This window comes from Pinus tabuliformis, chromosome 4_1, assembly GCF_031772625.1.
Source record: "Pinus tabuliformis cultivar Carrire ecotype Pingquan chromosome 4_1, CPIR1, whole genome shotgun sequence".
In the NCBI taxonomy this organism is placed as follows: Eukaryota; Viridiplantae; Streptophyta; class Pinopsida; order Pinales; family Pinaceae; genus Pinus; species Pinus tabuliformis.
In genome coordinates this window covers 595,801,677-595,945,855 of record NC_142303.1, presented here as the reverse complement: position 1 = coordinate 595,945,855, position 144,179 = coordinate 595,801,677, and the positions used below count along the sequence as shown (strand labels likewise).

The 144,179-nt window shown below is 40.1% G+C and overlaps 1 protein-coding gene and 1 pseudogene across 2 annotated transcripts; one reads left to right on the top strand and one right to left on the bottom strand.

Annotated features, from left to right (window-relative positions):
- Positions 1–23,923: 23,923 nt before the first annotated feature.
- On the bottom strand, positions 23,924–57,440 carry LOC149177394 (transketolase, chloroplastic-like; annotated as a pseudogene).
- Positions 57,441–60,000: 2,560 nt separating this feature from the next.
- Positions 60,001–99,421, top strand: LOC149177393 (uncharacterized). Of its 2 annotated transcripts, none has more exons than XM_089423401.1 (6): positions 60,001–60,339; positions 74,595–74,681; positions 74,810–74,865; positions 98,036–98,095; positions 98,284–98,824; positions 98,961–99,421. In XM_089423401.1, the coding sequence occupies exons 1-2, from the start codon at positions 60,057–60,059 to the stop codon at positions 74,648–74,650; spliced, it is 339 nt and encodes a 112-aa protein (XP_089279527.1). In that variant the 5' UTR covers positions 60,001–60,056; the 3' UTR covers positions 74,651–74,681; positions 74,810–74,865; positions 98,036–98,095; positions 98,284–98,824; positions 98,961–99,421. The 2 variants fall into 2 exon arrangements, with proteins under 2 accessions (XP_089279527.1, XP_089279526.1); XM_089423400.1 differs by having other exon boundaries at positions 74,797–74,865; positions 98,961–99,420.
- Positions 99,422–144,179: the final 44,758 nt, after the last annotated feature.

Here is a 144,179-nt window from a genome sequence, read left to right as displayed (position 1 = left end):
CATCAAAGCCTAAAATATTTTTTGGAGCAACGTCTATCATCGCCACAACAAAATAAATGGTTGGCCAAAATGTTGGGATATGATTATGAGATAATTTACAAGAAAGGGTGTGACAATGTGGTAGCTAATGCTTTATCGCGCCAATTTGACGATGAAAGCACCCTGCTATCAATCTCTTTGCCCATACCAAATTCGATTGAAGAGGCCCGCAATGAATTGTTCTCACACCCCTCTCTCTCCCAACTTATTAATAACTTGAGAGAAGATCCTAATTCCTTAGTCGACTATTCTTGGAAGGATGATATTCTTTGCTACAAGGATCGAGTAGTTATATCATGACATCCACCCTCAAAACCCACATTTTGGAAGAGTTGCACTCATCTCCAACTGTAGGGCATTCAGGCTTTCAGAAGACTTATGCTCGCGCTTGTCGTTCTTTCTTTTGGACTGGCATGAAAAACAACATTCTTACTTTTGTAGTTGAATGTGATGTGTGTCAACGAAACAAAGGAGAAACAATCAAGTTACCGAGAACCTTACAGCCATTGCCACTCCCTGCCTTTGTCTGGACGAATGTTTCCATGGATTTCATCACTGGTCTCCCAAAGTCGGGCAACAAATCCGTCATCATGGTGGTTGTGGATAGACTTTTTAAATATGCTCATTTTTGCGCTCTACCCCACCCATTTACCCCCACTTTGGTGGCTGAAGCTTTCATGGACCAGATCTTCAAACTGCATGGCATGCCAACTTCCATTGTGTCTGATCGCGACCCCACTTTCACTAGCAAATTTTGGCAAGAACTTTTCAAGCTACAAGGCACGCAACTCCAACTAAGTACCACTTATCATCCCCAAACCGATGGTCAAATAGAAGCAATCAACAAATGTTTGGAGACATATCTAAGGTGCTTCACTTTAGAAAAGCAACATCAATGGGTACAGTGGCTACCTTTAGCTGAATGGTGGTATAATACTAACTATCATGAAGCCACCAAGATGATTCCATACAAGGCAATGTATGGCCAACTCCCACCTTCACCTATTTCTTATATCCCTGGATGTTCTAAGGTGCAGGTAGTTGATCAACTCCTACAGAACCGTGCCGCCATGATAGCTCATCTCAAAGATAATCTACATCAAGCTCAAAATCGAATGAAGCAACAAGCAGACCAACATCGTTTTGAGCGCACATTTCAAGAAGGGGATCAGGTATTCCTACGACTGCAACCATATAAGCAAACATCTCTCAAAGAAAAGGGCTACCAGAAACTAGCACCAAAATTCTATGGACCTTATCAGATACTTCAGCGCATTGGAGTAGTCGCCTACAAACTGGCCTTGCCACCAACTTCAAAAATCCATCCGGTCTTCCATGTATCATGCCTCAAGAAAGTGGTGGGGAACAATTGCAAAATTCAAACCAGTCTACCTGAATTGGATGAGGAAGGCTCACTCTGGCTCCAACCAGAACAGGCCCTCGATACCCGTGAAAGACATCTCCGCGGCCGCACGATCAAGGAAGTCCTCGTCAAGTGGAAAGACACCTCTCTAGAAGATGCGACATGGGAACCAACCACTATTCTTCAGCAGTTTCCGTAGCTTCAGCCTTGAGGACAAGGCTGCTTTTGATGGGGGAGGGCATGTTAGGGTCCAACCCTAACCCCTTTATTTATGTAATAAGCCCAATGGGCCGAGTCATAGTCATAGTTAGTTAGAGAGTAAATAAAGCCCGCATTAATAATTGTAAGTGGTTGACCCGCATTAGAGAAAAGGGACCACAGTAAACAGGGCATAGTTAATAAATAAAGTGGTTAACCTGTGTTATGCAAGGGACCACTAGTAGTTAGGGTTTTGGATGTCATTTAGCTATAAATAGTCTTAGTTAGTAAAGGAAAGATCATCGAGTCTTATTGTAATCGAGCTCTGCTCTGCTGGAGGTTTCCCCCTCGAAGAGGCAAGTGAACATTGAATCTATTTCTGAATAATAAATACTTGCTGTTTTTTTCATTTTATTCTATGTTCCGGACTATATTTCTTCGCATTTCTGGTATTCTGGAATTTCTCGCTAGTCAAGAGCATAACACATTTCGTATATTCTTCTTGCTTAACACTACTCTTATCTAGCTTGTGTAGCATGGACCCCATTTTATGTATTTGACACGTTTTGGCTTGGGACAATGGGAGATGATTTTATGATTGTTCATGTGGCATCACATTTCATGGGGCAATTTCATAGTTGACATGGTAGTACACATATGTGACGACATTGGTCACACCATTTAAGGACCATTTAGGCAAATTTTGCACGCATGGGCATCCTCTTGACATTTCATGGTTGATATCCTTGAATGACCTCATATTTCATCATGCTGTTTGCGAACATGTGGCTTCATTATTTTTGGCTTGGAGATGGTCATTTCATAATTTTTGGAGGTCACTTTCATGATTTTTAGGATATATTCTTATGTTCGAAACCTCTCCTTGAACTTATGAGCTATTTTGGAGGAGCTTTCAACATATTTGGCCCTTTTCAATTAATGTGTGTGTACCTCCCACTATCAAACACTCAGGCTTAGGCACTCGAATGTGCTCAAGTTAGGACGAGTCAAATTTGGTGGAATTACTTGGACGACACGAAGAGTGCCCCTGAGATGAGTTTGGTTGAACGACTTTGGTGAGACGGGCACACGAAGAGCACGCCCAAGATGAGTTCGGTGGAACAATTGGAACGACTTGGTGAGTCAACACGACAAGGGTACCTAGTCAAGGCACGCTTTATTGAAGACAAGACACACTCAACCGAAGACAAGGTGCGCCCAGCTGCGACGCGCCCATCCAATTTGTGAAGGCACACAATCGAGGATCAACGTGAAGAGGAGTATATTGCAGAGAAGTATGGAGGTTTCATACCAGGAATAGTTGGATTCTTCTCGGAGATGAGGAGAGATGGCCTTGTGATGTGGACAGGGAAGTTGTATGACTTCCCCACACCACCATCTTTTTGAAGCTCACGATGCAGATTGACTTACTATCACTTGCTCAAGATGGTGAGACCTCTAGAAGCTTGAGATACCATTGAATGGCGCCTCATGATGAGCATAGTCGGAGGAAAGATTGTGTGACATGGAAGAGGTCACAATGGTTGCATATGTTCGGGTGCATGTGTTCTTGTGGAGTTGATGCTACAGTCAGATTAGCTACCTGACTAGTCGATTACACAAGGGGATCCAACACATGTCATTCTTACAGGTTGCGATACATGCATAGACATGGGATATATGTCAAAGACGACATTTGTCTGTGTTGATGTAGACAATTGATGTGAAGGTTGTTCATGATGAAGACAGTCTTAAGGATTTGGTAAAGAAATTTTTCGATGGGTGTGTTGTTGAGGACGACAACCATTTTGACGTGGGGGAGGATGTCAAGCCCTTAGGCTAGGCAATTGAGAACGCCTGAGTTAGGCCGAGTCGAGTTCGGTGGAACGACTTGGTTGGCATGAAGGGCGCGCTTGAGACGTTCAATGGAAAGACTTTGGTGAGACGAGTGCACGAAGAATGCACCTGAGATGAGTTTGGTGGAATGATTAGAACAAATTTTGAGAGTCGGCACGAAGAGGGTGTCTAGTCGAGGCGCACCCAATCGAAGACAAGGTGCGCCTAGCCAAGATGCGCCTGACCGAAGACAAGGCATGCCAAGCTGAGACGCGTCCGCCCGAGTTGCGAAGGTACACGACTGAGGATGAGATGCTAAGGCACACGACCGAAGGTGAACTAAAGGAAAGTTTACGCGACAAATGATGCGACATAATTTGGAGTTTATGGTTGGCCCAAACAAAGGAAGGTTGGTTAAAACGCGCAGTTGACACGTCTCTTGGAAGAGGCATGACTGTTCATGGAGGGTGACTCATATATATAAGATGATAGGAAAGGAGTTAGAACATCAATCAACCGAAGATCAACAACTTGTCATAGCTAGAAAAGGAGACAACGAAAGAAGAAGAGAGTTGGGTCTCACGAAGGAGCTCGCTCTCTAAAGCAAGTTGCAGAAGGAATCTGTGCAAGCTTGTGTATTGCTGAGAGTGGTACACTGTGGGGTGTTTGTGTATTGAGGTTGTGTGTAGGTTGAAAGGCCACAACTTGGATATTTATTGGGTTTGGTTGTGTTATACTAGTTGAAGGGTTGTAACTGGGTTATTGTATATTTGTATACGTGAGGGCTTGCGGCAACGAATTGTTTGGAGTTCTTCCCAATCGAATGAAGTCCATTATAAACTGAAGTTTTGTGTATGGAAGTTTTATAGTCACAAAGCAGTTGAGAAATTGTTTTGGGAGTTCCCCCTCTCGTTTCTTGAAGTGTTATTTATGTACATAATTCATGTTGTTTATGAATGAATGCGATTATAGCTGAACTTAAGTTAATTGAAGTAAACTAAAATTGAAGTGAAGCTTTAAATTGGCTATTGTAGTGAGATTTAATCGAACAAGAATTTCACAAGTATAAGATATCAGTCTCAGCATAGGGTACATGGGCTAGAGGCATAGTACGAGCATTAGTAAACTCAAGTTGGTTTCTCCATTGAGGAGAAAGCGTGTTGGTGTCGCACACCTCAGGGGGCTCAGGAATCTCATAGCTCAGAGGTGTGCCCTGCTGGTGCGACTCCTAGATTTTGAGGCTACTAATTAGGTTGCCTGAGGGAAGTTATTTCTAGGAGGGAAACCTCACCATGTTTTGAGGCTTATAACATGCCTTTTGGAGTGATATTGAGCCTCTTGATCCTAAAAGATTTCATCCTTTGGGGGACGACCCTTTATCTTCGATGGTTTTGTTTACATTTGGCATACCTTGCTTATTGTCTTAGTCTCCTTTACCTTGTGGATGACAAGTGACTTTCTTGTAAATTTTCTAGGCTAAGGAGTCGGTGTTGCCTTTGCCTCTACTTGAGCTAACCCAAAAATATTATCAGTGGATATATATAGCTTGTTTGGACAATGAGGTTACCATGTTTGATTCGTTCGCATGCAATAGTAGTCTCCCACTAGTGAATCATTCATGCCAATGGCGGGAATTAGTCTTTTCCATTTTTTCCTTTTTGACTCTCTCTCTATATTTTCTCGTTTTTTCAACTCTATTTTTGGTCACCACACTAGTGATTGATTCCCTCTAAGTCATTATCATGAGTAGGGCCCAACTTGAGATACTTCTTCCTAGATGGTTTTAGTCAACATGCTCCTTCCTCCTTGTTACTTCCTTGGAACGTTGGTTTTGGTTGTTGCATCTTGTAGACTGCAGCTATGGGATTGCTTAATCATTTATCCAACACATCCTTCCTCTAATCTTTTGCTCCTTGACTTTGCTAGTACCACCCTATTGTCAATTTGGAGGAAGAAAATGTTGATAGATGGATTGAGAGTTCGGAGTAGGAATCAAGCTGAAGAGAGGATGAAGATGGAGGGATGTTCGTGGACCAGGATGGAACCGTGAAGACACTAAGACATAAGGATCCAGTTTCAATGAAGTTGATGGAAGAGAGTATGGAGAGGTGTTCCTATCCTCCTTTGATAAATTACATTATAGAGAAGTATGGAGGGGTCAAACCAGGTATGGGTGGATTCTTCTTGGAGATGAAGAGAGATGGCCTTGTGATGTAGAAAGGGATGTCGTATGACTTCACCACACCACCATCTTTTTGAAGCTCATGACGGAGATGGGCTCACTAGAACTTTCTTGAGATGGTGAGACCCCTGGGAGAATGAGATGCCATTGAATGGCATCTCATGATGAGCAGAACCAGAGGAAATATTGTGACAATGGTTGCACATGTTTGGGTGCATGTGTTCTTGTGGAGTTGATGCTACTGTCAAATTAGCTACCTGACTAGTCGATTAGACGAGGGGATCCAACACATGTCATTCTTACAGGTTGCGATACATGAATAGACATGGTATATATGTTGGAGATGAGATTCTTTTGTATTGATAAAGACAGTTGATGCGGAGGTTGTTCATGATGAGGACAATCTTTAGGCTTTGGTTAAGAAGTTTGTCAAGGGGTGTGTTGTCGAGGACGACAACCATTTTGAAGTGGGGGGGATATCAAGCCCTTAGGCTAGGCACCTGAGCACGCCTGATTTAGGGGGAGTCAAGTTTGGTGGAAGGACCTGGTCGACACGAAGAGCGCGCCCAAGGGGAGTTCGATGGAAATAATTCGGTGAGACAAGCGCACGAAGAACACACCCGAGATGAGTTCGGTGGAATGATTGGAACAAATTGGAGAGTCAACATGAGGAGGGTGCCTATTCGAGGCGCACCTGACTGAAGACAAGGCGCGACTCCCCTAGATGTGCCTGACCACGACAAGGTGTTCCCAGTGGAGATGCGCTCGAATGACGACAAGGTGTGCCCAGCTAAGATGCTCCCGCCTGGGTTGAAAAGGTACGCGACCAAGGATGAGACGTGAAGGCACATGACCGAAGGTGAACAAAAGGAAAGTTTGTATGTGACAAATGATGTGACATAATTTGGGGTTTATAATCGGCTTGAACGAAGGAAGATTGGCTCGAACGCCCAACTGACACATCCCTTGGAAGAGACACGACTGTTCATGGAGGGCGACTCATATATATAAGATGAGAGGACAGGAGTTAGAACATCAATCAACCGAAGATCAACAACCTCTCATCGCAAGACAAGAAGGAGACAACGAAGGAAGAAGAGAGTTGGGTCTCACGAAGGAGCTTGCTCTCTAAAGCAAGCTACGGAAGGAAGTTGTGCGAGCTTGTGGAATGAAGTATTGTTGAGGCTTATACCATACCTTTGGGAGGGATATTGAGCCACTTGATCCTAAAAGACTTCATCCTTTGGGGGACGACCCTCTATCTTCGATGGTTTTGTTTACATTTGGCATACCTTGCTTATTGTCTTAGTATCCTTTACCTCGTGGATGACAAGTGACTTGTAATTTTTCTAGGCTGAGGAGTTGGTGTTGCCTTTGCCTCTACTTGAGCCAAACCAGAAATATTATCAGTGGAGGTATATAGCTTGCTTGGACAATTAGATTACCATGTTTGAATTTTTATCATACAATAGTAGTCTCCCACTTCTGAATCATTCATGGCAATGGTGGGAATTAGTGTTTTCCATTTTTTTCTTTTTGCCTCTCTCTATATTTTCTCGCTTTGTCAACTCTATTTTTGGTCACCTCACTAATGATTGATTCCCTCTAAATCATTGTCATGAATGGGCCCAACTTGAGATACTTCTTCCTAGATGGTTCTAGTCACCATGCTCCTTCCTCCTTGTTACTTCCTTGGAACGTTGGTTTTAGTTGTTGCATTCTGTAGATTGCAGCTATGGGATTGCTTAATCATTTATCCAACACATCCTTCCTCTAATCTTTTGTTTCTTGACTTAGCTAGTACCAACCTAGTGTGGTAACCAATTTTCTCTCTTTCTATATCTACCTTTTTCTATTGTTTTCATTCTTCTTTTCTCATTCTCCCAACATCTACATACTCATGTTAGATATTTTCGTCTTCACTAGTATGTCACTAGTTCATCACAACTCACACCTTTTCTTGTTTTGTGATAGCATTGTCTCATGTAGCCTTTGCTTTTGCCTCTCCAAAGTCACTTCTTCTCATGCAAGACCTACCATGGTGATCGTATTTCCAAATCTTGCCTTCGTTGGTGCTTCGTATCTCTTGCACGCTTGGTAGCTACAGGTGGGCATAGCTATCTCGTAGTTTCATAGCTATTTCATGAACTTTGCCACTTTAGATGACCTTTGTTTCCATCTATTTTGCATTTGATGAGGTTGCTTGGATGATTAATTTTGGGTTGTGTTATATGCTTTCCACGATTTGGCGTCCTAGTATGCCTGGGGGTTAGAGGGGGGGCTGCGCCCCCCCCCTTTGTTGCGCTGACTGCGCAGTGGGGGGGTCACAGGGGGGCGGTTAGCCCCCCTCTACGGGGATCGAGGCAGCGCCCCAAGGAAATTTTTTTTGGGCCCTATATTAGGTGGGCAGACCTACCTATGGTTTTGTGCATGGTTTTGGGTGCGATGGTTTTCGGTCCATGGTATTGGATGCTTCGACATGTATATATATGTAATGTAACATTCAAAGGAACATAATGAAAAATCAATCTGGTAGTCTCGGTTTTGGGATCCAGGGGAAAATCTCTGTGTATATGTGTTTTGTGTTATGCTCTCACATTGTTTATTTTTTGTTCTTAGAATTCATATGTAGGTAATTTCTGTATAGGGTTAAAACCTACATTTTGTATCAGAGTTTTTTTGGCTTCAAGGGGACACATTTGTTGCTAAGGGGTTTCGCTCGGGCTTGTGGTAGACCTTGTTCAGTGGGAGATCTGCGGGATCGATTCTGGTGGTGAAAGAAGATGGCGAGCAGTGGAAAGATAGAGATCGAGAAATTTAATGGTCAGAGTTTTGAGTCGTGGAAACTCAAGATGGAGGATCTGTTGGTGGATGATCAGTGGATCGCGGTAGATCTGGGTACTAAACCAATGGGAGTGTCCGATGAAGAATGGAAGAAGTTGGATCAGAAGGCAAAGAGCACAATACGATTGTGTGTCTCAGATTCAGTATCGCTGAATGTATCAGGGGAAGTTACGACGAAGGCTTTGTGGGACAAGTTAGGGACTTTGTACCAATCTAAGCCTTTGGTGAATAAACTGTTCCTACGGAAAAAGCTGTATAACCTGAGGATGAAAGATGGAGACTCGGTGACAGAGCATCTGAATGCATTTAATACAGTGGAAAGTCAATGATTATCAGTTGATATTAAAATTTCAGATGAAGATAAGTCCACCAATTTGTTGTGTTCCTACCAGATTCGTGGGATAGTCTGGTTATTGCAATAGGTAGCAATGCAACTGCCTTGCAGTTTGATGAGAGTCTCATCCTTGCAGACGGAGGAGATGAGACGGAAAAATATGGAGAGGCAGAATGGTGATGCTTTGTCTGTACAAGGAAGGTCCCAGAATAGAAACAAAAATAAGTCATCGAGTGGGAGATCTAAATCTCCATGAAAACCTATAAAGGTGTGCTGGAAATGCGGAAAAGAAGGGCATTACAAAAGGGACTGTAAATCTAAAGCTCTTGACAAAGGAAAGGGATCTGATGATGCTCCTTCTACAGAGGCGAAAACCGCCTCAGATGAAGGTGGGGATATGTACTTGGCTTCTTCAAGTACACATGTATATCATGAGGCATGGTTGATTGACTTAGGTGCATCCTTTCACTTCACTCCCCATAAAGAGTGGTTCTGCGAGTATGAGAAATATGATGGTAGTGATGTCTTCTTGGGGGATGACAGGAAGGCTAGAATCGTTGGTTGCGGAAAAAGTTAAATTAAAGTTGCAAGGTTGAAGGATTAGAACACTTCCGAGTGTTCTGCATATTCCTGCATCAGCCAGAAATATTATTTCTGTAAGCAAGCTGGATGATGCAGGGGTAAAAACAGTGTTCGAGAAAGATACCTGCAACATGGTTCGGGGAGCACTGGTATTGATGCGGAGAGTTCGGATTGGAACTCTGTACACTCTGCAAGGTAGCACTATTGTTGATGGGTGCAACAGTTCTGTGGTTCCTGAAAGTGGAGCAGAAAATCTAGTGGTCTCTGGAGAAAAGACCATGCTATGGCATCAAAGGCTTTGACATATTGGAGAGAAGGGCTTTCGAATACTTCATGGTAAAGGTATGGTAGAAGGTATGACTAATAACTCTTTGGATTTTGATTTCTGTGAAAATTGTGTATATGGGAAGCAAAATCGGGTGAGTTTCCCCTCTGGTGGTAAGAGGGCGAAACAAGTATTAGAGCTTGTGCAGAGTGATGTGTTTGGACCAGTGAAGGTTCAATCATTGGGTAAGTCTGTGTACTATGTATCATTTATAGATGACTTCTCAAAGAATACATGGATATATTTCCTTAAGAAGAAATCTGAAGTTTTTGATAGGTTTAAAGAATTTAAGGCTCTAGTGGAAAACCAGACAGAGAAGAAGATAAAGGCTTTGAGGACAGATAATGGTGGAGAGTTTTGCAAGAAGGAATTTGAAGAATTCTGTAAGAAGTGTGGTATAGCACGGCAAAAGACTACTCCATACACACCTGAGCAAAATGGAGTTGCAGAAAAAATGAATAATACGTTGATGGAAAGGGCAAGAAGCATGCTCAGTGGTGTCGGGTTAGGATAGGAATTCTGGGCAGAGGCGGTGGAGACTGCATGTTACTTGGTCAACAGATTACCCTCATCAGTGTTGGAGGATAAGACTCCATAAGAGGTATGGACTGGTAAGAAACCCTCTCTTTTACATCTGAGGGTATTTGGATGTGATGCAAATGTACATGTTCCAAAGGAGAAAAGAAAAAAGTTGGATAGTAAATTTGAAAAGTGCATTTTTATTGTGTATAATGATGGTTTAAAGGGTTATAAACTTTGGAACCCAGTAACAAGGAAAGTTGTGTATAGCCGAGAGGTGGTGTTCAGAGAGGTGAAAGATGTTATTAAACATGAAGTCCAACCAAAGGAACTTGAGAAGATAGAGTTTGAGCTAAAGGAGGAAGAATCAAACTCTACAATAGAAGAGGAATCAAAAGATGAAGAGCCACAAACTCCGGTTGTGAGAAGATTAGTTCGAGAAAGAAGGCAGCCATAAAGGTATAGTCCATCTGCTTCTGTTCAAATTTTTCTTTATCTATTACTGATGATGATCCCAAAACTGTGAAGGAAGCAGTAGATTCAGAAGATGACAAACTCTGGAAAGAGGCCATGGTTGATTAAATGGCATCTTTGCACAAAAATGAGGCTTGGGATCTTGTGGAGTTGCCGGCTGTAAGGAAACCCATTGGCAGCAAATGGGTGTTCAAGAAGAAGACAAATGCAGAAGGAAAGGTGGAGAAATATAAAGCTCGGTTGGTAGCAAAAGGTTACTCCCAGGTGCTGGGAATTGATTTTGGTGATATTTTTTCTCTTGTTGCCAAGGTAGCTTCTATTAGATTACTTTTATCTGTTGCTGTTGTTTTTGATTTTGAGGTAGAATAGATGGATGTGAAGACAACATTTCTTCATGGGGATCTGGAAGAGGAGATCTACATGAAGCAATCTGAAGGCTTTGCGGTGAAGGGTAAGAAAGAACTAGTATACAAGTTAAAAAAGTCTCTATATGGGTTAAAACAATCACCAAGGATGTGGTATCAGAAATTTGATACATTTATACGGGAACTTGGCTTCACCAGAAGAAAAGCAGATCACTGTTTGTATTTTAAATTAATTGGTGACCGTGTTATTTATCTGGTCTTGTATGTGGATGATATGTTGCTGGTTGGAAATGACAACGAAATTATCTTGGATTTGAAGACCCAATTGTCCTCCAAATTTGACATGAAAGATCTTGGTGCTGCAAACTATATTTTGGGCATGGAAATTAAAAGAGATCAAGAAAAGAGGAAGCTCTAGTTAAACCAGAGGAAGTATGTTGAGACAATACTGCAAAGGTTTAATATGCAGGATAATAAATCGGTGAAAGTTCCTATTCCTGTAGGTGTAAAGCTATCTGCTGAACAGTGTTCCAAGGCACAAGAAGAGGAAGAGGACATGTCCCATGTTCCATATGCAAGTGCAGTGGGTAGCTTGATGTATGCGATGGTCTGTACTAGACTAGACATTGCACATGCAGTGGGAGTATTGAGCAGGTTCATGTCAAAACCATGGAAGGAGCATTGGACAACAGTGAAGCGAGTTTTCAGGTATTTGCGTGGCACTAGTGATTATGGTTTGTGCTACCAAGAAGACCAGGATTGGACAGAGTTTTGGATATCTATGGCTTTGTTGCTGGACACTGGCCTGGAGATTTGAATTAGAGAAGATCTACAAGTGGGTATGTGTTTAACCTATTTGGAAGTGCAGTCAGTTGGATGAGTAAGAAACAATTTGTAGTGGCACTATCAACTACAGAGGCAGAATACATGGCAGCCACTCATGCAAGCAAGGAAGTAGTTTGGTTGCAGAGATTGTGTTCAAGTATGGGGTTAGTACAGGGAGCTATAAGAATAGACTGTGACAGCCAAAGTGCAATTTTCTTGGCAAAGAACCCTGCTTACCATTCAAAGACAAAGCACATTGATGTTCAGTATCACTTTGTGAGAGATATGATAGAAGACAAAAAGGTGTTGTTGGTAAAGGTGGACACTTTGAAGAATACTGCCGATGCATTGACAAAATCTGTGAGCTCTGAGAAGTTCTCTTGGTGTAGAGAAACATGGGCGTTGCAAGGTTGGATAAATGACTAAGCTCTCCTGTGGGAATAAAACAACAAGTGGGAGAATGTTGGGTTGTGTTATATTCTTTCCAGGACTAGGCGTCCTAGTATACTGGGGGGTTAGAGGGGGGGCGGGTACCCCCCCTTCGTTGCGCCAACTACGTAGCGGGGTGGTCATAGGGGGTTTGAGGGGGGCGTTAGCCCCCCTCTACAGGGTCTGGGGCAGCAACCCGGGGAATTTTTTTTTGGACCCTATATTAGGTGGGCGGACCTACCTATGGTTTTGTGCATGGTTTAAGCAACGTTGTTTTGGGCGCGATGTTTTTCGGTCCATGGTATTGGATGCTTCGACATGTATATATATGCATTGTAACATTTAAAAGAACATAATGAAAAATCAATCTGGTAGTCCCAGTTTTGGGATCCATGGGAAAATCTTTGTGTATATGTGTTTTATGTGTTATGCTCTCGCATTGTTTATTTTCTGTTTTTAGAATTCGTATGCAGGTAATTTATGTACGGGGTTAAAACCTACAATTATGAGGATATATTCTTGACTTGGATACATCCTTCAACAAGCTCCAACATCAAGACATCTATTTTTTTTAGTGAATTATAAGTATCGTAATTATAACTATTCTTCCTTGGCTTTTTGCATTTCATTTATGCTTCTTGCTTAACACTACTCTTATCTAGCTTGTTTAGCATGGACCCCATTTTATGTATTCGACACGTTTTGGCTTGGGACAATGGAAGATGATTCTATGATTGTTCATGTGGCGTCACATTTCATGGGGGAATTTCATAGTTGACATGGTAGTACACATATGTGACGACATTGGTCACATCATTCAAGGCCCATTTAGGCAAATTTTGCATGCATGGGCATCCTCTTGACATTCCATGTTGAATATCCTTGAAGGACCTCCTATTTCATCATCTTTCAAGCTATTTTGCACTAGAATAGAGCTCCAAACCCTTTTGCGGACACATCTACTCGCTATTTGCGAACATGTGGCTTCATTATTTTTGACTTGGAGAGGGTCATTCATAATTTTTGGAGGTCACTTGCATGATTTTTAGGATATATTCTTACATTCGAAACCTATCCTTGGACTTATGAGCTATTTTGGAGGAGCTTTCAACATATTTGGCCCTTTTCACTTGACGCGTGTAGACCTCCCATTGTCAAGCCCTCAGGCTTAGGCAGTCGAATGTGCTCGAGTTAGGCCAAGTCAAGTTTGGTGGAACGACTTGGACGACATGAAGAGTGCGCCCGAGATGAGTTCGCTGGAACAACTTCAGTGAGATGGGCACACGAAGAGCCCACCCAAGATGAGTTCGGTGGAACAATTGGAACGACTTGGTGAGTCAGCACGACAAGGGTACCTAGCCGAAGCACGCTTTATTGAAGACAAGGCACACCCAACTGAAGACAAGGTGTGCCCAGCTGAGACACGCCCATCCTATTTGTGAAGGCACACAACCGAGGATCAACGTGAAGAGGAGTATATTGCAGAGAAGTATGGAGGGTTCATACCAGGTATGGTTGGATTATTCTCAAAGACGACGAGAGATGGCCTTGTGATGTGGAAAGGGAAGTTGTATGACTTCCCCACACCACCATCTTTTTGAAGCTCATGAAGGAGATCGACTTACTGTCACTTGCTCAAGATGGTGAGACCCTTGGGAGCTTGAGATGCCATTGAACGACGCCTCATGATGAGCATAGTCAGAGGAAAGATTGTGTGACATGGAAGAGATGACAATGGTTGCACATGTTTGGGTGCATGTGTCCTTGTGGAGTTGATGCTACGGTCAGATTAGCTACCTGACTAGTCGATTGCACGAGGGGATCCAACACATGTCATTCTTACAGGTTGCGATACATGCATAGACATGGGATATATGTCAGAGGCAAGATTCTTTTGTATTGATGAAGACAATTAATGCGAAGGTTGTTCATGATGAGGATAGTCTTTAGGATTTGGTTAAGAAATTTTCCAAGGGGTGTGTTGTCGAGGACGACAACCATTTTGACATGGGGGACGATGTCAAGACCTTAGGCTAGGCACTCGAGCGCGTCTGAGTTAGGCCGAGTCGAGTTCAGTGGAACGACTTGGTTGGCACGAAGTGCACGCCTGAGATGAGTTCGATGGAAAGACTTTGGTGAGACGAATGCACGTAGAATGCACCTGAGATGAGTTTGGTGGAATGATTGGAACAAATTTGAGAGTCGTCATGACGAGGGTGCCTAGCCGAGGCGCAACTGACTGAATACAAGGCGTGCCGAGCTGAGACACGCCAGCCCGAGTTGCGAAGCTACACAATAGAGGATGAGATGCGGAGGCACACGACCGATGGTGAACTGAAGGAAAGTTTGTATGCGACAAATGATGCGACATAAATGTGACTTTATGGTCGGCTCAAACGAAGGATGGTCAGCTCGAATGCCCAACCGACACGTCCCTTGGAAGAGACACCACTGTTCATGGAGGGTGACTTATATATATTAGATGATAGGAAAGGAGTTAAAACATCAATCAAATGAAGATCAACAACTTGTCATCGCTAGAAAAGAAGAAGACAACAAAAGAAGAAGAGAGTTGGGTCTCCCGAAGGAGCTCGCTCTCTAAAGCAAGCTGCGGAAGGAATTTGTGCAAGCTTTTGGAACATTATGAGGTATTTGTGTATTGAGGTTGTGCGTAGATCGAAGGGCCGCAACTTGGATATTTATTGGTTTTGGTTGTGGGTTGCTGGTTGAAGGGTTGTAACTCAGTTATTGTATATTGGTATCTGTGAAGGGTTGTAGCAACGAACTGTTTGGAGTTCCTCCCAACCAAACCAAAGTCCATTATAAATCGAAGTTTTGTGTATTGAAGTTTTAGAGTCAAAGAGCGGTTTGGAAATAATTTTGGGAGTTCCCCCTCTCGTTTATTGAAGTGTTATTTATGTACATTATTCGTGTTGTTTATGAATGAATCCGATTATAGCTGAACTTAAGTTAATATAAGTAAACTGTAATTGAAGTTAAGCTTTGAAGTGGCTATTGTAGTGAGATTTGATTGAACACCAATTTCACAAGTATAAGATATTGGTCTCGGCATAGGGTACATGTGCTAAAGGCATAGTACGAGCATTAGTAAACTCAAGTTGGTTTCACCATTGAGGAGAAAGTGCGTCGATGCCGCACACCTTAGGGGACTCGGGAATCTCATAGCTCAGAGGTGCGCCCTGGTGGTGTGACACCCAAATTATGAGGCTAGACATTGGCTTGCCTGAGGGAGGTTATTTCTAGGAGGGAAACCTCACCATGTTTTGAGGCTTATATCATGCCTTCGAGAGGGATATTGAGCCTCTTGATCCTAAAATATTTCATCCTTTGGGGAACGACCCTCTATCTTCAGTGGTTTTGTTTACATTTGGCATACCTTGCTTATTGTCTTAGTCTCCTTTACCTTGTGGATGGCAAGTGACTTTCTGGTAAATTTTCTAGGCTAAGGAGTTGGTGTTGCCTTTGCCTCTACTTGAGCCAACCCAAAAATATTATCATTGGAGGTATATAACTTGCTTGGGGAATGAGATTACCATGTTTGAATTTTTAGCATGCAACAGTAGTCTCCCACTTGTGAATCATTCATGACAATGACAGGAATTAGTCTTTTCCATTTTTTTCTTTTTGCCTCTCTCGTTATATGTTCTCGTTTTTTCAATTCTATTTTTGGTCTGCTCACCAGTGATTGATTCCCTCTAAGTCATTTTCATTATTAGGGCCCAACTTGATATACTTCTTCCTAGATGGTTCTAGTCAACATGCTCCTTCCTTCTTGTTATTTCCATGGAATGTTGGTTTTGGTTGTTGCATCCTGTAGACTGCAACTATGGGATTGCTTAATCATTTATCCAACACATCCTCGAAAACATTATATATATATAATAAATTCCTCCTTATAGAGTGTTATATACATTTAATGAAAATAAAAGATAATTGTGAATTTTTTTATAGAGAAGTTTGTTTTAAAAAAGAATTGGGAAATTTTCAATATAATTTAACATAGATTTATATCGTGAATGTTATGTGGTTGTTGTAGAAAAAAGAATCTACTAGCATTCTAGGTGGATTTTTAAAGTTTGTATTAGTGTATTTTTAAAACAACATCAACAATTATGTCGATTTCAATTCGTGTTACCCCAAAGTTCTAACCATTCGCTGATTCTTGCCATATCTAGAGGATAGGATAACCTTCCCTAGATAGCCTTTCTCCCATAGAGGCAAAACCGACATAGCCATCTTCTCTATAACCTTCTTTTTTATACTACTGTGACAGATGAGTTAGCAGTTTTGAAGAAGGTTGTTGGGAAGGGTTCGTTCAATAATTCTGTCCATGTGAAAGTAAAAGAACCAAAATCATACGATGGTGCGAGGAACACAAATATATTAGGCAACTTTGTTTGGGATATGGAGCAGTACTTGGACTGATTCGGGGTGACTTCAGAGGGGGGAAAATAAGAATTGTTGTATCATCCTTAACAAAGGATGTGACGATGTGGTGGAGAAGGTGAGCAAAACAAATTGCTTTTGGTAACATGACAGAGGCCATCACCACATGGGAGAAGATGAAGGAAGGCTTGATAGCTCGTTTTGGACCACAAGATGAGACTTGGGGTGCGAGAGCGAAGGTGAAGTTCATGAAGCAAAGAGGGACCCTGCAAGCACATGTGAGGGAGTATTCAAGTATGATGTTGGTGCTTCTGGATATAGCTGAGAAGGATAGGTTGTTCAATTTTGTGATTGGGTTGCAACCTTGGGCTCAAGTTGAAGTAAAGAGGCAGAAGGTTTAATCTCTTGAAGAAGCCATCACTGATGCAAACAAGCTTCTAGATTACCGTGAATGCAAGACATAAGGGAAGGAGCAAGGCGAGAGGAGGAAGAAATCAGATAAAGGGAAAGAGAAGCTTTCGAAGGAAGATGGAATGAAGTTGGGTGGCTTTTTGAAGGGGGAAGAAACCTCTTGTGTGTTGGTTGTGCAGTGAAGAGCACATGACCAAGCATTTTCCATTAATGCAGAAGGCGACAACTTTGCAGCAAGTCGAGAAGGAAGAGAGAGAACAAGGTTCTCGTGCATCAGGAGTTATGTAGGTTTTAGGAGCAACTACGGTGAAGGAAGCTACCTCGAAACATGATCCGGAAAGGAGGAAGCTAAATTTCGTGAAGATGGATGTAGTTGGGAGTCTAGTGATGGCTATGTTGGATAGTGGAGCATCTCACAACTTCATGAAGGAAGATGTGGCTAGGAGATTGGGACTGAGGTTCGTTCCAACCATGCATCTTTTAAAGTGGTGGATTCAGAAGGAAGCATAGTCCTTGGGATAGCGACAACTGTTTTGATGAAGATTGGAAGTTGGCAAGGAAAGGTGGACTTCACTATCATTAGGATGGATGACTATGAAGTTGTACTTGGCATAGATCAGTTTATGATTGAGTAAGAGGCTGTGCCAGTACTGCACTTGGGGAAACTATTCATTCATGTAGGAATGACAGAGCCAACGATCGTTCCTACCGTGGGAGCTATGGCAGGAGAATGCAAGATGATAGCCATTCATGTGGAGGTAGGAGAACAGTAATATGAGGTTCGTGAGAGGAGCCATTTTTGTGGAGGTAGGACAACTAGAATATGAGTTTCATGAGAGGTTGGATTGGGTGGAGTCCATGCTCATGGTACGCTCAAAATTGATAGCAGCATTGTTAGATGGTTTTCTAAGTTTATCGGATAGGCCAAAGATGATGGATGTGGGGCCTTGCACTAGAGAGTGCGAGGCTGTTGATGCCCAAACTTCTATCGTTGAAGAGTGTAGAGGGTATGAGGATCAACGTGAAGAGGAGTATGTCGATTTGGAGGAAGAAGATGTTCACAGATGGATTGAGTGTTGGGAGTAGGAACCAGACCAAGAAGAGGATGAAGATGGAGGGATGTCCGTGGGTCGGGATGGAACCGTGAAGACAGATATACTAGGCCATAACAATCCAGTTTCGATGAAGTTGATGGAAGAGAGTATGGGTAGGTGTTCCTTTCCACCTTTAATAAAGTATATTGTAGAGAAGTATGGAGGGTTCATACTAGGTATGGGTGGATTCTTGTCAGAGACGAAGAGAGATGGCCTTGTGATGTGGAAAGGTAAGTCGTATGACTCCCCCACACCACCATCTTTTTGAAGCTCATGAAGGAGATGGGCTCACTGTAACTTGCTTGGGATGGTGAGACTGCTTGGAGCTTGAGATGCCATTGAATGGCACCTCATGATGAGCGAAACCGGAAGAAAGATTGTGTGACAGGGAAGAGGTGATAATGGTTGCACATGTTTGGGTGCATGTGTTCTTGTGGAGTTGATGCTACGGTTAGATTAGCTACCTGACTAGTCGATTGCACGAGGGGATCCAACACATGTCATTCTTACAAGTTGCAATACATGAATAGACATTGTATATATGTTGGAGATGAGATTCTTCTATATTGATGAAGACAATTGATGTGAATGTTCATGATGAGGACAATCTTCAGGATTTGGTTAAGAAATTTGTCGAGGGGTGTGTTGTCGAGGATGACAACCATTTTGAAGTGGGTGTGGGGATGTCAATCCCTTTGGCTAGGCACCGAAGCATGCCTGAGTTAGGGCAAGTTGAGTTTGGTGGAAGGACTGGGTCGGCACGAAGAGCACGCCCGAGACGTGTTCGATGGAAAGAATTCAGTGATACAAGCGCATGAAGAGGGTGGAATGATTGGAACAAATTGGAGAGTCGACATGACGAGGGTGCCTAGTCAATGCGCAACTGACGAAGACAAGGCGTGCCCAACTGAGATATGGTCGATCGACAACAAGGTGTGCCTAGCTAAGACGTGCCTGACTGACGACAAGGTGTGCCTAGCTGAGACGCGCTTGCTTGAGTTGCGAAGGTACGCAACCGAAGATGAGACGTGAATGCACATGACCGAAAGTGAACCAAAGGAAAGTTTGTATGCGAGAAACGATGCGACATAATTTGGGGTTTATGATCGGCTTGAACGAAGGAAGGTTGGCTCGAACGCCCAACTGACACATCCCTTGGAAGAGACACAACTGTTCATGGGGGGTGACTCATATATATAAGATGAGAGTAGAGGAGTTAGAACATCAATCAATTGAAGATCAACAACCTCTCATTGCAAGACAAGGAGGAGACAACGAAGGAAGAAGAGAGTTGGGTCTCACGAAGGAGCTTGCTCTCTGAAGCAAGCTGCGGAAGGAAGTTGTGCGAGCTTGTGGAACGAAGTATTGTTGAGGGTGGTACGCCATGGGGTATTTCTGTATTAATGTTTTGTGTAGGTTGAAGGGCTGCAACTTGGTTATTTTTTGTGTTTCGTTGTGGGTTGCTAGTTGAAGGGTTTGTAACTCAGTTATTGTATATTTGTATTAGTGAAGGATTGTGGCAGGGAACTGTTTGGAGTTTGGCCCAACCGAACCAAAGTCCATTATAAACCGAAGTTTTGTATATTGAAGTTTTATAGTCAAAGAGCAATTGGGAAATTGTTTTGAGAGTTCCCCCTCTCGTTTATTGAAGTGTTATTTCTCTACATGATTTGTGTTGTTTATGAATGAATGTGATTATTGTTGAAGTTAATTGAAGTAAACTGCAATTGAAGTCAAGTTTTGAAGTGGCTACTGTACCGAGATTTGATTGAACAGTAATTTCACAAGTATAAGATATCGATTTCGCTAACAGGGTACATGGGCTAGAGGCATAGTACGAGCATTAGCAAACTCGAATTGCTTTCTCCATTGAGGAGAAAGTGCGCCGGTGCTGCACACCTCAAGGTACTCAAGAAGCTAATAGCTCGGAGGTGCACCCTGGGGGCATGAAAACCACATTTTGATGCTAGACATCGGCTTGCCTGAGGGAAGTTATTTCTAGGAGGGAAACCTCACCATGTTTTGAGGCTTATACCATGTCTTCGGGAGGTATATTGTGTCACTTAATCCTAAAAGGCTTCATCCTTTGGGGGACTACCCTCTATCTTCGATGGTTTTGTTTACAATTTGGCATACCTTGCTTATTGTCTTAGTCCTCTTTACCTTGTGGATGACAAGTCACTTTCTTGTAATTTTTCTAGGCTGAGGAGTTGGTGTTGCCTTTGCCTCTACTTGAGCCAAACCAAAAATATTATTAGTGGAGGTATATAGCTTGCTTGGACAATTAGATTACCATGTTTGAATTTTTATCATACAATAGTGTTGGAATAAATTCAAAATTAGGGCAGCTTATTATTTCATTTTCCATACATGACATTTATCTGTGATATTTATTTCTTCTTTCTTTGTTTATTATGTTTATGTTCATCATCAAATAAATGTCAAAACAATGCACATCACAACCATAAGAGAGAGACACGAGAAATAGGCTCCAAGCCATGGAAAAAACCCTCCACAAGGGGAAAACCCACGAGAAATTCTTCTTATAGAATCAAATCAAAGGAGACTTCCAAGACCAAACCCTACACCTTTGCTTCCATCAATCAATCAACCAGACTTCCTCCACAATTTCTCCAAGGATAGCGAAATTAGGGCTCTTCAAAAGAACGAGTTGTAGTACTTCCTTAACCTCAAACTTGAGGTAACCCTGGATACTGCATATGTAGAGTAAAACCTACCTCCTTTGCAGACCTTTTTGCACCTTCGCACCTCCTTCTAGCCGCAGACCCAAACTCTTTCTTATGCGAGTTTCTTGTCTGCCTAATGAAGGTCAAATTGGTAGATTTATATAGCCTTTACATAAGGCCTTTGAGCCCTCATAAGGCCGACTGATACAATTATGAAGACTGACACTAGTTACATTTGAACACTCCCTCTTAACTAGGGAGGTATTCATAATTAACAAGTACAAGGACAATGCTTCCATTGAAAAGTTCTCGTAAGAAGAGTCAGATTGGTAACACTTCTGTATAGTATCATATCATCCAACATTATCACATAGCAAGGCCTCGACTAATAGCTCTATCTCTCCACAAGATCGCAACAAAATGCTGGCGAGACCAATGATTTATAGACACCTTCAACAGTCTCTTTAGGAGCATACCCCACCCGGGTGTTCACAAGGTATGTCCTTTTAGGACTATTCTTATCTTGGATTCCCAGTCCTCAAAGAATATCCGTCCTCTACGACTACTCTTATCTTGGATGCCCTACCATATCCTCAAAGAGTATTGGATGCTAAATGCTTACCTGATCGTCCATTCTTTTCTTCCCAAGTGAAGACAAGAATGACGTGTCTATCTCTCCCTCTCAAGTAGGGAGGATATACCCATTTCAATGAAGGAATATACCCATTCCTACAAAAGGAATGTACCCAAGTTCCCTGTTAACCAGGGACTTGTCCCAACTCCCTCTTAGCTAGGGACCTGTTTCCAGCAATGATTCTTAATTCATTGGTGGAGATCATGGGATCTTCAGCTACTTGTAGCGCTCCTCCATTTGATGTCATGAATTTCATTTTCAATATTATGGAGCCTTCATGTTTGGGACTTCTATGTAGGGCATCGACCATCCATCACTTTCCTTCTAGCATCAGGGCAGTCATGTCATCCTTCCTTTCATCGGAGAGTGATCCATTGGACCATATATGGCTTTTCCTCATACAACTACCTTTTTCACATCACGTCTTCTTTAGGATCTTCTATCCTTCCACATGAGTATCAGATGTAGATGGCATTCACACTTCTCCTTTAGGTATCCCTGTATTATCCCATCCAGATATTATTCAAAAATCTGAGATGAACATCAAGTCAAAAATTACCTTTTGTGATGGCCCTTCCTCATGACATTGACACATCTCCAAGATATTCATTTGTCAAGGGTCTTCCCCCCTTTTTTTTATAGGACTTTTCCAAGGTCTTGATATCTTTCCCATGGAGATATCATAGTCAATCCTTCTAGTCATAGGATGTTGATTGCCTTCTCCATAGTTGCATCCTTTACGATCTCATCTTTTCTCTTTATTCACATATTACTTCCCAGGAACTCCCAATCATAGTTCCTTCAATTTTTGTCAACCACCTCATATACCATATGAGGAAATATTATGTTGATTTCATCTAGTTAATATGTTACCTATGCCTTTATGCATCCTTTTGATGAAAGAGATCCTTTTCCCTTTATCATGCTCATGAGGTAGAGCTTGCATCCTTACTATTTGCAACTATATAATGACATGACCTGACTCATTGAAAATATGCATATATACCTTTTTTCTTCTTTGGTCATCTAGGCTTCCTTCAACAACTTCCTGTCCTTGATTGAGAGTGCTTCAATCATATTTGACCTGCTACATTCCTTTGTCATCATACCATCATTCTTCTAAACAATGAACCCCATCCCAAGTGGAATTCTTAGCGATGCATCTTTCAAGAGATGAACCTTCTAAAGACGATTCTAGCAGAGGATCTGATTATCCTCATCTTGCAGATGCTCCTTCCCAATGATGTATGATGAGCTTCATACTAGATGATTCTCATTTTACCCATAAGTGCTCCTTATGCTTCTAATGAGGTTACCAAGAGCTACTTCTTTTTTATTGGGATGACTGCAATAATCATGTAGACTTCTATTTCAACGATCTTTCGAGCTCTTGCTTTAATCGTATGCTTTTTATGCCATTTCCTCAAGACAGGTTCCAAGTCATCCATCACTCTCATCTTGTCTTTATTCATGAATGCATTATGTCGAGCCTTTCCATACTGATCATAGTTTGAAAGTTATCTTCAAACTTGTGACCTTTAGGTTATCTTCTCGTGTTTCTACCTATCAGTCCCAACATGATCACCTCTTGACTTTACAGTTGCCATGTACTAGATGGTGACTTTTCTTCAACAATCCATTTACTCGGTTGAACCTGCCTCAACTGTCATTTTGTGTACCTGCAACATCTTTTCAGGTCCGATAACCAAAAACAAAAATAGAAAAATTACCTCATGATGAACATCTTCAACATCCATCCCGCATAAGTCTTCCTTCATATATCCCAGCGCCCAAGGATTCAACTTGATTATCAAGTTATCATTCTCTTCCATCATGCTTATCATTACCAAGTATAAGGACTGCCTTGCTTATTCATCCTTCTAATTCCGCTTTTTTCATTATGTACCTTTTTGGCTTTCACTGTAGTAGACTGCCTCATCCAATATAGACTAGATGTCTTTCTTCTTACTGATGGAAGATTACAATGTTTTCCTTTGATGTTGCTTACGATGCAATACCTTCTTCTCTGCCTTCAAAATTGAAACTTCTCAAGCTTTTACTACAAGAGATATCCTGAAGCCATGTGTTGGAGATATTGAGCCTCTGATTAGGGTACTTTGAAACAGTGTTGATAATATCGGTATCGGGAAAATATCGGCGAGGGTCCAAAAAATATCTTATCGGCAATATCGGCGAAAATATCGGCAAAATATCAGCAAATATCGGCAAGCATAAAAAATGCATAATATATTCATTTTTTTCAGATTTTTAAACATATAAAGCAATATCAACATGAAATAAACACATTGGCACATAAATATGAAGAAAACACTGATATATATGATGTCAAATAGAAATGATATATCAAAGGCGATACCAAATCCTGCTGATCCCTGATAATTGTCCATTCAAGGACTCAAATGTGGAGAACCAATACAAAATAACATCACATATATAAAAGTATCTCATCATCATGAGTTACATGTAGCATAACAAATAAAACTAGCAGCTATCTATCTACTGCCCTCTCCCCCTTTTACGGGAAAACATGATGGGCTGTTTGCCAGGCCTGCCCCTAGTAGTAGAAGGCCCTGACCCTACCTCTGCACCTAATGTCAAATAATGAGTGCTAGGCATGGAGCTATGCTCTCCTATATCTATAGCAGATGGTGTTGATGCTGATGCTCCCGCAGTGTCCTCCTCCTCCTGCTCCTCCTGCTCCTCCTCTAAGTGCTGCTGCTCCTCTGACTCCGAGTCCTCCTCTTGCTGCCCCTGCTCTAATGGATCATCTGCCACTGGCTCTAACCATGAAGGTGACTCCTCCAATATGGGCTCCTCAGACTCCACCCTCCACGGAGACAATACATCAATATTGTCTAAGGAAATGGCATCTGGATCCATTGGTGATTCTATTTGCCTCACTCGAAGTCGGATGTTGTAATGCACATACACCAAATCGTTGAGGCGTGCGAACTCCAACCTGTAAGAGTGTCAAAAAGAGTAATGAGTCTTGACTCTTGACTCTTGACACTTGAAGTTGAAGGTCATAAATTAAAAATTAAAAATTACAATAAGTGTAATTGCTCAACTGAAGGCTTGAGTTCAAAGTTATACCTGTTGCGCTTTTTGGCGTGTATTTTCTCAAATACACTCCAATTGTGCTCACACCCTGAAGAGCTACATGTTTGACTCAAGATTCGTATAGCCAATTTTTGCAAATTTGGTGCCCTTGCACCATAGCTTCGCCACCAAATATCTACAACAAAATAATGAAATAAAAAATTCAAAAACTTAAAAGTTAAAAGTTAAAACATAATTAAATTCAAATTTCTAATTTCTAATGAGTGATGACTTGTCACTTACGTGGCATGAAGAGGGCCCTTTCCCTAATGGCATCATCAAAGCCAAATAGGCCAACACAATCCTGATAACACTGTACCTCGCGATTGATTTTGCTACGAAGCTCAAGATCAGGTACCATCCTCTGAATACAGGAATGGAGCCCTTCCATCACCTCGCCATCAAAATCAAAGTTGCATTTGTATGAAAATGCGGGGTTGAGGAAGAGTGTTGTTGCATGAATGGGTCGATGAAGCATCCCTGTCCACCGACTATCGATCACATCCCATAACATCATCTGCTTATCAAGGCCAACAGAACCCTTGTTTGCATAATAGGAACGAATGGCCTCCTTGGCCCTATCCATGCCCTCATACAAATAAGGCATTGCAGACTTCTCTCCATCCACCAATCTAAGAACCTTTACTATAGGTTCGCTAACTGCACATGCTTCTTCTACTCCACGCCAAAATGTCTCAGAGTACACCATTTTTGCAATGGCTTTCCCATCAGGTCTCTTGTTGTATCTACAATTATGCCAATCATCAGACACAAACATTTGCTTCAACTCGAACTGACATCGAAGCAATGACTGAAGAGTAATAAAGGTTGTGGCAAAACATGTGATGGCAGGACGTCGCAACTCCTTGTTTCTAGTGAACCTCCTCATAAGGCTAAGAACAAAAGCATGGTTATAAATAAACTTAGGGATGCTCCTAGCCATATCAACTGCCTCCTTGATGAAGGAGAGTTTCCCCATATCCTCAAGCAACAAATCAAGACAATGCGCTGCACATGGAGTCCAGAACAATGTGGGATGCCTCTCCATAAGCATTCTGCCGGCAGACACATAATTAGTTGCATTGTCTGTTATGACTTGCACCACATTCTACACACCAATCTCCCGAATGAACCCATCTAACAACTCACATATCGTTGCTGCATCTTTGATATGTTCTGATGCATCCAACGATTTAATAAACATGGTACCTTTAGGACAATGTAGCAAGAAATTTAGAAGGGTCCTACCCTTCCTATCTGTCCAACCATCAGACATCACTGTGCATCCAGTGACTTCCCATGTCTTTTTCAACTCCGCCAATCTAGAGTTGATGTCCTGTTTTTCTGCTTGAAGAATTGGCCCCCGCAACTCCTCATATGTGGCACTTTTGTACCCTGGGCCCACAATAGCAATAGCATCACACATTGGCTGCCAAAATGGATTGGTTTTCGTGATGTTGAGAGGTAAGTCGCTCCAAAAAATACACCTCCCCATGACTCTATCTGCTTCTTGCTTCTCCTTTTTTTTAACAAGTGATTTTATGCCAGGTTGTGCTCCAGCGCCTGTTCGTGGAACAAAAAATGATGACCTCGCACTCACACTAGCAGTAGCATGTGATGGTGTGCCAGTTGTGGAGCCCCTCCCACTAGGGCCACTAGGCCCACTACCCTCAACACCAAAATCAGGAGAAGATATCCCGAAAGATCTACCTGCACGTTCAGCTTTGTTTCTTTCCGCCTCTTCCTTCTTTCTGTCCTTTTCTTCAATTGCCTCAAGAGCTTTTTGTATAAGCTCCGAACTAGAAACTGTACAAAGCCCAACATCATGTCCACTGAGTCTAGCAAGATGGTATTTCAGTCGTGTAATCCCACCTGTCATCTTGTCCCCACACAATTTGCATGTAAGATATGCACGATTTGTCCCACCATCAGGGCTCCCATACTCCCAAAATGGGTCCAAGGCTTTTGGCATATTTGTATTTTGTAGTGGGCTAACTCAAACGGAAACCTAGAGCACCAAAAAAAATTTGGAATTAGTAACTTAATAAGTAATACAAAATTTTCAAATTACAAATAACCACATCATTTTACAAAACAGTTTTAACTTGACTGTTGAATAGAAGTGTAATACAAGTTGACTGTTGAATAGAAGTGTAATACAAGTTGACTGTTGAATACTCTTGAACAAAAGAGTATGAACATGTTGTAACGTGAGGTATCCAAATGGCAAATGAAACACATAGCAAATTGGCACGGAATGAGAACAATTTCTTTCAGAATTATGCCAAGCATGGGAAAAATACATAACTGTTATAACTTATAACTTATACCACTGCTGTAGGTGCATAATGCATTATTAGACTTCATAAGTTCATAGCAGTGAGCACAGAGAAAGTTACATCTTTAACCAGCAAGGCAGGGTGCAATCTTTGAAGAAGAAGGCAGCACCTTTTGAGCTGATGGAGGGAGGATCATTAATAGCAAGGATCAAAGCCATTGTGGAAATAATTTTAGCAATGTACTTGACTGCCTTTCAAGACAACAAAGCTTGTTTATATTGGTGTTACAACCAAATCATGGATTTGTTTCTTTTCAACCTAGAAACATTTTTATCCCCTAAACAGGGACAACTCTATGGCACTAGATTTGGGGAGCATGGGAAATGGTCATGTTTGAGTTAATAGGTGGAGTTGAGGGAGGTATTGGTCATCCTCCCTTGCACCCAAGATTGGGTGCAATGATGTATGTGGTTATCGAGAAGCTTATAATCAAAATAATTGTGTAAGCAACTGTGGAATTGGTGAGTTACTCGATCATCCCTTTTGTTGTGTAACTACTAGTCATTTGTGCATTTTTTTTGAGAAAATACTACATTTATACAACAAATAATCATGTACGAACAGGAAGCAGCTATCTTATTGCATCCATCCCACATGTTGGAGTTGTGAAGAAAGGTCACATTGTTGAGGGGTTTACAAACTTTGTTAACAAATATCATTTAAATTTCTTCAACTATCCTTCATATTGTTGGTCAATGTGTACTTCAATCCATGATGTCCTTCAAATGTTAACAATTTATTCTCAAACTTGCACATTATTTTACTTCCCTTTATTCCAAACAGCTGGTGCAACAACATGACACTATGGCAATTAGTAAGGTGGATGCAATTGAATCACCAATTAAAATAACATTCATGAGCTATCTTTTTATCACTATAAACTTCTAAAGTCCTAAACAAACTAGGTATGTAGTTTCTCAACGTTCATTCATACAGAAAAGGAAATCAGAAATCATATAGTAAATGCAAGCTAACAACAACTGTTCATCGTACAGCAATTTATGTTGAAGCAAGAAGACTAGTGAAAAGTGACATTTCTTCTATATGTATGTGCAGCATTTGGTGCAATGAGGATTTATATTTTGATTGGAAGGTCGGATTGAAGGGGTAGGACACAAATATATTCCGGAACACCATCTATGCAAAAGGAAACCTTAAAGACAACTTCAAGTATTGTCTTGTAATGGCAGCGTATTTTTGTGACTTCAAACTTGTCTGTTGATTGCTCCTGTCCGGTGGAAGTGGTTCATGTTTGTGGTTCAATGCAAAACCTTGCAGTTTGAAATCAAATCAAAAGCCAAGCAAATGATTGTAGGGAACCGGAAGAATGAAAATCGAGTTTGTCTTACAGTTCTTGGCACTTGCAGCTTAGAAATCTTCGTTGTTGATGGCGTATTGGCTTCAAACCCTCCTTGGCAGCAACCGCATTGGACTTCCAGCGCTCAGAAAAAACCAAAATGACTTAAAAAAACCAAAATGACTTAAAAAAACCAAAAATCGAATTATATAGCCCGCCCGGAATGTTTTCAGGGTCGTCGGCGATATTTTAGGTCGTCGCGCGATATTTTCCAATATATCGTCGAAATATCGTAAATCTCGCGCAATTTTCAAAACTCGAAAATATCGCGATATTTGGTCGGCGATATTTCGGCTCGCCGAAAATATCGTGATATTTCCGAATATCGCCGATATCTCGGCGATATTATCAACACTGCTTTGAAACACTAAAATATACTAGATGTTGCTCAAAATTTGGGATTCACGGGGAGAAGGGACAACTGATGTATACCGATCAAGAAGTGCTCAAGATGTGAGCCTTCCAAAACAAAGTATAACCTTGACAAATAATGATGGGATTTTTGTCACTGAATGTGCTTAGAACGATGCAAAGAAATACTCATCTTCTTTTATGTGACAATGCACAAGACTGCCTCCTTTCTTAGTTAGTGCTACTTCTTATTACAAGAAAGCTTAAAATAATTTTAACTTAGATGTCTGAGGCTAGAGTCTCCTTAAATCACAAAGGTCGACTTCCTTACGATCGCTGGGAAGATCTCCATAGGTCAGCGCCTTGCCTGTTGATCAAGCTTGCTTACTATATTCATAGATTACAAAACTACATTCTGGCTACAATTCTTTGCCTTGAATACGACTGAAAAACATGTATAGAACTACTTGTGATATTTTTCAAGCATGACTTGAGGAAAATACTATTTCGATTCTTCTTCTATGGATGTGTTAATTTTAGGTATGTTCTATGCTAGAGCAATTTATTTAAATTTTCACAGTTAGCAATCACATCAGCATTAAGATAAACTGCAGATAGAACATAAATATAAAACGCAGAAGACAAGCCAAGACAAGAGGACACAAGATGTGGCGCGAGCCAGGGACAAACCCCACAATGTGTGGGGAAACCCTTTGATCAAATCTTCTTTGATCTTCAAAGTTCAGTAGAGAAAGAGAGAGAGAGAGAGATAGTACATTTACAACAGAAGTCAACACTTTGACTTATCTAGATCTAAGCATAGATCGTCTCCTATAACGATGAGATTAGTTGAAGACATTCTGCTTCAACTGATACCTATCATCGTTCTACATCTGGTCCTCTAGTTGCACCACTGCATACTGCACCATGTTGTTGCCCATGTCCATGATCTTATCCATCATAATGTTGCTCAAACTAATGTGCATCATCATCATGCTGCTGCCCTTGCTAATGTATCATTGTACTGCCCATGCACATGATCTCATAGTGCTGCTCACCATGCTGCTGCCTTTGCCTTCTCGTTGCTTCATCATGCTGCAACAATTTGCCTTTGTTGATATTAGCCTTAGCTGCTTGCTATGGCTTGCAGCCTAGCAAAGCAGCTAGGCTATAGTTCCACGCAATCCCATTATGCACAACGTATTGGTATTCTTCCAATACCATGTATACATTTACTTCTTCATCACTGCGGCTTGATGACAGTGGTCCATTAATGACTTCCTGATTAGTGTATATATAACCATGACTGCCTAGCGTATATACATGTCTAGCGTATATATATAACCTATGTACTGCAGCGTATATCACTGCTCATTGTACGTACAGTCTAGCGTATATATATAACCTATGTATATTACTGCTCATCATATGTACATGTCCAGCGTATATATATATATAAATATCCATTATTGTGCATCGTATGGACTGCGTGTAAGTGCTGTGTGTTGTATGGACTACGTGGTTAGTGTCTAGCGTTTTACATGAGTGCGTTGTATGGACTGTGTGTAAGTCATTCCCATGACAGAGTGCTACAGCGTGAAATGTCCACGTATTTCATGTATTATGAACTGCGTATATTGATAGGGCTGTCCACGTAGGTTTTCTTTGCTGCGTATCACTGTCTCCATATTATATGACCGTGTTCCTTTTATTTATGTGCTTGCCTTGACTACTTCATTACGCTGGCTTCATAACTGTGTATAGATCCATATTAGCTGCGTTGTATGCCTGCGTGTAGAGTATAGGGCATGCTGTGCGTGTAACATGTTTGCTACGTTGTTTCCTGCATATATAAATATATTGCTACAGATAGGTCACAGCACATCACTGCCCATTGACCAGCGTACACTGTTCATCGACTAGTGTATACATACAGCGTATCACCCCAGCGTATATATGAATTCACGTATCTCTTCATAAACTGCGTATAAGTGTTGTGAGTAACCACGCTGCCAGATTCACTATGGATTAGGGCCTGCGTGTATATATGTCTTCTGGACAACATATATCATGACTGAGTTGATGCGTATCTCTTCATGAACTGCGGCTAGGTTTTCCAAGAATAGCGTATTACTTTTCTTCATTGCTGTGCGTATTTCCATACCTGTCTGCGTTTCCCGTATAGACTGCGGGTTCCATATATGACTGTAATTTAGGGCTCTGTTTACTGCGTTTCTTCTCCAAGTCTTGTAGGGTAGCGTATTACTCTTGGTGTCTCTCTCCTACTCCAAAAACCCAAGACGTGGAGAGGAGGAGATCACTCAAGAAGTGTGTTGTGAAATGACATCAAATCCTCATCTATTTATACCAAAAACGTATAGTTTGAATAGACATGACGTTTGGGCTTCTAGAGCCTACATAAGAGCTGGTCGGCTTGTTAATAATTACATAAACAAAATAAATTCATATCTAAATAAATACTTATCGGAATCGGATGATCTTTGGATCAATCCTACACCTCTCGACGAGAGGGATCCAATAAAAATATCAGCTGCCATAAATAAGCTAACCCACATGGAGTTTGGCCCTAGTTTCCAATTTTAACAGGATGGCAAGCTTCAAATTATTTGATCTTCAGATTCTTTTAATGAATAGGCCTGGAAAGGATCTCGGCCCTTTCACGTTGTGACTATAGCTATATCTAAGCTTGTGACACTATACTTATGCCCAAAGATATGGTGGTGGTCTTGGCTCCTTTTACAATGACACTGTAGCTTTACATTAGGCTCCTTCCTGGCTACACATATGCCTAGAGCCTTTCAAAGGAAAACTCGATTCTTCTTTTTGAAGCTATTTTAATGACAATGGAGATCTAGACTCTTCGTTGGCTCAAAAGAATCATAACTATATGCTCAGTGGAATTTCGGATCTAAAGGGGCACAAAGAATCTTAATAATAATTTCAGACCTTAAATAAAGTTCCCAGAACTTCGATCCTTATGATGAGGGGCTCAGTGTTCTTTTAGCTTGACAGTTATCCCTTTAGAGAACAGAGCCTCACCTTACCTTGTGAAGCTTGCAGTCTTATTTTTGTGGATAGGACTAACTAATGTGCTTAGAGCTTTGATCTTTTCTTCAATGAATTCGGTCTTGAAAACGATGCTTCCTCATATATTCGATCCTCTTAAATGATCTCAAAACCTCTGCTCTTTTCTTGTTTTAGATCTGTGACCTTAACTTAGTGACTAGGACTTCTAGATGTGCTCAAAATTGTAAAACTTCTTTTTCCAGAGGCTCGATCTTAGGAGATCTTCTTATTTGACACCTTGAAGCCTTGATGTGACCCTCTATTTGCCCTTAAGTCAATGAACCAAGCTCTGATACCATGTTGGAAAAAATTCAAAATTAGGGCAACGTATTATTTCATTTTCCATACATGACATTTATCTGTGATATTTAGTTCTTTCTTTGTTTATTATGTTTATGTTCATCATCAAATAAATGGCAAAACAATGCAGATCACAACCATAAGAGAGAGACACCAGAAATAGGCTCCAAACCAGGGCAAAACCCCTCAACAAGGGGAATACCCACGAGAAATTCTTATAGAATCAAATGAAAGGAGAGTTCCAAGACCAAACCCTAGACCTTTGCTTCCATCAATCTATCAACCAAACTTCCTCCACAAGTTCTCCAAGGACAACGAAATTAGGGCTCTTCAAAAGAACGAGTTGTAGTACTTCCTTAACCTCAAACCTGAGGTAACTAACCCTAGATACTACATATGTAGAGCAAAACCTACCTCCTTCGTAGTCCTTTTTCCACCTTCACACCTTCTTCTAGCCGCAGACCCAAACTCTTTCTTATGCGAGTTTCTTGTTTGCCTAATGAAGGTCGAATTGGTAGCTTTATATAGCCTTTACATGAGGCCTTTGAGCCCTCATAAGGTCGACTTCTTAACTTGTTGGCCAACTTGATTTATTAGAGCATCTAGATATTTCTAATATACAAAATACAATTTTCTTCTCTTGATACATGAGCCCTCCAAGGGACTTTACATCATGACCTTGACTCTTTGACTTTTTCTTCATAACCCCTAGAGCACTCAATGGGTGCTTTGACCTAGGACAAATAACCATGGGCAAGAAACCCATTTATAAATAAATAATTTTTTTTCTTTTACAAAAATATATATATTTTTTCTTTCTTTTGACAAGTACAAAGATTACATCAAGTCATGATACAATTATGAAGACGGACACTATTAAGCTTTGACTTGGACAGGGTCATTTCATAGATTTTGGAGGTCACTTGGATGATTTTTAGGATATATTCTTACGTTTGAGACCTCTCCGTGGACTTATGAGCTATTTTATAGGAGCTTTCAACATATTTGGCCCTTCTCACTTGACGCGCATGGACCTCCCACCGTCAAGACCTCAGGGTTACGTGCTCGAATGTGCTCGAGTTAGGCCGAGTCAATTTTGGTGGAACGAATTGAACGACATGAATAGTGCCCATGATTATTTCGGTGGAACGACTTTGGTGAGACGGGCACACGAAGAGTGTGCCTAGCCAAAGATGTGCCTAAACGAAGGCGTGCGTAGTCGAAGACAAGGTGTGCCCAGCCGAGACAGAGAGATCGGGGATCAGGGTGATAGCCCCCGGTCTGAGCGTTGTCGTGACAATCTATGCGACAACATGTTCCTTGTTTCCTTTGCTTGAACAGAGATAAGATGTGTGATCGAAGTGTGTCTTTGGAGGAGAGAAAATAGGCACAATTTATAGTGTTTCATCCATGCAAAAGGGTGTGTCTCATGGGCAGGCCGACTGGTCACTTGGAGGGCCAACTTGTTCACATGTTGAGCTAAATGCAAAATTCAAATTTTCGTTTTTCTTGCTTTGGAAGAGGATGCTTTATGTTTTTTTTTTAATACATAAAAAAATATCTTTCTTTTTCTTGCAAGCATGAAGAAGATGTTTCATATAATTTTCTTTTCCAAATACAATTTATATTTCATGATTACAAGTACAAAAGAATGTTGATTTGGGGTAGCATCAGATGTGCTCTAGCCACGAAATTTGGTGGAGAAGTTGGGGCACATGAGATCTCCAATACCCAGAAAGGGTTTGGGCAGATTCTAAACAAATTAAGAGATATTAAAATAATTAATATTTTTAATAGAGTCCCTAAGTCTAAACTTAGGGAAAATAAAATATTAATGTTTATTAATATGAATCTGTGTTAGAATAGTTCAAAAGACATGGATCAAGCCAGATCTAATCTTAGCCATTGATTATAGACTTAATCTCGGTCGTTGAGATGTCAACACGAAAAATATAAGAGGAGGCTTGAGGGTCACTTGGAGAAGTACACTAGATGATCAGTCATTCTATTCTCTAGAGCAGGGTTTGCTAAGAGAGATAGAATCAGTGATAAGGAGAGCAACTAAGGGGCATTGAGTACAGAGAAACAGAAAAGGCAGAGATTATGCCGGGAGAGCAGCACAGTAGCTAAGGAGGGTGACGCAAAGCCAATAAGGGCTCACGCAGGGCCACGTAGAGGCAGCCAAGTGCTGTGCAGAGCACCAAAGGGGTTAGTGCAGCTAACGCAGAAGCTGCCCGAGCTGACGCAGGGCCTCCTGGGGCAAACGAAGGCCTAGAAAGGCTGACGCAGGGCCAGCGTGAGACAGAGAGCGGTTGATGCAGTCCAGATTGGGAAGACGCTGGGGTTGCAGAGTAGTTTTGTGCTGAGGAACTATCGGAAGGGTTTTCCGGGGTTTCAGCGAGGAGATTTCTCTCAAACTGTGAGCTATTGCTGCTAAGGAAATTCTTTGTTGGGTAGGCCAATTTCGGCACCCAAATTGTACTCTGATATTGCTTAATAAGAAAACCCTCAAATAGTTGCACCGGTTTTCCCACATTGGGTTTTTCTGGGGACATTGGTCCAAAAATAATGGTGTCATGTGGTGTGTTTGTTCTTGTTTCTTTTAGTCGCTGATCTGTAATATGTTGAGCATGCACTGGTGTTTATTTTCAGTATTTACTTTGTAAATGTGTTAAAGAAAAATAACAAGTAGGTAGGAATAAATCAGAAAAAGTGCATGAAGGGTTTCTAAATTAAGTAAACTTAGAAACTTCAACAAAGAATATTATGGAGGCCGGTGTTAATTTTAATTAACAATGGTATGTTATATGCTGGCAACAATTTATTCAATGTCCTTTGGTTAGGCTAATGACAATTTTCAATTTAATTTCCAATAGTAATCACATTAATCATCACATTGACAGAAACTGTAGATAGAACATGATGTTGAAGAATCTAGGGCAATTAGGTGTAGAGTGATTCTTCGGGACTAGATAACAATTTGTGAGGTCTTTTTACAATTTTTATTTGTTAGCTTAATCTTCTTCTTCTCTTATTAATGCATGTGTGTGCTTCATCAAACTGCTATCAAAACATAAAACAAGAACACAAGATGTTGGCTCTCTGCCAGGGCCAAAACCTCTCTTCTCTTGAGAGGAAAACCCTTCGGTAAGTTTTCTCTTATTGAAGCTTCTTTCTTGATCAATAAAAAACCCTAGACCCTTGACTAGAAGATCATCCAAGCACAAGTCAAGTCCTTCCTTTTCTCTGCACTATGTTTCCCCGACACTTTGTCCACCTCCTTCCAGCACTTCTTCCTTCTAAAATTGGTAGTTAGGGCAAACTCCATGTGGGCCATCTTATTAATGGCAGCTGATATTTTTCTTGGATCCCTCTCATCGAGAGGTGTAGGATTGATCCAAAGATCATCCGATTCCGATAAGTATTCATGGAGATATGAATTTATTTGTGTTATGACCAGCAACCAAACAAACCCCACTTGTGCTCAACGTTTTAGTATAAATAGAGGTGGCCTTCAAGTCATTTCTGCACACTCACTTGGGATCTCTTCCTCTCTACTTGGCTTTGGGTTTTAGCAGGAGGAGAGATTCTAAGGGATAATGCTACTGTAATGGAGAAAGGATCTACGCTACCCTAATAGAGATCTATGCTGCCCTAATGGAGATCTACGTTGCCCTAATGAAGAAGCCCTAGACGCAGAAAGAAAGGGAGATCTAGAATGGTGAAGGAAGCCTACATAACGCAACAAGGAAATATCTAATTGTTGGTCTAGAAGAGACCCTATCCGCTGTCCATAAAAGGTACCTATACGCAGCCCTAAGGAGAGAGACCTATACGCTGATCAAAAGAGCCCTAGCCGCAGTCTTGAAGGAGATCTGGCCGCAGATCTAAGAAGCCCTAGCCGCAGTCAACAGGAGTTCTAATGCACAGCAAGAAAAGACCCTAATCCGCAGCAAAGAGGGAGCCCTATACGCAGCTAAGAAGAGACCCTAAACCGCAGCAAAAGAAGACCTAGCCGCAGATCAAAGGAGCCCTAACGCAGCAAGTAGAAGCATGTTGACAACGTGAAAGAATTCGGGTTGCTGTAGGTGACAACGCAGTAATAGAAGCTGTTCTAGGCATGTTTTGAGGACTGTTTGCAAGACAGGGAGCCACAATCAAGAGGTGAGGCTGTGCGTTAAAGAAGTCTGCACTCAAGTCTAAGAACAGATCAACGTAGGGCTGAATTGTGTATGTGTTTGGGTGCTGCCAAGAGCAGTTAGCTAAGCCGAGATCTTCAAGGAGGAAACTGTGCTGTTTGAGTGTCATTTGGGCAGACCAAAATCTACAGCTAGTTGTTGTGCTAGGCCGCAGGCCATAGCACACAGCTAGAGGTTGTGATAAAAGCAGTCTAGGGTGGACAAGACCTTTGGAAGTTTGGAAGGCATCTTGGCATGAGAGAATTGTCTCCAAGGTAAACCGCTGTCCTAAAAGGACTTATCTCCTGACTATGTGGTAGACTGCAAGTCATGCCCTAACCTGAACACAGTCATAACAACAATGGTAATTTAGAGAGATTCTTCGGCGAAAATCACATGGAAAATCATTTGTCGACGCGTTTCGAACCAACAAGTGTGGTTCATCATCAGGACAAGTTGAAGAAACAGATCCTTGAGTCAAACTAGCCGTTGGTCAGGAGTCTCTGCTCTGCCTATTTAACTTGCTTAGCTGGATCTGTTTCTTCAACTTGTCTTGATGATGAACCACACTTGTTGGTTCGAAACGCGTCGACAAATGATTTTCCATGTGATTTTCGCCGAAGAATCTCTCTCTAAATTGATATGGATCACAGAAGCCTGAACTCTATTAACAATGGTAATTGGTGTAGCAGTTGTACATTGGTGCAACAATGGCACATGGGAGCAGCAATACATAGCACAATGTACAGTGCAACATAGTGCACATAATAATAGTGATGGTAAAGCATGCTGCAACATTGGACAGCTGCAAGCATGAAGAATCATTTACAGCAGCAGCATGGTAAAGCATGGACAGCAACAAGTACAGTGTTGCAAGTACATTGGGACAACAATGAGCATGGTGCAATAGTGGCACTATGTACAATAGTGCTAAACACTGGGACAACAACAGCATGAGGTCCAGCATTATGATGATGGGTGCAGCACGGTGAGGTGCAGCATCATGATGACGAGATGCAACACTATGATAGGTGAAGCAATCACCTTGGAGAATTAGTTGAAGCAGCGTGTCTTCAACTGTTCTCATGTATCGTCATCCTAGGAGATGATCTATGCTCTTATCTAGGTAAGTCAAAGTGTTGACTTCTATTATAAATGTACTATCTCTATCTCTCTCTCTCTCTCTCTGCTGAGCTATTAAAGAACATATAAGAAGAATTGACGAAGGGTTTCCCCACGTTGGGGTTTGTCCCTGGCTAGTGCCACATCTTGTGTCCTCTTGTCTTGGCTTGTCTTCTACAATTTATATTTATGTTCTATCTGCAATTTACTTTTAACGCTGATGTGATTGCTAATCTGGAAAAGATATTGAGCTAACTGTGAAAATTGAAATAAATTGCTCTAGCATAGAACATACCTAAAATTAACAGTTCCCTTGTACTTCGTTCTTCCTTCCACTATTAGTAAACCTTCTAGAAGAGATATTTATCTGTTGTACTTATTGAAATCCTTCACCCAAGGATACTCCTCCCTTCTCTTGATCAACCGAGTCCCTTCATGATGTATAGTGGTAGGCTTAGTGTGACAGCACTGCATCCCTAATTCTCGCACGTGTGAGAGGTCTTGTTGATGTTATATGGCTCCTCTTTCCTTCGTTTGAGGTCTTTCCTTGTTCTCTTGGATAGGAGGCCTAGTAGGCCTAGTTTGTAGCCCAAACGATGAGGTATGATGGGAGGTGACTTGCTGCTATCCTAACAGCAGATAGCCCTTCCTTCTCTTCACACATGTGGCTGGTATTGGCCCCAAAAAGGTCCCAAAACCTTCGCTCTTCCTTCTTGCTTCTTCGCTGCACTAGAGGCTTCTTCTTCGTCCCTTTCTCAGCTTCTTTTTCGGTCCTCTACCTTCGCTGATTTCAGAGTGAGTTGCTTGTAGTTTGAGGGAGTGGACAGCCTCTATATTTAGAGGACTGTCCCTCCTTTAGGCCAACTTGACTTTCTTTGCTTCGATGGGTGCTTTTAATGGTGCCATTGCTTCTTTTGATGGTGTCTTTGCTAGGAGGAGACTTGACTTTGCTTGGAGGTGTCTTCTTTGACTCTTATACATAAATATACATAATGTAACATACCCTTAAGGTCTTCAACATAATTATTTTAACTCTTTGACTCACCTATAACACTTTATCATTTGCTAGACCTACTTCAATGAGCAAGAAACTCATTGACATATATTATAAAAATAATATTTCTTTTCTTGAATAAATAAAAATATCAAAGTACATTTATGAAGACCGAACCTAGTTACATTTACTTCAACACATGAACAAAAAAAGCAGAAAACAAGCCAAGACAAGAGATCACCAGAATTTGGCGAATCCCAGGGAAAAACCCCAAGATGGGGAAAACCCTTTGATCAATTTTTCTTATTATTATATCAAATGTTCATTAGAGAGAGAGAGAGGGTGCAATAAAGTCAATATTGACTTTCCAATAGATGATCAAAACCATTGTCCAAAACAACCCAGTCAATTTGTGATTTTTCTGCTTTTAGATAGCAGCAGTGAACAACCCTAACCAGAAAGTCAATGCTGGTCAATGCAGCAGCAAACAATTCACAATGTAGCTCGGTCAAAGCCAGTCGAACTTGACCTTCTTTGCTGGTCAAAGTCAGCCCAAAACAGTTTCAAAACAGTCGGTCAAACTTGGTCAAAGTTTGCACTTCTGTCCTGTGGTCAGCTTGGTCAACAAGCCCAGAAAACCTCGGTTTCTGTGCCAATTAATGTGGCCCTCCAAAACAGAAATTCTAGCACAAAAAATGTAGTCAAAGCAGGTCAAAATAGCCCTGGTCAACAATGGTCAAACCTTGCAACAGATCTTGAAATTCGGCGTCCTAAAATTCATCCATTTTCAGCTACACGTGTGAGAGAAGAAGAGTTTCTCTTGCAATTTGTACGACACAATCAAATGAGGAGAGAGCATTGATGAGTTGTAATGATACAAAATGAGGTTTGAGGTCTCTCTTATTTATAGAAGTCGTTGAGGGTCAAAGAACATGTCCATTAGGCTTCATGAGCCTACATGATGATGTGGTTGACCTTGATAATTTGCTCATGTGTGGGCTTGACCTCAAAAACCTATTTATCCTTGACTAAATTTGATGATCTTTAGGTCAATTTTGGTCCTCTTGAAAAGAGGAATTCAATGCAATAATCATCTCCATCAATTGAGCTATCCAAAGTGGAATTTGGCCCTAGTTACCAATTTTAAAAATCGACCATATTTACCAAATTTCACAGTCTCTGGAAGTAACAATGCTTTAATTAAGGTTGACGAATTTGTCTTAAAACAAGAGCTTAAGCGAGTACCATATGAAGAATCCATCCATGGGTTGTTTGCGTTAGCTAATGAGACCTCTATTATAAATGATGAAAGGTCTCTGAGAGCACACCAATCCTTAATTGTGTTAATGTAGGCAAAAGTCAAGCTAAACACAAAGCTAAGTGACAATGAAAGTACCAAACTCAAGATCAAGCTGTGGTAGTCATGAACATAATCTCTCTATTTCACTCTTTTTTCGAGAAGGTTGGAAGAGATTCTAATGTTAGGGCTGCTCATGAACCGTGGAAACATAACCCAAATCATATATTCTTCCAAAAAAGGAGCACCACCTATTATAATCATTTAATATGAGGTCTGTTCTAATCATATGTTGGTGGAAGAGACTAAATGGAAGAAGGTCATCTTCTCCTTGTATTGTTATCTCTAGGCCATCACATATAGAATATTTCTACACCTTTCTGACCAAGTATAAGTTATGTAGCAGTATTAGAACCTGAAAAATGTTAGATCCTTGTGTACCTTCAATTGATGCAATGATGCTTCAACCATATTGGCCGATTCCAAAAAAAGAAGAGGGGGTTCAATAGGTAGTATATCATCTGAATAGATGCCCTCCATGTGTGGGTGCCTTGAACCAATAACATGGAGATGTGTGCAAGGGAACCTATTCAAATGGATAGATACATCAATAGGTGGATCACTCCAATGAAACAAAATCCACAATAAGTTGACTAGTTCACTTCTTAAGGAAGGTGCTTGTGCTTTTCAATATAGGCTGGAAAAGGTCAATCCCTTGGCTGGAAAAAATACATGAACACAAAGCTTCAAATGTCGTTTATTAAATCTTGTGAACGTAAACAGATCTGGAACAACCGAGAGCTTGCTCACTTGATGATGTATATGATGCGAGTGGGCATGGAAAGAATCTGCTTTCATTGATCTTCAAAAGAGAAATAGAGGGCTGATACACGTTGCTTGATTGAGTTTAAGCTCTAATATCATATCTACTTGACTGTGTAAGGGATGTTGTGGCCTCTAGTAGCTGTGAACATTAGAAGATGACATTATTGTTGTGTTTTCAGATCTTGATTGCTGACAACTAATTGGCTGAGGATGGTACCTTTAAATTTGGCTGCTTGAGTTCTCATTGCTAAAGTACCAAGGTTACAGGGTCAATCTTCATCAATGCCCTCAGGCTTAGGCTCCGTTAATAATGGGTAGTAGCTCATGGTAAGAATAGTTATTGAATGTATGAGGGGTCTCTTAGAAAGAAAAGATGCCAAAAAAAAAATTCACCTCATTCTCATAATCTCACCATGGGAGTTGGACATCATAGTAACTACCTCTGGTTAATAAGGGGGATATGTTATAGAGTGGTATCAGAGCGAGGTTTCCAGCACTGGACCTTGGGGTAGCAAATAGGTCATAAGGATAGTTTGTTGTCATGGAGTTTGATTGTGCTTTTCACATGCGTAGATGATATATTGTTGACGATTTTCGACATTGAACATGAAAACTTGGCCCAGACATTGGGGATTCAATAAAGAAAGGTGACAAGGCGTATTTGAAGAAGTTTGGCCACCCACAATGTGTACCATTTCTGCATTTTAGCATGCTTTCTTGGTTTTAAGCTCATTCATGAAGTCAATGCTAAAGCTGGCTTCGTGTTTATCATCTTGGGGAATGCTTTTGCAAGGGCCATTGTCATGGCCACGAATCTGGGCAGGGTGGTATTTGAATCTAAAATGGCATCTGTACATGGTGTGAAAATTCCTTAAACCGGAATCCCTATTAGAGCACCTGATGACATTTCCCCTATTTGTGAAATTCCTTTAAACAAATTACTTGTAGTTTCCTACAACAAATATCAAAATACATACATTATATGGGGAAACAAGCAATTTAGAAAGAAAGAAAATACAACACAATAACACCGTTATTTTTGGACAAATGTCCCGAGGAAAACCCAATGCAAGAAAACCGGTGCAGCAGGTCTAAGGGTTTTATTACTATGAATTAGTAAATCTTAGTACAATTCCTTGGATGCTCAACTAGAAATCCGATATAGAGAGAAACTGAACAAAACAAGTAGTGAGATGCTCTCACCCTGTCATTGGAAGAATCTTAGTTTGATCACGCTGGATTGGAGCCTCTGCATCCCCTCTGCGTGGCCTCTGCGCAGAACTGCGTAATTCTAACGCAGTCTCTGCGTTACCGCTGCTGGGAATTAAACTGCTCCTCCTCCGAACCCTCTGTTGGCTGGAAATTTTGAATTTCTGCCTCCCGGTCTCACACCCCGGCTCTCGGCATCTGAAACTCGATTTCCTCATCGGGAATTCGATCTCCCTCTAAGGCCTGCGCTGCCACTGTGTTAGCTCTGCATGGGCCAACATCTGCCTCTCTCTAGATGTCGTTCTGCCCTCTCTACCTTGTACTCTCCGGCCCAGGAAAAATTCCCTCTTCCGGATACTATCTCTGCCCCTCACTGCAAAAGATCACTTTGATCACTCCTTTAGCAACTGTTGCACTGCCCTCTCTGAGAAATTCGATCTTCTTGATCTCTCTCAGTGTGTCTTTGAAATGACCCTCAAGCCTCCTTAAATAATCTTCTCGTTGACATTCAACGACCCAGATTAGAAGCTAATCAATGGATAAGATCATTTTTACATGATCCTCGTCTTCTTCTAGAAGTTACACCCACAGTTAGGTTAATACCCATTAATTTTTTTAATTTCCTAAGTTTAGACTTAGGGACCCATTAAAAATAATTAATTATTTTATTAAAACTGTCTTCGGGTGGAATTTCCCAAAACGCTTCTGGGTTCTTTGGAATACATGTGCCCAAGCCTTCCTGCAAAATTTGAGACTTAGAGCACATTCGATGCTACTAGAAATCAACACGCTCTCTTAGCGAGGAATGTGCTCTAGCAATGCCTGCCACTGAAGCATCACCCTGACTTCATAACATCGTCCTCTGCGCTACTGATGTCTGACATGATATCCACCAACTACTGCGTTGATGCTGCAACTGTACTATTGCTGACACTGCCACTGTCAACACTGCATCCGTACTACAACCCCCTCTCAGGCGCTGCAACTATGCTACTGTTAACACTTCCACTGCTAACACTTCATCTACACTCCAACTGAAAACATTCCAAAATCTAAACAAGTGTTCAGCATAGATGCATTTCGATGCTGAAGATCAGATTGCTGCTAGTCCCACGCTATCCCTTTGAAGCCACTGGGCTGCTACTGCTACTGCACTATGCCTCCCTGCAATGTTGCAACTCTGCACTACGCTTCTAAGACTTGGCATTCTAGCCACTGCATCTGTCACTGCAACACTCCTTTGCACCAATTGATGCTAGTCCATCCTGCTACTTCTGATCTGGGCTCTCGAACCAAGGAATTGATCCGAGAGGTAGGCTCCTCAAGGATCCTGCCCATCTGTAGCTCTCGAACTACAACTCTAAAGCAACCCACCTCCCTCTTGGAGGTATCTCCGCTATCATGGAAAACTTCTCCTCCTTGATCTTCGAGGGTGCAGCCTTTGGATCGTGCTTCTCATCTTTGTCCTTCTTCCTGAGTGGACACTATGTTGCATAGTGACCCATTTCACCACACCTGAAGCATTTGATCTTCGAAACGTCCTTCTTCCCCCTCTACTGCTCGTGCTACCCCTTGGATGCAAGGGCTACATTCTCTTCCTCCTCCTTTGGCTTCGACCCATTGTTGCTAGTTCTGTCAAGCTTACAGTTGACTAGATCTCTCCTTAGCTCTTCCTGCTTGAGAGCTGCCCACATACTATCCCATTCTTGCAAAGTTGCCCTACCCAAGATACTCTGGACAAAGACTTGCCACTCTTCTGAGACTAAGTTTAGGGCCAGTCTCATCATCTCGGAACCTTGAGGTGTAGACCCCACAGCTGCTAACTCGTCCCGAGTCTCCTTGTGAAAGAACACGAATGGCAAGGTTTTGCAGATGTACACCATTTGCTCCATGACAAATCCACCACCTAATTGGATTCATAGTGCTTCTCTCCTCCAAAGCTGATATATCTGCATAATCATCTAATCCTGCAGCAAAACTGGCAAATTCTTCCTTTACCTCCCTGTGTAGATGAGATGGAAATATTCTCATAAGGGCTTTTTTCACCCCATTAGCCACCTCTCTATCCTTATGGGGTGCCTTCCTCTTCCCATTGCTTTGAGCAATAAGCTCCTCATCATAAAATTTGGGATTCAAAGCATGTGCTAAACTGTGGAATGGAGTGTTGAAATTGTTCCACCTATCAACAATGGTTTTCTTGACTAAATCAACAAAATAATCATCAACAAACAAAAGTTGTGGAGACTCTTGTGAAATTATTTCCATAGTTTTCTGAACCATGGAATCCATGACATCATATACCTCTCCTAAGAAAGGTTGGTCAACATCAGCATTCCGAAGAAGATCAAATGCAGGGGTTGTGAACTTTAGCAAGAAATCTATCTTGCTTCATCAATCCTCATCAAGGCACAATCTATGCACCATATATCCCCACTCTGAATCTGCTTGTCTCCACTCAACCCAAAGTTGACTCACCACCATAAAAACTAATGCATTCTTAACCTCAGCAAGGTGACGCAACATCAAGAAGTTTGAGGCATATCTTGTCTCAACAACTTTTAACAACTCTAATTTGGAGTACTCTCAAAATATTGCCTAAGATTGGTGGTGGTTGGTGATGAATTTAACAATCTCCCTTGCTTCCCCTATGATTTCCTTTATCCATGGAACTTTGTTGTCGACCTCCTCTAAGATCAGATTCAAATTATGGACAATGCAGGGTGTCCAAAAGATGTGGTCATACCTCCCCTCAATAATTAAACCTGCAGCTTTGCAAATTGGTGCATTATTTGTGATAACTTGCACCATCCTGTTAGACCCTATTTGTTCAGTAGCTTTTATAATAACATTAGCAATGAACTGTGCATCTTTTACCTCTCCCGAGCAGTTTTCCGCCTTTATAAACATTGCTCTATCAATGGTCTGCGCCTTGTATCTATCCATCCATCTGAGACTATGGTAACCCCAGAGCTACTCCAGGAAGAACGAATTGGTGATAAGATATCCTCCAAAAGCTCCTTCTCATTTTCGAGAAGCTGAGTTCTGACTTTCTCATAGTTGGGCCCCTTGTACCCTTGAGGAGCTTTGTTAATTGCCCTTATCATATCTTGTCAATAAGGAGAGCGAACAACATTGAATGGGATACCACATTCATAAATGCACCTAGCCACTTTGGAATCAGTTTCTTCTCTCGCTTGCACATTCACCAATTTAGCAATTTTGCTATCCTGAACTGAAGGGGATGTCCCTCTAGTATTTTTGGATGCTAGTTGTTCATGTTGTTGAGTGGCACTAGCTCTCCTCTTCCTTGCTTCAACTACAATCCTTGGCTCAATGTTAGGTGGAGCTTGAGGAGTAGCTTGACTAAGCTCATCATGCCTTCTCTTAATTCCATCCGCCTCATCTTGCTCTCTTTGATATGCTCTCCTTGTCAATGGGTCTATTGTTTTTGTGCAACCGACAATCCCCTGCCCTCCTCCATGCAAAAGATGTCCCTTCACTCTTGGGTAGGAACCCTTGTACGGATTACTACAAAGATTACATCGCCATTCCCATGAGCCACCACCTCCACATTTTTTAAGCTTCTGAACATGCCTCCAAAGAGGATAATATTCAGCCTTTGGGTTGGCCCTGGGGCTTGAACTTGCAGCTGCACTTTGGTTGGAAGTCATTGCTGCAAAAATAAAAGATAAAAAAAACAAATCTGTAAAGAGAAAACGTTTTTCATATTTTTGGCAACATATACCCTCGAAAAATTGAAGAAATAGTAGGAAAAAACTAAGAAAATGAATGCTTCTTACCCAAATTAATTTTTTGTAGCTGAAGCTACCCGAAGATGCCAGAAAAGACAAGAAATATTGTTGCAGCTGAGCCAAAAGCCAAGAATGTCGTAACCGGAAACTCGGCACTCCAAATTTGTTGCTCAAATCTCTTTCTCTTGCTATTGAAATCTCTTTCTCTTGCTGCTGAAATCTCCTTTGCTCACTATTGAAAATGCCCTAGCTGAAATCACTGCTCTCTTCTTCTTTTCTCCTTTGCTAAAATCATCTGTCTCCAAGAGAAACGACTTGCTCAATTGTGTGATAAGAGAATGAGGCGAGAGTCTTTTTTATAACTTGAGAGAGGCATCCAGAAGATATTTTAGTTGCCCAATAAAAAATTAGGAGCGAAAAAATAAAAGAAAACGACAAGTGTTAAGTGGAAACTCTGCCATATGGCCTGGAAACTCGTTTCCAGTCGTATTGGCCACATTTCCCCAACGTGAAATGTGCCAGTATGGCCGGAAATGAGTTTCTAGGCCTTGTGATACGAGTTTCCTCATTTCTGTTTCATTTCCGGCCGGAAACGGATCCCTGGGCAACATTTCCTACAACATAGCTTTAAACCTAAGTTGTAGGAAACTTGGGCAAAGGGTCCATTTCTGTACAAAAACGAAATGGAAATGGGGAAACCCGTATAGTACGATCCGAAAACTCGTTTCCGGCCGTACTGGCTTGTTTCTCAAGGAGGAAACGTGGCCAGTACGACCGAAAACGAGTTTCCGGGCCGTACGACAGAGTTTCCCCACGCAGATTGACTTTCTTAATTTTTATTTATTTATTTTCTTTTCTATTTTTTAATTGGGTGACTAAAGTGGCTTCTAGTTGCTTCTAGATGCCTCTCTCAAGTTATAAAAGTGACCTTCGCCTCATTCTCTCATCACACAATTGAGCAAGTTGTTTCTCTTGGAGACTGACGATTTTAGCAAAGGAGAAGAGAGGAAGAGAGCAGTGGTTTCAGCTAGGGTGTTTTCAACAGTGAGCAAAGGAGATTTCAGCAGCAAGAGCAAGAGATTTCAGCAGCAAGAGCAAGAGATTTCAGCAGCAAGAGAAAGAGATTTTAGCAGCAGATTTGGAGTGCAGAGTTTCCGGCTACGGCATTCTTGGTTTTTTGGCTCAGCTACAGCCATATTTCTCGTCTTTTTTGGCATTTTGGGGTAGCTTCAGCTACAGAAAATTAATTTGGGTAAGCAACATTCATTTTCTTAGTTTTTTTCCTACTATTTCTTCAATTTTTCAAGGGTTTATGCTGCCAAAAATATGAAAAACGTTTTTTATTTACAGATTTGTTTTTTTAATTTATTTTTGTAGCAATGGCTTCCAACCAAAGTGCAGCTACAAGTTCAAGCCCTAGGGCCAACCCAAGGGCTGAATATTATCCTCTTTTGAGGCATGTTCAGAAGCATAAAAAATGTGGAGGTGGTGGTTCATGGGAATGGTGATGTAATCTTTGCAATAATTCATACAAGAGCTCCTACCCAAGAGTGAAGGCACATATTTTGCATGGAGGAGGACAGGGGGTTGTGGGTTGCACAAAAACAACAGATCCATTGGCAAGGAGGGCATATCAAAGAGAGCAAGATGAGGTGGATGTTATTAAGAGAAGGCATGATGAGCTTACTCAAGCTACTCAAGCTCCATCTAACATTGAGGCAAGGATTGTAGTTGAAGCAAGAAAGAGGAGAGCTGGTGCCACTCAACAACATGAACAACCAGCACCCAAAAATACCAGAGGGGCATCCCCTTCAGTTCAAGATAGCAGAATTGCTAAATTGGTGAATGTGCAAGCGAGAGAAGAAATTGATTCCAGAGTGGCTAGGTGCATTTATGCATGTGGTATCCCATTCAATGTTGTTCGCTCTCCTTACTGGCAAGATATGATAAGGGCAATTAACAAAGCTCCTCAACGGTACAAGGGGCCCAACTATGAGAAATTTAGAACTTAGCTTCTCAAAAATGAGAAGGAGCTTGTGGAGGATATTTTATCACCATTTCGTTCTTCTTGGAGTAGCTTTGGGGTTACCATAGTCTCAGATGGATGGATAGATACAAGGCACAAACCATTGATAAATATCATTACCACTTCCCCCAAAGGAGCAATGTTTATCAAGGCGGAAGACTGCTCAGGAGAGGTAAAAGATGCATAGTTCATTGCTGATCTTATTACAAAAGCTATTGAACAAATAGGGCCTAACAAGGTGGTGCAAGTTATCCCGGATAATGCACCAGTTTGCAAAGCTACAAGTTTAATTATTGAGGGGAGGTATGACCACATCTTTTGGACACCATGCATTGTCCATAATCTGAATCTGATCTTAGAGGAGATCGACAACAATGTTTCCTAGATAAAGGAAATCACAGGGGAAGCAAGGGAGATTGTCAAGTTCATTACCAACCACCACCAATCTCAGGCCATATTTCGAGAGTACTCCAAATTGGAGTTGTTAAAAGTTGCTGAGACAAGAAATGCCTCAAACTTCCTGTTGCTGCACCGCCTTGTTGAGGTTAAGCATGCATTAGTTTCTATGGTGGTGAGTCAACTTTGGATTGAGTGGAGACAAGCAGATTCAGAGCAAGGATATATGGTGCGTAGATTGTGCCTTGATGAGGATTGGTGGAGCAAGGTAGATTTCTTGCTAAAGTTCACAACCCCTACATTTGAGCTTCTTTGGAGTGCTGACACTAACCAACCTTTCTTAGGAGAGGTATATGATGGCATGGATTCCATGGTTGAGAAAACTATGGAAACCATTTCGCAAGAGTCTCGACAACTTTTGTTTGTTGATGATCATTTTGCTGGTTTAGTCAAGAAAATCATTGTTGATAGGTGAAACAATTTCAACACTCCATTGCACACTTTAGCACATGCCTTGAACCCCAAATTTTATGAGGAGCTTATTGCTCAAGCAATGGGAAGAGGAAGGCACCCCATAAGGATAGAGAGGTGGCTAATGGGGTGAAAAAAGCCCTTATGAGAATGTTTCCTTCTCATCTACACAGGGAGGTAAAGAAAGAATTTGCCAGTTTTGCTGTAGGAATAGATGATTATGCAGATATATCAGCTTTGGAGGAGAGCAGCACCATGAATCTAGTTAGGTGGTGGATTTGTCATGGAGAAAATGGTGTACATTTGCAAAACCTTGCCATTCGTATTCTTTCACGAGTGGCAAGCTCTTCATCAGAAGAAAGTAATTGGAGCACTTATGGTTTTATTCATTCTTTGAAGCGCAATAGGTTGGGCTCACAGAAGGCAGAGGATCTTGTTTATGTGCACTCCAACCTTCGCCTTGCATCTCGTAGGGATCCAAAATACAACAATGGTCCTTCTAAAGAATGGGATGTGGATGCAGAAAGTCCTGATTTGGATCTCTCTCTTGCTGCCGTGAATATTGAGGTCCAAATTGGAAGTGGAATTGGCCCATCATTCTTCAGCACCACCATCCACTGTTGAGCATTGTTCTGCTTCTATTTTTGATGAGGATTATGATGATGAGGATTATTCTTTTGTCTCTATAGTTTTTGCAGCCTTATAGTCTTTATTGTACTTGCAGCCTCATATATTAATATATAATAAACGCTGATTTTGAGATTTGGATATATAATAAAGGTTGCTTTTGGATATTCCGATATTTCGATATTTTTATTTTCATTATGTGATCATTCATGAGTAAATGTGATGTAAATTTAATCATAATGTTTGAATGTAATAAATTATAATGTATCATGTATGCTTTATGATTGCACACACACACACACACATATATATATTCGTGTTTCCCCGTTTTCAAAATTTGGGGAGGTCGCGTTTCGTACCTGTGCCCGTTTCGGAAACTCGTACCCGTTTCCCCGTTTTGTGCAACTTAGTTTTAAACAAATTACTTGCAGTTTCCTATGACAAATATTGAAATACATACACTACAACCTTCACTTAATTAATTTATATACGGAAACAAGCCATTGAGCAAGAAAGAAAATACAACACAATAGCACCGTTATTTTTGGACAAATTTCCCCAGAAAAACCCAATGCGGTAAAACAAGTGCAGCAAATTTGAGGGTTTTATTATTATGCAGTAGTAAATCTGAGTACAATTCCTTGGATGCTCAACTAGCAATCCGATACAGAGAGAAACTGGACAAAACAAGTAGTGAGATGCTCTCACCCTGTCACTAGAAGAATGTGAGTCTGATCACGCTGGATTGGAGCCTCTGCGTCCCCTCTACATGGCCTCTGCATAGAACTACATAAGCCTCACGTAGTCTCTGTGTCCCCTCTACGTGGCCTCCACGCAGAACTGCGTAAGCCTGACGTAGTCTTTGCATCACCCCTGCTGGGAATCACGTTGCTCCTCCTTCAGACCCTCTACTAGCTGGAAATTCCGAATTTCTGCCTCTTGGTCTCTCACCTCGGCTCTCGACTTCTAAAACTCGATTTCCTCAGCAGGAATTCGATCTCCCTCTAAGGCCTGCGTTGCCACTGCGTCAGCTCTGCGTGGGCTAGCGTCTGCCTCTCTCTGGATGTCGTTCTGCCCTCTCTGCCTTGTACTCTCCAGCCCAAGAAAGCTTCCCTCTTCTAGATACTATCTCTAGCCCTCACTGCAAAAGATCACTTCGATCACTCCTCTAGCAATTGTTGCGCTGCCCTCTCTGAGAAATTTGATCTTCTTGATCTCTCTCAATGTGTCTTCCAAATGACCCTCAAGCCTCCTTAAATGATCTTCTCGTTGACATTCAATGGCCCAGATTAGAAGCTAATCAATGGCTAAGATCATTTCTGCTTGATCCTCGTCTTCTTCTAAAAGTTACACCCATAGTTAGATTAACACCTATTAATTATTTTAATTTCCTAAGTTTAGACTTAGGGACCCATTAAAAATAATTAATTATTTTAATAAAACTGTATCCGGGTGGAATTTCCCAAAACACTTTTTGGGTTCTTTGGAATACATGTGCCCAAGCCTCCCTACAAAATTTGAGACTTAGAGCGCATCCGGTGCTACCAGAAATCAACACATGGATCTTTGCAAAATTTACGTAAGTAACAAAGCTTAATTGGAGCTGGAATTTTTTTATAATAAGCCCAAGCAAAGTCCTCCCTTGGCATTTTCACTGTTTAATGCTTACTCTGTTTATGCCCTAGGGCTTAGGGGCTGCTGCAGATCACATACCATCAATATGTGTCAATAAGCAAGTCCAAATTGATCTATAAATGGAAGAAAAATTGTACAACTTTTCCCTAAGCATGGGGGTGCCAACTATGGTGCTTCCAAACCTCGTTGTGTTTAGACTCGTATGATTCATTAGATTATGATTAAGCTCAATAATACTCTAATTGTCACAAAATAAGACAAAAGGATGATCTTGAGCAAAACGTAGCTCACCAAGTACATCTGAATTCCAAGAAAGATGCCTCTCGAAAGGAACTAAACTAACATATTCAACTTAAGTAGAGGAAAGCCCAACCCCCTGTTGCTTATTGGAACACTATCAAATTGATCCAGAACCAAGAGAGAACAAATATCCTCAGGAGCACTACTCATCACATCACATGCCCAACTGACATCTAAAAAAAAAAAGAAAAAGAAGGGGACAAGTATATGAATCTTAACACCTCTGGAGTAGGAAATGCCCATGAGAATGGTGCCCCTAGAATAGCACAGATTATAATTAACGGTCTGCCAATTACTCTCATGAGGTTCTCGCATGTCATAAGAATACATACTAACTATAAAGGAGATATTTGACCGTGTATGTGTAGGATACAGAAAATTGAAAAGTAAAAACATGCATTTAAAAGGATTGAATGCAATAGCGAGACAACTGCAGATGGTTGTGGGGGTCTTAATTTTGTACATATACACAAACCAACATTTATTCTCATGTAGCAAACTATGGTGCTGCTGATTCTGAAACTGTTTTGGGTGGGATGAGCATGGAAGCTTAGAATACAGTTCTGTTATATTTTCTTCTGTAAATCCCATTTTCTCAAAGACATCCACTTAAGCTCCACTAGCTCCAAAATCTCTCACAACTTGTATTAGCCCCTTAGAGCTCACATACTCTCTCCATCCCAGAGGAGAACCAGCTTCAACACTTAGTCTCTTCTCAATACTTGGAGGAACAATGACATCCCTATATCCTTGCAGTTGTTCTTCAAACAATACTCAACAAGCTAAAGAGACCACTCTTATCTTCATTCCTCCTTTTCTGAGTTTCTTGGCAGCAGTCTTGCAAAGGCAGAGCTCTGATCCAGTTCTAATCAAGATCTTTGTCAGAATTATCACCCACGCCCTCAATTGTTGTCCCTGCCAGGTTTGCAGCCAACTTTTGCCTAGGTAGTGCAATTACGGATGGTCCTTTTATATATCCAATTGCTATTTTGTATGCACCTGCTATTTCATTGTAATCACCAGGTCTCAAGACCAACAAATTCAGTACAGCTCTCAGATCTGCAAGATGCTCAACTAGCTGGTGTGTTGGGCCATCTTCCACTAGACCAATTGAGTCATGGATTAGTATATACCCACTCCACAACATTGCTGAGAGAAGAGAGCCTCATTGAACTCTTCATGTAGTTTGAAAACACAAGGAAAATTGCTGCAAATGGGATTAACCCACTACCATGCAAGACAATTCCATTGGAGATCCCAGCCGTGGCATGTTCTCACAACCATAATGGATGTTTCAGCCCCATGACCTTTCTGGCCGCATGAAATCCTCAAATTCTTTTAGGTAGACTTAGGTTGAGCTTGCAAGGTCAGCACTTCCTCCCATTGGACTAGGTATGACTTTTGCAATTCGATTCAAGCACTTTTCAAAATACCCATGTGTTGCATCTATCTGGTCTGATTGCGAGAATCTCTGTATTCATATACCCAACCACACATAAATTATATGATGCACAACATAATTGAACTTAGTTTACAACAAACCATACAAAATCCACTTTGCCAAGCACGTCCATGTGTGGAATGGAGTCATGTGTTGGGTGTGGAAGTACCCTCTTACTAATCGACCAGACCAAATTAAACTTTGCAACAATTAGCAGCAACATCTATTATTATTCTGTATCAAGAAAAAATAAAAAAGCATTGTAATTTAGTACTTACTGGCAGAGCTAATTCCCAGTCAGAAAGAAGTCCACCCTGAAGAAAGTCATGAATTTTTTTCCTTGTTGATTTGGGGTAGCATCAGATGTGATCTAGCCATGAAAATTGGTGGAGAGGCTAAAGCATATGAGATCTCCAAGACCCAGAAATGGCTTGGACAGATTGTACCCGGATTGGGAGATATTAAAATAATTAATATTTTTAATGGAGTTCCTAAGTCTAAACTTAGGAAAAATAAAATATTAATAGGTATTAATATAAAACTGGGTTAGAAGGTTCCAAAAGTCACGGATCAAGCCAAATCTAATCTTAGTCGTTGATTAGAGATTTAATCTCGGTCATTGAAGGACCAACCAGAAAAGTATAAGAAGAGGCTTGAGGGTCAGTTGGAGAACACACCAGAGTAATTAGTCATTCATTTTGCTAGAGCGGGGTTGCTAAGAAAAGTTGAATCAGTGATCAACGACGAGGGGTAGTGAGTACGAGACAGAGAGGCAGAGACAGTACTCAAAGACCAGCGCAGAAGCAGAGAGAGCGAGAGCAATAGCTAGTCTAGGCCACGCAGAGACCAGCAGAGACAACGCAGAGGCAGAGGGATTGTGTCATCCACGCAAACGCTGCTGGAGTGATGCAGAGGGTCCCAGAGGCTGCATAGTGCCTCAGAGGGCTGACGCAGGTCAGCAGGAGGCTAACAAAGAGGCCAGAAGGACCAGCGCCGACCTTCAGTTGTGCCGGAGAAGGTTTCGTGGGACACACTAGAGTAATTAGTCATTCATTTTGCTAGAGCAGGGTTGCTAAGAAAAGTTGAATCAGTGATCAACGGCAAGGGGTAGTGAGTACAAGACAGAGAGGCAGAGACAGTACTCAAAGACCAGCGCAGAAGCAGAGAGAGCGAGAGCAATAGCCAGTCTAGGCCACGCAGAGACCAGCAGAGACAACGCAGAGGCAGAGGGACTATGTCATCCACGCAAAGGCTGTTGGAGTGATGCAGATGGTCCCAGAGGCTGCATAGTGCCTCAGAGGGCTGACGCAGGTTAGCAGGAGGCTGACAAAGAGGCCAGAAGGACCAGTGCCGACCTTCAGTTGTGCCGGAGAAGGTTTCGTGGGACAGGTTTTCAAAATACCAGTTTCCGAATATAGAGGTATTGTTGCCATGTATTTTTCTCTGTCGGGTGAGTTGGTTAGGCACCCAGTTGTACTTAGAAAAACTGCATAATAATATAATCCTCTGAATAGCTGCAATGGTTTTCCCGCATTGGGTTTTTCTGGGGACATTTGTCCAAAAATAACGGTGTCACTTGTGTGCTTGTTTTCTTTCAGTTGATGATCTGTAGATGTTGTGACTGTATTGTGTTTATTTCGGTATTTAAATGTATTAAATAACTTGTTCGAATTTAAACAAGTAGAAGAAATAAACCAGCAGAATACAGATTAATTTTCTAATGGATAGACTTAGAAAATTCAACATGGTATCAGAGCGTGGTTGCAGATCACAGGAAAACTGAAGGCATTAGCTTAGCAGAGCATTTGCAGCAGATTCAACTGTCCCGAGTGACAGAGCTGATCCTTGCAGAAAGCGACAAAGGAAGGAGTGACGCAGAGGGATTGCGTCATCATTCTGGGCTAGAGAGAGGCAGCGCAGAGGTTGAGGAGGGCAGAAACAAGCTCACGCAGAGCCACACAAAGGCCAGGTGGGCTGACGCAGTTGGCTGAGGGAGTTGTTTTGCCGATGCCAAGATTGCGCAGAGCCAAGAGGCTCAATCCTTCAGTTGCTGGGGCATAGGAGGCTGTGGGTAGTTTGTGGAGTGAAGCTGGTGGGGTACTGTGGTTAGAACAGTACCTAACAGGGAAAGACCAAGGTAGAGGGAGTTGTTGCCGAGGTGGATTTCTAGCCAAGGAATCTGGAGCAGTGTTGCAGTTGCACAAGCGATAGAAGAGGAGCAACTTGACAGTTGGCAGAAGGATTTCTAGGAGGAAAATCGGGACTTAGAGGGAGTCCAGAGGAGAACTTCCAGATGGGAAGTAAAGAGACCCAGCAGGAGTCAAACTGAGAACTTCCAGGCAGGAAGTAGAGAGACTCGGAGGAGTCGACAGAAGAGCAACGAGATGGTCGTGAATGGGCTGAGAGATCAGGACAGGCTGGACGGAGCGTCCAACTTTGTGGTCTGGAAGGCCAGGATCTTGTCCATTCTAGACAAACATCGTATCAAGGGCTTCGCCTTGAGAGTGATGGCTATCCCAGTTGACCTGGTAGCTAATGAAAGGTACGAGGAGGAAATGGCTAAGGCAAACTGCATCATCCTTGATGGGGTCAAGGATCATGTGGTACCACATATTGCTGAGAATGAAATGGCAAAGGAGATGTGGGACACTTTGAAGACATTGTACTAGCATACTTCTATGCAGAGGAAGACGCTCCTAGAGAATCAGCTAAGGTCATACCAGATGCAGAAGGGAGAGTAGATAGATATCTTCCTCGGTCGGTTGAAGGAGATCTGTGACCAACTAACTTCCATAGGGGCCAAGCCGGATCCAAAGTTGATGGTAAGGACCACACTAAACGCAATCTCCGAGGATTCGAAGACATTTGTCCAGAGCATACTGGGCAAGACGAGTCTTCTGGATTGGGAAGAACTATGGGTGACTATTCGCCAAGAAGAGATCAGACGGCTAACCAAGGTGGGGAGTAGCAGCAAAGGGGTCATTATCAAGAAGGACAAGGAAGAGGATGCGGCTCTAACATCTGCGGGAAAGCAGGAGAAGAGGAAAAAGGACCTCTCCAAGGTCAAGAGCTTCCATTGTGGGGAGCTGGGTCACTATGCGAACCAGTGTTCGAGGAAGTAGAGTAAGGGAGAGGCTTCTAACTCAAAGGCAGCACCAGCGAGGGTGAAGAAAGAAGTCGAGGAGGATGACGATTGTGCCATGAGTGCTCATGTGCCACTTGAGAAGAAGTGGAGAGACATCGAGCTGTAGTCAGGAAGACTATATGCGATGAGGGGCAGGATATTTGAGGTACCCAACCTCTTGGATTATACCTTGCTACGGGAGCCCTGAAAAGGAGTAGCAGGACTGGTGGATGTAGGTAGAGACGGATGCGGATAAAGCGGCAGAGAGTGCTACAGTGCAAGAGTCCCCGGATAGCGTGAGGCTAACAGGCTACAATAGTGCAAGAGGCACGAGAGTGTTGCACCAGTGCAGGATGGCACAAAGAGGTGTGCAACGGTGCGAGATGCAAGGAGTTGTTGCAGCAGTGTAGAGGTCAGTAGAGGGAGCACTTGTTAGTGGCAGAGGGAGCTTCAGCATCGGGAGTGTTTCTAGCCTAACAGGGATGTCAGAAGTTGGGTGGATCAGTTACTTACTTCTCACTAACTGAGTTGCAGTGCAGTAGCAGTTTGCAATAGCACAATGCAACATGATGAGAGGGGATGCAATGCAGATGCAGTGTTGGGAGGATGGACGAGCAACAACACGGATGTATAGGGAGTTGTCGTATGGATGCAGCAATGGCGGTGGCAGGGCCATGGGCAGCAATACAGGATGCAGCAGTACAGAGGATGTTGGGCGGGGAGGCCTAGCATCAGCAGAAGGACTGGTGCTGGATAATCAGTGTGATGCTCAGTGTGGAGTATTACTAGAGCACAATCCTCGCTAAAATGGAGTGTTGATTTGGGGTAGCATCGGGTGTGCTCTAGCCATGAAAATTGGTGGGGAGGCTAAAGCACATGAGATCTCCAAGACCTAGAAATGGTTTGGACAGATTATACCCAGTTTGGGAGATATTAAAATAATTAATATTTTTAATGGATTTCCTAAGTCTAAACTTCGGAAAAATAAAATATTAATGGGTATTAATATAAAACTGGGTTAGAAGGTTCCAAAAGTCATGGATCAAGCCAAATCTAATCTTAGTCGTTGATTAGAGAGTTAATCTTGGCCGTTGAAGGACCAACAAGAAAAGTATAAGAAGAGGCTTGAGGGTCAGTTGGAGAACACACCAGAGTGATCAGTCATTCATTTTACTAGAGCGGGGTTGCTAAGCAAAGTTGAATCAGTTATCAACAGCAAGGGGCAGTGAGTACGAGGCAAAGAGGCAGAGACAGTACTTAGAGACCAGCACAGAAGCAGAGAGAGTGAAAGCAGCAGCCAGTCCAAGCCACACAGAGCCCAACAAAGACAACGTAGAGGTAGAGGGACTGTGTCATCCACGCAGAGGTTGTTGGAGTGACACAAAGGGTCCCATAGGTTGCACAGTGCCGCAGAGGGATGATGCAGGTCAGCAGGAGGCTGACGCAGAGGCCAGAAGGGCCAACACTGAGCTTCAGTTGTGCTAGAGAGGGTTTCGTGGGACAGGTTTTCTAAATACCTGTTTCCGAATATAGAGGTATTGCTGCCGTGTATTTTTCTCTGTTGAGTGAGCCGGTTAGGCACCCAGTTGTACTCAGAAAGACTGCATAATAATATAACCCTCTAAATAGCTGCACCGGTTTTCCCGCATTGGGTTTTTCCGAGGACATTTGTCCAAAAATAACGGTGTCACTTGTGTGCTTGTTTTCTTTCAGTTGATGATCTGTAGATGTTGTGATTGTATTGTGTTTATTTCGATATTTAAATGTATTAAATAACTTGTTCGAATTTAAACAAGTAGAAGAAATAAATCAGCAGAATACAGATTAATTTTCTAACGGACAGACTTAGAAAATTCAACATGCCTCAACATGATATTTTTGTTTATATATCTCTAGCATTGAGTTCCATTCTTCTAGTCTTTCTCCATATTTTTTCTGCATTTCTCTACGTCACAAGCAAAAGTAGCCTACCGGTCATAATAAGCTAGATTAAAGAATGTGAATCATAAAGTACACAAAGGCATCTTTCAAAGAAGAAAAATGAGTACAATCAACTAGACATCAGGGAGATAACAATTAAAATAGGTGCTATAGATAGGAGCACTCTCTCTCATGAAGTTGAAATCCTCTCTTACAATAATCAACTAAATACTAAATAGAGAAAACTGAATATTATATTATAAATCTCAAAAATAAAATTAATCCTCACTTTCCGATTAGTGGAATTGGCTAAGGATGAAAAATGCTTGTAACAAAGGAAATATTCAAATTCAGGGAAATCATTCATTCTGAGTAGTTCTCATGAAGCAAATTTGCCTTAAGATAGACACACACTCTTATAGGAATATCATGACAACTATTTAAATTCATGAGAAATTTAGTTATCACTAAGAGGACTGTTCATATTCATGACCAATTTGATAGCCTTAGATATACAAAAAAAATGATAATTCATATTTTGGTAGACTTACATTTGGAGTGTTTGGTGGGTGTATGCCAACTTTTGGTTAGCACTCCGCTTGGAGCCTTTGTTGTTGACTTAGCCTAGGGTTTGCTTGTGGATTTAGTTAATGTTTTATTGTTGGCTTCACTCACCTATTAAATATATAAAAGAAGGAAGTGCCCTTGTAATGAAACACTCATAGAAAGCATGCCATAGAAAATTTTGGTTGGTGTAATGCTAGCTATGTGATAGATCTTAAAGATCGTACACTCACTCTTCTAACAAGGATAGTCCCTGTTGACTGCATTGTGCTAGGGTTCTTTGGCTTGTGAAATGCAATTGAAGAGCATAGAGCTTGTGTGATGAAAGTGCTTTGGTTGTAACTTGGAGAATTGGTGTGATCTAGCGCATTGTTGAGCTCCTTGGATAGGCCCTTGTAGTAGTGATTGGATCCCTTGCAATGCCTTATTATCACTGGTTAGAATTTACAATGACTGTAGATTCCCTAGCTAGGGTTTGGGAAGCTTGGGAGGAATCTTTGCTTAAGATAAGCTGATAGGAATTATTGTACTAATTTGGAATGAACTGAGGTATATTGCTTTATTTAATATATTGTGATAATAAGGAGATTCTACCATTGCTGTCCTAAATTCTCCTTTATGACTGTTTGGATATTCTGGTTTGTTGAACTAACAAGGTTGAAATGTTGAGTGATTTGGCATGCCTTAGTTGAAAACTTCAGCTATGAAATGTGTGTCATATCTTTTCTGTCAATTAATGTAATTTTCATATTATTTGCATACTTGATTAACTACACCCTACACCCTACGGGTCATTGTATTGATCCAGTTTTGGAAGATTTTTTCTTGGTGTTTATCCAGTTGAACTTGCCAAGACTAAGGTCTGCATATGTAAATATTTTAGTGCAACCCTAAGTTTGGAAGTCCTGCGTATAAATTCATGACCTCATTTAAAGTGAGGTGGCAATTTCAGAATTGGGCAGTTTTTCAAAATTTCTACAAATGCCATTAAGACATTGGGCTAGGCCAATAACGCCCAAGAAATATAATAATTCAGAGTGGTGTAACCTACTCCCCACATGGTAGGTGTAGAAGGGAGATGTTTCCTAACAACCAAGGGCATTGATTTCCCCACTAGAAAAGATGGAACTAATGGTGCCTTGTGAAAATGTGTGACTCAATTGCCCAATTGGTGATGCCTTGGAAGTTTGCATCTAACTGTATATGGTGATGTCAAGTAGCCCTAAGCATTCTCTTCCAATTCCAGAACTTGATTTGGAGTGTATTCCTTTTCTGGTCTAGTCTTTTACAGTCTACTCAGGTCACAATGAGTGTGCATGATCATCTCACCTTGTGTCTTGAAGACCGATGTAAACGTTTCCTTCTTTACAAGCTCAATAATGAGTGCATTTTAAATAAGTATAACACCATATCTTATGATTCCAGTACCCATTTGACATGAAATTTTATATCAGCAGAATCATCTTTGACGAGATGAATCTAATGGTAAGGTTTGTTTTAAGCATGTATTGTTTTTGCGGTATATGGTCATAGAACACCGAGGACGGTGTTCCCCCAAGGGGGAGGCGTTGTAATAACTCCGATTATTCTGCAAATATATTGATTATCCCAACCATCATGCACTCAAGTAGATATGGTAAACGTTGTCTTGTTTAGTTGTGTAAATATTGTCTACAACTCAAAAAATGGTAAATATACATATATGGCTTTTTGGGTTATTTTGTAAATATTGCCAGTGATAAATATATAGGCCTCCTTGGTCACTTTGCAACAATGTGAATACTAGCTAGACATGTCCAAACTGCACAAGTATGGTAAAGTGGATATATATATACTTAATTATATGTGTGTGAACCTTAAGTTGGGAAAATCATTGTCTTGGAGGTAACACTTAGATGCATGCAGTTTATTAAAAACTTCATGAAAAACATTGCAAGAAAAGGAAATATCTGACAGATGGCAAAAAATTCTAAAAACCTAGGACGGGGGCATTTTTGGTTGGTCCAGAGGAGTTGGGCTAGACTGGACCCTAACCAATCATAGACAGAGATCGAACAGCATAAAAGAGAGGGAATGGAGCGGGAAAGAAAAAGAAGGATTTTTCTGTTGGGAGATAGAGGGGATCTATGCCGATATGGAGGAGAAACAAGGGAGGAGACAAGGAAAAAAGGAAACACAGAGCCTAGGTCAAGGCAGGAAATAAAAGAGAAGAGCGAACGGGAGACAGTTCAGTTAGTGTGTGATAGCAGAGAAGAGAGGCACATGAAGCCTGGTCGTGCATCCTATGTGGTGAAGAGAGCAGAACAGACCTGGATAATACCAGGGAACGAAGGACTTAGGCTAGCAACTCCCTTGGGTAAGTTGTTGATCCATACTCATTTAATATATAAATTTCAGAATTAATATTCCCTGCCTGCATACCAACTAATGAGTAAACCGTGGGTCTAATGTTGTGGATAAGTAAAATTATTATATTACAAGTTGGGGTGGGATTTAGAATCCTGGAATCACTGAATTGAAAGGTTTTTTTTCTTTATCTATGATCGTTCTGCCATTCTAGAATTATTTTAAAATAGAGAATCATGTTTCTCTCTGATGAAGGTTGTTTAATAGTGAATCTGAGACCAAACTATTTCTCTGTTGAAAGTTGGTTTTGAAACCAAACCGTGTTGTTTGAGAGGCAGTAAGTATAACCTAAATAGGGAATATAACTCTGCTCCAAGAGTCATGCACAACTTTTCTAAAAGCTGCATCTGTGAACTATGAATATTTACTGGGTGAAATTAGCTTTGGCATTGAATTTGAAACCAAACTGTCTTTGTTGTAGGACTGTGATTGCAACTAAGATGGATTATAGCTCTACTGCTGAAGCCACGAAAAGTTTTGCTAAAAGCAGTTTCCATGAGCCACGTTATTTCTCTGTGCTGATGGTAACTCAGATTGGTAGCAGTGATTTCAAACTATGATTCAATTGTGTAATCCATGGCATGGATTAGAGCCCTGTTGTCAAAGTTTCCTTTCTGCATTTCTTGGTGGGTGGAGGTAGCAGACCTCTAGTTGCCTTGGCTAGTCATCTTTGCAGGGACACTCAAAGTGCGGTAGATCCTGGATTCCTTACACAGGGTGGGGTTACTGCAGCAACAAGTTCAGGGTGGAGGAAAACCTCTGGAGTCCCTGAATTGGGTGAGGATGGAGGTTTTCACCTCCAGAACCCCTCATTGGCTGGTGGGCAGACGTGGCTTACCTCTGGAGTCCCTGGACTAGCCTATAAATGAGTACCTTTTATGCTAGAAGGGTGGAGGAAGATCTTTGGAATCCCTGGGATAAGTGAAGGTGGAGATTTTCATCTCTGAAGCCCCTCATTGGCTGTCGCGTGGAGAAGAATTACCTCTGGAATCCCTGTACAAGCCCACAACTGAACATCTATGTGCAAGGCGGAGGTGGGACAGACCCTTCCTTGTTAAGTGCTCAGAATTAGTAAACTCTGGATTCCCAGCACTGTAAGGAGTTGCTGAGCAACTTCAGGGCGGAGGCAGATCTCTGGAATCCATGGGAGCTGTTGGGTGGAGGAGAATTACCTCTGGAACCCCTGTACAATCCTATAGCTGAACATCTATATGCAGGGTGGAGGTGGGACAGACCTCTGGAATCCCTGGTCTGGTCATTGGGATAGACTGCACAAGCTAGGGGGTGGCAGCTGCATTGTTGGCAGCTTGTCAATGGTTGGGAGGAAAATTATGGACCTTATCCCAATGCCCGTTCTGAGTCACACAATGTTAGGTACCTTATTGACTGTATGCCTGAAATTTGCTGGGACAGTTCACCATGTACCAGGGACACTAGATTACGGTACTTCCTAATTTGCATGGTAGGAGGTGGATTAATGGGATTCTGTAGTCATGGATAAAATTGTACAATTTGGCACTGTTGTTAACCCATATGCTTAATGTACTTCCACAAGTCGGAGGATTTACACGTCATAGGCAAGTAACATACAGACTTCTGGGACAGTATTGCCCATAAGGAACCTTGACATGATGCAAGGTCTCAAGTCTTCTTAAATTTGAGTCACCAGGTAGTATGACCAGGCATTTAGAAAGACACCATCAGGGTGAAACTTCCCCTGTTGTCTTAAATGTGATTCATAGGAATGCTGCCTAGTGTTTTGAAGTCATCTGGAGCAACAAGGTTTGTGTTATGTACAGATTAGCATGATTGACTATGTTTATTGTAGTTTTATCTCTGTTGGGTTCCTAGCTTAAAATCTATGGACATAAGTCCTATCGAGTCACTACCTCTAATTTCCCTGTGTGAATTTCATTGATGTATGCCCTCTTTAAGGACCATACAAAGTGTTATTTGCCTCATATATACAGATACAGTAGGAAAGAGAAGTTTGTACTAGTTGCTGTAGCTATGTTTGGTTCCTTATTTCATAGGCAACAAGAGAAACTCATGACAGTATGTGATCTCTATGGCTTCTAAATTATACTGACATCTACTCTTACTGCACAGTCATAACATGTTGCAATAATTAGGTGTGAATATCTAAGTGTGAGCAATATGCTGTCACCATAGCATTTTGGTTATTGTTATAAAGTACTGCCACACACTGATGTTATTTAAAGTCACGTTAGGATATCACTGAGCATGATAATGTGTGAAATCATTTAACTGCATTCATGGTTAGGTATACTGTTAAATATAGTCATTCAACTCAATGCTGGGTATGGAGTATTGTTATTTGATGGCTACGCAGGGTGTACTTTCAAGGAACTACAGTCTCTGGAAGTAACAATGCTTTAATTAAGGTGGGCAAATTGTTGTCTTAAAACAAGAGCTTAAGCGGGCATCATATGAAAAATCTATCCATGGGTTGTTTGCGTCAGCTAATAAGACCTCTATTATAAATGATGAAAGGTCTCTGACAGCGCACCAATCCTTAATTGTGTTAATGTAGGCAAAAGTCAAGCTAAACACAAAGCTAAGTGACAATACGAGTACCAAACTCAAGATCAAGCTGTGGCAGTCATGAACATAATCCCTCTCTTTCACTCTTTTTTCTATAAGGCTGGAAGAGCTTCTAACATCAGGGCTCCTCATGAACAGTGGAAAAATAACCCAAATCATATATTCTTCCAACAAAGGAGCACCACATATTATAATCATTTAATATGAAGTCCGTTCTAATCACATGTTTGTGGAAGAGACTAAAAGGAAGGTCATCTTCTCTCTGTATTGTTATCTCTAGGCCATCACATGTAGAATATTTCTACACCTTTCTGACCAAGTATAAGTTATGTAGCAGTATTAGAACCTAAAAATGATAGATCCTTGTGTAGCTTCAATTGATGCAATGATGCTTCAGCCATATTGGCCGATTCCAAAAAAAAAAAAGTGTTCAATAAGTAGTATATCATCTGAAAAGATGCCCTGCATGTGTGGGTGCCTTGAACCAATAACATGGAGATGTGTGCAAGGGAACCTATTCAAATGGATAGATACATCAATAGGTGGAGCACTCCAATGAAACAAAATCTACAATAAGTTGACTGGTTCACTTCTTAAGGAAGGTGCTTGTGCTTTTAAATATAGGCTGGAAAAGGTCAGTCTTTTGGCTGGAAAGAATACATGAACACAAAGCTTTAAATGATGGTTATTAAATCTTGTGAACGTAAACAGCTCTGGAACAACTGAGAGCTTTCCACTTGATGATGTATATGATGTGAGTGGGCATGGAAAGAATCTTCTTTCGTTGATCTTCAAAAAAAAAGAAGAGGGCTGATACACTTTCCCTGATTGAGTTTAAGCTCTAGAATCATGTCTACTTGACTATATAAGGGATGTTGTGGCCTCTAGTAGCTTTGAACATTAGAAGATGACATTATTGTTGTGTTTTCAGATCTTGATTGCTGGCAACTAATTGGCTGAGGATGGTACCTTTAAATTTGGCTGCTTGAGTTCTCATTGTTAAAGTACCAAGGTCATAGGGTCAATTTTCATCGATGCCCTCAGGGTTAGGCTCTGTTAATAATGGGTAGTAGCTCATGGTAAGAATAGTTATTGAATGTATGAGGGATCCCTTAGAAAGAAAAGATGCCAAAAAAAATGAATTTTACCTTATTCTCATAATCTAACCATGGGAGTCGTTCATCATAGTAACTACCTCTGGTTAATAAGGGGGATATGTTACATGACCTCCACGCCTTCATCTCTTTATATGCTCATGTGTAGCTCCAACGAGTTGTCTTGAGGGCAACTCTTTACCCTAGCCGACCTCTCCTATTGTTGAGCAAACCCACCAGTCATACAAATAAATTCATAACTTCATTTCTACTTCACATCTCTTGGTGTTTAATGTGTCCCCTTGCTCCTCTAAGGGTCCCTTACATCCTCCAAGTGTCAATTCAATCAAACTCCTTATGGTTTTACACCCACAAGCTTGGGTGCAAAGCCTGCACCTTGGGTTCTAAGCCCACAAAGCGACTTGTGGTGCTCCTTCCTCCAAAACCTCGAACCCTAGGGCTTGGAGTACCTCCCAAGCTACCAATCTCAATAGTGTGCTGCTGAAACAATATATCAGTGAAGAGCTTGGTTACTTATGACTGATTTTACTATATCAACATTGTTATTCTTGTTGTCTTAATTATAAATATGGTGGTGTTGTCATAAAATACTCCCTTAAGTGTTAATTTGGGCATTGTCTACTCATTGGCACCAAAACCCAAAGAGATTACATCTACAGGAGTATTTCATAATACTGTTTGACGAAAGACATCACTAGTAAACAAACAAATTTATGAAAAAATACAGTGGGTATTACGTTTATCAATTGGTTTGACCCAAGAATTCACTAGGAAACTATACAAGCTCTGGAAAATGCAATGGACACTTCAGGGTTTTCCCAAAGAGGAATATTACATCTTCAAAGACCAACTTAGGTTCAAGTCTAAGATCAGTTAATAAACTTAGCTTAATTGTCATAAATATCACTGTCTCTTACAAAATATTAGGAAAACATTCCCTTCGTATGTGTTTAAATTTTTGCAATGTTGTGAAAATCGCGATAATATCGCAATATTATCGTTTTATCGCGATTTTTCCCTGAAGCCGATATTATCGCGAGTAATAATCGCGGATTTTTTTTATACCTGATAATTTCGAAAAAATCGCGATTTTTTCCCAATTTATAACCGAGGGTCGGGGCAACATGGTTTTATAAGGGATGCCAAATGTTTGAAATGCAATTTTTTTTGAAAGAAACAAATAATTTTTGAGTGGGGCAGCTTAATGATCAAGTCTAGGCCCTAGTATTGATATGCTATTCATGGTAATGTTAAATTCTTAAAGTAAAAGGATGAAAATGAAGATTAATCCTTTTACTTAAATTTTCAACATTACCATGAAATGACTCAGGATGTTTGAGAATGGTTCTAGTCTCATTGGATTTCATATGGAGAAAGTAGAATTTTAGATTTCATTCAAAATCCAGCAGACTTATCAATTTTTCAGGATTTCAGGATCGGGAGATTGTAATGTTTCCAGGTGACACCACCTGCCCGAGCTACCCCTGCCACCAGTAGAGGACATGGTCTACCTCCTATAGCTCCTACTTCTAGTTCTTCAGCTTCTAGAGCACAACAGTCTCCACTACCAACGACACCAGCACCAGCATCTACATCTAGAGGGAAAGGGAAAGCTGTGGCATTTTCTCGCAAGAGGGGCAGAGAAAATCAATAGGATTAGACTTTAGTTATTTTCTTCATTTTATTGTATATGACATTATGACATGATGAGATACATTATTATATTTTTTGTTGATATTTTGAGGTTGAGTTGGGACTCAGGAGTCAGGACTTACTATTCAGGACATGTTTCAATATTATATGTGATTTTAGCACTAGAAATGATATTGAACATCTTATATATTAGTTCTTTTATCATATTTATGTGTCAATGTATTTATTTTATGTTGTAGATGGTTTAGATATTAAAAAAATTGAAAAAAAATGAATATTTTTGTACCAAACGATTTTTTCCCGATTATTTCCTATTATTTCCCGATAATTATGATTTTTTCCGATTTTTTCCTTGTGCCGATATTATCCCAATAACGATTAATGCAACATTGTTTCTAAGTATTACCCGTTAGAAATTTTATCTGTATTCTCTGGTTTATTTCGTCTACTTGTTTAATTATTAACAAGTTATTTAACCATATAAACACTGAAATAAGCACAATACAGTCTCAACCATCTACAGATCAACAACTGAAAGAAATATACAAATACACAAGTGACACCGTTATTTTTGGACAATCATCCCCGGAAAAACCCAATGCGAGAAAACCGGTGCAGCAGTTCTGAGGGTTTTTATTATTAAGCAGATTTTCTGGGTACACTGGGTGCCAAAATGGCTCACTCGATAGAGATAAAAAATCTCGCAGTAATACCTCTCTTCGGAAGCAGATATTCGGAAAGTTTGCCGCACGAAACCCTCTCCAGCACAATCTGAAGCACTGTGTCAGCCTGAAACCCTTTGTGTCAGCCTTTTGAGGCTCTGCGCAGCCTCTCTGGCTCTCTGCGTCACCTCCTGCAGCCTCTGCGTGGATGACTCAGGCCTCTGCGTAGTCCTTGCTAGCCTCTGCGTGGCTCCCTCTGGCTCTGCGTCTGCCTCTTGGCTTCTGCGCTGGTCTTCCTGCACTATCTCTGCCTCTCTGCCTCGTACTCACTGCCCCTCGTTGCAACTCTAATCACTGATTCGATTTATCTTAGCAAACCCCACGCTAGAAAATCGAATGACTGATCACTTTGGTGTATCTCTAACTGACCCTCAAGCCTCCTCTTATACTTTTCCTGTTGGTCCTTCAACCACTGAGATTACATCTCTAATCAACGACTAAGACTAGATTGGCTTGATCCATGTCATTTAGAACCTTCTAACCCAGTTTTATATTAATACCCATTAATATTTTATTTTTCCTAAGTTTACACTTAGGAAATCCATTAAAAATATTAATTATTTTGATATCTCCTTAACCAGGTAGAATCTGCCTAAACCATTTATGGGTCTTGGAGATCTCATGTGCTTTAGCCTCTCCACCAATTTTCATGGCTCGAGCACATTCATGCTACCACAAATCAACACTCCCTCTTAGCGAGGACTATGCTCTAGTAATACTCCACACTGAGCATCACCCTGATTATACAGCATCAATACCTGTGTTGATGCTTGGCGTCCCTGCCCAACATTCTCTGCACTGCTGCATCCTGTACTGCTTCCCATGGCTCTGCCACTGTCACTGCTACCGCTGTACGACAGCTCCCTTTGCATCGGTGTTGTTGTTGGTCCTTTCTCCCAACACTGCATCTGCAATGCAGTTCTCTCTCATCATGTTGCATTGTGCTACTGCTAACTGATACTGCACTGCAACTCAGTTATTGAGACGTAAGTAATTGATCCACCCAACCACTGACATCCCTGTCAGGCTAGAAACCCTCCCGATGTTGAAGCTCCCTCTGCCACTATATTGTGCTCCCTTTGTTGCCTTTGTGCTGCTGCAACAACTTTGTGCCTCTCGCACCGTTGCAAACCTCTCTGTGCCATCCTGCACTGTTGCAACCTCCTCTGTGCCTCTCGCACTACTGCAACTCTCTCTGCGCTGTCTGGGACCACTGCACTACTAGCACTTTCTGCTGCTTCATCCGCGTCCATTTCTACTAACATCTGTTATCCTGCTACTCTCTCTTCGGGGCTCCCGTAGCCAGGTATGATCCAAGAGTTTGGGTACCTCAAGGATCCTACCCCTCATCGCCTGTAGTCCTCTTGACAACAGCTCGATGTCTCCCCACCTCTTCTCTAGATGTACATGAGCACTCATGGCACAATCATCATCATCTTCTACCTCCTTTTCCGCCTTCAGTGGTGCTGCCTTGGAGTCAGACGCCTCTCCCTTATTCTTCTTCCTCGAACATTGGTTCGCATAATGCCCCAGTTCCCCACAGTTGAAGCACTTTATCTTGGAGAGGTCCTTTTTCTTCCTCTTCCCATGCTCTCCCGCAGATGCCAGAGCTGCATCCTCTTCCTCATCTTTCTTGCTGCTTCCCGTCTTGGTCAGCCATCTGATCTCTTCTTGGCGAAGAGCTACCCACAATTCTTCCCATCCTGGAAGATTCGCTTTGCCCATAATGCTTTGGACGAACGTCTCCCACTCCACGGAGACTGCGTTTAGGGCAGTGCTCGCCATCAACTCCTGATCCAGCGTGGCCCCTATAGAAGTCAGCTGGTCTCGGATCTCCTGCAACCTGCTAAGGAAGTGATCTATTTGCTCCCCCTTCTGCATCTAGTACGATCGCCACTGATTCTCCAGTAGCATCTTCCTCTACACAGAAGTGCCTTGATACAATGTCTTCAAGGTATCCCACATTTCCTTTGCCATCTCCTTCTCGGCAAAATGTTGGACCACATGATCCTTGACCCCAGCAAGGATTATGCATTTCACCTTGGCCATCGCATCCTCATACCTTTCTTTGTCAGTTGGGTCAACTGGGATAGCCACGGTTCTCAAGGCGAAGGCCTTGATACGATGTCTATCTAGAACGGACAGGATCCTGGCCTTCTAGATGACAAAGTTGGACGCCCCGTCTAGCCTATCCTGATCCCTCAATCCGTTCATAGCCATCTCTCTACTCTTCTTTTCGACTCTTCTGAGTCTCTACTTCCAGCTTGGAATTGCTCGCTTCGACTCGCTCTGAGTCGCTACTTCCCTCCTAGAAGTTCTCTGCTAGACTCCCTCTGAGTCTCGATTTCCCTCCTCGAAATTCGCCTGAACCGTCGAGTCGCACCTCTCTGATCTCTTATGCACCTGCAACACTGACCTGGATTTCTTGGTTGGAAATCCGCCTAGGTAGCAATTCCCTCTACCTTGGTTTTGCCTCGTTAGGTACTGTTCTATCTCGGCCGCATTAGCACCCCACCAGCTTCACTCTCTCAGATCTATCCACAACCTACCATACGCCGACAGCTGAAGAACAGAGCCTCCAGGCTCTGCGCAATCCCGGCAAGGCTAATTTTCTCTCTTGGCCAACTGTGTCAACCCTCCCGGTCTCTACGTGGCTCTTCATGAGCCTCTTCTGTCTTCCTCAGCCTCTGCGCTAGCCCCTCTCTGGCTCGAACTGATGATGCAGGCCCTCTGCGTCAACCCTTCTCAACTGCTCTCTACCTAGGAACAACTTCTGTCACTCGGGACAGCTGTTTCTACTGCAAATTCTGTGATTCAGTTGGCGCTTTCAGCTCTCCTGTGATCTGCAACCCTCTGAAGACTAATACCATGTTGAAATTTCTAAGTATTACCCATTAGAAATTTTCTCTGTATTCTCTGGTTTATTTCGCCTACTTGTTTAATTACTAACAAGTTATTTAACCATATAAACACTGAAATAAACATAATACAGTCCCAACTATCTACAGATCAACAACTAAAAGAAATAGACAAACACAAAAGTGACACCGTTATTTTTGGACAATCTTCCCCAGAAAAACCCAATGCGGGAAAACCGGTGCAGCAGTTCTAATGGTTTTTATTATTAAGCAGCTTTTCTAAGTACACTGGGTACCAAACTGGCTCACCCAGCAGAGATAAAATATCTGGCAGTAATACCTCTCTTCGGAAGCAGATATTCGGAAACTTTGCCCCATGAAACCCTCGCCAGCACAATCTAAAGCACTGCGTCAGCCCTCCTGGCCTCTGCATCAACCTAAAACCCTTTGCATCAGCCTTCTGAGGCTTTGCGCAACCTCTCTGGCTCTCTGCGTCACTCCTACAGCCTCTACGTGGATGACGCAGGCCCTTCTGGCCTCTACGTGGCTCCCTCTGGCTCTGCATTTGCCTCTCTGCTTCTGCGCTGGTCTTCCAACACTATCTCTGCCTCTCTGTCTTGTACTCACTGTCCCTCGCTGCAACTTTGATCACTCTAGTGTATCTCCAACTGACCCTCAAGCTTCCTCTTATACTTTTTTTGTTGGTTCTTCAACGGCCGAGATTATATCTCTAATCAATGGCTAAGATTAGATTTGGCTTGATCCATGTCATTTAGAACCTTCTAACCCAGTTTTATATTAATACCCATTAATATTTTATTTTTCCTAAGTTTAGACTTTAGGAACTCCATTAAAAATATTAATTATTTTAATATCTCCTTAACCAGGTAGAATCTACCCAAACCATTTCTGGGTCTTGGAAATCTCATGTGCTTTAGCGTCTCCACCAATTTTCATGGCTAGATCACATCCGATGCTACCCCAAATCAACACTATGCAAGATAATGAACCCCTGGGCTTATCATCCAATCCTAGTTTGGGTCTAGATTTCTTTGTATTTTGAGCTCCTGTACTTTCTCCTGGAATGGGGAACTTGAGGCACTTATTAGAAATATGGATTTATCTATTGCCAGGCAAAGCTGCCATTCCTCAAGGGTTTATGTAAAATGTGCTAAAGCTAGATGCTGATTTGCATGTCTATTGTGTTATGGTCTGGTGAAAAGTTGGAGCACTTCCCATGAGGATTACACACGTGCAAACCTGGTGGGCATGTTTTCCATGGTAATGTTGTTGATCAAGTTTCCCTGAGTTCTGATGTCATATTAGTTCGACTGAATAGGTACAACTCTGTCATGCTATCCATAAGATGAATGTAAGCCCACTTCCTTAACACAGGGTGATCTACCAACCAAAAAAGAAAAAAAGGGGCTGCTTTATATGATTGCAAATTTTTTTAGTTGCAAAATCTTTGATTTTTCGCCTTCACTGGTCCAGCTGTTGATTTCAGAGTGACATATGTTTGTACGATTCACAGGTCAAAGCTGTGGAGTTGGCAGGTTGCGATTGGGTTCATGTTGATGTTCTGGATGGGCATTTTGTGCCAAATATTACCATTGGACCTCTGGTGATTGCTGCATTATGACCCATGACAGATTTGTCACTGGATGTACATTTGTCTAATTGACACTCTTTCTTATATGACTCTTTCTGTTTGAGTGTCTATTGTTCAGAGTGAGCATCTAAATGTGATCTTTAGATATTTTAGATTTTGTGTATTAGTTGTGAGATAAAAGATGGGTTGATTTGATAGTCAAATGTGATTACTGTTTTTGATGTCGATGGATTATGAGTTTATGGTCTTGCAGTTAAATGTGTTAATTGATTTAGTAATGCTTCAACTCATTCAATATAGATGATTGTTGAACCGGAACAACATGTACTAGATTTTATCAAGGCTGGGGCAGACATTGTTAGTGTCCACTATGAGCAATCTTCCACTATCCATTTGTACCGAACAGTAAATCAGGTGGGATTATTATCTAATATCTCTATTTGAGAGACAGTTTGGTGGAAGTTAATAGCTCAAGTTTTATGATGTACTGGTAACTGAATACATTACTAGATACTAACTAGAACAGCTACAGTAAAAGATATTGAGATCTACCAAACTGACTTCTGCAGTCCGTTTATAGTTCAGTTATGATGCATTGGCCCTTCCCTTTCAAAACCTGGCATGTTCATATCATTACTCAAGAACAAAACTGCGATTAAATTAATATTGCTTAGTTCGCAGGCATGTGTATATGGCACAGAGAATCACATAGATTAAGCCCTTTAATGGTTATTAGTAGTTATGTAAGTCTATGCAGCCTACTCAGACTTCATGAGGATAAATTTGTGAAGAACAATCCTGATTACCAACATTTTTATCTTGCTATAAAGATTTTTGGATAAAACCATGTAGATTTGAAATTTAGACATTTCTGGTGAATGCATCACCCATCATCAGGAATAAAGGTTGAAAAATGTAACTACGTTTGATCTTCATAATTATCATTGTACTTGTATCAATATGTATTTCATGTAAAAACAAAAAGAAGAAAAATAAATTTATTATAATTATTATTATTTTCTAAGTCAAAGCATGTTCTTCATGCTTCTCGGGTTTATTGAGTCAATAAGAAAATTTGTCATGAGTCAAAGTTCCATTTGGACTATTTGTAAGAAAAGAAAATTTTTATTTTAGTCAATTTTGTCACCACAAGACCAAGTCGGCCCCCAAGATGGAAAAGTCAGCCAGCCCATAAGTTGTGCCTCTTCATATGCTCGAACAACTATATATTGGCAACTGTGCTTCACATTACCAATTCGATTTCTGTGAAAGGAAGAAGAAGAAAATCAGCGAAGTAAAAGGAGGAGAGCAAAGTCTAAGGAGAAAGAGAGTCTTTTTTCTGCCCTAATCTGTCCACATGCGCAAGTATTCTCTATGGTTTTTGAGAGCTGATACATGGCCCGAGATTTCACAGGCCAAGTTTTTAGGGGATGACTAAAATTCAGAGATTTGACCAACATTGACTTTGATGACTTTGATTTGGTGGAAGAGACTTGGAAGAGGGCTGACTTGGGTTCTTTGTGACTGTTTTGGTCTTGGGTATTGGATATCTCACTTTGATATGATTCTATAAGAAGATAATTTTCTTGGGTTTTACCCTTTGTGGAGTTTTTCCCTGACTTGGAGCCTAAGTTCCCATGTTCTTTGACTCTTGTGGTCTTCATATTTTGTATTTTGGTAATTGCTTGATGAAGAAGAACATAATAAATTAAATAAGAAGTCAACAACCATTCACAAGTAATTATCAAGTAAGAGAAATCACCCTAATCTACAAGCATATTGATTTCTCAACAATAAAGACCAAGAGTAACATTTTAGTTACTTTTAAGCAATTTAAAAATAATCTTTTTGAAGTATTTCTCAAGCTTAAAGAACTGTTGAGGTATTTTGGATTCATTTGTTAGATTGTTGTTCACTCTTTTCTGAGATATTAGCATGGCCATACTTATATTGCTCAGAGTTATGCATGGCCATACATATATTGCTCAGAGCCATTCAGATTGCTCTTCTGGATCCTATTCCTCACAAATCCCAAGCTTTTTGGGCCTGTTTCATTGAATATGCTTTTTTGTTCATCATCCATATTATAAATTATAATTGTAACTTTGTAGATGTGATGTCATTTGGGTATCTACACAGTTCCCTATCACAATTTGCTTTCCTGCCTTGTAATTTTCTATTTTTTGTTATTATAATCAATAAAATTACTTGTCTGACTTTAATTGACATTAATGGGTAGTGATGCTAAATTGACTCTGATATGTGTGCTTCAACCATGTTTTTTCAGTTTTCATGTAAATCTAATTTATTGACTTGTGATGTGTTGGTTTAAAGTTCCCTATGATCGTAAGGAAACTGCATACCAGAGGACAATAAAATTGTTATGCAAAACCTCTTACTGGGAGAAAGCATACTAAAATAATTCTTGTGGCTTTGGTATTCTTTGGGAAATCTCCATTTTCATTAGCAAGTTTTCCATCCAAGCTCTGGTGTCTGGAGTCCAACCTTTTTCCAATGTTTGTGGTTGTTTGCTCGAGCATATTCCTAAATGGAAAATTGTTCTCTTTATTGTAAATTTTAATTTCTAGCATGCAAAACGGTACATATATTCTGGTTTCGACATGGCCTTAGAGCAATTTTCCTCATATAAACATATGAAACAGTCACATTCATTATTGGCTTATATCTTTTTGTTTGTCAAATTATAATGGTTGTCTTCAACATTTTTTTCTTTGAAATTCAGATCAAGAGTCTTGGAGCGAAAGCTGGAGTAGTGTTGAACCCAACAACTCCATTAAGTTGTATAAAATATGTGCTTGATAGTAAGTTTTGACGGAAAATTCAGAAATTGTTGTTAAAAAAGTAGCATTTATATCTATTTATGTTTGCAAAATATGTTAACAAACAATTTATTCGAAATTGCACTTCAATATTTATTTACACAGGCACTGGAATGGTATTTAATGCAACTCTTTCGCGAGTATCTAAACATTATCTGCTATGTTTTGTAAGAAATTGATTGTTGGTATCAAATAGCATTTCTTTTTAATAAATTGGATGAAATAGTTCTAATTTAGTACAGTATCTATTAGAAGAGGTATGGTGGATTTGATTTGTCTTTGACTTAATCTTGTATTGTTAAATTTTTCTTGACACTAGGGTTTTCTTTTGCCCAGTTTTGTTTCTGCAATCGGCAATTGAACTTGGCTTCCAATAAACTTTTCAATTGTAGCTTATTGCAACATTTTGTCACCTCATCATTGAACTCCATTATTTATTTACATGGGTAATGCACATTCTTTGCATGTGTGCACTAGTCCATGCTTATGTAAGAGAATAAGACAGATGATATGCTGAATATTCAAAACCTACCTGTGCTGCAGCAAGCATATCTAAAAGTGGAGATGAATATGACATTGTGTTTTAGCTTGTGATTATTGAGTTTGCAAGGAACCTTAATTTTGAGAAGGTTGATCACAGATGTTGCACTGTGTTGTTGGTAATGTTGCCAGTGGTAGGCTTGGTCTTGATTATGTCAGTCATCCCGGCTTTGGTGGGTAGAGCTTTATAGAAAGTCAAGTCAAAAAAATCTCAGACCTAAGGAGAATGTGTGTGGATAGAGTAAGGAAGTAGATGGACTTTCTCAAGCTCACTATGTTAATGTTGCCTCTATTGTGCAGATTTGTGTGGCATTACAGGCCACCAGAGACCCTTCAACCTGAGAATCATAAACTAACATTTCAGTTACTCCTTCAAATGTCCACAAGGTGGGTATGAAAGCTTTTATATTGTTGCTGATTAGGGATTTTTCTCAGATGATTGTTCTCTTCTTCTTCTGTTTTCTCACATTTGCAGATTTTACTAATCGTTCTCTAATTTAAGTTATTGAAGCTAGGGCCAAAGCACTAGTAGCAGGATCTGCAGTATTTGGAGCAAACGATTATGCTGAAGGTAGGTTCTTATTCGCTAAATGATCAATACGGTTAAATTTGACTATAATATTTATCTGTTGTACCGTCCGGATAGGTATCTGAAGTTCTAGGCACTAGTAACAATCGAGGTTGTACAAGCTAAAGATGAGTTTTGCATTGCATCTATTAAGGAAATCATGACCAGTAAGAGGCCAACACCAGTTGCAGCATGAGATCAGTTTTAATAAGTTGACTTTTATGCAGTATATGGTTCTGATTCTATTGCCAGCTAAGTCACATGACACAAGGACATGAGACACAGCAACCCCAGAAACAGGGCACGATGGACACGTTATATATATATAATACTGAAATATAGTATTAGTTTATTAATTTACTACATCAATGATGTTCATTACTCACAGTTCATTGTTCATTCTTGAATCTTCATGTTATTAACTTATTAAACAGATTGAGAACCAAATCAAGGATCTCAACAGGGGCATTCCGCATATGGCACATATGACATCAGACACTAATATTTTCTTTCTCGACAGTTCTAGCTCTCTTGTTGACTAGTATATGAATCTGACTTACTCAAGTTGCACATCCTGGAAAATGTGGGCAATTGCAAGACATACTCAACTAGGTAGAGCCCTATATATTTAAGTCAACTCTCTGTAGCCATTGAAATTTGCAATCAAAACAATACACTGGCTATGTATGCATGCTTTCTTCATTGGTCAAACTTGGAGATATGCAGGGAGTCGAAAAATGTTTTGAAGAGTGGGAATTCGATGGCCTAAGTTATGATATCAGAGTGCCCAATGTACTAATTGATGCCTATATCACAAAAGGAATGGTTGAAAAGGCAAGCCGCAGAGTCTTTCTTGAACATGTTTTAGAAAAAGAAGGAAAACCAAATTTCAAAACATGGGAAATGTTTGTGGAAACATGGGAAATGTTTGTGGATGGATATTTTAGAGAACAAGCAAATGAATCAAGCTATAGAGACCATGAAGAAAGCTATTTCAAAAGTTAAAAATTGTGGATGGCAGCCAGCACCTGGAAAGTCTCTTGAATAGACTGACAGAAATTATATAGGTAAGGGCGTATGGACTACAAGAAAATGCTGACCTGGTCCCCACACGCTCAAAAACAAGAAATTTAAGCCCCAAACCACAAACTCCAAACCATGAACGCTATTATCCAGGACCCAGGTCGATGTGAAGTTGATAGTGGAGAATCGCTAAAGGAACTTCCAACACAACACAACGACTCCAACGAGCAAACAATGACCAAGTTCCAACACAACAACAACTCCAGCGAGCTTTGATGGTGAAAAATGACTGAAAAAACCAAAAAAATAAACCATGCATGGGCTTTATGAGTGACCTTTTGTGGGACACGTGTCCTAAGGGGCAAAAACGTTAGGGCACATTTTTGCCACGTCGAAAACGCATGTCACAATTGGAGGACATGATAAAAAACGTTTTGGACACGTTTTAGGTCGTATTTTGTGTCCGACACGTGAAATACGAGACATGTGACCCTGAGGGACGTGTCCAATGACTTAGATTGTCAGTTTAGCAGATTGATCTCTTGTTCTGCCCAGAAACAAGTCGGAATTGGTGTGAAGGGTCATTAGTTGCCATTCTGTGGCAAGTGTAATATTATCTATTATTTTTTATTCTCCATGTAACTTGCAAAATCACACAAATAAGAATGACGGTCAGCTTATCAAAGTCTACAAGTCTTCATATTGTAGGAAAATCTTAAATGGAAATTTATTCCTTAAAAGTACTCATGTCCTATAGAAAGGATTACTTTTAATATGCATAGTTTTTCTTTTGTGGATTCCAAACACATTCCATATCGGGGTGTAAGCAAATGTAAAATTATATATACTGAAGCATGCAGAAATTTTTGCATTTAAATCGTTTTTATTTAAAAGGGAAATCCAATATTTGACGGCATGAGTTCCAAAACTGATCATATATATTTTTTCACTACAAGCTTTTGGAACTTGTGGCTAACCTTTTCGACACGATTATAAGAATTATTATAGATTATTTGTGAGGCGTTATTAAATCATCATGAAGGGCTTAACTCTTCTTCCATTTTGAAGATCCATTGAAAGCAATGCCAAGTAAATGCGGTATAGAGCATTGCATGTTATCTCGACATGCGTACGCTAATTAAATATTGAAGTCGTGAGCAGTAGAAATCTTTGCTCGACATTTATATTTTATCCACCATGACCCCCATCATATATTTTTGCAGAATTTTGGGTTTCTGACTTGAGAGATGTTTATAAATTTAATCAGTGATATTTTCAAGAGGACAACAAAGTTTGCAATAATATTATAATACCATCATTCTTGCACTTTGTTGTTCTCACGCTTCTAGAGTCCACAACTTGCCCTCATCTCATGATGGATTAGTGTAAGAACTGTAGAAATGGTTCCCAGTTGTGGGGTTTTGATTCAGACTGTGTGCTCTTTTACTGCAAGTAGGCAAGATGAGAATATGCGGGCTCTTAAAATCGAAAATATTGTAGAGCAAGTTCATGGATGTTGTCTATGAACTCCATTGAGGGAATGAGGTACATGGCTCTTGAAATCGAAAATATTGTAGAGCAAGTTCATGGGCATTGTCTATGAACTCCATCGAGGGAATGAGGTACATATTATATGGCATCCATTAAATTCGTCCCAAAATCACTGGTCTACTAACTACTATACCAATTGCTAAACTTGAGTAGCAGTGAAATTTCACATGAAGACAATCATGGAAAAAGATAGGCTATAAGTGCTTCTCTAATCAGAAATTTTAACTCACAGATATCCAAGATAACTCATTACAACAACAAAATTTAGCATGGGCTCTCTAACATAAGCATAAGGTAGATAAGCCCTTCCAAATGAAATCCCTTGAAACAATTAACACCAAATATTCATCACAAGATTCCAAATATTTTTACAAACATGTGAAATATTCTTCTCAACATTGCAAACATTTTGACAGACACATTCTAGAGCTTCTAACTTCTTATTTTTTCCAATAAATATATAGGAAAGAAAATGAAAATAAGAATTAACACGAGAACAATGGTTGTCAAGGAACAATTTAGACAATTTACTTCCCAAACATAATGAATTTTACACAATTGCTAGGCTCTAGAATGATGTAGGCAATGGGTTCTCTCACTCACTGTAGGATAAATTAACTGTCAATGTCAACAATCTTATGGTAATCTGATTTAAAATGGTTATGAAATGGGTGCAAGGCTCAATATTTGCAAAATTATTTAGGCATGGTATGAAAGTTAGCAAACATTGTGAATCAATGTAAATGTATACTTGAATAAGATAAGAATGAAATAGAAAACTAAAAGAATTAAAAAATAAAATCAGGAGAGAAGGTTGAGGAATGAGGAACAAAGGGTCATGTTTGTTGGCTCTCTTTTACCTCCTATGTCCCTATTTTTTATCGTATTTTATTCTCAACGGCTTTTTTTGGTAGAGAGAAAGAGACAGAGAGAGCCATCAGAGCATTATAATCAGAGATTGTCAAAATGAAGAAACTATGACCCATTGGAAGTTAGATTTCCCATTTGGGTTTCCAGGGTGAAATATTTGTCCTATGGTGTGTTTCAATTGTTGTATGAACTAGGTTTGTAAGTTTAACCATGATTACTTCCTTCAATTCTAAGGTAATGTCCACATTACTATTAAATTATAGACTCATGTAGCACCATAATTCATTGGTTGAATCTTTGACGACACGTAATGGTTCTTGAACATTGAGCTTGGTTGAAAGAATAACACCCTCTCTCAATTGTGTGATAGTTGGTTTATTTCCTCACCAGTTACGATGCAAAGAATTATAAACCTAGATCGCATTCTTTTAACCTTGGAGTCGTCACTGTCTCTAATTATTGGGTTATACACATAATTCCACTCTCTTTTTAACCTTGGAGTGGACTGTGGGATTGTTAGTTTTTCTAGCATTGGATGTGTTCTAGTCACAAAATTTTGTGGAGATGCTAGAATACATGAGATCTCCAAAACCCAGAAATCGTTTCTGGAAATTCCACCGAGAGACGACTTAATTAGATTATTAGTCTTTTTTTTTAAATATTTCCTAAGTCTAAACTTAGGGAATATAACTAATTAATCATAATTAATTAAGTCATGGTGTGAATGTTCTAGAAACTTACACGGAGCAATAAGGAAATAATTTGGGCCATCGATTATGTTTTAATCTTGGTCGTTGGTGCTCCAACAAAATATTATAAGAAGTTGATGAGTAGATGGAGAATACACCAGTGCAGTTACTCAGTTGCCTAGGAAGATCGATTTTCTCAGTGGTTATGATTCAATAGAGGAGATAGAGCCAGAGGGTGAGCAATAGGTGAGAGAGAGGGGGCAGCGTGAGGGAGAGCATATTCCACAAGAGCACTGCATAGTCACTGCGCAGAGAGTGACGCAGAGGCACCAACGTATGGACAGAGGGTCCATATCTTGGTCAGGATGTTGCTATGGAGAGTGAGAAATTTCTTTTAAAATTTCTCTCAGTGTTTTTCTGTCTAGATTGCCAAAATTCTTGTACTAAGATTTAATGCTGAAAATTAATAAGAAAACCCTCATCTGTTGCACCGATTTTCCCACATTGGGTTTTTCCGGGGACCATTGTCCAAAAATAATTGTGTTAATATTTTCTATGTGTGTGCTAGAATCTGTCTATTTACAACATTTTATTTTCCGCAGAATTTATTGTGAAAATTGCAGTAGTAAACTTATTTGATATTTGTCATAGAAAATAAACTGCATAATTTATTTGACAGTTAGAAGAATATTTTTCAGTTATTGCAATAGATGAATTTTTCACATGGTATCAGAGCAGATATGATCAGTCAGAGATCTCAGTAGCAGAGAAAGGAAGAGGTTCACTACTCAATGTGAGCAACAATTCGAATCCCCAGAGGGAAGTGTAGTCTCTTGGCTAGGATGTCGTAATTCTTGAGGAAAATCAGCTTTTCTGAGAGAGTGACAGAAAAACTTGATTTCTCCAGATTAAGAAAGTCCAGAGGCAGAGGGAGCAGCCCTATACTTTTTGCAGAGCAAATCTCTAGCCAAACGTAGTAATTTTTGCAGTAGTTTGATAAGAAGATTCAACGTCGAGAGGAATTAGAAATATCACATAAAATTATGGACAGAATTAACAGTCAGGATGATTCAGATTTATCTTCCAGGTTGGAGGATGAATTTTCTTGCCTATCAGGATCATCTTCACCTAGTGTCTAGTATATAGGTAGTGGAGCTTTAGCTCATATGACAGGGGTTAGATAATATTTCTCTTGCTATCAAGAAGAGCATATGGACTTCCAGATCAAAATGGGCAACATAACTAAATGTACTCTTGTAGGGAGAGGCACCATAGAGTTTCAGAGGGAGTCAGGAGCCAGCACCAACGCTACTAATGTATTGCATGTGCCTGGATTGGGTATGAACCTAATTTCAGTGTCCCAGTTGCAGGACAAGGGGTATGATGTACACTTCGTAGGGAAGAAAGTGTATGTCAAACACTCAAGCTGGAAGAAGGTGAAACAAATTGGAGCTCGAAGCAACAGGCTATACAGGTTGTAGCTCGATTCTCCAATGGCACTAATAGGCAGTGACAGTAGTAGTGGAAAGGAGTTGAATGAATTGTGGCACAGGAGGATGGGACATTTACACCATGGAGCACTCAAAATTCTTAGAGAAACTATAACAGGAGTTCTAGTTCTCCGTACAGAGTGCGATGATGTATTCAGAGGATGTGTACTTGGAAAGTACGCAAAGGAAGCATTCCCGAGAAGTGACTGCAAAGAAAATGGCGTGTTAGGACTGATTTGTGGCCCTATGTCCACTAGGGCTCTTAGTGGTGGCGAATACTTCGTCACTTTTATTGATGACCATTCCAAAAATACCTGGATCTATTTCTTAAAGACCAAAGATGAGGTATTTGGTTGGTTCAAAGAGTTTAAGGCACTTGTAGAGAACGCGCCAGGGAAGAAGATCAAGGTGCTTCACTCAGATAATGGTGGAGAATATATTGATAAAGATTTCACAGATTTCTGCACAAAGGAAGGCATTAAAAGAGAATGGATAACTCCATATAACCCTCAACAGAATGGAGTAGCGGAGCGGAAAAACAAAACAATAATTGGGGTTGCAAAGGTTATGTTGTATGATCAGGAACTGCCAAGATTTCTATGGGAAGATGCATGTAACACAACAATTTACATTCAGAACAAAACTCCTCATAGAGCATTGGGGAAGAAAACGCTAGAGGGAGTCTTCACAAGAAAGAAGCCCGAAGTAAGTCACTTGAGCATTTTTGGGAGTGTAGCTTACTACCATGTGCCAGATGAAAAACACAGTAAATTGGATCAGACTACAGAGAAGGGGTTCCTCGTCGGGTATAGCGAGAACTCAAAGGCATACAAGATCTACATTCCTAGTAGTAGGAAGATTGTAGTGAGACGAGATGTAAAGTTCATGGTGTTGAAGAATCTAGGGCAATGGGGTATAGTAGGATTCTTCTAGACTTTATAACAATTTGTGAAGCTCTTTTACAATTTATCTTGTTAGCTTAATCTTCTTCTTCTTATTATTAATGCATGTGTGTTTACTTCATCAAACTGCTACCAAAAACATAAGAACAAGAACACAAGATGTTGGCTCTTTGCCAGGGAAAAACCTCTCTCTTATAGAGGAAAACCTTTTCGTAATTTTCTCTTATTGGAGCTTCTATTGATCAATGCCAAACCCTAGACCCTTGACACGAATATCCTCCAAGCACAAGTCAAGTCCTTCCTTCTTCCTGCACTTCATTCCCCGACACTTCGTCCTCCTTTCGGCACTTCGTTCTTGTTACAACTGTTGATAGTCCTTGTTGTACTTGCTCTAGAAGATACACTTATCCTTGATCTTTAGTGAGACCCTTGTGATGATCCCTTCCTTCCTCTTGACCAACCAAGCTTCTTCTTGAAGGTGTAGTTGCAGACTTGATATGACTGTCTTGCAGCCCTAAATTGTCACAAGTGTGGGAGGCTTCCTTGAGTATTTGGTTCCTTTATTCTTCGATTTGGAGAGTCTCTTCTTTGCTCTAGTGGGAGGCATTATAGGCCTAAGTTTTAGGCCCAAACAATGAGAAGTATGAGACTATTATTTTGCTGTTGTTATGACCGCATAGATGCCTCCTTTTCTCGCAGTGTGACTGTGTTTTACCCTAGAAACAATCCGCCAACCTTCGGTGATGACTTCTCCTTCTTCGTTGCACTAAAGGCTCCTTATACTCGTCCTTTTTCACCCTTTTCTTGGTCTTCCTTACTCGCTGATTTCAAAGGTGGATTGCTTGTCGTTTGAGGGAGTGGACAACCTCTATATATAGAGGATTGTCCCTCCTTTAGGCTGACTTGAGGCCGACATGATGACTGTAGGCCGGCTTGAGCTTCCTTCATCATTTTTTATTCCTTTGATGATGTCGTTGCATGGAGAGGACTTGTGTTTGCTTGGAGGGATATTCTTTGACTCTTATACAAATATGTACATGGTGTAACATGCCCTTAAGGGTCTTTAACATTTTCTTTTGAGTCTTTGACTCACTTATAGAACTTTGTCATGTGCTAGACCTATTTCAATGAGCAAGAAACTCATTGATAAATATAACAAAAATAATATTTCTTTTCTTGAATAAATACAAATATCAAAAGTACATTTATGAAGACCGGACATAGTTACACTTTCTTCAACACATGGATGACAGAGCTTTTAGGAGATCTTAAGAGATGCTTGCAGGTGATCAGAATCAATCAATAGAAGTTTTGTTAGTCCAGCAGCAGGGACAGCGAGTGGGACTAGCAGGAGGACAGTCACAGGGATCAAGTACAGTGACTAGTGCTAGTATTTCCTCAGGGGTATGAGATTTGGGGAGTTCTCAACAAACGAAGCAGCAGGAACAGGAGGAGGAACTGATTGGACCTCCCACCACCAGTGGTAGAACCAACAGGGAAGTTTGTCATACATTGAGAGATGCAAAGGAGTTTATCAGAACTTCTAGGACGAACAAGAGACAACGCAGACAACTTGATAGATATCAAGCCTTGGTAGCTCAGGTTGCAGAACCCTCCAACTTTCAAGAAGCCACATAACATCAGGTGTGGGTGGATGCCATGGTAGAAGAGTATAGTTCTATCATGACAAATAATGTTTGGGAGGTAGTGCCAAGGCCGAAAAACAGATCAGTTGTAGGTTCCAGATGGATCTACAAGATTAAGTACGCTGCATATGGCAATGTAGAGAAGTACAAGGCTAGGTTCATGGCAAAAGGGTGTGCACAGAAAGAAGGAATAGACTACGAGGAGACCTTCGCCGCAGTTGAAAGATATACCTCTATCAGATATGTTATATCCCTAGTAGCTCAGATGGGATGGGAGATTCACCAGATGGGTGTCAAGACAACATTCTTGAACGAGGTGATAGAAGAAGAGGTGTGTATAGAACAACCTGAAGGGTTTGAAATTCACGAGAAGCGCACTCATGTGTGCAGGTTGAAGAAATCCCTATACGGGCTCAAGTACGCACCCAGGGTGTGGTATGGTTGGATTGACAATTACTTGCAGTAGTTGGGATTTGTCAAGAGATGCATATCCCAACCTCTACTATGTGATGGTAAAGGACGAGCCACTCATTCTGGTTTTGTATGTGGATGATCTCTTTTTGACAGGATAATAGGGCTCATAAAAGCAAGAGGAACCTTGCAGCAAAATTCGACATGAAGGATATGGGGTTGATGCACTATTTTCTAGGATTGGAAGTTTGACAAAAGAATGGGGAGATCTTCCTTGGGCAAGGGAGATATGCTACAAATATTTTGAAGAGGTTCAGAATGCAGGATTGTTGGCCCATGACTACGCTAGTGATCACCAATTGGAAGAAGATAGATGCATCAGGGGACAAGGAAGTTGACCCCAACTTGTATAGACATCACATTGGGTCTCTCATGTATATGGTCAACACTAGGCCAGACATTTGTTTCGTTGTCAATACCCTTAGTCATTTTATGGTTGAGCCGAAAAAGGTACATTGGGCAATAGCAAGACACATCCTGAGGTATGTGCGTGACACAGTCGGGTATGGGTTGAAATATACTCGAAGAGATGATGTCAGATTATGTGGATTCACAGATGTAGATTGGGCAGGTAGTTCAATGGATAGGAAAAGTATCTTCAGGTACTGCTTCAGTGTTGGATCAACGATGGTTTCTTGGTGTAGCAGGAAGAAAAAGTCAGTAGCACTGAGCTCAACAGAAGCAGAATATATGGAAACCAGCAAAACTACATGCAAAACTGTTTGGCTTAGGAAGCTGCTGGTGAGCCTGTTCAGGCAGACGATGGGAGCAACCAGTGTCTACTATGATAATCAAAGTTGCATAAAACTCTTTGAGAATCTAGTGTTTCATGACAGGTCGAAGCACATAGATATCAAATGTCATTTCATCAGAGACTGTGTACAGTGTGGGGCAATCCTGCTGCAATATTTTCCCACACGAGATCAAGTAGCAAACATACTCATGAAGGCTCTAGGGAGAGCTAAGTTCATCCAGTTCAGGGAACAAATGGGTATGGTGGAGAACTCGTTTCAGTAGCAAATACCAGGTATCTCAGATGGTTCTCAGTTGCAACAGTAATAATAGATGAGAGGGAGTTGCAGTGTTGGTAGCAGTTCAACAGGGTCAGCAGTAGCACAAGTGCAGCAACAGCATAGGTGCAACGTATATCAGAGTTGCGCAGTAGTTGGTGGGAAGCAACAACCAGACATCAGCAGTGTGACAGGGGATGATGCAGAGACGGGATGGTGCTACAAGGGGCAGCAGCACTAGAACACATTCCTCGCTAAGAGGGAGTGTTAGTTTTTGTAGCATTGGATGTGTTCTAGCCATGAAATTTTGTTGAGAGGCTAGAATACATGAGATATCCAAAACCCAAAAATAGTTTATGGAAATTCGACCTAGAGACGACGTAATTAGATTATTATTCGTTTTTTAAATATTTCCTAAGTTGAAACTTAGGGAATATGACTAATTAATCAAAATTAATTAAGTCATGGTGTGAATGTTCTAGAAACTCACACGGACCGACAGGGAAATTATCTGGGCCATCGATTATGTTTTAATCTTGGTCTTTGGTGCTCCAACAAAATATTATAAGAACATGTTGATGGGTAGCTGCAGAATACACCAGTGTAGTTACTTAGTTGCCCAGGCAGATCGATTTTCTCAGTGGCTGTGATTCAATAGAGGAGATAGATCTAGAGGGTGAGTAGTAGGTGAGAGAAAGGGTAGCAACAAGAGTCTGGAAGGCAGATTTCCGAATTTAGGAAGAGGCAGCGTGAGGGAGAGCGTATTTGTTGAAGTTTCTAAATTTACTTAGTTAGAAACCCTCCATGCACTTTATCTGATTTATTCCTACCTACTTGTTATTTTACTTAACAAGTTATTTACAATGTAAATACTAAAAATAAACATTAGTGCATGCTCAACATATTACAGATCAGCAACTACTCTGACAAATCCCCTGGTTGAAACCCCGGATAATCCTTCCGGCAGCTACTCAGCACCAATCTGCCCCATAAACCCCAGTGTCAGCCTCTCTCTGGACTGCGTCAACCCTTTTTGCCCAGCGTTGGCCCTGCGTCACCCCAGATAGGTCTGCGTTAGCCTTAGGAGGCCCTGCGTCAGCCCTCTCATCCTCTGCATCAGCAACGCTAGCCTCTCTGAGGCTCTGTGCAGCTCTCGACTGCCTCTACGTGGCCCTGCGTGAGCCTTGGCTGGCTCTGCGTCACTCTCCCTAGCTACTGCGCTGCTCTCCTGACACTATCTCTGCCTCTCTATCTCTCTGCACTCAAATGCCCCTTAGCTGCATCTCCCGATCACTAATTCTAACTCTTAGAAAACCCCGCTCTAGAGAATAGAATCATTGATCACTCTGGTGTACTCTCCAAGTGACCCTCAAGCCTCCTCTTATACTTTCCCTGTTGACATATCAACGACCGAGATTAAGTCCCTAATCAACAGCTAAGATTAGATCTAGCTTGATCCATGTCTTTGGACCATTCTAACACAGTTTCATATTAGAACACATTAATATTTTATTTTCCCTAAGTTAGACATAGGGATTCCATTGAAAATATTAATTATTTTAATATCTCCTGAACTGTTTAAAATCTATCCAAACCCTTTCTGGATATTGGAGATCTCATGTGCCCCAACCTCTCCACCAAATTTCGTGGCTAGAGCACATTCGATGCTACCCCAAATCAACACTCCCTCTTAGCGAGGACTGTGCTCTAGCAATACTTCTCACTGAGTATTACTCTGATCATCCGGCATCGGTCCTTGTGCTAATGCTAGGCCTGCTGCCACCATCCTCTACACTGTTGTATCTTCTACTGCTGCCCATGGTTCTGCCACTGCCACTGTTGCATTTGTACGACAACTCCCTCTACATCTGTGCTTGCTGTTGGTCCTTTCTCCCAGCACTGCATCTGCACTCACCTCCTCTCATCATGTTGCATCGTGCTTCCCACTACTGCACTGCAACTTAGTTACTGAGAAGTAAGTAACTGATCTCCCAATCTGACCTCTTTGTTGGGCTAGAGACACCCACTGATGCTGAAGCTCCCTCTGCCGCTGACAAGTGCTCCCTCTCTAACTTCTATGTTGCTGCAACAACTCCATGCTTCTCGCATCGTTTCACACCTCTCTGTGCCATCCTCCATTGGTGCAACACTCTTGTGCCTCTCGCACTGTTGTAGCCTGCTAGCCTCGCGCTATCTCGGGACTCCTGCATTGTAGCTCTCTCTGTCGCTCCATCTACATCCGTCTCTACCCGACTCAGCTAGTCCTGCTACTCCTCTTCGGGGCTTCTGTAGCAAGGTCTAATCCAAGAGGCTGGGTACCTTGAGGATCCTGCCCCTCACCGCCTGTAGTCCACTTGACTACACCTCGATGTCTCCCCACTTATGCTCAAGTGGTGCGTGTGCACTCATGGCACAGTCACCGTCTGTCAAAACTTCCTTCTCTGCCCTCGCTGACACTACCTTAGTCTCGGAAGACTCTCCCTTACTCTTTTTCCTTGGACACTAGGTCGCATAATGACCCAGCTCCCCACTGTGGAAGCACTTGATCTTGGAGAGATCCTTCTTCTGCTGCTTTTCTTGCTTTCCCTCAGATGCTAGGGCAACATCTTCCTCCTCCTGTTTGACTTTGATCCCCTTGCTGCTACTACCCGTCTTCGACTGTCGTCTGATCTCTTCCTGGCGAAGAGCCGCCCACATCTCGTCCCAAGGTGGGAGAGTCCCTCTACCCAGTATACTCTAGAAAAATACCTCCCAGTCTTCTGAGACAACATTCAGGGCTGTCCTCACCATTAGCTCCTGATCTGGTGTGGCTTCTATAGCAGTCAACTGATCTCGGATCTCATTCAGTCCTCCGAGGAAGGTGTCACTCGGTTCTCCCTTCTTCATTTGATACGATCTCAATCGATTCTCAAGTATCATTCTTCTCTGCACAGAAGTATGCTGGTACAATTTCTTGAGAACCTCCCACATCTCATATGTTGTTTCCTTCTCGACAATATGTGGTACTACATGATCCTTGACCCCATCAAGGATGATGCTCTTGGCCCTCGCCATTGCCTCCTCGTACTTGTCGTTATCATTGGGGTTGACTGGGATAACTATTACCTTCAAGGCGAAGTTCTTGACATGATTTCTGTAAAGTACGGATAAGATTCTGGCCTTCCAAAATGCGAAATTCGATGCTCCATCCAGTCTATCCTGGTCTCTTACTCCATGTAGTGCCATGATGCTTTTCTACTTCCCTCATGGAAGTTCTCTGTTCGACTCCTCCGATTCTCTACTTCCCGTCTGGAAGTTCTCTTATGGACTCCCTTTGAGTCTTGATTTCCCTCCTGGAAATCCTTCTGCTGTTGTCGAGATGCCCCCTACTCTGATCATCTTGTGCAACCGCACCACTGATCCAAGTTCCTCGGCTAGAAACCTTCAGTAGCAACTCCTCTTGGCCTTGCTCTGTCAGGTACTGTTCTGAGTACAATACCTCACCAGCTCCACTCTGCAATATTCCCGCAACCTTCTAAACCCCAGCAACCTGAAGGTGAGAGCTCTTAGGTTCTGCGCAATCCCGGCACCAGCTACCCGGCCTCCTCAGCCAACTGCGTCAGCCCTGCCAGCTACTGCGTGGCTCTACGTGAGGCTCCTTTTGCCTTCCTTAGCCTCTGCGCTACCTCTTCTTGGCTTACCCTTGATGATGCAGGCACTGCGTCACCCTTCCTTGTTGCTGCTCTATTAGAAACAACTTTTGTCACCTCGGGACAACTTTTTTCTGCTGCTATTGCTCCGCTCGGCTGATGTCCTTAGTCCTCTTGTGATCTGCAATCACGCTCTGATACCATGTTGAAGTTTCTAAGTTTACTTAGTTAGAAACCCTCCATGCACTTTATCTAATTTATTCCTACCTACTTGTTATTTTACTTAACAAGTTATTTACAATGTAAATACTGAAAATAAACACTAGTGCATGCTCAACATATTACAGATCAACAACTAAAGGAAACAGAAATAATCACACCATATGACACCATTATTTTTGGACTAATGTCCCCAGAAAAACCTAATGTGGGAAAACCTGTGCAGCTATCTGAGGGTTTTCTTATTAAGCAATATCAGAGTACAATCTAAGTACCAAAACTGGCCTACCCAACAGAGAATTTCCTTGGTAGTAATACCTCTCAGTTTCTAACAAATCTCTTGGCTGAAACCCCGGATAATCCTTCTAGCAACTACTCAGCACCAATCTGCCCCAGAAACCCCAGCGCCAGCCTCTCTCTGGACTGCGTCAGCCCTCTCTGCCCAGCGCTGGCCCTGCGTCACCCCGGATGGGTCTACGTCAGCCCTCTGGCCCTCTGCGTTAGCAACGCTGGCCTCTCTGAGGCTCTGTGCAGCTCCCGGTTCCCTCTGCGTGACCCTGCGTGAACCCTGACTGGCTCTGTGTCACTCTCCCCGGCTACTGCGCTGCTCTCTTGACACTATTTCTACCTCTCTGTCTCTCTGTACTCAAATGCCCCTCAGATGCATCTCCCGATCACTAATTCTATCTCTCTTAGCAAACCCCACTCTAGAGAATAGAATCACTAATCACTCTGGTGTACTCTCCAAGTAACCCTCAAGCCTCCTCTTATACTTTCCCTGTTGACATATCAACAGCCGAGATTAAGTCCCTAATCAACGACTAAGATTAGATCTGGCTTGATCCATGTCTTTTCGACAATTCTAACACAGTTTCATATTAATACACATTAATATTTTATTTTCCCTAAGTTAGACTTAGGGACTCCATTAAAAATATTAATTATGTTAATATCTCCTGAACTGTTTAGAATCTGTCCAAACCCTTTCTGGGTATTGGAGATCTCATGTGCCCCAACCTCTCCACCAAATTTCATGGCTAGAGCACATCCGATGCTACCCCAAATCAACAGTATTCCACAAGAGCATTGTATAGAGAGTGACGCAGAGGCACCAACGTATGGGCAGATAGTCCATCTCTTGGTCAGGAAGTTGCTGTGGAGAGTGAGAAATTTCTTATAAAATTTCTCTTAGTGTTTTTTTCTATATAGATTGCCAGAATTCTTGTACTCATATTCACTGCTGAAAATTAATAGAAAAACCCTAATCTGCTGCACCAATTTTCCCACATTGGGTTTTTCCAGGGGCAACTGTCCAAAAATATTTGTGTTAATATTTTCTATGTGGGTGATAGAATTTCTCTATTTCCAGCATTTTATTTTTTGCAGTAATTTATTATGAAAATTGCAGTAGTAAACTTATTCAATATTTGTCGTAGCAAATAAACTGCATAATTTATTCAAAAATTAGAAGAATATTTTTTAGTTATTGTAATAGATGAAATTTTCACAGGGATTAAAAATCATAAGCTTAATGTTTGAATAACCCAGATCATACCATACTTTTCTTAAAAGGAATCAATGGTTATGGTTATGATGCTATTACCTTCCATTGGTGAGTTTGCGAGTGGTGTATGGAATTTCTATTGAGCCCTTACCACCCTTAAAAAGCCTGAATGGAGTCTTGTATCATGCCCATTTAGATTATTGGTAGTTGTATAGGTCATGCTCTTCCTTGGGGAGGTTCTATGCAGCCATATGGCATGGGCACAAGTTATATGCAACACTGTTGGGTACCTTGTTGCACCTCCACAATATTACTACAAGCAATTGAATATGCGTATGTCCATGAGAATGGGTCTTCCTCTTATTTGTCTATATTCCTTTGGTGTTAATGGGGTATGAATTTTCCTATACTTATGGACCTAAGTTTCTCTTCTATTTGTTTCCTCTTCTATTAAGGCTGGGAAGGAAAATCCAAAGCTCTTTCTTCCCAGCTGGGCCAAGTGTATTAAGGATAGAAGGATAGAGACTCCAATACTCCCTAGAGCCTTATTAGAGTGCTTATCCTTCCTTCTCTTTTGGTAGAAATAACAGCAATAGGTAAAAGACTTATGGTAGATATTGGCCTAAGGTGTGTTCGTATTATTAATATTCCATTCCTGCTTCCCATATGGATAAATGTGTACCTTTCGCTTTGCAGTGTTGAACAAGCTTTGCGAGTCCAAGATGCCATTGCCTTTAGTGCTAGCCTTTTTTTTAAATATCATATGAGAGTTCGATGCTTCAATTATGAAATCCCTATCAATATCCATTCCCTAGGGAGGGAAACTCGTTTGCAATCACCACTGGTTGGTAGATATTGCTTCCTTCCCCTAGGGATTGGGCTACCCAAACACTCCTTGAGAGGAAGAGAAGATGGGGCCAACAACTTCCTCCATTTTCCCACACTCGAGTTCCAGAGGGGGTACAAATTTGCCTAGACTTTTAAACCTAAGTTTCTCTTTTATTTGTTTCTTTTTCTATTAAGGTTGGGAAGGATAATCTAAAGCTCTTTCTTCTCGGTCGGGCCAAGTGTTCCACTTCTACTATTCTTCTGCTTTTGGGAGGACCTCATATCACAAAGTTGTTGGGCTTCACCCTTTCACTAGTGACATTACTAGCTACTCCTGACAAGGCCACCTTATCACTTCCCAATTTACCACCAAAGCCATCTCTATTTCAGGGCCCCTACCCCTGATGGTAGATAAGAAGAACAAAATAAGAAAACAATCTGTTTTATTTTCAAGTAGCTTAAAAACGTTCATGTGTCTGGGCTTTGACTTTTCGGGCGAGGAAGGAAAATACATGAAACACTTTCAGGAAATCACTGGAAAGGAGATCAATCTTGTGCAACCACTAACTCATATATAATGTCAAGTGCAACCCAACCACTAACTCATATATTATTTCATTGGTCATTTTAGTAAGGGGTTGATCTTAACAAAGTTAAACCACAACATATATAATGTAGTGGGGTGATTTCATTAGGTGATTTCACAAAATCAATGAACCACAACAACATATATAATAGGAGTGTGTTCTCCCAAAGAATAATTACATAAATAATTTCTCTTTCACAGAATGACATATCTCAGTCTTAGGAATGAATTGTAATTACGTATATAATTCATTGTTGAATTATTGTTATTGGGTCAGATCATGCATGAAGGGGATTGAAATTCTATAATGCATCTAGGAACACTTAACAATGTCATTTTCAATGGTTTTTCTACTCAATTGGTTCTAAGAAAACAAAGTACAACTATATCTCAACCATTTGGTGGAGCTCCTATAGCATTGGGGATTGACCCTAGTACCACAATGCAAAGAGTCAAACCATTTTTTTGCATATTATATATTATGGTTTTCACAAGGGTCAATTTTATTTAACTAAATGTATCTCCTATGTATCTCCTCAAGGTATGAATTCTCCCCAAGCTCTTTTAGGGCTAGGAAAAATAATTTGTTCGTAAGTTATTAATATTTTCTATTAATTAAAACATCATATTCAAGAAAAAAATGTGATCAAATCCCATTTGTTATATGTTTAGGATAAAAAAAAAGATTGATTTGAAAATGGATCCAATGAATCCCAAAGATGAAAAAGCAAAATTAACTTACACTAGAAAAACCTAAGGGTCTTTCTAATAGTGAATAAATATAGTCCTCTTGTTAAAATTAATTCAAAGCTATACCAAATTAGCAAACGAGGGATAAGTATGTTGCATCATGTCTAAAAAACTTCATCTATGTTTTATATCATACTTGTTCAAGATCAATAATGTGAGAGGGATGGGGAATAGAAAAGTTCAAATCAATAGCATATGTAAGATTTGTATTTCTTTACTTGTTAATCATAATCAAAAGTGTTGAGTTTTTATAGTGTCTTCTATACTGATAATTACTTCAAATGATTTAAATATTTTTCACATTCTTATCCATTATTTCATTATTAAGCAATTACACAGAAGAAATCAACAAATTAAGATATATGACAATAGGATCATGAAGAGACAACCACACAAAAAACACAAGTGTTTACCTTGGGAAAACCCACATGGGGGAAACCCAACAACCTTTTCCTTAGAGAAATCATCAAGTTCAACATAGATACATCAGTCAAATACAATGTCAACCATACCAACAAAGTAGGTAGTTCAAACCTAGTCCACTGCCTCCTAGTGAAGTCATAATTCTGCCTAAGAAACTTGCCCTGGTATGCTTAGCTAGGGTAGAATTTCTTCCTCCTTAATTCATAGAACTCTATCCTGCAACTCTATTATATCTCAGGAACTCATCCTTTTTTTGTCTTATAGTCTTTCCTCAGAAATTCAATTTTTCACAGAGATAGGTAAGGTGTTTTCTCAGAAGTTTGGTCTACACTTGAGCTAGAGATTTGTCATTGAACTTGTCCTTCTTTCTTGTCTCCTTTGCATGGCCAAGCAAAAGATTATGCCTCAAAATGTTTGCTCATTCTTTTGCCTCAAGAAGTTCGAAGTTGATTCAATAGAACGGATTTGTATTGCACTTGGAGGGAGGTCGAATGATGTCTATATATAGTGTCTTGATAGGCCGAATAGGCGTCTCTAGAAACTAGGCTTACTTTACTAGCAAGAGGGTCGACCTAGCTATTTTGGAGCCAAAATTTAATTTTTCAAAATTCAAATTTGCTGTTTCTCAAAACCAACATGAAGAACATATCAAATATATATATTTGAAAATAGCATGAAGAACATGTTTTACAAATACATCAATGACTAAAATAATAATTATGAAGACCAACCATAGATACAAAAATTCAACACTCCCTCTTAGCTAGGGAGGTATTCATAATGACTATCTAGATGTTATCATGTTGACAAATTTCTCTAAGAAAAAGTTATTACAAATCATCACAATAAATAGGTGAACACTCGTAACACATGGTAAAACAAGTTACCATAATCGAGCCAACAATTATGACACATGGTACGTCGATAGCATCAAGCCTAATACCATAATCGAGTCAAACATTTTTGACACAGTGTAAATCAATATCATTAGCACAATACCATCATTCAAGTTAGTACCTTAGACCTATGGTACATCCTCACCATAATTCAGGTCGATACTTCAGCTACATGGTACATCCACACCATAATTTGGGTCAATACTTCAAACTTATGGTATAACCTCACCATAATTTGGGTAAGTACTTCAAACACATGGTGTATCATTTGGCATCAACTAGTCATTTTAATTTGGGTCAAAACTTGACATATGGCATCTGGAATAGTCTTGGTTCACCATCATTCAGGTCAATGTCCCGACACATGGTGAATCGCCAAAGGTCACACTCTTATCAGAGTAATTTGGGGCCCTATGCTAAATGAGCTTGATGTTCTAGGGCCATTCTTCCTAATTCGGGTCCATGAAGAATGCCAGCCCTCTGCAAGACCATTCTCCCTAAGTCAGGTCAATGTACTAGACACAGGGATAATCTCCCTAATTCTAGTCAAAGGCCAATGTACTAGACATAGGGATAATCTCCCTAATTCTAGTCAAAGGCCAATGTACTAAACACAGAGAGAATTTCAGTCCACAATGTTATTGCATCAACAATCCCTCTCAATGAGAGAGGAATTCTCAACAAGTCCAAGCTTGTCCTTGAAGCATAAATACTTTACTCAGGGACAAAGGATTTACCAACAGTGTGTTACACTATAGAATAATACTGAAGCCATTCTGCTTCTTTCTGTACCATGTCTTAGTACTGAATCTCGTGGTTCTTCGACTTGTCATCATGGTCGTCACTTGCACCTAATCAAGACAATCCTACAAGTAGCCTCTGAAGCTAAACTACTTATCAACTAGCCAATCCAGTTGTAATTTATGTAGCCATTGCAATATTGAGTGCAACAAATATCTTCTTCATGCTCATAATCATAATGGATCCCAAACTGATGCAATATCCTGATGAACTCTTTATGTCTTCAACACTCTCTGCCCAATCTGAATTTGCAGTTGTACTTCACTATTTGAGACAAATTTCAAAACATATATGACTTTACCATGACCAAATGTACCACGCTGGTATACCAACCCTTTTATTGGGTTTCTCACCACAATTGTTTCCCTATCACCCTAACTAGGTGCTCCCTCTCACACTAAGACATATCCTGTTGTGGTAATTACACCATTGTGGCCTCTGAACATATAAGCTAATCTAGCCTGATAATGTCAATGATAGTTAATAATTTTGAACTTAGAGATCTAATCCCTCTAAAACTTATATGCGGCTCTCTAACTTCTCCCATGGGCAATTGTTTCTGCCACAACTACTCCCTTTGACACGAGTCCTCCAACTTCCATCAGAGACAAATCAAATGAGATCAACCAAGCCGAGTGTGTCTGCTTGTAGTAGCCTTCTTTAATCTCAAGACTTCTTCTCATGTACCTCAAAGCCCTGAGGTAGCTTCATGTACATTTCCTTTTGAGAAAAATATTCTTTGCATCCACCTAGTGCATTTTCAAAGCAATGACAATAATTTTAATAGAAGTGTACCTTACAACAGGAGAAAGTATTTTGTCATGATCCTCTCCCTCTTACTGGGAGAACATTCTATTCTCAATTCTATCTTGTCAACTTATTGCATGCAAGATATTTAAGATTCATTTGGAATTTACCATTGACTTCCCATCAACACAAATCCATGTATACTTCAAAGTTTCTGATATGCCTGCTCCCTCTGAGCTTGGATCTCATTTAGTACAATATCTCTCAACACAATCTTTGCTTTGTTCTTCCATTCTTTTCATCTGCTACCAAAGCTTTAGAAGTATAATTATGTAGTTGCAATCCTCACTAGGAGGCCATGTAAGAACAATTACAACCAAGCAAAGAATTAAAAAACAAGAGACTCATTAATAGTAAATCAACAATAGTAATACTCAATCAAGAGCGATATAAAATGCTTATCTTTTGAGGATTATAGGGGAATGTCAGCTCCCCCTTGATCTTAGCTCCCTTGCATCCAATTTTACAACTTAATCATCCTTGAATCATCATGATGTCATTCCATCCTTGCTAGGGTTAGGGTTTCTTCTTTTAGCAGAATAATTTATCTAGGTTCAATCCTAGGGTTTTTTCCATAAACACTAGACCTTTCTTATCCAAGCCTATTTTCCCTACTAGGGTTTACAAACCCTAGATTCTCAAACGTCCAAAACCCTAGAACACATGTGATGATATTTATCATTGTCATCAAATAGGAAAATGTGTCAAGATCAATGATCTTCCAATGTGATGATAGATCTATATCATAAATGATATTTTTCACAGATCAACTATACATCAGATTTGACTTGTTCAACCCCAGAGAATGGATCATTTTTCTCAAGAGAACTTCAACCTTCAATCTTGAATAGGAACTCAACCTCATAATCCTGACATGTCCAATGAACTCAATTCATCAAGGTATGATTTCTTATTTGGAATATTGACTTCCTAGAGAATAGACATTAGGACTGGGCAAACATACCTTGTCATCAATATAGCACAATATTCATGCAATCTTTTCAACATCCGCCATCTTCAAACATTCAGTACTATGTGTGTTTTTGTTTTGTTTTGAAGATATACCAAACCTTGCACCTTCAACACTTTACACACAAGTCATAGTCCATATCATATCAAGATGGATTACATACCACACATCAATAGGTGTTTGCATAATTGTTTTTCATATAATGCATATGATTTGTAAGGGCGTATTTTATTGACACAATTTTCAGATTAAGGAGCAATAATGCGATTTTGTGAATAGTTACAAAGAATATTATGATTCGAGCATTTAGACCCGTACTTGGTGAGAATTGCTTTTATGATGACAATAGATCTTCAAACAAAGTTATAGTGAAGATACATACCTTTCATTTCAAAGGTTCTAGGAGACATCAACCTTCAAGCATAGCTTTCGAACATTTCAAATTGTAGTATGCTTTGCATGGAAACTCTTTCAAGCAAGGAGCCAAATAATTGAATTCAAGAAATGCTTCAATCTTAACAACTATGAAATGCCAATGCTACTTCAAGTGTTTTGGAGATAGTTGTTGATTTGGGGTAGCATCGAATGTGCTCTAGCCATGAAAATTGGTGGAGAGGATAAAGCACATGAGATCTCCAAGACCCAAAAATGGGTTGGGCAGATTCTAACCAGTTTGGGAGATATTAAAATAATTAATATTTTTAATGGAGTTCCTAAGTCTAAACTTGGGAAAAATAAAATATTAATGGGTATTAATATAAAAATGGGTTAGAAGGTTCCAAAAGTCATGGATCAAGCCAAATCTAATCTTAGTCGTTGATTAGAGATTTAATCTTGGTCGTTGATGGACCAACGAGAAAAGTATAAGAGGAGGCTTGAGGGTCAGTTGGAGAACACACTAGAGTGATAAGTCATTCTATTCTCTAGAGCAGAGTTTGCTAAGGGAAATAGAATCAGTGATCAGTAGCGAGGGGCAATGAATACATAACAGAGAGGCAGAGTTGGTACTAGAGAGATAGTGCAGAGCCAAGAGAGGTTGACAAGAGGCAACTGGGTGCTACAGAGAGGCAGCTAGGAGCTGCACAAAGCCAGGAGAGGCCAGCGTGTGTGACGCAGAGGGTCTAAGGGCTGACGCAGTGCCAAGAGGCAGCGCTGGGAGGTTTTCGTGGGGCAAACTGGGTGCTGGTGAGCCGAGGAAAGGTGATGCAGTCCCTATTAGAGTGACACAGAGCAGTGAAGTTGCAATTGTTGATGTGGGATTGTTCATCCGATGATTGATCAGTCAAAATATTTGTCTTCGAGGAGAGGTACTACTGCCGAGGGCATTCTCTGTTGGGTGAGCCATTTCTAGCACCCTGGTTGTATTCTGAAAACTGCATAATAATAAAACCCTCTGAATCGCTGCACCAATTTTCCCGCATTGAGTTTTTCCGGGGACATTGGTCCAAAAATAACGGTGTCACTTGTGTGCTTGTTTTCTTTCAGTTAATGATTTGTAGATGTTGATATTGTATTTGTGTTTATTTTCAATATTTACATAGTAAATAACTTGTTAAGTAATTAAACAAGTAGGAAGAAATAAACCCGATAGTACAGGAAGAATTTCTAACAGGTTAAACTTAGACAACTGACAAAAGGGCTTCTACAGGAGTATGGCCTGTTGATGTAGCAGCTATGACATGAACAAGTGTATGGGTGCAAGAGATACCCCATATTCTTCAGTTCCTAAGAAGGACATGGTAAAAGTTAGGTGTAACTGGTATTTCTATATTTAAGGCTGGACATAAAGCTTGAAGAAGGTTCACAAGAAATTTGCAGAAAATTTGTTAGGTTTAGATGTAGGACTCATACTGCAGTATCACTTGTAAAAGTTTCAACTTTAGTGAGTTTGTGTCTTCCTTAAACAGCTGAAAGAGAATATTGATATATCAGATAAAAATAATAGTGAAAAATTATGACAAAGTCCAATGTCTAGGTGTATTCATTTTTGTGAAAACAGGAGGCTACAATGAAGACTCATGCTTCCTAATTTATTATCAGATGGTTAGTCAGGTCTATGACAATTGGCAAGAATGAGTTCAACTTTTATTATATTTGTGTCTGTGCAGATGTCAGTGAAACTGGATACACAAGCTGCTTGCAATCCTTTGCTCTCTGAAAATCTACAAGTGAGTAATCCTCATTTTGCCTTTTCAAATTTTTCAAATGTTATATTATATTCTAAGAATGTTTCTGTTGTAAATTATTGCTTGGCTGGATCGATATTTTTTATGCTGAATAAACAGATTTCATGTTTGAATAGTATCCTTGAAGATGTTCATTTAATCTCTAATGTGGAATTCTTCCTTGCATATAGTGAAATGGGTAGTCTACATGACCAGAATGTGAATCCTCCCAAGCAAGTGAATACAAAGCTAGAGGAAGATGCTCATTCCACTTTTTCCTCGTATCTTTTAATCTTTTAATTGGAATGTAAGGAAATGAATATCTTATGAATTTATGATTTAAGAAATCTTCTGGTCAGTTTGTTTACTCTTGGAAATTGCCTTCTTGTTTGACTTGGTTGCCGTTTATACAAAGATTTATCTTTCACTTCTTTTAGAACTGCTAGTGCAAAATCAATAAGAGATTCTAAGGGCAATCTGGCAGTGCTCCTTTTGGACCTGTTTTCAGCTTTAGATGTAATGAGAGAGCTGAGAAGCATAAAGAGGTAATTGTTTTTGAATGTGGGTATGACACTCTTTCATTGTCTTGATAATCTTATCCCTTCCATATCATGGATTTAGAATTTGTCACTGAATATTATTTCTGTTAAAGTATTTCAGTTTTTTACAAAATTAGAGGCAAAATTGAATGCAAAGGAAGTGGAGAAAAGCCAATTGCAAGTTAAAACAAAGGTGTTTTTCACACTATAACAAAATGTTGTGTTAATCCATCTACTGTTAATATTCTTTGTTAGCTTCTATTTTTTTAATCTGCTCTTATGCATTTTCTATTCTTTTAACTTTCTTATGGGCTGTGGATAAAATGCAGGAGTTGCAAGAAGATGAGATAAAGATGCTCAGGAAAAGTTTGACATTTAAAGCATCTCCCATGCCATCATTCTATCATGCAGCAGCTCCACCGAAGGTTGAGCTGAAAAAGGAATTTGACTTACATTATCTATCCCAGTGATGATGGTTTTCATCCATTATGATGGAATAGTTGGCCAAACCACGAATTTCACAAAACATGTGTGCTGGGCTTGTTGGTTTAAAATCAAAACTTGGATACTGGTAGACAAACTATTGATGCTCCCAATAGTACATATCATGCCTTACATCATGAGCCTTTGCCATTTAATGTCAACTTTTTTTATAGCATTCTCTGTAATGTTTACCATGTAGGTATGGCCATTATGGATCTGTGAGATAGTATAATGTGCAAGGCCTTTTATGTTGCATTTTCTTGCAAGGTTTTCCATACTGGTATTTTCCTTGACACACCTTCAAAGTAACTTATGCAATGTTTTATAAAACATCATGGTACCAATAAAACCTTAGAGCATACAGTATGATGATCAGACTATAAAAAGAAACATAGAACTTGTAGCTGTGAGACCTATAGTTGAATGCTCACAGGCTATTTGGGTTCCCCAAGGACGAGTAGAGGTTCCCCGAAGACAGGTAAGGTGATTAACTTTTGATGCTCCACCTGTAAAGGAGTTTGTAGTTACATTTCCACCTCTCATTATATCTAAATTTCCCTACATTCCAGCAAGTAACACCCTTCTAAGTTCTGATTCTCTCATTGTTTTATCCTCAGAATTTCCTTCTTTTGGTCTGTGGTTCTGCAGTATTCTTTGCATTTGTCTCAGCAGTCTTGCTTGATATCTTTCCATGATTTATTCAGGTCGTCTTCCAAGGCCATGAACAATTTTACCCCTTCATCCTTCAATATGAAGAGAAATAATCAAAGTTTCTGTTCATCCTTCACATAATTATACTGTTGGCAAATATTTCAAATTTGAACAGGAATGTAGCAAGGTCTGTGAACATCTTTCCATATAACTGAAAGGGCATTCGGTGGGATTGTTTTTCCTTTGCCCAGTGAGTCATTGTTGATGGGGTACAATACAAAAACAAATGAGTCATCACTGTTCTTCTTGGTTCTTGTGTTAACCAATGTGTCAAGAACTAACTGCTCAAATATTGCTAATAAGTCAAAGATGTCCTTGTCCTCTTAGAAGATCATGCATGATTTACTTATTCTTGAATGATGGCTGTGTTAGAGATGTAGTTTTCCATCAAGGGTATGAGGGGCACATCTTTGACAAAAATGCCACAAATGTCGGGAAAATTCTAAGTTTAAAATCTGTACAGGTAGAATAAACACAAAAAGCTCTGAAACTTGTCAAGTTGGGGCTGTATACATATGATGTGCACTTTCAACTCAGCACCTCATTCTGGAAATTTTCGTTACAATTTCTTTTTTCTTTTTCTTTTTAGTCTCATAGCATATTTTATGAAACTTGCAGTTATCTCAGATTATGACGGGCGATGAAACAGATCAAGGGAGAGAGAAGATAGTTCTAGAACTATAAAACTGCTAGAGCCATCATAGGTCATACTGGATGAAACAGGTCAAGGTAGTGACAAGATTTCAAAGTAATATGATTAAAATCCCTCATAGAATTATGAATGCCAACCCCATTTTGGAGTGTTTCATAACTGCGATTCACAATTTTGTCAAACTATGCCCACAGTGAAAGGAATACTATCACTTTATCCATCAGAAGTCATAATTTGACTTGATTGATTTCTCTTTCAATTTCATCTCAGCGTGTTTCAGGCTCAGCTCTTCATTAACAACTTCATCATCATCAAATACATTTGTACAAAAAGCAACTGCCAGAATCACATATGAATTACCTGAATCTCAAGAGTTACCAGAACTTCTTGAAGTAATACTGGACTACACACATCCAATGACAATTCTCTCCCTTGTTCAAAATCCCATCTTCTGATTCACCTTTGCTTTTGATCAGTAATTTCTTACGGGGAGGATTAATTCGTACCAAACAATAGCAATTTCCTTTCACCAAAGGGTATTCCAAACCCTTCTACAAGAATACAAATTCCTATAGCCATTAAGTCCTGTTCAACTCATCAATGAATACACTTAAATTCATTTACTTCATGATCACAAACTAAAACTCTAGGGTATGATTACAAAATTATAATCTTTCTGTGATCTTACTTTCTACCATATTATATTTTGGATTATTTGACTTGAATATTAGTTGGCATTAAGCTGTTAATATAAAACAATTGGGTTGGTTGACATACTTGGTGGAGGCCATAATAGGTTTTAGCATATTGCAGTATAATGGTGTAACTTTTGTATCTATTTCCAGGCTGTAAAGAATAATGAGTGTCGATGCTAATCACAATTTTGTTCTAAGAAACTAGAACAACACTGGATTTTATGTTTCTATATTTTTTCTAATGACTGACTTCTCTTTCTGTTGATGTTTTTGTCAAATTTTGATGGTTTGATTGTACTTGGATTTTACAGGAAAACACAGTTGAATTAAATGATGATAGCTCCTCAGATTGGGTTTCATTCTGGAAACCAAATATAACTATAAATCTGGTTGATGATTTTACACAGTATGTTTCTGATGCACAGCATTTGAGCTTGGTAAAACACTAAGTCACTTGACACGGGGATTGTAGTTTCCAACACAGATACATAGATCCCCCAAATTAGGATACGGAGGACACACACAATTTTTTATTAAATTACAGAAAAGATATATAGACCAAGATGTTAATCATGTTTTTAAGTAAAACATAAATACAATTGCCATTCCGTTCAAGGGTATTAATGTTTGATTCAATTGTCTTCACAGTGACTCCCAAGATCCAGTTCCTCCACTGGAGGCTGATTGTATCCTTCATCTAAGATGTTATATTTTTGAATTTTAGGTGCATGAAAATGTACTATTGAAATTGATTTAAAGGATTTCTTTAACTTTCCTTCATGGTATTGCAATTTAATCCAAAGTCAGGAAACTACTTTCCAATTGTATCTTTTAATGAGTTTTGGTTACTGAGAGATAAGTTGATGCATGCCCATGTCTCTGGAACTTGCATTGAACCCATCAATCTCACATTTTAGAATGTGAAAATTTCATCTACCACAACAACTGGAAATTATTTTCGTAATTGATAATTTATTTAACAATTTATTTGTTGTTTGCTATGGAAAATACCAAATAATTCACACTGATTTTCACAAATAAACTGCGGAAGAAAATAGCACTGGAAATTGGGAAAATTCTAGCACACACACACACACACAAAAATGACACAATTATTTTTGGACAAATGTCACTGGAAAAACCCAACTTGGAAAAACCAGTGCAGCAGCCAAGGGTTTTTATTATTAAGCAGCAATGTGAAACTCTGAGTAAAATTTGGATGCACAAACTGGCAATCCACTACAGGAGAAACTGGCCACAAAAATTAGTGAGACAAATTGTATCTCACCCGGCACTGATCAAGCTCTGAAACTGGCTATGAATGGGCTCTACGAAACCCCTGTGTCAGCTTTTGCGTCAAGCCTGAGTAGGCACTAGAACGCTCTGCCTGGAACTGCAACTGATCAAGTCGTCTACCCAATCCAACCTCTGAGAATGACTCGCTGACACCTTCCGGAAATCTTTACGGACAACAACCACTGAATTGACCCTCTATCTAGCCAAATCTAACTCTGCCTCTAAAGGTCTTGTGTTGCTTTTGCGCAGCCTCATTGAGGAAACTTGACCCTCCTGTGGCTGACTCTCCGGATCTAGAAAATCTCCCCCAGACACTCTACAACAACCCTTTGTCATTGTTTCATCTCCTGTCACTATGTTGATGTCTCGCTGTTGTTGCCCACCAACTACTACGCAAATTTGATGTTGCATCCATGTTGCTATTGACACAGCCATACTGTTGCCAACCCTGCATCTAAACTGCAACTCCGTCTCATCTATGGATGTTGCTACTGCAACAACTGCAACTGAGGAGCATCCAAAATACTAAATCAATTGTGTTCAATATGATACATTTGTCACTCGAGTCTCTGATTGCTACTAGTTACTGCACTGTCCATTGAAGACTCTGCGTTGTTGTTGATTCTGCAACAATTGCCAACTCTGCACTCTGCAATGCAATATCTGACTACTACTAGTATGCAACTGTCATTCTAGAATCTAACTATGCCTCTCACATTGATCCATCTTGCTACTGAATACTGTGGGCCCTCGTAGCCAGGTAATGATCCATGAGGTGGACTCAAGGACCTTGCCTATCTTTGTAGCTCTCTGGGGCTACAGCTCCAAGTCACCCCACCTCACTCTTGGAGGTATGACTGCCAACATAGCGAAATCTGATCTACTCATACTGTTGTTGCTATTACTTTGTTGATGCTTCTGCATTGTTGCTACAACTACTGCAATAATGAGTCTAATCTCCCCAGATCTTAAAGTACTAGCTTCCATAGGGATGCTCCCTCTAAAACTAGACTCCCTCTGAGTCTCAATCTCCCTATGGGAAATCTTTCTGCTCCTTCTTGGCAACTCACACTGTCCTCCTGCATTGGAAACGGGACTGCGTAGCTCTACACTGGGAACCACTTGGCTGGAATTTCCCCTGCATACTATAACTGGGCAACTTGCATTGTCTGTGTCACTGCAACTAGTTATGTAACTGTCACTCGGGTATTGACTGCAACTAGCTTTGCAACTGTCTAATGACAGGCTGCGTCTGCTGACACTGAACCTACTACTATGATACTATGGGCAAAGGTGATAGTCCCGCTCCAAAGTCAACTCCTTGTTGCAATTGCGTTGGACGCTGCCCATTCGACACGTTGGAGTTTCATACTGCTCCCGAATCTAGTGCCCCACTATCTCCATTTTAAGCCTAGTCCATGGTTGGGACCCTTCTTTGCTTTTTAGCTCGCACTAGACAACTAACAGCTCCTCCAGCGCTTGTCTCCGACAACTAGAAGTCGATCTGTTGTCCAGATCTGCAATCTAGCAAATTTGTTTGGCATTCTCTAGCAATCTCTCAAAATTGCAAAATATAGACACTCACACCTGGAATGTGCAAATCTGCTCGCTGGTACTGCCAATTTGCAACTGGGAAAATTAGATTTCTTGGCTAGAAACCCTTAGAGAGAAATCTCCCTCTGTGTGCGCAATTTCTCTTCCACCTGATGTTGATTCTACAATTGAAACTGCTGCAAAATCCTCTGCATCCAACCAGAAATCTGCTCAACGAAATCTAAGTTGGTGTTGCTCCCTCTGACTATTGGAATCACTATCCTGGGCAACTCAACTTTTCTGCCAACCTGCAACTAAAAATCGAACCCTTGATCCAGTAATTAAGCTTGCATGTCTGGATATTGAGTAGCCTCTGAGAATTTCAACCTGTTGCGCCCTTTGAATAACGAAATTATTTCGTCAACTTCTGAGCTTCCTAGCTAATCACTTCCGCTCTAATACCTTGTGAAAATTGCATCTATCACAGCAACTAGAAATTATTTTCCTAATTGTTAATTTATTTAACAATTTTTTTGTGTCTGTTACGGAAAATACCAAATAATTCATACTATGATTTTCAGAAATAAACTACGAAAGAAAATAGCGCTGGAAACTGAGCAAATTCTAGCACATAAAAATGACATCGTTATTTTTGGTCAAATGTCCCCGAAAAAACCGAACTAGGGAAAAACCAGTGTAGCAGCTCAGGGTTTTCATTATTAAGCAGCAGTGAGAAATTCTGAGTACAATATGGATGCACAAATTGGCAATCCACTACAAGAGAAACTAGCCACAAAAATTAGTGAGAAAATTTTTGTCTCACTTGGCACTGATTCAGCACTGAATGGGCTCCACGAAACCCCTGCATCAGCGTTTGCATCAAGCCTATGGAGGCACTAGAACGCTCTGCCTGGAACTGCAACTGATCAAGTCATTTGCCCAATCCAACCTCTAAGAATGAATCACTAGCACCTTCTGGAAATATTCTCGACCTCCAGCAACTGAATCAACCCTATGTCTAGCCAAATTTAACTATGCCTTTGAAGCTCATGTGTTGCTTTTGTGCAGGCTCACTGAGGAAATTTAGCCCTCCTGTAGTTGACTCTCTGGATCTGGAAAATCGAATTCTCCAAGTATCTCTGGTGTATCTAATGTGTTCTCCAAGTGTCATCAACTTCCTCTTATAATCCTCCCTTGGAACACCAACGCCCAAGATTAAAACTTAATCAAGGGCTTGTTGATCTAGATTGTCATTGATGTCAATATGGCAATATTCTAGATGAGTAAACAATGATGTGAAGCCAAGTAGAGCAGATCCATGAAGAAACAAGAGCAAGAAGCCAAGGAGCAAAGCCATCAGGGAAGCCATCAGAAGAGGAATGTATCAGAGTTAACAGAGGAGCCATATCAGACCAGAGAAGAGCGGAAAGTCAAGGGAGCTGAGATGATTAGGTTTTGAGTGAGAAGCGAGAGGTTGAGTGTTAGAGGGGGTTTGAGACAGTGGTCAATTTATTATTGTAATTGAGCCGAGAGGCAAGACTCTGTAACAGATGTTAAATTAATGAATTTGATTCAAATGTGTATCATTATCGTGCCTGGTGTGGACTCTCGTTACTCTGTGTATCACGTTCAACAGTTAACCGGGTATTCCTTTGTATTCCCACTGAAAAACATAAATTTCAGTGCTTAATGCTTTTATTCACAAATCAGGATTATCTTGTGTTAAGTGTTAATCTCGTGGTTAAACGATTAAGCGCTTTATTTAAGTGAATGATTAATGCACGTGGTTATATTCCAAAAAGCGGGTTTGTAATAGTGGCAGTGGTTATCGGGTAGACGCTAGGCAGTAAGTGGTATTTAGAGGAGCTCCCTCGATTCCATTAACCGAGCGACATGTAGCACGCGGGTGGAGAGAGAAAACCACCTGAAGCAGGTTTGTAATAGTGGAAGTGGTTATCGGGTGGACGTTAGGCAGTAAGTGGTATTTAGAGGAGCTCCCCCAATTCCATTAACCGAACGACACGTAGCACGCGGGTGGAGAGAGAAAACCACCATTTCGGGTGGTTATTTCCCTTGCAAGTGGCTCACTCGAAATGCATGTAGGTTGTTGGATCTAGAGCAGGTTGATCGACGACGAAGGATCAACGGACAGTTTTTGGGTTGATCGGGTTAAGTCGGGACCGTTAGATCTGGAGAGGAGATCTACGGCGCAGCAAGCTTCCGATAGATTGTGTTGATTGGACCGAATGTTGATCGTCGAATCTAATATAGATGAAATTGATAGTATGGAACAAGGCGCTGATTAAAAAGTGAAAAGTCAATGTGGGACCGAAGGTAGGAGTTGAAAAGTGGGATCCTCCGTGCAAAGTAAGCCACAAATAGTGTGGTTGAAGACTTCCGACTGGTTAGAAATTAAGCCACGAATAGAGTGTCGCTGAAGACTTCTGATTCGGCCTCTCTTCTGAATTTACATGTCCTGTGAGTATTGGAACACTCGAATACAGAGGGAAGCCAAAAGGTCGAGCAAGCATTGAGGAAGCTGAAGGTCGAGCGAGCATTGAGGAAGACGAAGGTCGAGCGAGCAAGGAGGAAGCCAAAGGTCAGCATATCAGGCTTAAAAAAAAAAAAAAAAGCGGTTGTGGCTGGCAAATTGTAAGAAACAAAGGAAGCCGAAGTTCTGGCAGAAGTGGAAGGAACAGGAGGACAGAAGTAAGTCATAGGCCTAGCAGGGTTGGTGCCTCAGAACTGTAAGGATTGGTGTCCTGGGAGTTGGGGCTCCTAAATTCAAGGTTGGTGCCTTGACAAGACAGAGTTGGTGCTCTAGAGGTTGGAGCCTCACAAAGAGTCCAATTTGGTGCTTGGAAATTGATTGAAACCAGATATATATATATATATATATATTGTACTTGATTTACTGCAAAGGTCACATTAATAAAAGCATCTATTCCTGTTATCTATTTTTGTGTTCCAAATATAAATGTTTTTATCTGATAAAAATAATAATTGAAAAGAAATATTGATTCACCCCCCCTCTCAGTATTTCCAACAATTGGTATCAGAGCGGGCTTCTTCATATTAGCCTAATAGCTTGAAGAAGGATTCTTAGTCATGATGAGAAATCAAGAAGTGTCAGGAAGACCTCCTTTGTTCGATGGCACAAATTTTGGTTTCTGGAAAAAGAGAATGTCCTACTACTTAATGTCCCTTGAACCTAAAGTTTGGCATTCGGTCTTAAATGAGTACATAGCTCCTTCCACTCTTCCAACAGATCAAGATGAGAGGAAAGTCTACGTTGCAAATGCAAATGCCTTAAACTCCATCACCAGTGGAATCATTGATTCTGAATTTACAAAAGTCATGAATTGTAACTCTGCCAAAGAAGTATGGGATAAGCTAATAGGCTTATACGACAGGGACTCCAAAGTCAAGAAGGAAAAGTTTCAAACTCATAGAAGGCAATTTGAAAGTCTGAAAATGGATGATGAAGAAGATATTGCATCATATTTTCTCCGAGTAGCTGAGGTGGTCAACTCTCTTAAAGGATTGGAAGAAAACATTGAAGAAAGAATCATTGTTCAAAAGGTCTTAAGGTCTCTCCCGGATAGATTTGACTCCAAAGTAAGTTCCATAGAAGAAATGAAGGATCTGAATACTCTCAAGATGGATGAACTCCATGGAATCCTCATTGTCTATGAGATGAGAAAAGGCTGCCCAAGTTCCAAAGATGCAGCATTCAAAGTCTCAAAATCAAAAAAGGGGAAAGAAAGGAATGTCAGTAGTGATGAATTTGATGTTGAATCCGAATTGGCACAATTTGTATGAACGCTGAAGAAAGGATCTAAGCTAAAAGGTAAATACCCTCTTATTTGTTTCAAATGTGGAAAAATAGGTCATTATGCTGCAAAATGTCCTCATAGGCATGATAGTGATGATGAAGAAAATTCTAAAAGGATGGTATACAAAAAGAAAGGGTTCAATAAGAAGAATTCCTCTTTAAGCAAGATGAGTCTGATGAAAATGAATCTGTAGTCATCAAAAAGAAATCAACTAACCAGTTCCCTCACTGCAAAGGAGGTAATGAAGAATCAGATGAAGAAAATGACCATGCTAGAAGCCAAGAAGTATTATTCATGGCATTCACAAATGATGATGACTCAGGGCTAGATGGAAATGTAGATGAATTGTTAATAAGTGCCATTGAAGAAAATGAGAAATTACGGAATAAAATCATTTCTCTCAAGGTAGAAATCAAGGAAACAAAAAGAAGGGAAAATCTCTTGAAAAATAAGCTAAAAGAAAAAGAAGCTTGCGAAGAACGTGAAGTTGAAATAGTATCTCTGAGGAAGGAATTGGAGCAAGTTAAAAAGGGTTTGAAAAGCTCTCAAATAATTGACACTACCCTAAATAATCAAAAACCTCAACATGAAAAATCTAGAATAGGTTTTAAAGGAGAATCATCAAGTACTAAGAATAATGTGAAAAGCTATGCCGACATACTTTCCAGCAACCCAAAAGAAGAAAGATTATTTCATCAAAGGCTCATCCCAGATCCAAAGAATGAAGAGAGAGTAACTCCAACGAAGAATGTTGATTTGAATCATGGATGTTACAACAGATACAAAATAGTATTTCATCAAAGGCACATCTCAAATCCAAAGAATGAAGTGGGAGTAACTCCAAGGAAGAATGTTGATTCAAATCATGGCTATTACAACAGGTACAAAACTATCATTTTTGGGCATTGTTTCCATTGTAAAAATTTTGGTCATCAAGCTAGACATTGCATGGCTCGTAAGAGTGACACACCAAAACTGAAGGATCAAATAAACAAACCATATGGCCCCAAAGGGCAAGGACAAATCAAGACCTACAATTTTTTTGATCCCTTGCCCAAATTTGATCTGATTTGCTCATTATGTAATAATAATGGACACAATGAACACAATTTCCCACTCAAAAGAGGAAATGCAAGAAGTGAGAATCCCAACACGGATAAATGTGGCCTAGCTCTATGTGCTCAAAATAATGAAAATCATTGGTTTGTGGATAGTGGGTGCTCCAGACACATGATATGGGACAAAAGGAAGTTTGTCTCATTGAACAAAAAGGAAGGAAATGTATCCTTTGGAAGTGGATCTGCCAAAATTGCTGGAAAAGGAACTGTTACTCTTATTAATGGAAAAGGAAAAGCTCAAAATGCTTTGCTACTATACGGGCTCAAACACAACCTCCTAAGTGTTAGCCAAATCTGTGATCAAGGACATAATGTTGTCTTTAGCACCAAACACTGTGAAATAAGGAACTCTTCCTCAGGGAACTTGTGCCGAAAGGGGTCAGAACACCAGACAACATCTACATTCTGAACAAGATTCAAGAAGATAAATGCTACTTAAGTCAAACAAATGAAAGTTGGTTGTGGCACAAGCGACTTGGACATACAAGCTTCGATAACTTGATCAACATCAGCGAGATTAAAGCAGTACGAGACATTCCAAAGTTATTCAAACAAAATCAAGGAATATGTGGTCCATGTCAACATGGAAAGCAAACCAGAACCAGCCACAAGACCAAGGATTTTTCTACATCAAAGCCTTTGGAGATCATCCATGCTGATTTATGTGGACCAACTAGAACTCCGGCACTCCAAGGAGAAAGGTACTTTGCTTTATTTGTTGATGACTATACTAGAATGATGTGGATATATTTTATAAAATATAAATCTGAAGCATTTGAGTGTTTTAAGAATCTTAAAGCTCTTGTAGAAAATGAAAAGGACTCAAAGATTAAGTGCCTCAGAACAGATAGAGGGGGAGAATTCACATCAAAAGAATTTAATGAATTATGTAAAATACATGGAATTAAAAGAGAACTCTCTGCTGCCAGAACACCCAAGAAAAATGGGGTAGTTGAAAGAAGAAATCGAACAGTTCAAGAAATGGCAAGAACAATGTTAATAGCAGCTGACTTGCAGCCAAAATTCTGGAGAGAAGCAGTCGGGACAGCTGTCTATACCTTGAATTGAACTCAATTAAGACCAAATAATGAAAAGACTCCTTATGAATTATGGAAAGGAAGACCTGCTTCAGTAAAATACTTCAAGATTTTTGGAAGCAAGTGCTTCATAAAAATCAATGATTTCTCACCACGAAATTTTGATTCTCGGGTTGACGAAGGGATCTTCCTTGGATATTCTACACAGAGCAAAGCTTGCAAGTTCTACAATAACTGACTACGGAAAATAGTGGAAAGCATTGATGTGAAGATTGATGAAGACCTTCCAGAGAAAGAAATTGAAGAACATGAAGTTGATCCTCTCATTGAAGAAGAAGAACCTGAAGAAGAAGAAAAAAATCAAGAAATACCCAAGGAAAAAGAACCATCTCAAACTCCTTCAAAGATGAAACTTCTCCAAAAATATCACCGGAAGAGCACATTATTAGCAATATAGATGAAGGGATGCAAACTCGAAGAAGGATGACAAATGCACCAAAGAAAAATGATATTGCTCTTCTATCCATGATAGAACCAGAAACATTTACTCAAGCAAGTAAGGATCCTCATTGGGTAAAAGCCATGGAAGAAGAAATGTCTCAAATTGAGAAGAATGAGACATGGGAGCTGGTACCTCGTCCAAAGGACAAAAACATAATAGGAACCAAGTGGGTGTTTAAAAACAAAGTGAATGAAGATGGAGAAATCATCATAAACAAGGCAAGGCTTGTTTGTAAAGGCTATTCACAAATTGAAGAAATTGACTTTGAAGAAACATTTGCACCAGTAACTCGTGTGGAAGCTATCAGGATGTTCTTGGCATTTGCTTGCTCAAAAGGATTCAAAATCTATCAAATGGACGTAAAATCAGCATTTCTAAATGGGGAACTCAAGGAAGAAGTCTACATGGAGCAACCAAGAAGGTTTAATCTAATAGAAGGAAAAGACTTTGTTTGTAAGTTGAAAAAGGCATTATATGGGTTGAAACAAGCTCCTAGAGCTTGGTACACAATATTGGATCACTATCTACAACAACAAGGCTTCAAGAAGGGGGTGGCAGGAAGTAATCTCTACATAAAGACGGATGAGGATAAGTTACTAGTCACACTTGTTTATGTTGATGATCTGATTTTTGCTAGTAATAATGATGAGATGAGCCATGAGTTTTCTCAAAATATGTCAAAAGAGTTCGAGATGTCAATGATAGGAGAGTTATCTCACTTCCTTGGACTACAAGTATCTCAAACCACGGCAGGCATGTTTATATCTCAAGCCAAATATCTTAAAGACATGCTTAAAAGATATGGAATGGAAGACTATGCACCCATGACCACACCTATGACCACAAATTGCATATTCAGCGAAAATGATGACTCCCCTCCAGTAGATGCAACTCATTACAGGTCAATAATTGGAGCCCTTCTGTACTTAACTGCTACGAGACCCGACATTATGCAAGCAGTAGGAATGGTGGGAAGATTTCAATAAGCTCCTAAACAATCCCATTTGTTGGTTGTAAAAAGAATTCTCAGATACCTGAAAGGAACTCCTGATTTCGGTCTCTGGTACCCTAAGAGCTCAACTCTTACTTTGACTGCATACACCGATGCTGATTGGGCCGGAAGTGTCGATGATCGGAAAAGTACTAGTGGAAATGCATTCTTCCTGGGAGACTGTTTAGTATCTTGGCTCAGCAAAAAACAAACATCCATATCACTATCTACAGCTGAAGCCGAGTATATAGTTGCCGCAGATTGTTGTACTCAAATACTATGGATGAAGGAAGCTCTAAAAGATGTCAACACAGGTACAAATCAACCAATTACCATCTATTGTGATAACACAAGTGCGATCAGCCTCAGCAAAAATCTAGTGATGCACTCAAAGACCAAACATATACCAATAAAGTATCATTTCCTTCGTGAACAAGTGGCTGAACAAAACATAATCTTGGAATATATCAATACTAAGGAGCAGATAGCTGATATTTTCACAAAACCTCTTCCTCGAGAAGCATTTGAACATCTTCGTCAAAAGATGGGGGTTATTTATTTAGCATCACTTAAGTTGATTCATAAAGATGTTGCAGGACAGGGGGAGCAGTTCGACAGGGGGAGTCCTTGTGCTCTCCTTTGCCACTGATGTCAAAAGGGGAGAGAAGAAGAATATTGCCATCAATGACAAAGGGGGAGATTGCTGATCTAGATTGTCATTGATGTCAATATGACAATATTCTAGATGAGTAAACAATGATGTGAAGCCAAGCAGAGCGGATCCATGAAGAAACAGGAGCAAGAAGCCAAGGAGCAAAGCCATCAGGGAAGCCATCAGAAGAGGAACGTATCAGAGGAGTTAACAGAGGAGTCGTATCAAACCAGAGAAGAGCAGAAAGTCAAGGGACCTGAGATGATTAGGTTTTGAGTGAGAAGCGAGAGGTTGAGTGTTAGAGGGGGTTTGAGACAGAGGTCAATTTATTGCTGTAATTGAGCCGAGAGGGCAAGACTCTGTAACAGATGTTAAATTAATGAATTTGATCCCAAGTGTGTATCATTATTGTGCCTGGTGTGGACTCTCATTACTCTGCGTATCCGCGTTCAACAGTTAACCGGGTATTCCTTTGTATTCCCACTGAAAAACATAAATTTCAGTGCTTAACGCTTTTATTCACAAATCAAGATTATCTTATGTTAAGTGTTAATCTCATGGTTAAACGATCAAGCACTTTATTTAAGTGATTGATTACTGCACGTGGTTATATTCCAAAAAGCGAGTTTGTAATAGTGGCACTGGTTATCAGGTGGATGTTAGGCAGTAAGTGGTATTTAGAGGAGCTCCCCTGATTCCATCAACCGAGTGACACATAGAGAAAACCACCTTTTCGAGTGGTTATTTCCCTTGCAAGTGGCTCACCCGAAATGCATGTAGGCCATTGGATCTAGCGCGGGTTGATCGACAGCGAAGGATCAATGGACAGTTTTTGGGTTGATCGGGTTAAGTCGGGACCATTAGATCTGGAGAGAAGAGATCTACGGTGCAGCAAGCTTCCAATGGATTGTGTTGATCAGACCGAGTGTTGATCGTCGGATCTAATATAGAAGAAATCGACGGTGCGGAACGAGGCGCTGATTAAAAAGTGAAAAGTCAATGTGGGACCAAAGGTAGGAGTTGAAAAGTTCAATCCTCCGTGCAAAGTAAGCCACGAATACAGTGTGGTTGAAGACTTCCAATTGGTTAAAAATTAAGCCACGAATAGAGTGTGGCTGAAGACTTCCGATTCAGCCTCTCTTTCGAATTTACGTGTCCTGTGAGTATTGGAACACTCAAATAAACAGAGGGAAGCCAAAAGGTCGAGCGAGCATTGAGGAAGCCAAAGGTCGAGCAAGCGTTGAGGAAGACGAAGCTCAAGCGAGCAAGGAGAAAGCCAAAGGTCAGCATATCAAGCTTATATAACAGAAAAAAAAAAGTGGTTGTGGCTAGTGAGCTGTATGAAACAAAGGAAGCCGAAGTTCTGACAGAAGTGGAAGGAACATGAGGACAGAAGTAAGTCATAGGTCCAGCAGTGTTGGGAGTAGAGAATTACAACCAAACAGATCCAGACAGTTTACAGCAGAGGGTTGGAGCCTTGAGATTGGTGCCTCAGAACTAAAAGGATTGGTGTCCTGGGTGTTGGTGCTCCTAAATTCAAGGTTGATGCCTTGACAAGACAGAGTTGGTGCTTTGGAGGTTGGAGCCTCACAAAGAGTCCAAGTTAGTGCTTGGCAACTGATTGAAACCATATATATATATATATATATATATATATATATATATATATATATATATATATATATATATATCGTACTTGATTTATTGCAAAGATCACATTAATAAAAGCATCTACTCCTATTATCTATTTCTGTGTTCCAAATATAAATGTTTTTAACTAATGAAAATAATAATTGAAAAGAAATACTGATTCGCCGCCCCCCCCCCCCCTCAGTATTTCCAACAATTGGTATCAGAGCGGGCTTCTTCATATCAGCCTAACAGCTTGAAGAAGAATTCTTAGTCATGATGAGAAATCAAAAAGTGTCTGGAATAACTCCTCTGTTCGATGGCACAAATTTTGGTTTCTGGAGAAAGAGAATGTCCTACTACTTAATGTCCCTTGGACCTGAAGTTTGGCATTCAATCTTAAATGAGTACATAGCTCCTTCCACTCTTCCAACAGATCAAGACGAGAGGAAAGTCTACGTTGCAAATGCAAAAGCCTTAAACTCCATCACTATTGGAATCACTGATTCTGAATTTACAAAAGTCATGAATTGTAACTCTGCCAAAGAAGTATGGGATAAGCTAATTGGCTTATACGACAGGGACTCCAAAGTCAAGAAGGCAAAGCTTCAAACTCATAGAAGGCAATTTGAAAGTCTGAAAATGGATGATGATGAAGATATTGCATCATACTTTCTCCGAGTAGCTGAAGTGGTCAACTCTCTTAAAGGATTGGAAGAAAACATTGAAGAAAGCACCATTGTTCAAAAGGTCTTAAGATCTCTCCCAGACAGATTTGACTCCAAAGTAAGTTCCATAGAAGAAATGAAGGATCTAGATACTCTCAAGATGGATGAACTCCATGGAATCCTCATTGCCTATGAGATGAGAAAACGCTGCCCAAGTTCCAAAGATGTAGCATTTAGGGCCTCAAAATCAAAAAAGGGGAAAGAAAGGAATGTCAGTAGTGATGACTCCGATGTTGAATCCGAATTGGCACAATTTGTACGAAAACTAAAGAAAGGATCTAAGCTAAAAAGTAAGTACCCTTTTATTTGTTTCAAATGTGCAATAATAGGTCATTATGCTGCAAAATGTCCTCTTAAGCATGATAGTGATGGTGAGGAAAATTTTAAAATGATGGTATACAAAAAGAAAGGGTTCGATAAGAAGAATTTCTTCTCTAAGCAAGATGAGTCTATTGAAGGTGAATTTGTAGTCAATAAAAAAAAATCAACTAACCAGTTCCCTCACCGCAAAGGAGGTAATGAAGAATCAGATGAAGAAAATGACCATGCTGGAAGCTAAGAAGTATTATTCATGGCATTCACAAATGATGATGACTCAGGGCTATATGGAAATGTAGATGAATTGTTAATAAGTGCCATTGAAGAAAATGAGAAATTACGGAATAAAATCATTTCTCTCAAGGTAGAAATCAAGGAAACAAAAAGAAGGGAAAATCTCTTGAAAAATAAGCTAAAAGAAAAAGAAGCTTGCGAAGAACGTGAAGCCGAAATAGTATCTCTAAGGAAGGAATTGGAGCAAGTTAAAAAGGGTTTGAAAAGCTCTGAAATACTTGACTCTATCCTAAATAATCAAAAACCTCAACATGACAAATCTGGAATAGGTTTTAAAGGAGAATCATCAAGTACTAAGAATAATGCGAAAAGCTATGCCGACGTACTTTCCAGCAACCCAAAAGAAGAAAGATTATTTCATCAAAGGCTCATCCCAGATCCAAAGAATGAAGAGAGAGTAACTCCAAGGAAGAATGTTGATTCGAATCATGGATGTTACAACAGATACAAAATAGTATTTCATCAAAGGCCCATCTCAAATCCAAAGAATGAAGTGGGAGTAACTCCAAGGAAGAATGTTGATTCAAATCATGGCTATTACAACAGGTACAAAACTATCTTTTTTGGGCATTGTTTCCATTGTAAAAATTTTGGTCATCAAGCTAGACATTGCATGGCTCGTAAGAATGACACACCAAAACTGAAGGATCAAATAAACAAACCATATGGCCCCAAAGGGCAAGGACAAATCAAGACCTACAATTCTTTTGATCCCTTGGCCAAATTTGATCTGATTTGCTCATTATGTAATATTAATGGACACAATGAATACAATTTCCCACTCAAAAGAGGAAATGCAAGAAGTGAGAATCCCAACACGGATAAATGTGGCCTAGCTCTATGTGCTCAAAATAATGAAAATCATTGGTTTGTGGATAGTGGGTGCTCCAGACACATGACAGGGGACAAAAGGAAGTTTGTCTCATTGAATAAAAAGGAAGGAAATGTATCCTTTGGAAGTGGATCTGCCAAAATTGCTGGAAAAGTAACTGTTACTCTTATTAATGGACAAGGAAAAGCTCAAAATGCTTTGTTAGTAAACGGGCTCAAACACAACCTCATGAGTGTTAGCCAAATCTGTGATCAAGGACATAATGTTGTCTTTAGCACCAAAGACTATGAAATAAGGAACTCTTCCTCAGGGGAACTTGTGGTGAAAGGGGTTAGAACACCAGACAACATCTACATTCTGAACAAGATTCAAGAAGATAAATGCTACTTAAGTCAAACAGATGAAAGTTGGTTGTGGCACAAGCGACTTGGACATACAAGCTTCGATAACTTGATCAATATCAACATGATTAAAGCAGTATGAGACATTCCAAAGTTATTCAAACCAAATCAAGGAATATGTGGTCCATATCAACATGGAAAGCAAACCAGAACCAGCCACAAGACCAAGGAGTTTTCTACATCAAAGCGTTTGGATATCATCCATGTTGATTTATGTGGACCAACTAGAACTCCGCCACTCCAAGGAGAAAGGTAATTTGCTTTATTTGTTGATGACTATACTAGAATGATGTGGATATATTTTATAAAATATAAATCCGAAGCATTTGAGTGTTTTAAGAATCTTAAAGCTCTTGTAGAAAATGAAAAGGACTCAAAGATTAAGTGCCTCAAAACAGATAGAGGGGGAGAATTCACATCAAAAGAATTTAATGAATTCTGTAAAATACATGGAATTAAAAAAGAACTCTCTGTTGCCAGAACACCCAAGAAAAATGGGGTAGTTGAAAGAAGAAACTGAACAATTCAAGAAATGGCAAGAACAATGTTAATAGCAGCTGACTTGCAGCCAAAATTCTGGAGAGAAGCAGTCATGACAGTTGTCTATACCTTGAATCAAACTCAATTAAGACCAAATAATGAAAATACTCCTTATGAATTATGGAAAGGAAGACCTACTTCAGTAAAATACTTCAAGCTTTTTGGAAGCAAGTGCTTCATAAAAATCAATGATGGCTCACCAGGAAAGTTTGATTCTTGGATTGACAAAGGGATCTTCCTTGGATGTTCTACACGGAGCAAACCCTGCAAGTGCTACAATAACTGACTACGGAAAATAGTGGAAAGCATTGATGTGAAGATTGATGAAGACCTTCCAGAGAAAGAAATTGAAGAACATGAAGTTGATCCTCTCATTGAAGAAGAAGAACATAAAGAAGAAGAAAAAAATCAAGAAATACCCAAGGAAAAAGAACCATCTCAAACTCCTTCAAAGTTGAAACTTCTCCAAAAATATCACCCGGAAGAGCAGATTATTGGCAATATAGATGAAGGGATGCAAACACGAAGAAGGATGACAAATGCACCAAAGAAAAATGATATTGCTATTATATCCATGATAGAACCAAAAACATTTACTCAAGCAAGAATCCTCATTGGGTAAAAGCCATGGAAGAAGAAATGTCTCAAATTGAAAAGAATGAGACATGGGAGCTGGTACCTCGTCCAAGGGAAAAGAACATAATAGGAACCAAGTGGGTGTTTAAAAACAAAGTGAATGAAGATGGACAAATCATCAGATACAAGGCAAGGCTTGTTTGTAAAGGCTATTCACAAATTGAAGGAATTGACTTTGAAGAAAAATTTGCACTAGTAGCTCATGTGGAAGCTATCAGGATGTTCTTAGCATTTGCTTGCTCAAAAGGATTCAAAATATATCAAATGGACGTAAAATCAGCATTTCTAAATGGGGAACTCCAGGAAGAAGTCTACATGGAGCAACCAAGAGGGTTTAATCTAACAGAAGGAAAAGACTTTGTTTGTAAGTTGAAAAAGGCATTATATGGGTTGAAACAAGCTCCTAGAGCTTGGTACGCAAGATTGGATCACTATCTACAACAACAAGGCTTCAAGAAGGGGGTGGCAGGAAGTAATCTCTACATAAAGACGGATGAGGATAAGTTACTAGTTAAACTTGTTTATGTTGATGATCTGACTTTTGCTAGTAATAATGATGAGATGAGCCATGAGTTTTCTCAAAATATGTCAAAAGAGTTTGAGATGTCAACGATAGGAGAGTTATCTCACTTCCTTGGACTACAAGTATCTCAAACCACGGCAGACATGTTTATATCTCAAGCCAAATATCTTAAAGACATGCTTAAAAGATATGGAATGGAAGACTGTGCACCCATGAGCACACCTATGACCACAAGTTGCAAATTGAGCAAAAATGATGACTCCCCTCTGGTAGATGCAACTCATTACAGGTCAATAATTGGAGCCCTTCTGTACTTAACTGCTACGAGACCCGACATTATGCAAGCAGTAGGAATGGTGGGAAGATTTCAATCAGCTCTTAAACAATCCCATTTGTTGGCTGTAAAAAGAATTCTCAGATACCTGAAAGGAACTCCTGATTTTAGTCTCTGGTACCCTAAGAGCTCAACTCTTACTTTGACTGCATACACCGATGCTGATTGGGCCGGAAGTGTCAATGATCAGAAAAGTACTAGTGGAAATGCATTCTTCTTGGGAAACTATTTAGTATCTTGGCTCAGCAAAAAGCAAACATGCATATCACTATCTACAGCTGAAGCTGAGTATATAGCTGCCGCAGATTGTTGTACTCAAATAATATGGATGAAGGAAGCTCTAAAAGATGTCAACACAGGTACAAATTAACCAATTACCATCTATTGTGATAACACAAGTGCGATCAGCCTCAGCAAAAATCCAGTGATGCACTCAAAGACCAAACATATACCAATCAAGTATCATTTCCTTCATGAACAAGTAGCTGAACAAAACATCATCTTGGAATATATCAATACTAAGGAGCAAATAGCTGATATTTTCACAAAACCTCTTCCTCGAGAAGCATTTGAACATCTTCGTCAAAAGATGGGGGTTATCTCTTTAGCATCACTTAATTTGATTCATAAAGATGTTGCAGGACAGGGGGAGCAGTTCGACAGGGGGAGTCCTTGTGCACTCCTTTGCCACTGATGTCAAAGGGGGAGAGAAGAAGAATATTGCCATCAATGACAAAGGGGGAGATTGTTGATCTAGATTGTCATTGATGTCTTTGGCAATATTCTGGATGAATAAACAATGATGTGAAGCCAAGCAGAGCGGATCCATGAAGAAACAAGAGAAAGAAGCCAAGGAGCAAAGCCATCAGGGAAGCCATCAAAAGAGGAACGTATCAGAGGAGTTAACAGAGGAGCCATATCATACTAGAGAACAGTGGAAAGTCAAGGGAGTTGAGATGATTAGGTTTTGAGTGAGAAGCGAGAGGTTGAGTGTTAGAGGGGGCTTGAGACAGAGGTCAATTTATTGCTGTAATTGCACCGAGAGGGCAAGACTCTGTAACAGATGTTAAATTAATGAATTTGATTCAAGTGTGTATCATTATCATGCCTAGTGTGAACTCTTGTTACTCTGTGTATCCATGTTCAACAGTTAACCAAGTATTCCTTATTATTCCCACTGAAAAACTAAATCTTAGTGCTTAACTCTTTTATTCACAAATAAGGATTACCTTGTGTTAAGTGTTAATCTCGTGATTAAACGATTAAGCGCTTTATTTAAGTGATTGATTAATGCACGTGGTTGTATTCCAAAAAGCAGGTTTGTAATAGTGGCAGTGGTTATCGGGTGGACCCTAGGCAGTAAGTGGTATTTAGAGGAGCTCCCCCGATTCCATTAACCGAGCAACACGTAGCACGCAGGTGGAGAGAGAAAACCACCATTTTGGGTGGTTATTTCCCTTGCAAGTGGCTCACCCGAAATGCATGTAGGCCGTTGGATCTAGCGCGGGTTGATCGATGGTGAAGGATCAACATATGGTTTTTGGGTTGATCGGGTTAAGTCAGGACCATTAGATCTGGAGAGAAGAGATCTACGGCGTAGCAAGCTTCCGATGGATTGTGTTGATCGGACCGAGTGTTGATTGTCAGATCTAATACAGAAGATATCGACGGTGCGGAACGAGGCGCTGAGTTAAAAAGTGAAAAGTCAATGTGGGACCGAAGGTAGGAGTTGAAAAGTGGGATCCTCAGTGCAAAGTAAGCCACGAATAGAGTGTGGCTGAAGACTTCCGATTCGGCCTCTCTTCTGAATTTACGTGTCCTATGAGAATTGGAACACTCGAATAGACAGAGGGAAGCCAAAAGGTCAAGCGAGCATTGAGGAAGCCGAAACTCAAGCATGAAAGGAGGAAGCCAAAGGTCAGCATATCAAGCTTATAAAAAATAAAATAAAAAATAAAAATAAAAAGTGGTTGTGGCTGGCGAACTGTAAGAAACAAAGGAAGTTGAAGTTCTGGCAGAAGTGGAAGGAACAGGAGGACAAAAGTAAGTCATAGGTCCAACAGGGTTGGGAGCAGAAATTAAAACCAAACAGATCCAGACAGTGTATAGCAGAGGGTTGGAGCCCTTGAGGTTGGTGCCTCAGAACTGAAAGGATTGGTGTCCTGGGAGTTGGTGCTCCTAAATTCAATGTTGGTGCCTTGACAAGATAGAGTTGGTGCTTGGCAACTGATTGAAACCATATATATATATATATATATATATATATATATATATATATATTGATATTGTACTTGATTTATTGCAAAGATCACATTAATAAAAGCATCTATTCCTGTTATATATTTTTGTGTTCCAAATATAAATGTTTTTAACTGATAAAAATAATAATTGAAAAGAAATATTGATTCATCCCCCTTCTCAATATTTTCAATAGGGCTAGGATCATGATCTTGGAGTTGATCCGTGTGAGTTTCTAGAGAATTCTCACCTTGCCTTAATTAATTTTTATTAATTAACCATATTCCCTAAGTTTAGACTTAAGAAATATTTAAAATTGGTTAATAATCTAATTAAGTCATCTCTAGGTGGAATTTGTTGGAAATACGGAGAGGGGGGGTGAATCAATATTTCTTTTCAATTGTTATTTTTACTAGTTAAATTATTTATATTTAGAACACAAAATGAGCAATAGGAATAAATGCTTTTATTAATATAATCTTTACAATAAATCAGGTACAATATATATAAGGCTCCAATCTATTGCCAAGCACCAACTTGGTCATTTGTGAGGCTCCAACCTCTAGGGCTCCAACCCTATCTTCTCAAGGCACCAACCTTGTGTTTAGGAGCACCAACTCCAAGGACACCAATCCTTCCAATTCTGAGGCACCAACCCCAAGGGCTCTGACCCTATAGTTTTGCTTTGTCAAGAAATGTTTTGATTGTATTACACTGCTCTAAAAATCTTCTTCACTGTGTTCTGTCTATCTACAGCTTCACTGCTACATCAATGACAACTTGTCTTCATATGAAGGAGTCTTCACAATTCTTCATATTGCCCATACAGAGTCTACAAAGTTACCTTATGATGATTTCAAATAGCCATCATGATCTCTAATAATGTCTCCAAGATCTATGTTGCGGTAACTGTTTCGGGAGTGACTACTTCTTATTGTCACGATATCTTACTTCCAAGAAACAAACTCACAATCACTTCAATGCTGGTGCTGTCTACTACTCCCTTCAAACAATGACAGATGAAACTTTATGTCCTTTTCATAGAACTGTTCTTCAAAATTACGTTCTATACTTATTCCATCAAAATTTATCACAAGTCTGAACCTTTTTAAAGATTAACCCAATCAACATAATGTTTTTACCTTCGTCTTCCGCTGGCCCTTCGGCTTCCTCTACGCTCACTCGACCTTTGGCTTTATTTCTACCATTCGCTCGACCTTTGGCTTCCTTTCTTATGCTAATTCATGTTCACGAGTTGTGAACTGTCCTTCTTCTCCACATGGAGGTCCCACATGCCACGTCATCACCTTTAATCCTGCAATCAAAATTTCATAAAAAATTGGAGGTTTTACAAGTGTGCACATGCTCTGTCTTCTGATGGAGCAGATGCGATATTACATTAAACAGTTGTTAATAAATCCGTCGGGTCCACAGCCTTATCGCAATCGATAGTTTGCGGGACTTTGACTAGCACATGGATTAAAAACAGCCTTAACCCCTGCAGTTGACCGTGATCTAAGGGTTGACTATGAGATCGATAGCTAGGATTGAGTGCGGGACTTTAACCACGATCAAGGAAGTCCGTGCTTTCCTACCTCCACTCTTCCAATAGTTGTTGCTCCTGTGACTTCTCTTCACTGTTCCGCTCTTCCGATAGTTTTCTTCTTTACTCCTCTGTTATCGTTGTTGCTCTTTGTTCTTTTGATAACACTTACCCTTGGGCATATGCGATAACCTTCTTCTCTTGCTCCAATGACTTGTTTCTTTGATGGCTTTCGATAAACTCGTCATCTTACTCTTTGGCTTCTTGCTCCTGGTGCTTTACTGGATCTACTGCATCATTTTATGTTCAATTGTTGTTCAATTACTACTCAATTGCTATTCAATTGACCTCCTGTGTCATTTGTTGTTCAATTGACCTCCTGTTGTTCAATCCACTTGGGTCCTCCATCTCATCATATCATCATATATCAAACTTTCATCACTATGAGCATTATGATCAATGGGCAATCATGTATCAAAGAATTTTCCATCACAAACACTGCTATATTGACATTAATGACAACCTAGATTAACAATCTCCCCCTTTTCATTGATGGCAATATTCTTCTTCTCTCCCCCTTTGACATCAATGGCAAAGGAGTGCACAAGGACTCCCCCTGTCGAACTGCTCCCTCTGTCATGCAACATCTTTATGAATCAACTTAATGTGATGCTAGAGAAATAACCCCCATCTTTTGGCAAAGATATTCAAATGCTTCTCAAGGAAGAGGTTTTGTGAAAATATCAGCTATCTACTCCTTAGTATTGATATATTCCAAGATGATGTTTTGTTCAGCTACTTGTTCACGAAGAAAATGATACTTGATTGGTATATGTTTGGTCTTTCAGTGCATCACTGGATTTTTTCTGAGACTAATAGCACTTGTGTTATCACAATAGATGGCGATTGGTTGATTTGTACCTATTTTGACATCTTTTAGAGCTTCCTTCATCCATAATATTTGAGTACAACAATCTGCAGTAGCTATATACTCGGTTTCAGCTGTAGATAGTGATATGGATGTTTGTTTTTTTGCTGAGCCAAGATACTAGACAATCTCCTAGGAAGAATGCATTTCCACTAGTACTTTTTCAATCATCGACACTTCCGGCCCAATCAGCATCGGTGTATGCAGTCAGAGTAAGAGTTGAGCTCTTAGGGTACCAAAGACCGAAATCAGGAGTTCCTTTCAAGTGTATGAGAATTCTTTTTACAGCGAACAAATGAGATTGTTTAGGAGTTGATTGAAATCTTCCCACCATTCGTACTGCTTGCATAATGTCAGGTCTCGTAGCAGTTAAGTATAGGAGGGCTCCAATCATTGACCTGTAATGAGTTGCATCCACCAGAGGAGAGTCATCATCTTTGCTTAATTTGCAATATGTGGTCATAGGTGTGCTCATGGGTGCACAGTCTTCCGTTCCATATCTTTTAAGCATGTCTTTAAGATATTTTGCTTGAGATATGAACATGTCTGCCGTGGTTTGAGATAATTGTAGTCCAAGGAAGTAATATAACTCTCCTATCATCGACATTTCGAACTCTTTTGACATATTTTGAGCAAATTCATGGCTCATCTCATCATTATTACTAGCAAAAATCATATCATCAACATAGACAAAAGTGACTAGTAACTTATCCTCATCCATCTTTATGTAGAGATTACTTCCTGCCACCCCTTTCTTGAAGCCTTGTTGTTGTAGATAGTGATCCAATCTTGCTACCAAGCTCTGGGACCTTGTTTCAACCCATATAGTGCATTTTTCAACTTACAAACAAAGTCTTTTCCTTCTGCTAGATTAAACCCTTCTGGTTGCTCCATGTAGACTTCTTCCTTGAGTTCCCCATTCAGAAATGCTGATTTTACATCCATTTGATAGATTTTAAATCCTTTTGAGCAAGAAAATTCCAAGAACATCCTTATAGCTTCCACATGAGCTACTGGTGCAAAGGTTTCTTCAAAGTCGATTCCTTCAATTTGTGAATAACCTTTACAAACAAGCCTTGCCTTATTTCTGATGATTTGTCCATCTTCATTCATTTTGTTTTTGAACACCCACTTGGTTCCAATTATATTTTTATCCTTTCGATGAGGTACTGGCTCCCATGTCTCATTCTTCTCGATTTGAGACATTTCTTCTTCCATGGCTTTTACCCAATGAGGATCCTTGCTTGAGTAAATGCTTCTGGTTCTATCATAGATAGGAGAGCAACATCATTTTTCTTTGGTGTACTTGTCATTCTTCTTCGGGTTTGTATCCCTTCATCTATATTGCCTATAATCTGCTCTTCTGGGTGATGTTTTTGGAGAAACTTCATCTTTGAAGGGGTTTGAGATGGTTCTTTTTCCTTGTTTTTTTCTTCATCTTTTTCTTCTTTTTCAGGTTCTTCTTCAATGAGAGGGTCAACTTCATGATCTTCAATTTCTTTTTCTGGAAGGTTTTCATCAATCTTCACATCAATGCTTTCCACTATTTTCCATAGTCGATTATTGTAGCACTTGTAGGCTTTTCTCCTTGTAGAATATCCAAGGAATATCCCTTCGTCAACCCGAGAATCAAATTTTCTTGGTGAGCCATCATTGATTTTTATGAAGCACTTGCTTCCAAAAATCTTGAAGTATTTTACTGAAGCAGGTCTTCCTTTCCATAATTCATAAAGAGTCTTCTCATTATTTGATCTTAGTTGAGTTCGATTCAAGGTATAAACAACTGTCCCGACTGCTTCTCTCCAAAATTTTGGCTACAATTCAGCTGCTATTAACATTGTTCTTGCCATTTCTTGAACTGTTTGGTTTCTTCTTTCAACTACCCCATTTTGCTTGGGTGTTATGGCAGCAGAGAGTTCTCTTTCAATTCCATCTACTTTACAAAATTCATCAAATTCTTTTGATGTGAATTCTCCCCCTTTATCTCTTCTAAGACATTTAATCTTAGAATCCTTTTCATTTTCTACAAGAGTTTTAGGTGCATGAAAATGTACTATTGAAATTGATTTAAAGGATTTCTTTAACTTTCCTTCATGGTATTGCAATTTAATCCAAAGTCAGGAAACTACTTTCCAATTGTATCTTTTAATGAGTTTTGGTTACTGAGAGATAAGTTGATGCATGCCCATGTCTCTGGAACTTGCATTGAACCCATCAATCTCACATTTTAGAATGTGAAAATTTCATCTACCACAGCAACTCGAAATTATTTTCGTAATTGATAATTTATTTAACAATTTATTTGTTGTCTGCTATGGAAAATACCAAATAATTCACATTGATTTTCACAAATAAACTGCGGAAGAAAATAGCACTGGAAATTGGGAAAATTCTAGCACACACACACACACACACACAAAAATGACACAATTATTTTTGGACAAATGTCACTAGAAAAACCCAACCTGGAAAAACCAGTGTAGCAGCCGAGGGTTTTTATTATTAAGCAGCAATGAGAAACTTTGAGTAAAATTTGGATGCACAAACTGGAAATCCACTACAGGAGAAACTGGCCACAAAAATTAGTGAGACAAATTGTATCTCACCCAGCACTGATCAAGCTCTGAAACTGGCTATGAATGGGCTCTACGAAACCCCTGTGTCAGCTTTTGCGTCAAGCCTGAGTAGGCACTAGAACGATCTGCCTGGAACTACAACTGATCAAGTCATCTACCCAATCCAGCCTCTGAGAATGACTCGCTGACACCTTCCGGAAATCTTTACGGACAACAACAACTGAATTGACCCTCTGTCTAGCCAAATCGAACTCTGCCTCTAAAGGTCTTGTGTTGCTTTTGCGCAGCCTCATTGAGGAAACTTGACTCTCCGGATCTAGAAAATCTCCCCCAGACACTCTACAACAACCCTTTGTCTTTGTTTCATCTCCTGTCATGATGTTGATGTCTCGCTGTTGTTGCCCACCAACTACGGCGCAAATTTGATGTTGCATCCATGTTGCTATTGACACAGCCATACTGTTGCCAACCCTGCATCTGCACTGCAACTCCGTCTCATCTATGGATGTTGCTACTGCAACAACTGCAACTGAGGAGCATCCAAAATACTAAATCAATTGTGTTCAATATGATACATTTGTCACTCGAGTCTCTGATTGCTACTAGTTACTGCACTGTCCATTGAAGACTCTGCGTTGTTGTTGATTCTGCAACAACTGCCAACTCTGCACTCTGCAATGCAATATCTGACTACTACTAGTATGCAATTGTCATTCTAGAATCTAACTGTGCCTCTCACATTGATCCATCTTGCTACTGAATACTGTGGGCCCTCGTAGCCAGGTAATGATCCATGAGGTGGACTCAAGGACCCTGCCTATCTTTGGAGCTCTCTGGGGCTACAGCTCCAAGTCACCCCACCTCACTCTTGGAGGTATGATTGCCAACATAGCGAAATCTGATCTACTCATACTGTTGTTGCTATTACTTTGTTGATGCTTCTGCATTGTTGCTACAACTACTGCAATAATGAGTATGATCTCCCCAGATCTTAAAGTACTAGCTTCCATCGGGATGCTCCCTCTAAAACTAGACTCCCTCTGAGTCTCAATTTCCCTATGGGAAATCTTTCTGCTCCTTCTTGGCAAGTCACACTGTCCTCCTGCATTGGAAACGGGACTGCATAGCTCTACACTGGGAACCTCTTGGCTGGAATTTCCCCTGCATACTATAACTGGGCAACTTGCATTGTCTGTGTCACTACAACTAGTTATGTAACTGTCACTCGAGTATTGACTGCAACTAGCTTTGCAACTGTCTAATGACAGACTGCGTTTGCTGACACTGAACCTACTACTATGATACTATGGGCTCTTGTAGCAAAGGTGATAGTCCCGCTCCAAAGTCAACTCCTTGTTGCAATTGTGTTGGATGCTGCCCATTCGACACGTTGGAGTTTCATACTCCTCCCGAATCTAGTGCCCCACTATCTCCATTTTAAGCCTAGTCCATGGTTGGGACCCTTCTTTGCTTTTCAGCTCGCACTAGACAACTAACAGCTCCTCCAGCGCTTGTCTCCGACAACTAGAAGTCGATCTGTTGTCCAGATCTGCAATCTGGAAAATTTGTACGGCATTCTCTAGCAATCTCTGCAAAGTTGCAAAATATAGACACTCACACCTGGAATGTGAAAATCTACTCGCTGGTACTGCCAATTTGCAACTGGGAAAATTAGATTTCTTGGCTAGAAACCCTCAGAGAGAAATCTCCCTCTGTGTGCGCAATTTCTCTTCCACCTGATGTTGATTCTGCAATTGAAACTGCTGCAAAATCCTCGACATCCAACCAGAAATCTGCTCAACGAAATCTAAGTTGGTGTTGCTCCCTCTGACTATTGGAATCACTATCCTGGGCAACTCAACTTTTCTGCCAACCTGCAACTAAAAATCGAACCCTTGATCCAGTAATTAAGCTTGCCTGTCTGGATATTGAGCAGCCTCTGAGAATTTCAACCTGTTGTGCCCTTTGAATGGCGAAATTCTTTCATCGACTTCTGAGCTTCCTGGCTAATCACTTCCGCTCTAATACCTTGTGAAAATTGCATCTATCACAGCAACTAGAAATTATTTTCCTAATTGTCAATTTATTTAACAATTTTTTTGTGTCTGTTATGGCAAATACCAAATAATTCATACTATGATTTTCAGAATAAACTACGGAAGAAAATAGCGCTGGAAACTGAGCAAATTCTAGCACATCAAAATGACATCGTTATTTTTGGTCAAATGTCCCCGGAAAAACCGAACTAGGGATAAACCAGTGCAGCAGCTTAGGGTTTTCATTATTAAGCAACAGTGAGAAATTCTGAGTATAATATGGATGCACAAATTGGCAATCCACTACAAAAGAAACTAGCCACAAAAATTAGTGAGAAAAATTTTGTCTCACTTGGCACTGATTCAGCACTGAATGGGCTCCACGAAACCCCTGCATCAGCGTTTGCGTCAAGCCTATGGAGGCACTAGAACGCTCTGCCTGGAACTGCAACTGATCAAGTCGTCTGCCCAATCCAACCTCTAAGAATGAATCACTAGCACCTTCTGGAAATCTTCTCGATCTCCAACAACTGAATCAACCCTCTGTCTAGCCAAATTTAACTATGCCTTTGAAGCTCATGTGTTGCTTTTGTGCAGGCTCACTGAGGAAATTCAGCCCTCCTGTAGTTGACTCTCTGGATCTGGAAAATCGAATTCTCCAAGTATCTCTGGTGTATCTAATGTGTTCTCCAAGTGTCCATCAACTTCCTCTTATAATCCTCCCTTGGAACACCAACGGCCAAGATTAAAACTTAATCAAGGGCTTGTTGATCTAGATTGTCATTGATGTCAATATGGCAATATTCTAGATGAGTAAACAATGATGTGAAGCCAAGCAGAGCAGATCCATGAAGAAACAAGAGCAAGAAGCCAAGGAGCAAATCCATCAGGGAAGCCATCAGAAGAGGAATGTATCAGAGTTAACAGAGGAGCCATATCAGACCAGAGAAGAGCGGAAAGTCAAGGGAGCTGAGATGATTAGGTTTTGAGTGAGAAGCGAGAGGTTGAGTGTTAGAGGGGGTTTGAGACAGAGGTCAATTTATTGTTGTAATTGAGCCGAGAGGGCAAGACTCTGTAACATATGTTAAATTAATGAATTTGATTCAAATGTGTATCATTATCGTGCCTGGTGTGGACTCTCGTTACTCTGTGTATCGCGTTCAACAGTTAACCGAGTATTCCTTTGTATTCCCACTGAAAAACATAAATCTCAGTGCTTAATGCTTTTATTCACAAATCAGGATTATCTTGTGTTAAGTGTTAATCTCGTGGTTAAACGATTAAGCGCTTTATTTAAGTGAATGATTAATGCACGTGGTTATATTCCAAAAAGCAGGTTTGTAATACTAGCAGTGGTTATCGGGTAGACGCTAGGCAGTAAGTGGTATTTAGAGGAGCTCCCTCGATTCCATTAACCGAGAGACATGTAGCATGCGGGTGGAGAGAGAAAACCACCTGAAGCAGGTTTGTAATAGTGGAAGTGGTTATCAGGTGGACGTTAGGCAGTAAGTGGTATTTAGAGGAGCTCCCCCGATTCCATTAACCGAATGACACGTAGCACGCGGGTGGAGAGAGAAAACCACCATTTCGGGTGGTTATTTCCCTTGCAAGTGGCTCACTCGAAATGCATGTAGGTTGTTGGATCTAGAGTGGGTTGATCGACGACGAAGGATCAACGAACGGTTTTTGGGTTGATCCGGTTAAGTCGGGACCGTTAGATCTGGAGAGGAGATCTACGGCGCAACAAGCTTCCGATGGATTGTGTTGATTGGACCGAATGTTGATCGTCGGATCTAATATAGATGAAATTGACAGTATGGAACGAGGCATTGATTAAAAAGCGAAAAGTGAATGTGGGACCGAAGGTAGGACTTGAAAAGTGGGATCCTCAGTGCAAAGTAAGCCACAAATAGTGTGGCTGAAAACTTCTGACTGGTTAGAAATTAAGCCACGAATAGAGTGTGGCTGAAGACTTCTGATTCGGCCTCTCATCTGAATTTACATGTCCTGTGAGTATTGGAACACTCGAATACAGAGGGAAGCCAAAAGGTTGAGCAAGCATTGAGGAAGCTGAAGGTCGAGCGAGCGTTGAGGAAGACGAAGGTCGAGCGAGCAAGGAGGAAGCCAAAGGTCATCATATCAGGCTTAAAAAAAAAAAAAAACGGTTGTGGCTGGCAAACTGTAAGAAACAAAGGAAGCCGAAGTTCTGGCAGAAGTGGAAGGAACAGGGGGACAGAAGTAAGTCATAGGCCTAGCAGGGTTGGGAGCAGAGAATTACAACCAAATAGATCCAGACAGTTTACAGCAGAGGGTTGGTGCCTCAGAACTGTAAGGATTGGTGTCATGGGAGTTGGGGCTCCTAAATTCAAGGTTGGTTCCTTGACAAGACAGAGTTGGTGCTCTAGAGGTTGGAGCCTCACAAAGAGTCCAAGTTGGTGCTTGGAAACTGATTGAAACCATATATATATATATATATATATATATATATATATATATATATATATATATATATATATATATATATATATATATATATATATATATATATATATATATTGTACTTGATTTATTGCAAATATCACATTAATAAAAGCATCTATTCCTGTTATCTATTTCTGTGTTCCAAATATAAATGTTTTTAACTGATAAAAATAATAATTGAAAAGAAATATTGATTCACCCCCCCTCTCAGTATTTCCAACAATTGGTATCAGAGCGGGCTTCTTCATATCAGCCTAATAGCTTGAAGAAGGATTCTTAGTCATGATGAGAAATCAAGAAGTGTCAGGAAGACCTCCTCTGTTCGATGGCACAAATTTTGGTTTCTGGAAAAAGAGAATGTCCTACTACTTAATGTCCCTTGGACCTAAAGTTTGGCATTCGGTCTTAAATGAGTACATATCTCCTTCCACTCTTCCAACAGATCAAGATGAGAGGAAAGTCTACGTTGCAAATGCAAAAGCCTTAAACTCCATCACTAGTGGAATCACTAATTCTGAATTTACAAAAGTCATGAATTGTAACTCTGCCAAAGAAGTATGGGATAAGCTAATAGCCTTATACGACAGGGACTCCAAAGTCAAGAAGGCAAAGTTTCAAACTCATAGAAGGCAATTTGAAAGTCTGAAAATGGATGATGAAGAAGATATTGCATCATATTTTCTCTGAGTAGCTGAGGTGGTCAACTCTCTTAAAGGATTGGAAGAAAACATTGAAGAAAGCATCATTGTTCAAAAGGTCTTAAGGTCTCTCCCGGATAGATTTGACTCCAAATTAAGTTCCATAGAAGAAATGAAGGATCTGAATACTCTCAAGATGGATGAACTCCATGGAATCCTCATTGTCTATGAGATGAGAAAAGGCTGCCCAAGTTCCAAAGATGCAGCATTCAAAGTCTCAAAATCAAAAAAGGGGAAAGAAAGGAATGTCAGTAGTGATGACTTCGATGTTGAATCCAAATTGGCACAATTTGTACGAACGCTGAAGAAAGGATCTAAGCTAAAAGGTAAATACCCTCTTATTTGTTTCAAATGTGGAAAAATAGGTCATTATGCTACAAAATGTCCTCATAAGCATGATAGTGATGATGAAGAAAATTCTAAAAGGATGGTATACAAAAAGAAAGAGTTCAATAAGAAGAATTCCTCTCTAAGCAAGATGAGTCTGATGAAAATGAATCTGTAGTCATCAAAAAGAAATCAACTAACCAGTTCCCTCACTGCAAAGGAGGTAATGAAGAATCAGATGAAGAAAATGACCATGCTAGAAGCCAAGAAGTATTATTCATGGCATTCACAAATGATGATGACTCAGGGCTAGATGGAAATGTAGATGAATTGTTAATAAGTGCCATTGAAGAAAATGAGAAATTACGGAATAAAATCATTTCTCTCAAGGTAGAAAACGTGGAAACAAAAATAAGGGAAAATCTCTTGAAAAATAAGCTAAAAGAAAAGGAAGAAGCTTGCGAAGAACGTGAAGCTGAAATAGTATCTCTGAGGAAGGAATTGGAGCAAGTTAAAAAGGGTTTGAAAAGCTCTCAAATAATTGACACTACCCTAAATAATCAAAAACCTCAACATGAAAAATCTAGAATAGGTTTTAAAGGAGAATCATCAAGTACTAAGAATAATGTGAAAAGCTATGCCGACATACTTTCCAGAAACCCAAAAGAAGAAACATTATTTCATCAAAGGCTCATCCCAGATCCAAAGAATGAAGAGAGAGTAACTCCAACGAAGAATGTTGATTCGAATCATGGATGTTACAACAGATACAAAACAGTATTTCATCAAAGGCCCATCTCAAATCCAAAGAATGAAGTGGGAGTAACTCCAAGGAAGAATGTTGATTTAAATCATGGCTATTACAACAGGTACAAAACTATCATTTTTCGGCATTGTTTCCATTGTAAAAATTTTGGTCATCAAGCTAGACATTGCATGGCTCGTAAGAATGACACACCAAAACTGAAGGATCAAATAAACAAACCATATGGCCCCAAAGGGCAAGGACAAATCAAGACCTACAATTCTTTTGATCCCTTGGCCAAATTTGATCTGATTTGCTCATTATGTAATAATAATGGACACAATGAACAAAATTTCCCACTCAAAAGAGGAAAAGCAAGAAGTGAGAATCCCAACACGGATAAATGTGGCCTAGATTTATGTGCTCAAAATAATGAAAATCATTGGTTTGTGGATACCGGGTGCTCCAGACACATGATATGGGACAAAAGGAAGTTTGTCTCATTGAACAAAAAGGAAGGAAATGTATCCTTTGGAAGTGGATCTGCCAAAATTGCTGGAAAAGGAACTGTTACTCTTATTAATGGAAAAGGAAAAGCTCAAAATGCTTTGCTAGTAAACGGGCTCAAACACAACTTCCTAAGTGTTAGCCAAATCTGTGATCAAGGACATAATGTTGTCTTTTGCACCAAACACTGTGAAATAAGGAACTTTTCCTCAGGGAACTTGTGGCGAAAGGGGTCAGAACACCAGACAACATCTACATTTTGAACAAGATTCAAGAAGATAAATGCTACTTAATTCAAACAGATGAAAGTTGGCTGTGGCACAAGCGACTTGGACATACAAGCTTCGATAACTTGATCAATATCAGCAAGATTAAAGCAGTACGAGACATTCCAAAGTTATTCAAACCAAATCAAGGAATATGTGGTCCATGTCAACATGGAAAGCAAACCAGAACCAGCCACAAGACCAAGGATTTTTCTACATCAAAGCCTTTGGAGATCATCCATGCTGATTTGTGTGGACCAACTAGAACTCCGGCACTCCAAGGAGAAAGATAATTTGCTTTATTTGTTGATGACTATACTAGAATGATGTGGATATATTTTATAAAATATAAATCTGAAGCATTTGAGTGTTTTAAGAATCTTAAAGCTCTTGTAGAAAATGAAAAGGACTCAAAGATTAAGTGCCTTAGAACAGATAGAGGGGGAGAATTCACATCAAAAGAATTTAATGAATTCTGTAAAATACATGGAATTAAAAGAGAACTCTCTGCTGCTAGAACACCCAAGAAAAATGGGGTAGTTGAAAGAAGAAATCGAACAGTTCAACAAATGGCAAGAGCAATGTTAATAGCAGCTGACTTGCAGCCAAAATTCTGGAGAGAAGCAATCGTGACAACTGTCTATACCTTGAATTGAACTCAATTAAGACCAAATAATGAAAAGACTCCTTATGAATTATTGAAAGGAAGACCTGCTTCAGTAAAATACTTCAAGCTTTTTGGAAGCAAGTGCTTCATAAAAATCAATGATTTCTCACCACGAAAGTTTGATTCTCGGGTTGACGAAGGGATCTTCCTTGGATATTCTACACAGAGCAAAGCTTGCAACTGCTACAATAACTAACTACGGAAAATAGTGGAAAGCATTGATGTGAAGATTGATGAAGACCTTCCAGAGAAAGAAATTGAAGAACATGAAGTTGATCCTCTCATTGAAGAAGAAGAACCTGAAGAAGAAGAACCTGAAGAAGAAGAAAAAAATCAAGAAATACCCAAGGAAAAAGAACCATCTCAAACTCCTTCAAAGACGAAACTTCTCCAAAAATATCACCGGAAGAGCAGATTATTGGCAATATAGATGAAGGGATGCAAACTCGAAGAAGGATGACAAATGCACCAAAGAAAAATGATATTGCTCTTCTATCCATGATAGAACCAGAAACATTTACTCAAGCAAGTAAGAATCCTCTTTGGGTAAAAGCCATGGAAGAAAAAATGTCTCAAATTGAGAAGAATGAGACATGGGAGCTGGTACCTTGTCCAAAGGACAAAAACATAATAGGAACCAAGTGGGTGTTTAAAAACAAAGTGAATGAAGATGGAGAAATCTTCATAAATAAGGCAAGGCTTGTTTGTAAAGGCTATTCACAAATTGAAGAAATTGACTTTGAAGAAACATTTGCACCAGTAAATCGTGTGGAAGCTATCAGGATGTTCTTGGCATTTGCTTGCTCAAAAGGATTCAAAATCTATCAAATGGACGTAAAATCAGCATTTCTATATGGGGAACTCAAGGAAGAAGTCTACATGGAGCAACCAAAAGGGTTTAATCTAACAGAAGGAAAAGACTTTGTTTGTAAGTTGAAAAAGGCATTATATGGGTTGAAACAAGCTCCTAGAGCTTGGTACGCAAGATTGGATCACTATCTACAACAACAAGGCTTCAAGAAGGGGGTGGCAGGAAGTAATCTCTACATAAAGACGGATGAGGATAAGTTACTAGTTAAACTTGTTTATGTTGATGATCTGATTTTTGCTAGTAATAATGATGAGATGAGCCATGAGTTTTCTCAAAATATGTCAAAAGAGTTTGAGATGTCAATGATAGGAGAGTTATCTCACTTCCTTGGACTACAAGTATCTCAAACCACGGCAGACATGTTTATATCTCAAGCCAAATATCTTAAAGACATGCTTAAAAGATATGGAATGGAAAACTGTGCACCCATGAGCACACCTATGACCACAAGTTGCAAATTGAGCAAAAATTGGAGCCCTTCAGTAGATGCAACTCATTACAGGTCAATAATTGGAGCCCTTCTGTACTTAACTGCTACGAGACCCGACATTATGCAAGCAGTAGGAATGGTGGTAAGATTTCAATCATCTCCTAAACAACCCCATTTGTTGGTTGTAAAAAGAATTCTCAGATCCCTGAAAGGAACTCCTGATTTCAGTCTCTGGTACCCTAAGAGCTCAACTCTTACTTTGACTGCATACACCGATGCTGATTGGGCTGGAAGTGTCGATGATCGGAAAAGTACTAGTGGAAATGCATTCTTCCTGGGAGACTGTTTAGTATCTTGGCTTAACAAAAAACAAACATCCATATCACTATCTACAGCTGAAGTCGAGTATATAGCTGCCGCAGATTGTTGTACTCAAATACTATGGATGAAGGAAGCTCTAAAAGATGTCAACACAGGTACAAATCAACCAATTCCCATTTATTGTGATAACACAAGTGCGATTGGCCTCAGCAAAAACCTAGTGATACACTCAAAGACCAAACATATACCAATCGAGTATCATTTCCTTCGTGAACAAGTGGCTGAAAAAAACATAATCTTGGAATATATCAATACTAAGGAGCAGCTAGCTGATATTTTCACAAAACCTCTTCCTCGAGAAGCATTTGAACATCTTCATCAAAAGATGGGGGTTATTTATTTAGCATCACTTAAGTTGATTCATAAAGATGTTGCAGGACAGGGGGAGCAGTTCGACAGGGGGAGTCCTTGTGCTCTCCTTTGCCACTGATGTCAAAAGGGGATAGAAGAAGAATATTGCCATCAATGACAAAGGGGGAGATTGTTGATCTAGATTGTCATTGATGTCAATATGACAATATTCTAGATGAGTAAACAATGATGTGAAGCCAAGCAGAGCGGATCCATGAAGAAACAGGAGCAAGAAGCCAAGGAGCAAAGCCATCAGGGAAGCCATCAGAAGAGGAACGTATCAGAGGAGTTAACAGAGGAGTCGTATCAAACCAGAGAAGAGCAGAAAGTCAAGGGACCTGAGATGATTAGGTTTTGAGTGAGAAGCGAGAGGTTGAGTGTTAGAGGGGGTTTGAGACAGAGGTCAATTTATTGCTGTAATTGAGCCGAGAGGGAAAGACTTTGTAACAAATGTTAAATTAATGAATTTGATCCCAAGTGTGTATCATTATCGTGCCTGGTGTGGACTCTCATTACTCTGCGTATCCGCGTTCAACAGTTAACCGGGTATTCCTTTGTATTCCCACTGAAAAACATAAATCTCAGTGCTTAACGCTTTTATTCACAAATTAGGATTATCTTATGTTAAGTGTTAATCTCGTGGTTAAACGATCAAGCACTTTATTTAAGTGATTGATTACTGCACGTGGTTATATTCCAAAAAGCGAGTTTGTAATAGTGGCACTGGTTATCAGGTGGATGTTAGGCAGTAAGTGGTATTTAGAGGAGCTCCCCTGATTCCATCAACCGAGCGACACATAGCACGCGAGTGGAGAGAGAAAACCACCTTTTCGAGTGGTTATTTCCCTTGCAAGTGGCTCACCCGAAATGCATGTAGGCCGTTGGATCTAGCACGGGTTGATTAACAGCGAAGGATCAATGGACGGTTTTTGGGTTGATCGGGTTAAGTCGGGACCATTAGATCTGGAGAGAAGAGATCTACGGTGCAGCAAGCTTCCGATGGATTGTGTTGATCAGACCGAGTGTTGATCGTCGAATCTAATACAGAGGAAATCGACGGTGCGGAACGAGGCGCTGATTAAAAAGTGAAAAGTCATTGTGGGACCGAACGTAGGAGTTGAAAAGTTCAATCCTCCGTGCAAAGTAAGCCACGAATACAGTGTGGTTGAAGACTTCCGATTGGTTAGAAATTAAGCCACGAATAGAGTGTGGCTGAAGACTTCCGATTCGGCCTCTCTTCCGAATTTACGTGTCCTGTGAGTATTGGAACACTCGAATAAACAGAGGGAAGCCAAAAGATCGAGCGAGCGTTGAGGAAGCTAAATGTCGAACAAGCGTTGAGGAAGACGAAGCTCAAGCGAGCAAGGAGAAAGCCAAAGGTCAGCATATCAAGCTTATATAACAGAAAAAAAAGTGGTTGTGGCTGGTGAGCTGTAAGAAACAAAGGAAGCCGAAGTTCTGGCAGAAGTGGAAGGAACATGAGGACAGAAGTAAGTCATAGGTCCAGCAGTGTTGGGAGTAGAGAATTAAAACCAAACAGATCCAGACAGTTTACAGCAGAGGGTTGGAGCCCTTGAGATTGGTGCCTCAGAACTGAAAGGATTGGTGTCCTGGGAGTTGGTGCTCCTAAATTCAAGGTTGATGCCTTGACAAGACAGAGTTGGTGCTCTGGAGGTTGGAGCCTCACAAAGAGTCCAAGTTGGTGCTTGGCAACTGATTGGAACCATATATATATATATATATATATATATATATATATATATATCGTACTTGATTTATTGCAAAGATCACATTAATAAAAGCATCTACTCCTATTATCTATTTCTGTGTTCCAAATATAAATGTGTTTAACTAATGAAAATAATAATTGAAAAGAAATATTGATTCACCCCCCCCCCCCCAGTATTTCCAACAATTGGTATCAGAGCGGGCTTCTTCATATCAGCCTAACAGCTTGAAGAAGAATTCTTAGTCATGATGAGAAATCAAAAAGTGTCTGGAATAACTCCTCTGTTCGATGGCACAAATTTTGGTTTCTGGAAAAAGAGAATGTCCTACTACTTAATGTCCCTTGGACCTGAAGTTTGGCATTCAGTCTTAAATGAGTACATAGCTCCTTCCACTCTTCCAACAGATCAAGACAAGAGGAAAGTCTACGTTGCAAATGCAAAAGCCTTAAACTCCATCACTAGTGGAATCGCTGATTCTGAATTTACAAAAGTCATGAATTGTAACTCTGCCAAAGAAGTATGGGATAAGCTAATTGGCTTATACGACAGGGACTCCAAAGTCAAGAAGGCAAAGCTTCAAACTCATAGAAGGCAATTTGAAAGTTTGAAAATGGATGATGATGAAGATATTGCATCATACTTTCTCCGAGTAGCTGAAGTGGTCAACTCTCTTAAAGGATTGGAAGAAAACATTGAAGAAAGCACCATTGTTCAAAAGGTCTTAAGATCTCTCCCAGACAGATTTGACTCCAAAGTAAGTTCCATAGAAGAAATGAAGGATCTAGATACTCTCAAGATGGATGAACTCCATGGAATCCTCATTGCCTATGAGATGAAAACGCTGCCCAAGTTCCAAAGATGTAGCATTTAGGGCCTCAAAATCAAAAAAGGGGAAAGAAAGGAATGTCAGTAGTGATGACTCCAATGTTGAATCCGAATTGGCGCAATTTGTACGAAAACTAAAGAAAGGATCTAAGCTAAAAAGTAAGTACCCTCTTATTTGTTTCAAATGTGCAATAATAGGTCATTATGCTGCAAAATGTCCTCTTAAGCATGATAGTGATGGTGAGGAAAATTCTAAAATGATGGTATACAAAAAGAAAGGGTTCAATAAGAAGAATTTCTTCTCTAAGCAAGATGAGTCTATTGAAGGTGAATTTGTAGTCATAAAAAAAAAAAAAAATCAACTAACCAGTTCCCTCACCGCAAAGGAGGTAATGAAGAATCAGATGAAGAAAATGACCATGCTGGAAGCTAAGAAGTATTATTCATGGCATTCACAAATGATGATGACTCAGGGCTATATGGAAATGTAGATGAATTGTTAATAAGTGCCATTGAAGAAAATGAGAAATTACGGAATAAAATCATTTCGCTCAAGGTAGAAATCAAGGAAACAAAAAGAAGGGAAGATCTCTTGAAAAATAAGCTAAAAGAAAAAGAAGCTTGCGAAGAACGTGAAACCGAAATAGTATCTCTGAGGAAGGAATTGGAGCAAGTTAAAAAGGGTTTGAAAAGCTCTGAAATACTTGACACTATCCTAAATAATAAAAAACCTCAACATGACAAATCTGGAATAGGTTTTAAAGGAGAATCATCAAGTACTAAGAATAATGCGAAAAGCTATGCCGACGTACTTTCCAGCAACCCAAAAGAAGAAAGATTATTTCATCAAAGGCTCATCCCAGATCCAAAGAATGAAGAGAGAGTAACTCCAAGGAAGAATGTTGATTCGAATCATGGATGTTACAACAGATACAAAACAATATTTCATCAAAGGCCCATCTCAAATCCAAAGAATGAAGCGGGAGTAACTCCAAGGAAGAATGTTGATTCAAATCATGGCTATTACAACAGGTACAAAACTATCTTTTTTGGGCAATTTTTCCATTGTAAAAATTTTGGTCATCAAGCTAGACATTGCATGGCTCGTAAGAATGACACACCAAAACTGAAGGATCAAATAAACAAACCATATGGCCCCAAAGGGCAAGGACAAATCAAGACCTACAATTCTTTTGATCCCTTGGCCAAATTTGATCTGATTTGCTCATTATGTAATAATAATGGACACAGTGAATACAATTTCCCACTCAAAAGAGGAAAAGCAAGAAGTGAGAATCCCAACACAGATAAATGTGGCCTAGCTCTATGTGCTCAAAATAATGAAAATCATTGGTTTGTGGATAGTGGGTGCTCCAGACACATGACAGGGGACAAAAGGAAGTTTGTCTCATTGAACAAAAAGGAAGGAAATGTATCCTTTGGAAGTGGATCTGCCAAAATTGCTGGAAAAGGAACTGTTACTCTTATTAATGGAAAAGGAAAAGCTCAAAATGCTTTGCTAGTAAACGGGCTCAAACACAACCTCATGAGTGTTAGCCAAATCTGTGATCAAGGACATAATGTTGTCTTTAGCACCAAATACTATGAAATAAGGAACTCTTCCTCAGGGGAACTTGTGGCGAAAGGGGTTAGAACACCAGACAACATCTACATTCTGAACAAGATTCAAGAAGATAAATGCTACTTAAGTCAAACAGATGAAAGTTGGTTGTGGCACAAGCAACTTGGACATACAAGCTTCGATAACTTGATCAATATCAACAAGATTAAAGCAGTATGAGACATTCCAAAGTTATTCAAACCAAATCAAGGAATATGTGGTCCATATCAACATGGAAAGCAAACCAGAACCAGCCACAAGACCAAGGAGTTTTCTACATCAAAGCGTTTGGATATCATCCATGTTGATTTATGTGGACCAACTAGAACTCCGCCACTCCAAGGAGAAAGGTAATTTGCTTTATTTGTTGATGAATATACTAGAATGATGTGGATATATTTTATAAAATATAAATCCGAAGCATTTGAGTGTTTTAAGAATCTTAAAGCTCTTGTAGAAAATGAAAAGGACTCAAAGATTAAGTGCCTCAAAACAGATAGAGGGGGAGAATTCACATCAAAAGAATTTAATGAATTCTGTAAAATACATGGAATTAAAAGAGAACTCTCTGCTGCCAGAACACCCAAGAAAAATGGGGTAGTTGAAAGAAGAAACTGAACAATTCAAGAAATGGCAAGAACAATGTTAATAGCAGCTGACTTGCAGCCAAAATTCTGGAGAGAAGCAGTCGGGACAGTTGTCTATACCTTGAATCAAACTCAATCAAGACCAAATAATGAAAATACTCCTTATGAATTATGGAAAGGAATACCTACTTCAGTAAAATACTTCAAGCTTTTTGGAAGCAAGTGCTTCATAAAAATCAATGATGGCTCACCAGGAAAGTTTGATTCTTGGGTTGACAAAGGGATCTTCCTTGGATGTTCTACACGGAGCAAAGCCTGCGAGTGCTACAATAATTGACTACGGAAAATAGTGGAAAGCATTGATGTGAAGATTGATGAAGACCTTCCAGAGAAAGAAATTGAAGAACATGAAGTTGATCCTCTCATTGAAGAAGAAGAACCTAAAGAAGAAGAAAAAAATCAAGAAATACCCAAGGAAAAAGAACCATCTCAAACTCCTTCAAAGATGAAACTTCTCCAAAAATATCACCCGGAAGAGCAGATTATTGGCAATATAGATGAAGGGATGCAAACCCGAAGAAGGATGACAAATGCACCAAAGAAAAATGATATTGCTCTTATATCCATGATAGAACCAGAAACATTTACTCAAGCAAGAATCCTCATTGGGTAAAATCCACGGAAGAAGAAATGTCTCAAATTGATAAGAATGAGACATGGGAGTTGGTACCTCGTCCAAGGGACAAAAACATAATAGGAACCAAGTGGGTGTTTAAAAACAAAGTGAATGAAGATGGACAAATCATCGGAAACAAGGCAAGGCTTGTTTGTAAAGGCTATTCACAAATTGAAGGAATTGACTTTGAAGAAAAATTTGCACCAGTAGCTCATGTGGAAGCTATCAGGATGTTCTTAGCATTTGCTTGCTCAAAAGGATTCAAAATATATCAAATGGACGTAAAATCAACATTTCTAAATGGGGAACTCAAGGAAGAAGTCTACATGGAGCAACCAAGAGGGTTTAATCTAACAGAAGGAAAAGACTTTGTTTGTAAGTTGAAAAAGGCATTATATGGGTTGAAACAAGCTCCTAGAGCTTGGTACGCAAGATTGGATCACTATATACAACAACAAGGCTTCAAGAAGGGGGTGGCAGGAAGTAATCTCTACATAAGGACGGATGAGGATAAGTTACTAGTTAAACTTGTTTATGTTGATGATCTGATTTTTGCTAGTAATAATGATGAGATGAGCCATGAGTTTTCTCAAAATATGTCAAAAGAGTTTGAGATGTCAATGATAGGAGAGTTATCTCACTTCCTTGGACTACAAGTATCTCAAACCACGGCAGGCATGTTTATATCTCAAGCCAAATATCTTAAAGACATGCTTAAAAGATATGGAATGGAAGACTGTGCACCCATGAGCACACCTATGACCACAAGTTGCAAATTGAGAAAAAATGATGACTCCCCTCCGGTAGATGCAACTCATTACAGGTCAATAATTGGAGCCCTTCTGTACTTAACTGCTACGAGACCCGACATTATGCAAGCAGTAGGAATGGTGGGAAGATTTCAATCAGCTCCTAAACAATCCCATTTGTTGGCTGTAAAAAGAATTCTCAGATACCTGAAAGGAACTCCTGATTTCAGTCTCTGGTACCCTAAGAGCTCAACTCTTACTTTGACTGCATACACCGATGCTGATTGGGCCGGAAGTGTCAATGATCAAAAAAGTACTAGTGGAAATGCATTCTTCTTGGGAGACTATTTAGTATCTTGGCTCAACAAAAAGAAAACATGCATATCACTATCTACAGCTGAAGCCGAGTATATAGCTGCCGCAGATTGTTGTACTCAAATACTATGGATGAAGGAAGCTCTAAAAGATGTCAACACAGGTACAAATCAACCAATTACCATCTATTGTGATAACACAAGTGCGATCAGCCTCAGCAAAAATCCAGTGATGCACTCAAAGACCAAACATATACCAATCAAGTATCATTTCCTTCGTGAACAAGTAGCTGAACAAAACATCATCTTGGAATATATCAATACTAAGGAGCAAATAGCTGATATTTTCACAAAACCTCTTCCTCAAGAAGCATTTGAACATCTTCGTCAAAAGATGGGGGTTATCTCTTTAGCATCACTTAAGTTGATTCATAAAGATGTTGCAGGACAGGGGGAGCAGTTCAACAGGGGGAGTCCTTGTGCTCTCCTTTGCCACTGATGTTAAAGGGGAAGAGAAGAAGAATATTGCCATCAATGACAAAGGGGGAGATTGTTGATCTAGATTGTCATTGATGTCAATCTGGCAATATTCCGGATGAATAAACAATGATGTGAAGCCAAGCAGAGCGGATCCATGAAGAAACAAGAGAAAGAAGCCAAGGAGCAAAGCCATCAGGGAAGCCATCAAAAGAGAAACGTATCAGAGGAGTTAACAGAGGAGCCATATCATACTAGAGAACAGTGGAAAGTCAAGGGAGTTGAGATGATTAGGTTTTGAGTGAGAAGCGAGAGGTTGAGTGTTAGAGGGGGCCTGAGACAGAGGTCAATTTATTGTTGTAATTGCGCCGAGAGGGCAAGACTCTGTAACAGATGTTAAATTAATGAATTTGATTCAAGTGTGTATCATTATCATGCCTAGTGTGAACTCTTGTTACTCTGTGTATCCGTGTTCAACAGTTAACCAAGTATTCCTTATTATTCCCATTGAAAAACTAAATCTTAGTGCTTAACTCTTTTATTCACAAATAAGGATTATCTTGTGTTAAGTGTTAATCTCGTGATTAAACGATTAAGCGCTTTATTTAAGTGATTGATTAATGCACGTGGTTATATTCCAAAAAGTAGGTTTGTAATAGTGGCAGTGGTTATCAGGTGGACGCTAGGCAGTAAGTGGTATTTAGAGGAGCTCCCCCGATTCCATTAACCGAGCAACACGTAGCACGCGGGTGGAGAGAGAAAACCACCATTTCGGGTGGTTATTTCCCTTGCAAGTGGCTCACCCGAAATGCATGTAGGCCGTTGGATCTAGTGCGGGTTGATTGATGGTGAAGGATCAACAGATGGTTTTTGGGTTGATCGGGTTAAGTCAGGACCATTAGATCTGGAGAGAAGAGATCTACGGCATAGCTAGCTTCCGATGGATTGTGTTGATCGGACTGAGTGTTGATCGTCAGATCTAATACAGAATAAATCGACGGTGCAGAACGAGGCGCTGATTAAAAAGTGAAAAGTCAATGTGGGACCAAAGGTAGGACTTGAAAAGTGGGATCCTCCGTGCAAAGTAAGCCACAAATAGAGTGTGGCTGAATACTTCCGATTTGTTAGAAATTAAGCCACGAATAGAGTGTGGCTGAAGACTTCCGATTCGGCCTCTCTTCTGAATTTACATGTCCTGTGAGAATTGGAACACTCGAATAGACAGAGGGAAGCCAAAAGGTCAAGCGAGCGTTGAGGAAGCCGAAGCTCAAGCATGCAAGGAGGAAGCCAAAGGTCAGCATATCAAGCTTATAAAAATTAAAATAAAAAATAAAATAAAAAAGTGGTTGTGGCTGGCGAACTGTAAGAAGCAAAGGAAGCTAAAGTTCTGGCATAAGTGGAAGGAACAGGAGGACAGAAGTAAGTCATAGGTCCAGCAGGGTTGGGAGCAGAGAATTACAACCAAACAGATCCAGACAGTGTATAGCAGAGGGTTGGAGCCCTTAAGGTTGGTGCCTCAGAACTGAAAGGATTGGTGTCATAGGAGTTGGTGCTCCTAAATTCAATGTTGGTGCCTTGACAAGACAGAGTTGGTACTCTGGAGGTTGAAGCCTCACAAAGAGTCCAAGTTGGTGCTTGGCAACTGATTGAAACCATATATATATATATATATATATATATATATATATATATATATATATTGTACTTGATTTATTGCAAAGATCACATTAATAAAAGCATCTATTCCTGTTATCTATTTCTGTGTTCCAAATATAAATGTTTT

Bases quoted from the DNA above. Each gene is read 5' to 3' on its own strand.
- LOC149177393 (XM_089423401.1), top strand. From the start codon at position 60,057: ATGGAGCGGGAAAGAAAAAGAAGGATTTTTCTGTTGGGAGATAGAGGG. The intron at 60,340-74,594 runs GTAAGTTGTTGA...TCTATTGTGCAG, and splicing joins TAGGCTAGCAACTCCCTTGG to ATTTGTGTGGCATTACAGGC.